We start from the raw sequence: 127,010 nt of genomic DNA on the forward strand, positions 1-127,010 counted from the left end.
TAGCAATGCCAGAATTTCAGGTCTGATATAAAGGTCTTTGACCCATTTGGAATTAATTCTTATGCATGAGAAAGATAAGGATCTATTTTCATCCGTTTACAGATACATATCCACTTATACCAGCACCATTTGCTGAAGAGCCTGTCTTTTCTCCAATGAGTATTTTTGTCAAAAAGCGGTGGTTATAGCTACCTGTACTTATATCTGGGTCCTCTGTTCTGTTCCATTGATCTACATGTCTGTTTTTGTGCCAGTACCATGCTGTTTTTGTTACCATGGCTCAGTAAATAGGTTAAAATCAGGCATGCTGATACCACCGGTCTTATTTTTATGCTCAAAATTGTTTTAGATATTTGAGGTTGTTTTGTGCTTCCAAATGAAGTTTTGGATCGTTTTTTCTATTTCTGTGAATGCCATTGGAATTTTGATGGGGATTGCATTAAATGTGTAGATTGCTTTTAGTAAGATTGGCATTTTCACAATATTGGTTCTTCCGATCCGAGAACATGAGATGTCTTTCCATTTCTTAGTGTCTTCTGCAATTTCTCACTTGAGTGCTTTAACGTTTTCATTGTATAGATCCTTCACTTCCTTGGTTAGGTTTATTCCAAGGTACTTTATTTATTTTTTGATGCAATTGTGACTGGGAGTGATTCTCAGGTTTCATCTTCTGTGTATTTGTTGTTAGCATATAGGAAGGCTACTGATTTCTGTGTATTTATTTTGTATCCTGCTACATGGCCATAGGTATTTATCAGCTCTAATAGTTTGCTGGTAGAGTCTTTAGGGTCCTTTATGTATAGAATCATGTCATCTGCAAATAATGATAACTTGATCTCTTCCTTTCCCATTTGTATCCCTTTTATGTGTGTCTCTTACCTTATTGCTATGGCTAAGACTTCTAGTACTATATTAAATAAAAGTGGGGACAGGGCTGAAGAGATGGCTTAGTGGTTAAGCGCTTGCCTGTGAAGCCTAAGGACCCTGGTTCGAGGCTCGGTTCCCCAGGTCCCACGTTAGCCAGATGCACAAGGGGGTGCATGAGTCTGGAGTTCGTTTGCAGTGGCTGGAAGCCCTGGCTCGCCCATTCTCTCTTTCCCTCTATGTGTCTTTCTCTCTATGTCTGTTGCTCTCAAATAAATAAATAAAAAATGAACTAAAAGTGGGGACAGTGGACACCCTTCTCTTTTTCCTGATTTTAGTGAAAAATCTTCAAGTTCTTCATTTAGTACTATGTTGGCTGTATGTTTGTCATAGCCTCTATTATGTTATGATATGTTCTTTACATTCTCAGGCTCTGTGGGTCTTTTATCATGAAGGGATGTTGAACTTTTGTCAAATGCTTTTTCTGCATCTAAAGAAATGATGATCATGTGCTTTTTGTCCTTCAGTCCATTTATATAATGTATTACATTTATCAATTTGCATATGTTAAACCATCCCTGCATCTCTGGGATAAAGCCTACTTGGTCCGGGTGAATAATCTTTCTTATATATCCTTGTATTCTGTTTGCCAATATTTTTTAAATTTTATTTTGTTTATTTTTAAAAATTTATTTATTGGAGAGTTACAGACAGAGAAATAGGCAGAGAGAGAGAGTGGGCATGCCAGTGCCTCCAGCCACTGCAAACAAACTCCAGACATGTGTGCCCCCCTTGTGCATCTGGCTAATGTGGGTCTTGAGGAATTGAGCCTCAAACTGGGGTTCTTAGGCTTCACAGGCAAGCGCTTAACTGCTAAGCCATTTCTCCAGCCCTGTTTGCCAATATTTTGTTGAGAAATTTTGCATCTATGTTTATGAGGAATATTGGTTTGTAATTTTCTTTTTTCTTTTTTTTTTTTTTTTTGTTCTATCTTTGTCTGGTTTTGGTATCAATGTGGTGCTGGCTTCATAGGAGTTTCTCCTTTTTCTATTTTATTGAAAAGATTAAGGAGCATTGGTGTTGGTTCTTCCATGAAGTTCTGGCAAAATTCACCAGTGAATCCATCTTGGCCTGGAATTTTATATACATATATTATTTATATATATATATATATATATATATATATATATATATATATATATATATATATATATATTTACAGCTTCCATAATTGTAGACAATATCCCATGATAATTCCTTCTCTCCTCCCACTTTCCCCTTTGAAACTCCACTCTGCCATATTCCCTCCCCCTCTCAATCATTCTTTCTTTTATTTGATGTCATGATCTTTTATTCCTATTAGATGGCCTTGTGTAGGTAGTTTTAGGCACTGTGAGGTCACAGATATACAGGCCATTTTGTGTCTGGAGGAGCACATTATAAGGAGTCCTACCTTTTCTTTGGCTCTTACATTCTTTCCACCACCTCTTCTGCAATGGACCCTGAGCCATGGATGGTGTGATAGAGATATTTCAGTGCTGAGCTCTGTCACTTCTTCTCAGAACCACGGTGCCTTCTAAGTCATCCCAAGGTCACTGCCACCTGAAAAGAGAAAGTTCTTTAATCAAAAGTGAGAATAGCATTAACATATGGGTGTGAACACTAAGTGTAGTACTTACTGGGAAGTTTGGTGAGCTTACTATATACTTTTAGCCAGACAGCCACAGATGTTACACCCTAGAGCTCATGACTACCCCTGTTGTAGGTTTTCAGTATCAAGGATGTATTCCCTCCCATGGAGTGGGCCTCCAGTCAAATTAGAGGGCAGTTGGTTTCCCCAACAGACATGCCACTATTGCACCAGTTGGCTCATTTGGCCTGACTGGCCAAATATAAGGCTTGCAGTGTCCACTGTGGAGTATCTTCACTGGTGATTTTTCTCTCTCCCATTGAACTGCATGCAGCATAGGTTTTACTAGCTTTCTGTCAGCTGGTCTACATGGAGGATGTTTTCAGCTCAGCTCCAGGAGGATTTCTCAGTGACCATGCAGCCCAAGTATGTGGAGTCTTCAGCAATAGGGTCTTACCATCTTCTATTCCTGGTGGGAAACCAAGGGCTTCAGCAATGGCCTGTAATGTCTTGGGGGGCATCAGGGGCCTCCCTGGCTAACTCACTGGAAGGTATCCCATACCTGGCATTGAAAATTAGTTGGGAGATTTTTTTATAACTGCTTGGATCTCCATCTTTGATATAGGTCTACTTAACTGTTTAATCTCATCTTGATTTAATTTATATAGGTCATTTAAATTAAGGAAATCATCCTTTTTTTTCAGATTTTCAAACTTAGTGGAGTATATATAGAGCTGTAGAGCTGGTTTTGTCTTATAGTATGTCCTGATGATTTATTGAATTTCTCTAGTATTTGCTGTGATGGTGCCTTTTTCATCTCTAATTTTATTAATTGTGTCTCTTCTCTCTTTCTTCTGGTCAGATTTGTGAAGGGCTTATCAATCTTATTTATCCTTCCAAAGAATTAGCTCTTTGTTTCATTGATTCTTTGGTGTTTTATTTCTTTATTTTTGTTTCTATTTCATTGATTTTTTTGTCCTGATCTTTATTATTTCTTCCCATCTACTGATTTTTGATTTGCCTTGCTCTTCTTTTTCCAAGGCTTTAAGGTGAAACATTAAGTTGTTTACATGCAAGATTTCTAATTTCTTAATATAGGCACTTAAAGCTATAAATTTCTCTCTTAGGACTGACTTCAGCATGTCCTAAAGTTTTCAGTATGTTCTCATTATCATTTGACTCTATGAATTTGTTTCCTTCCTCATTGACATCACTTAGAAGTGTATTGTTTAGTTTCTAGGATTTTGTATATGCTCTATAGCTTTTCTTGCTATTGATTTGTAGTTTGTTCCCATTGTGATCAGATGGACTGCAAGGAGTTATTTCAACTTTCCTGTATTTGTTAAGATTTACTTTGTGTCCTAATACATGGTCTATTTTAGAGAATGTTCCATGTGCTGCTGAAAAGAATGTGTATTCTGCACCATTTGAATGAAATGCCCTGTATATATCTGTTAGGCCCATTTGTTCTATGACCTCATTTAATCCAGATGCATCTCTGTTTTTTGCTGGGATGACCTGTCAATTTATGAGAGTGGGGTGTTGAAGTCACCCGCTATATCTACGTTTGGTGTTATCTGTGACCTTAGTTCTAATAGTGTTTGTTTGATGAAGTTGGAACCCCCATGTTAGGTGCATATATGTTTAGGATTGTAATGTCCTCCTGTTGGAGTGTGCCTTAAATCAAATAAAATGCCCTTTCTTATCTTTCCTAACTAATCTGAAGTCTGAAGTCAACCCTGTCAGAAATTAGGATAGCAATCCCTCCTTGTTTTCTAGGGCCCATTTGCTTGAAACACCATTTTCCAACCTTTTACCCTAAGATAGTGTTCATCCTTTGTAGAAAGGTGAGTTTCTTGGAGACAACAAATTGAAGGATCCTGACTGCAAACCTATGTCTTTTGGTTGAGGCACTGATATTAAGAGTTATTATTGAAAGGTATGTATTTATTTTTGCTCTTTTTTTTTTTTTTTTTTTTTTTTTTTGGTTTTTTGAGGTAGGGTCTCACTCTAGCCCAGGCTGACCTGGAACTCACTCTGTAGTCTCAGGCTGGCCTTGAACTCACAGCGATCCTCCTACCTCTGCCTCCTGAGTGCTGGGATTAAAGGCGTATGCCACCATGCCTGGCTAACCCTTTTTCTTATTTTGTAATTCTTACAGTTCTACCTTTGCTCTTTCGTATTAACTAGTAGTTGAGTATGGTTTGTTTTTCCAGGTCCCTTATATGTGTGATATTCTTTCTCTTCAGCAGGGAGGATCCTTTAAGTATTTTCTGTAGAGCTGGTTTTGTCTTCAAATATTTCTTTAGCCTGTTTTTGTTGTGGAATGTCCTTATTACTCTGTCTTTTTGAGTAGATACCTTTGCAAGATGAGTAACCTTGGTTGAAAGTTGTTATCTTTTGTTTGAAATACCTGTTATGCCTTTGAAGTGAAATTCTTCTCCTTCTACTATACCCTGAATTCTTATGTTTGTTCTCTTCATAGAGTCCCAAATGTCTTGAAGTTTCCATTAATGCCTTCCTATTAGTTTGACTTTCTCTTTGTTGGACTGTATTAGATCTGACACCTGGTCTTCTAGTTTAAATATTCTGTCCTCTCCTTGATCCATTTTACTGGTGAAACTTTCTACATAGTTTCCTATTTGACTTACTCTGTTTTTCATATCCAGTATTGTTTTTTCATATCCAGTATTTTTGATTGGTATTTTTTGATTATTTCTATTTCCTTATAATAGAAATATTTCCTTGTCTTGTAATAATCTCCTTATTTCATTAAATTGGTTTTCTGTGTGCTCCTTCAGGAATTTGTTTTCTTCTTTGATTTCAATGATTTCTCCAAACATAGATTTAATCTTTTTAAAAATTTTTGTCAGGCATTCCATCTAAAGCAGTCTCACTGGAGGTCATTCCTCATGGGTTTATAATTTTTGTATGGATTATATTGTCTTGATTTTTATTTGTTACTTATATTATCATGTAGAGATTTCTGCATCTTGAGGTACTTTGATGCATGGGTTTTCTAATTATCTGCAGTGTTCTTAGCTGTGAGAATCCAACTTTATATATCTTCAGTGTAGGCGTTTAATGTGCCAGGTGTAGCTCTTATACTCTTAAGAGAAAGAGCAGAAGTAACCCTAGGTGTTGAGTTTGTCTGCTATGAGTATTGTAGCAGACTGGATGAAGCAAATTACTGGAAAATTCTAAAATTCAACTGAGTACTACAGACATTCAATCAAAACCAGCACAGAGTATTTATACAAGTGTGAGGATTAAACTAGACAGATAATCTAGTAAAGCCAAGGTCGCTAAGGTGTGTGTTGTTCCACACCCTTAGTCCTGTCATCTAAGAGGGTGAGATTGAATCAGGTTCCAAGTCAGCCTGGGTCTGAATCAGATCCTGCCCCCAGTAATGACAGAAGAAAAAGAAAAAGGCAGGCCTTAAAAATCAGGAAACATCAAAGGCAACAAGTCAACACCAAAATACAGTTGATTTAAGAAAGGTAAAACCAATCAAGCATACATCATTCAAATGTACTACATAATCTTTCCTGAGATGGAAAGAGAGATTAGCACTTCCAGTGCAGGGGCATGTATCTGGCTTTGTATCAGTAGGCCCTGTTACCTTTTGGGAGGGCTTCCAATACCATCAATGCTTCATTAGTGCCCACCTTGATCTCTCTCAGTGCCAGGCAGCAGGGGGTGAATTAGTTCTCCAGGGATGAATGAGTTCTCTGGATGTTCACACCCCTGATGGTTGGGGGATGGGAGACTATGCATGGTGCCTGGAGTTGTACCAGAGCTGCTTGGCTGGTCCCATTTGTATTCACCTTCAACAGCTGCTCAGCTGGTCTCTGCTGTCTTCCCCTTCAGGTTTCTTGACTTTGAGAAGATGCTGATGTGAGTGGAAAATCCCTTCACCTTGTTTCTGCTCCTGCCACTCTGCTGCCTGCTGAGCAGACTTGCAGATTAGGGCTGCTGGTGCCTCAGTAGGATTCTGGCTGGATTCCTCCTTTCTGGAAGGTCTTGGCCTGTCCTGCTTCTCTACTGTGGTTGAAAATAACTTATACACCTTCACCTTTCAGTAGAAGAGTGTATTTTGCTGTGTTTCTGTTTATTTCCCTCCCTAGGCTGATTTCATGTGGCTAGTATGCTGCCATTTTACCTAGAAGTCCTCTGTTTAGAGTTTTAGCTATGATGTGCATGGAGAGTTTCTTCTTTGGTCCTGTCTTTTTAGTGTTCTTTGAGCTTCTTGTATATGGTTGGATCTCATGAAAATGGGAAAATAATCTTCAAAAATTTTGTTGAATACGTTTTCTACACCTTTGGCCTGAATATCTTCCCCTTCAGGTACACCCATGATGCAAATGTTTGGTTGTTTTAGGGTTTCCCACAGTCCCCTCATATTCTGTTCACATGATTTTTTGAATTTATCAAAGTTTTTGTACTCCTAATAAATTTCTTCTGTCTTGTCTTCTAGCTCAGAGATTCTGTCCTCCACTTGAATATCTCTCAGTAAGGGCTTTCAGAAAGGCATTTAAGGGCTGGGGAAATGGATTAGTGGTTAAGGCAGTTGTCTAAAAAGCCAAAGGACCCAGGTTTGATTCACCAGGACCCACCTAAGCCAGATGCACAAGTGGACACGTGCATATGGAGTTCATTTGCAGTGGCTGGAAGCCCTAGCACACCCATTCTCTCTCTCTTTCATTCTCCCTCTCCCTATTTCTATATCTCTCTCAAATAAATAAAACAAATAATTTTTTAAAAAAATTTAAAGAAAGGCTTTTAAAAGCTCCATGTGATTTTTGTTTTCTGTTGTGTTTTTCTGCATCCTATCCATCTCTTGTTTTCTTTTCTTTTCTTTTTTATTAAGTAAATAGTTTGTATGGACAAATAACATGTTGGTACCATAATCTCCCTCTTCTCTGCCTCCACTGAAATGAGGACCCTCCTCAGTGAGATTGCTGGTATTAGCTATGTGGTTGTAGGTTATGAGTTGTGAGAGCAACAGTCAGTCATTGTGGGATGTGGGACAATGCATGTGGATATATTCTCCCAACCTGTGACTCTTACAATTTTTCCAACCCCTCTTCTGCAAAATTCTTTGAGATGTGGTGGGTGTGTTTTAAGTTTACTTCAATGATGAGCTCTCAGGAATGTCTGGATTTCTGCTTTGGTATGTGTTGAGTATCTTCAGTGTCTGTCTCCTTCACTCTGGTGCAGGTTTTCAGGCTCACCTTGGAAGCAGCACTCTTGCTCATATCACCAGTTTCTTTGTTGTTTAACCTGGGCCCTGGCTGATGTGCACAGGGTCATTTATTTATCTTCTCAGTTCTTGCTACCCCCTGAAAAAAAAAAAAAAAAAAAACAGGTTCTCCAACAGAGAATGAAGTCAGCATAGGTTAAATGGGATAAGCATTGTTAATTTGGAAAGATTTTGATGGATGTAGCACCTCTTTTGGCCAAAGACTAGTGGGAGCTTCTCATTTGAGACCACAATCTTGGTCTCCATAAGATTCTGACCTGGTTCTTAATTATAGCTATGGGTTCCTTTCCACTGAGTGAATCTCTTAGCAATCAGAAAGCCATTGGTTACCCTCCAAGGCCAGGTGCCACTATTGCACAGGCTGATTGCTTTTGAACAGCAGTGTCCTCTGCTTGCTCACAACATTGTTGGCCACTTACCTCCAGCAGCTCACATAGCACTTTCCAGCCCTGTACAGGCTAACTATCTGGAAACTGGTTCCCTTCCAGATTCCAGCTGGAATTCTTGGTGTTCTGTGCCAGCAGCATGTGTTGTCTTCAGCAACAGGGTCTTTTACCTCAGGTGGGTGATCTAGTGCTTTGACAGAAGTGTGTTTTGTTTGGGGGACCTGGTAGGTCACTCAGATTAATAGCTCAATGTAGCTAGCAATCAATTTCTGGTACTGGGAATTATAAGCTAGAGCCAAACGTTTTAAGGTTAAGTTTCATCCACCCTCTCCAGAACTCTTCTTACCATACAATCCCCACATACTTTGGTTGAGGGTTATAACTTCTAGTATTCTATCCAGGAGAAAGATTTCTATGGTACCAATTCATTTTGGCTTTCCTTTTCTGTATATCTCCCCAAACATCTCATTCTCCTCTTGCCCCAACCCTTCCATCCCTATTGTGTGGCCTTGAGTTGCCTGTCAATTATGTCAGCAACTCAAGCTGCTCTGGGATAGGAACCATAGATGATGGAGAACATGTGGTGCTTTTCTTTCTGTGGTTGTTAGTTTTCTGAGTATGATCTGTTCCAAGTCCATCCATTTTTCTACAAATTTCATTATATCATTTTTTTCTCACTGCTGAGCAGAATTTGATTGTGTAAATGTTCTACATATTCATTATCTATTCACCCAATGATGAGCACCTGGATTGATTCCAGTTCCTAAATGTTGTGAAGTGAGCATCTATAAACATGGTGGAGCAAATATCTCAGCAGTGAAGCATGGACCCTTTTGGATAAATACCCAGTAGTTTGGGTGAATACCCAGTAGTTGAGTAACTGGGAGCTTTGTTTTCATCTTTTTCAGAAGTCTCCATATTGGATTCCATAGTGGTTGTACAAATTTGCATTCCCACCAGGAGTGAAAGAGGGTTCCCCTTTCCTCATATCCTTGCCAACTTTTATTGACATTTAATTTTTTGTAACTTTTTATTAACATTTTCCATGATTACAAAATATATCCCATGGTAATTCCCTCCCTCCCCACCCCCACACTTTCCCATTTGAAATTCCATTCTCTATCATATTACCTCCCCATTACAATCATTGTAATTACATATATACAATATCAGCTGATTAAGTATCCTCCTCCCTTCCTTTCTCTACCCTTTATGTCTCCTTTTCAACTTACTGGCCTCTTCTACTAAGTATTTTCATTCTCACACAGAAGCCCAATCATCTGTAGCTAGGATCCACATATGAGAGAGAACATGTGGCGCTTGGCTTTCTGGGCCTGGGTTACCTCACTTAGTATAATACTTTCCAGGCCCATCCATTTTTATGCAAATTTCATAACATCATTTTTCTTTACTGCTGAGTAGAACTCCATTGTATAAATGTGACACATCTTCATTATCCACTCATCAGTTGAGGGACATCTAGGCTGGTTCCATTTCCCAGCTATTATAAATTGAGCAGCAATAAACATGGTAGAGCACATACTTCTAAGGAAATGAGATGAGTCCTTTGGATATATGCCTAGGAGTGCTATAGCTGGGTCATATGGTAGATCAATGTTTAGCTGTTTTAGGAACCTCCACACTGTTTTCCACAATGGCTGGACCAGATTGCATTCCCACCAGCAGTGTAGAAGGATTCCTTTTTTTTCCACATCCCCGCCAACCTTTATGATCGTTTGTTTTCATGATGGTGGCCAATCTGACAGGAGTGAGATGGAATCTCAATGTAGTTTTAATCTGCATTTCCCTGATGACTAGTGACGTAGAACATTTTTTTAGATGCTTATATGCCATTCATATTTCTTCCTTTGAGAATTCTCTATTTAGCTTCATAGCCCATTTTTTGATTGGCTTGTTTGATTCCTTATTACTTAACTTTTTGAGTTCTTTGTATATCCTAGATAATAGTCCTCTATCAGATATATAGTTGGTGAAGATTTTTTCCCATTGTGTAGGTTGCCTCTTTGCTCTTTTCACTGTGTCCTTAGCAGTGCAAAATCTTTGTAATTTCATGAGGTCCCAGTGATTAATCTGTGGTTTTATTGCCTGAGCAATTGGGGTTGTATTCAGAAAGTCTTTGCCAAGACCAATTTGTTGAAGGGTTTCCCCTACTTTTTCCTCTAGCAGTTTCAGAGTTTCAGGTCTGATGTTAAGGTCTTTAATCCATTTGGACTTAATTCTTGTGCATGGCGAGAGAAGAATCTATTTTCATCCTTCTGCAGATATATATCCAGTTTTCAAAACACCATTTGCTGAAGAGGCTGTCTCTTCTCCAATGAGTATTTTTGGCATTTTTATCGAATATCAGGTGGCTACAGCTACTTGGGCTTACATCTGGGTCCTCTATTCTGTTCCACTGATCTACATGTCTGTTTTTGTGCCAGTACCATGCTGTTTTTGTTACTATGGCTCTGTAGTATAGGTTAAAATCAGGTATGGTGATACCACCAGCCCTATTTTTGATGCTCAGTATTATTTTAGAGATTCGAGGTTTTTTGTGATTCCAAATGAATTTTTGGATTGTTTTTTCTATTTCCATGAAGAAAGCCTTTGGAATTTTGACAGGGATTGCATTAAATGTGTAGATTGCTTTAGGTAAGATTGCCATTTTCACAATATTGATTCTTCCAATCCAAGAACAAGGGATGTTCCTCCACTTTCTAGTGTCTTCTGCAATTTCTCGCATGAGTGTTTTAAAGTTCTCATTGTAGAGACTCTTTACTTCCTTGGTTAGGTTTATTCCAAGGTACTTTATTTTTTTTGATGCAACTGTGAATGGGAGTGATTCTCTGATTTCATCCTCTGTGTGTTTGTTGTTAGCATATATGAAGGCTACTGATTTCTGTGTATTTATTTTGTGTCCTGCTACATGGCTGTAGGTTTTGATCAGCTCTAACAGTTTGCTAGTATAGTTTTTAGGGTCCTTTATGTATAGAATTATGTCATCTGCAAATAATGATAACTTGATTTCTTCCTTTCCAATTTGTATCACTTTTATGTGTGTCTCTTGCCTTATTGCTATGGCTAAGATTGCCCAAACTATATTAAATAAAAGTGGGGACAGTGGACACCCTTGTCTTCTTCCTGATTTTAGTGGGAAAGCTTCCAGTTTTTTCTCATTTAGTAATATGTTTGCTGTAGGCTTGTCATAAATAGCCTTTATTATATTGAGATATGTTCCTTCTATTCCCAGTCTCTGTAGGACTTTTATCATGAAGGGATGTTGGATTTTGTCAAATGCTTTCTCTGCGTCTAATGAGATGATCATGTGATTTTTGTCCTTCAACCCGTTTATGTAATGTATTACATTTATAGATTTGCATATGTTGAAACATCCCTGCATCTCTGGGATAAAGCCTACTTGGTCAGGGTGAATGATCTTTTTGATATACTCTTGTATTCTGTTTGCCAATATTTTGTTGAGAATTTTTGCATCTATGTTCATGAGGGAGATTGGTCTGTAATTTTCTTTTTTTGTTCTATCTTTGCCTTGTTTTGGTATCAGGGTGATGCTGGCCTAATAAAAGGAGTTTGGTAGAATTCCTTCTTTTTCTATTTCCTGGAAAAGCTTAAGAAGCAATGGTGTTAGCTCTTCCTTAAAAGTCTGGTAAAATTCAGCAGTGAATTCATCCCGGCCTGGGCTTTTTTTAGTTGGGAGATTATTGATAACTGTTCGGATCTCCATGTTTGTTATAGGTCTATTTAAGTGATTAATCTCATTTTGATTTAATTTAGGTAGGTCATATAGATCAAGGAAATCATCCATTTCTTTCAGATTTTCATACTTTGTGGAGTATATGCTTTTATAGTATGTCCCTATGATTTTTTGAATTTCTCTGGAATCTGTTGTGATGTTACCTTGTTCACCTCTGATTTTTATTAATTTGTGTCTCTTCTCTCTTTCTTTTGGTCAGATTTGCTAAGGGTTTATCCTTTCAAAGAACCAACTCTTTGTTTCATTAATTCTTTGGATTGTTTTTTTTTTTTTGTTGTTTCTATTACATTAATTTCTTCCCTAATCTTTATTATTTCTTCCCACCTACTGATTTTTGGTTTGCCTTGTTCTTCTATTTCCAAGGCTTTAAGGTGAAGCATTAAGTCGTTTATTTGCGACCTTTCTAATTTCTTAATATAGGCACTTAAGGCTATAAATTTACCTCTTAGTACTGCCTTCATTGTGTCCCAGAGATTTTGATATGTTGTGTTCTCATCATCATTTGACTCTATAAATTTTTTGATTTCCTTCTTGATTTCTTCATTGACCCATTCATCATTTAGTAGTGTATTGTTTAGTTTCCATAATTTTGTGTATGCTCTATAGCATTTCTTGCTGCTGATTGGTAGTTTAATTCCATTGTGGTCAGATAGAATGCAAGGAATTATTTCAATTTTCCTGAATTTGTTAAGATTTGCTTTGTGTCCTAATATATGGTCTATTTTAGAGAATGTTCCATGTGCTGCTGAAAAGAATATATATTCTGCAGCCTTTGGATGCAATGTCCTGTATATATCTGTTAAGTCCATTCCTTCTATGACCTCATTTAGTCCAGTTGCCTCTCTGTTTAATTTTTCGTGGGATAACCTGTCAATTGATGAGAGTGGGATGTTAAAGTCACCCACCACCACTGTGTTTGGTGTTATCTGTCACCTTAGTTCTAATAGTGTTTGTTTGATGAATTTGGGAGCCCCCATGTTAGGTGCATATATCTTTAGGATTTTAATGTCCTCCTGTTGGAGTGTGCCCTTAATCAATATAAAGTGACCTTCTTTATCTTTCTTGACTAACGTTGGACTAAAGTCTACCTTGTCCGATATTAGGATAGCAACCCCTGCTTGTTTTCTAGGCCCATTTGCTTGAAACACCGTCTTCCGACCTTTCACCCTAAGATAATGTCTATCCTTTGTAGAAAGGTGAGTTTTTGGAGACAATATATTGTAGGATCCTGCTTTTTAACCCAGTCTGCAAACCTATGTCTTTTCGTTAGGGCATTGAGGCCATTGGTATTAAGAGATGTTATTGAAAGGTGTATATTTATGTTTGCCTTTTTTTTGTGATTCCGGTTCTACCTGTGCTCTCTTCTGTTAACTAGTATTTGAGTATTGCTTGTTTTTTTCTAGGTTCCTTATATGTATGCTTTTCCTTTTCTTCACCATGGAGGATTCTATCAAGTGTTTTCTGTAGAGCTGGTTTTGTCTTCAAATACTCCTTTAACCTGCTTTTGTCATGGAATGTCCTTATTTCTCCATCTATTTGAATGGATAACTTTGCAGGATAAATAACCTTGGTTGACAGTTGTTATCTTTCAGAACTTGGAATATATCACTCCCAGCCCTTCTGGCCTTAAAAGTTTGTCTTGAATAATCTGCTGTAATCCGGATGGGCTTGCCTTTGTAGGTAACTTGATTTTTCTCTCTAACTGCTTTCAATATTTTTTCTTTGGTGTGTGTGTTTGGAAGTTTGATTATAATATGGTGAGGAGAGGTTCTTTCTGGGTTTTGTCTGGCTGGGGTTCTAAAGGCTTCCTGTATCTGCATTGGCACCTCTTTCCCAATTTGGGGGAAATTTTCTTCTATGATTTTGTTGAAGACCCCTACTAGGCCTTTGGAGTGGATTTCTTCTCCTTCTACTGTGCCCTGCATTCTTATATTGGATCTTTTCATAGTGTCCTGAATATCTTGAAATTCCCACTCATACATTTCTATAAGCTTGTCTTTCTCTTTGTTGGACTGTATTAGATCTGCCACCTGGTCTTCTAGCTTAGATATTCTGTCCTCTCCCTCATCCATCCTACTGGTTAGATTTTCTACAGAGTTTTTTATTTCATTAACTGTGTTCTTCATTGCTAGTAATTCTGACTGGTTTTTCTTTACTATTTCTATTTCCTTATTTATGTCTTGTATTGCCTTCTTTATTTCATTAAATTGGTGTCCTGCATCTTCTTTGATTCCTTTGATTTCCTCTTTGAATTCTTCTTTGATTCTTTTGATTTGTTCTTTGACCTCTTTGAACATAGTTATGATCATTCTTTTGAACTCTTTCTCAGGCATTTCCTCTAACTCGTTCTTGCTGGAGGACATTTCTGATGCATTAATACTTTTAGGTGGATTTATATCATCTTGCTTTTTAGTGTTTCTTGTGTTATAATGTATATATTTTTGCATCTTGGATTAAGTTAATGGTTGGATTTTCTAGCTAGCCTGGTATTCTTAGCTGTATCAATTGATTTGATGTAATATATTTTCAGGGTAGGAGCTTAAGGTGTTAGGTGTGGCTCTTAAGACTCTCAGAGTATCTACAAAGATGTTCTTAGGGGTTGAGTTTCCCTGCTATAGGAGTATTCAAGCAGGCTGAATGGAATAAAATACAGGTAGATTCTAAAGTTTAACTAAACACTGTACACATTCAATCAATAACAGCCCCAAGTATGTATGCAAGAGTAGTTATTATAATGACCAGATCCTCTATCAACAAAGAGGTTAAGATTTCTTGTCTGTTGAGGGATCCAAGTCAGCTTGCGACCAAGTAAGACCCTTCCCTGGTGCAATCCCAGTTACCTTGGATGATTTTGGTCTCAGTCAAGTTGCTGCCTGGGCCATCGGACTGCTGTTCTGATTTCTGGAGCTGGGCAGCGGCTTTTCCTGTGGGGCAAACCGAGCCTGGCAAGTGTGGCCCTGCAGATCAGCACCCCTGCTGCTGCAGCTGCTGCTCAAGCTGCTGCTGCTGGGTCTGTAGCCACTGCTGCTGAAGCTGCTGCTGGACCCACCACTGCTGCTGCCTCTGCTGCTGCTGTAGCTGCCACCGCTGGGGCCACCACTGCTGCTGAAGCTGCTGCTGTTGTGTCCACTGCCGCTGCTCCCACAGAAGCTGCTGCTGCTGGGTCTGCCACTGCTGCTGGGGCCGCTGTTACCAGTGCCGGAGCCACTGATGTTTCTGCTGAACTCTGCTCCTGCTTGGGTCCCGCTGTCAGCCCAAGTTGGCGTGGCTGGGTCCCGGGACCGCTGCTCTGTTTGCTGGAGCTGGGCTCAGGCAGTGGGGGAGGGGAGGGAGCCGCAGCTGCTCTGGTTCTCTCGCTGCTCCATGTGTTCTTCTACCTCGTGGTCTGCTCTTCTTTTGCTCACTGCCACTCTCCCTTCACATTTCCTGAGTTCCAGAGAGCGCCGGTGTGAGTGGAAGCTCCCGCACATGTTTTTTCCTGCGAATGAAGCTGAGTCTGGCAGCTTTCTGGTACTCTGCCGCTGCTGCCACAGCGGTTGGCCGAGCTGACGGAGCCACTTTTGCCAGCCTGTGCGGGCTCTGGATGCTCTGGAACTCTTCTGCTTCTCCGCTGCCACTTCAGTTTCCTATACACCTCACTTTTTAGTAAAAGTGTATATTTTGCTGAGTTTTTTGGGTCTTTTTTCCCCCCTAGGCTGCTTTGCCATGGTACCTACGCCTCCATCTTAACCGGAAGATGACATTTAATTTTAAATGAATGCCATACTGGCTGGAGTAAGGTGGAATCTTATAGCTATTTGGTTTTCATTTCCATGATGGTTAAGGATGTTGAACATTTTCTTAAGTGAGTATTATCCATTTGAATTTCTTCCTTTGAGCACTCCCTAGTCAGTTCTCTGCCCCACTTTTTTGAATGGGTTGTCTTTTTTTACTGTTCAGTTTTTTTTTTTTTTTTTTTTTTTTTTATGGGAACAGGGCCTCCAGCCACTTCAAATGAACTCAACACATTTGCCACTTTGTGCATCTAGCTAACATGGGTCCTGGGGAATAAAACCTGGGCCCTTTGGCTTTGCAGGCAAATACCTTAACCACTTAGCCATCCCTCCAGCCCTATTGTTTAGTTTTTTGAGTTCTTTGTAGATTCTAGATATTAGGTCTCTGTCAATGGTATAGCTAGCTAAGGTTTTCTCCTACTCTGAGGGTAATCTATTGGCTGTTTATGGTATGCTTGTCTCTGAAAAAGCCTTTTAGTTTCATGAGATCCCACTAGTTGAATAATTGTTTAATTTCACGGGCTACTGGGGTATTGTTCAGGAAGTCTTTCTCCACTCCTAGATCATGGTGAGTTCCCCCTACTTTTTCTTCCAGTATTTTAAGAATTTCACTTCTTATATTTAGGTGTTTAATCTATTTGGAGTTGATTTTTATGCATGATGAGAGGAGTGGGTTTAGTTCCATTTTTCAATGTGTGATTATTCAATTTGTCAAGCACCATTTGTTGAAGATGCTGTATTTTCTCCAGTGTACAGTGTTGGTTCCTTTGTTAAAGATAAAGTAGTTGTAGCTGCTTGAACTAAGGACTGGATCTTCAATTCTGTTGCATTTGTCTATACACCTGTGTTTATGCTAGTACAATGCTGTTTTGATTACTATGGTTTTGTAGTATAGCTTTAGATTGGGTATGGCAATACCTCTATAGGTGTTTCTTCTGCTGAGGATATCTTTTTATATCTGATGCCTGCTGCCATTCCTTATGAATTTTGACATCATTGTTTTCTATGTCTATGAAGAATGATGCCAGGATTTTTATTGGTATTGCATTGAATCTATGTATTGCTTTTATCAAAATTGCCATTTTTACAATATTAATTCTATCCATCCAGGATCATGAGAGGTCTTTCCATCTTTTCATGTCCCCCTCAATTTATTTCTTGTTTTTATGTTTTTGTTTGTTTGTTTGTTTTTGCTTTCTGAGGTAGGGTCTCACTCTAGTCCATGCTGACCTGGAATTCACTATGTAGTCTCAGGGTGGCCTCGAACTCTCGGTGATCCTCCTACCTCTGCCTCCTGAGTACTGGGATTAAAGGCATGCGCCACCATGCCCGGCTCTGTTTTTATGTTTTTATTACATAGGTCTTTCATATCCTTGATTAGTGTTTTCCAAGATATTCAAACTTTTGTGTGTGACTATTGAAAGTGGGATAGCCTCAGTGATTTCTGTCTCTGTGTATTTGTCTTTTGCACATAGGAAGGCTACTGATGTGCTTATTTTGTACTCTGCCACTTTGCTAAAGGAATTTATAACCTTTAGCAGTTTTATGGTAGAGTCTTTTGGGTCATTTATGTATAGGCTTATGTCATCTGCAAACAGAGATAGTTTGACTTCTTTGTTTTCAATTTGTATCCCTTTTATATCTTTCTCCTGCCTTATTGAATAGGCTAGGACTTCTAGTGCTATGTTGAAGAGCAGTGGTGAGAGTGGGCACCCTGTATTTTTCCCACACTTAATGGAACTCCTTGAATCTTCCCCACTAAGTATTACTTGGGCTTTAGGTGCTTTGTATATTACCTTTATTATGTTAAGATATAAACCCTTCATGTCTAGTCTCATCATCATTTTGATCATGAAATGATGTAGTATTTTGTTGAAGGTCTTCTCTACATCTACTGAATTGATCATGTGGTTCTTGTTTTTAAGCTTATTTATGTGGTATATTATAATAATCAATTTCCATATTTTGAACCATCCCTGCATATCTGGGATGAAGCTTCCTTGAGTAAGGTGGATTATGCTTTTGATGTTATATTGAATTCAATTTGTGAGAATTTTGTTCAGTACTTTTTGCATCTATGTTCATTGGCGAAATACACCTGTAGTTTTCTCGTGTCTCTCTCTGGATTTGGTATTAGGTTATTGGTAGAAGAAGTTGGGGAGGATTTCCTGTCCTCCAATTATGTGACACACATTGAGAAAAAGTGGTTTCAGGACTTTGCAGAAAGTTTTATAGAATTTGGCTGAGAACCATCAGGTTCTGGACTTTTTCTTTGGGGGATGTTTTTGATAACATTTTCAATCTTGATGGATATAATATGTTTGTTTAGAAGATTTATTTGTCCTGAAATTTGTTTTGGTAGTTGGTTTCTATCAAGGAATCCATCCATTTGTTACAGATAATACAATTTTTTGGAGTAGAGGTTTGGAGCCTGATATGATTCTTTCAATTTCAGTGATGTCTGTTGTGACCTCCACCTTTGCATTTCTACTTTAGTTAGAGACTTCTGTTTGTTATTGGATCAAATTGGTCAGGGGTTTATCAATCTTGTTTATTTTTTCAAAGAGCCACTCTTTGTTTCATCAATCTTCTCAATTGTTTTCTTAGTTTCCAATTATTTTCTGCTCTGATCTTAATTATTTCTTTCCTTCTGGAACTCTTAGTGTTAGATGCTCTTGTTTCTTCAAATACCTTTAGGTGGATGGTTATTATTTTGAGATCTCTCTGTCTTTGTTATGAAGTCATTTAGCACTATGAAATTTTCCTTTAGATCTGCCTTCATTTTGACCCATAAGTTTTGGTATGTTATATGCTCTTTATCATTCAGTTCTAGAAATTTTCCAGTTTCCTATTTGATTTCTTCCACAACTCATTCATTATTTCAAAGTTATTATTTCAAAGTTCAGTCTCCAGGAGCTGGTGTAAGTTCTGTTGTGTCGCTTGCTGTCAATTTCTACTTTTAACACATTGTGGTCTAATATGATGCAGGAAATTACATCAATTTTCCTGAATTTATGGAGGCATGCTTTATGGCCTAATATATGTTCTATTTTGGAGAAGGTTCTGGGTGCTAATGAGAAAAATGTGTATTTATAGAATTTGGATAGATTGTTCTGTAGACATCTGTTAGATCTAGTTGGTCTATGGTGTTATTGAGCTTTTATTTTCCTATTGATTTTCTGCTTGTATGATCTGTATATTGATGACAGTAGGGTATTATAATCTCTTACTATGATGATACTGGAATTTATTTCTGGTATTTTTTTTTTTTGGTCAAGTAGGTTTTATTTTATAAATTGTGGTGCACTGGTAATTGGTGCACATAGATTTATGATTGTGATATCCTCTTGTTGGATCATTCCCTTGCTGTCCTTGCTCTTTTTGATTACTTTTTTTATTTCAAATTTTTATTAACAACTTCTATAATTATTGATTATAAAAAATATCCCATGGTAATACCCTCCCTCTGCCCATTTTTCCCTTTGAATCTCCACTGCATCATATCCCCTCCCCATCTCAATCAGTCTCTCTTTTATTTTGATGTCATAATCTTTTCCTCCTCTTATGATGGTCTTGTGTAGGTAGTGTCAGGCACTGTGAGGTCATGGATATCCAGGCCATTTTGTGTTTAAGAGGAGCACATTGTAAGGAGTACTACCCTTCCTTTGGCTCTTACAATCTTTCCACCACCTCTTCTGCATTAGACCTTGAGCCTTGGAAGGTGTGATAGAGATGTTACAGTACTGAGCATTCTGGTCACTTCTTTCCAGCACCATGATGCCTTCTAAGTCATCCCAAGGTCACTGCCATCTGAAAAGAGAAGATTCTCTACCAAAAGTGAGAGTAGTATTAATTAAGGGTATAAACATTAAGAGAAGTGCTTACTGGGCAGTTTGATAAGCATAGTATATACATTTAGCCAGACAGCAGCAGACATTACACCCCTAGGGCTCATGACTACTGCTGTTTTAAGTTTTCAGTATCAGAAATGTATTCCTTCCCATGGAGTGGGCCTCCAGTCCAATTAGAGGGTAGTTGGTTTCCACCATGACAGATGTGCCACTATTGCACCCATTGGCTCATTTGGCCTGGCTGGCCAAATATAAGGCTTGCAGTGTCCACTGTTGAATACCTTTACTGGTGATTTCTCTCTCTCCCATTGAACTGCATGCAACATAGCTTTTACTAGTGTTCTGTCAACTGATCTACATGGAGGAGGTTATCTGCTCAGTTCCAGCAGGATCCTCAGTGGCTTTGCAGCCCAAGTATGTGGAGCAATAGGGTCTTACCATCTATTACCATCTATTCCTGGTGGGAAACCAAAGGCTTCAGCAATGGCCTCTTTTTGATTACTTTTAATATGAAGTCTATTTTTATCACACATTAATATAGCCACATCCACTTATTTCTTATTTCCATTTGCTTGGTAAATTGTTTTCCATCCTTTCACCATGACAAAATGTCTATCCTTAGTGATGAGGTAGGTTTCTTGAAGACAGTAGATAGAAGGGTTCATTTTTCTTTTTTAATCCACCCTGTTAACTTGAGTCTTTTGATGGGTGAGTTAAGACCCTTAATATTTAAGTTTGTATCTGTGAAGTCTAATTAAATCACTGCTATGTTGGAAAATTTCTGCGGTTTGGTGCTTTATTGGCCTTTGTACATTTATGAGCCTGCTCTAGTTTTAGTTATTGTGACCTTCCTCCTACAGGCTCTTCAGATTAGTTTTTTTTTTAATTATAGAGGTATTTTTTTCAATTTTTTTGTTTATTTTTATTTATTTGAGAGCAACAGACAGAGAGAGAGGAAGAGGCAGGTAGAGATAGAGAGAGAGAGAGAGGGAGGGAGGGAGTGGGCGCACCAGGGCCTCCAGCCACTGCAAACGAACTCCAGACAAATGTGCTCCTTGTGCATCTGGCTAACGTGCGTCCTGGGGAATTGAGCTTGAACCAAGGTCCTTAGGCTTCACAGGCAAGTGCTTAATTGCTAAACCATCTCTCCAGCCCAAGATTAGTTTTTTTTGACTATTCTGTATAGAGTGTTACCTGAAGTATTCTCTGAAGGTTTGGCTTTGTATTCATATCATCATAGAGCTGGCTTTTATCATGGAAAGTTTCTTTCACCATTTACTATGAGGGATAGTTTTGCTCAGTACAGTAGTTTGGATTGGAAGACATGATTTTTAGACTTTGAAGCCCTCCATTCCAGGCTCTTCTGGATTTTAGGATTTCTATTGAGACATCTGAGGTAATCCGATAACATTTCCTTTTTATGAAATGAGTTCTTTCTTGCTCCTTTTAGCACTCTCTCTTTGTTTTTATTGTTTAGAGTTTTAAGGATGATGTGCCTTGGAGAGTTTCTTTTTTGGTTTAGTCTGTTTGGAGTTCTGTGAGCTTCTTGAATCTGGATGGGTCTCTCTTTCAAGAGGGCAGGAAAGTTTCCTTCAATAATTTTGTTGAGCCGAGTATGGTGATGCATGCATGCCTTTAATCCAAGCACTCGGAAGGCAGAGGTAGGAGGATTGGCATGAGTTTGAGGCCACCCTGAGACTACATAGTGAATTCCAGGTCAGCCTGGTCTAGAGTGAGACCCTACCTCGAAAAACAAAACAATACAAAACAAAAATAATTTTGTTGAATATGTTCTCCGTGTCTTTGGCCTAAATTCCTTCCCCTCTGGTATACCCATGATCTGGATGTTTGGTTATTTTAGGGTAGCCCACAGTCCCTCATGTTCTCTTCACATGATTTTTTGAATTTATCAGTTTTTGGACTCCCAAACTGTTTCTTCTGTCTTGTCCTCCATCTCTGAGGTTCTATCCTCTACAAGATTAGTTCTGTTAGAGAAGATTTCTGGAGAGGCTTTTACCAGCTCTATTTGGTTATATATTTTCTGTTTTCTTTTTCTATAGAATATGTATCACCCCCCCTCTTTTTTTTTGTTTCTTGATTTTTTGAGATAGAGTTTTGCTCTAGCTCAGGCTGACCTGAAATGCACTATGTAGTCTCAGGGTGGCCTCAAACTCATAGTGATCTCCTACCTCAGCCTACCAAATGCTGGGATTAAAGGTGTGAACTACCATTCCTGGCTTGTATCTATTCCTTTTTGAGTTCCAATTTCAGGTCATATTTTGATTTTGTTGAAGCTTCTTGAAATTCATTCTTGGATTTAATCATGTCTTTATTAAGCTTAACCAGCTGGTTATTGTGATCCTCTATTTTTTTTTTTTTTTTTTTTGGCTTACCTTCAGTTCATGTATCTTTCTTTTGAGGTCTCTCTGGTTTTACTCAAGTAAATTAATCCTAGTGAAGAAATTATGTGATGATTGGGTTTTCTTGGTGATTTGCCTCCAGTTCAATTTGAGAATGGTTGATTTCCCACACAACAGACATGCCACTATTGCACAGTTGGCACATTTGGCTTAGTTGGCCAATTTTAAGGCTTTTTATTCCCCTGTTATTTGCTGTCATTGATGAATCCTCTCTCTCATAAGGCTGTATGCAGTGTAGCTTTTTCCAGCTTTATTTCTCACTGACTTGCAGCCCAAGATTGTGGAGTCTTCAGCAATAGTTCTGTAATGTTTTGAGGCATCAGGGACTTCCCTGGCCAACAACTCATCTCTGGCACTGAAATTTTTCTAGTAACAATCTATGGCTTCTGAGTGCATCATTATCTAAAGAAGTATGTTTCTACATGTCTTATTCATAACAGTTAATTTTTTTTCTTTTGGTTTTTCAAGGTAGGGTCTCACTGTAGTCTAGGCTGACCTGGAACTCACTATGTTGTCTCAGAGTGGCCTTGAACTCACAGCAATCCCTCTACCTTTGCCTCCCAAGTGTTGGGATTAAAGATATATACCACCACATCCAACCCAACATCTTAACTTTTGATTAACCCTCCTCTCACCCTTACATTACTCAATCACTTCCCCTGATTTAGGTCATTCCACCTCCAGTAATCTGTTCCTCTATTTACATATATACAATACCCTACCATTAAGTCCTCTCCTCTCTTCCCTCCCTTATAGCCCTTTTCTAGTTTCCTGGCCTATACTATTGACTTTTACTCTAACTCACATACAAATCTAAACATTTGTAGTTCTGATCTACATATGAGAGCAAATATGTGACCTTTGGCTTTATGGGCCTGGGTTACTTCACTTAGTATAATGCTTTCCAAATTCATCTATTTCCCTGAAAATTTCATTATTTCATTTGTCTTTACTGCTGAACTCCATTGTATAAATGTACCACATCTTCATTTTCCATTCCTCAGTTGAAGGACATATAGGCTGGTTCCATTTCCTAGCTATTGGCAATGAACAGGAATGAATATTGCTTTTTATTTTATCTTGGAGATAGTCTCCCTATGCAGCCTTGACTGGCCTGGGACTCTATGTAGACCGGGCTGGCCGTGACAATCTTCCTATCTCCACTTTGTGACTAAATGTGGCTATGGTGACTTTGATAATATAAAATTTTAAGCTTACATAAAACAAATGTGTATGCCAAATGTGATGATGCATGCCTACCATCCCAGCACTTGAGATGGAGAGGCTGAGGCAGGAGAATGAGTTTGATACCTGTCTGCAATACATAACAAGACCTTGTCTCTAAAAAAGGAGAGATAGTGTATGTGTATAAAAAATTGTTCTATGTCATATGCCCTCATTATCATCAACTGTGCCAGAAGATAGGATGTGGCAGTTATGAAGATCCTCTACATTCCCCCTACCAATCATAATGCCTCCGTCACCAAGAATAGCTTCATCCTGATTTTTGGAATAATCATTTCCTTAATTTTATTTTTCTCAACACAATTTAAATTGGCTTAACTTTTCCTTTTCATTAAAATGCAATCATTGATGAAGCTGGATTAATTGTCCTGTGAAGTTTACCACCTTAGAATTTTTTTGGGGGGTGGTGAGTCTGGGTTCACTCTAGCTCAGTATGGCCTGACCTGAAACTCGTTCTGTAGTACTGACACCTACCTCATGTCTCCCCAGTGCTGGGATTAAAGGTGTGTGCCATCACACCTGGCAAACATAGATTTGTTTTCACTTTTTAATAATAAGTTGAAACTTTGTACAGATACATCAGGTGTTGGTACCATCATTTACCTCCTCCCTGCCCCCACACCACTGAGGGCCTCCCTTAGTGGGATCACTAGTATTCACATTAGAATTGTGGGTTATGAGTTGTGAGAGCACTCAGTCATAGTGAAGAAGGGCAATGCCTGTGGATATTCCCTCCCACCCTGTGGCTCTTACATTATTTCCATCCCCTCTTCTACAAACTTCCCTGAGCCTTGGTGGGTGTGCTTTAAGTGTACTTTAGTGTTGAGCTCTCAGCAGCTTCTGGATTTCTGCTTTGGTGCATTTTCAGTATCCTCAGTGTTTGTCTCCATGACCCTGGTGCTCAGTTTGTCAGGGCAAGCCTAGATTTTTTAAACTTTTATAAAACAAACTTTTTATTTTTATATATTTATTTGAGAGAGAGAAAACGAGTTGAGAGAGAGAGAGAGAATGGGTGTGACAGGGCCTCCAGCCACTGCAAAGGGAACTCCAGACACATGTGTCCTCTTGTGCAACTGGTTTATGTGGCCTAGATTTTGATTGAAGTAGTTTAATGTGTCTTCTGTCTTCAGATTTCCTACAATGGCATTGGATCTTCAATGACATGCCCTTATCATAAGAAGTATTATATTCTTAGAACATAAGTGTAGATTTGGTTGAATATTTATTTTGTGATGTTAGTGGCTTTGCCTAGATACAATAATTCATTGGCGAGGCAAAATAGCCAGACACTATAATTTGTTCTTTCTTTCTTGGAATACTTCTCTATAGAGAAGCTTCAGTCATACAATAGTGACCAGTATAGTTCATATAAAAAAGTCAGAAAAACTCTTCAATTTTTAACTTTATTTATTTATTTGAGAGAGAGAGAGAGAGAGACAGAGAGAGAGAGAGAGAGAGAAAGAGAGAGAGGGAATGAATGGGTGTGTTGGGGCCTCTGGCCACTGAAAATGAATTCCAGATGTATGCATCACTTTGTGTATCTGGCTTTATATGGGTACTGGGGAATCAAACTTGGGTCTTTAGGCTTGTAGGCAAGTGCCATAACTGTGAAGCCATCTCTCCAGACCTACTTATCTTTTAACAGACACCTGTTAATTCCCTTTTCCTGTTCCTGTTTCCCTAGGGCTGTCCTCAATAGGGTTATGGTATTTACTGTGTTGTCTTGAAGGTCTCAGTCCCAATGGGATAGTGCAGGGTCTGTGCCTCAGGGTACTCCCACTGACTCTGTGGCTCTTGCAATCTTTCCACCCCATCTTCTACAATGTTACCAGACCCATGGCAGGCCTGTTGGCAGTCTGATTTAGTGTTGAGTTTTCTGTAGCCTCTGAATTTCTGGTTTGGTAGGTTTTGCTTGATCATAGTGTCTGCCACCATCCCCCTGGAGCTGGTTGTTAGGCTATCAGTAAAGGCATTGTTCATGATGCAGCTTCTATTGCAAGTTCTCCTGGGCCCTGGCAGATGTGGTAGAGGTGGCAAGTCTTGTAGTGTGCAGTTATCTTCTTGTCTGGTCAATGAATTGCAATTCTCCTCTATTTTCTCTGCCATCTGTAAAATAAAGCAGATTTTCCAACCAAAAGTGAGAGCAGCTTGGGCTAAAGGGGGTATACAAAGCCATTTGAGAGATTTTTGGTGTGCAAACCCACTCTTCTCCAGAGAGCAGTAGGGGCTTCCCTCTGAAGTATGAATTTCCTGTCTGTTGGATTCTGACTTGGTTTCCAGTATCAGGTATTAGGTCTCTCCCACTGAGCAGGCCTCATGTCCAGTCAGCAGACAGTTGGTTACCTACAGAGGCTGTGTGCCACTATTGCACAAGGGTGTACTTCTTGTCTGGATGATTGATTTCATAGTTCAGAGGGTTCCCTGCTTATTCATACTATAGGTGACTGTTTTCTTCCAGCAGCTGCCATAGGGCTTTCCAGCACTATGAGGACTAGCCAGGAGGGAGCTAGTTCCCCTTTCAGTTCTAGCATGGTATTCCAATGTCCTGTGATGACAGCCTATGGTGTCTTCAGCAACAGGGTCTTACCTTTTAGCTCTGGAAGGTAATCAATTATTTTGGCAATTGTATATGTTGTTTTGGAGACCTCATGAATCTGTCTGGTCAAGCTCACTGTGGGGAACAACCCAACTCTGGACCTGTGAATTATCAGCCAGCGTCCATGGTTTAAAAAAGGTTAAGCTTTTTCAATCTTCTGTTCATACTGGTCCCCTTCCCTCTTTATTGGCAGTTATATTTTCTAGAAGGTAGTCAGAATTAGGGTTTCTATGGAACTGATTCATTTTGTCTTAACTTTTGTGTAATTCTCTCCCTACCCTCCCTAACCCCTGTCCTTCCAAGCCCTCCTCACCAATATTCTGCCCTCCCATAACTTGTCAGGTAACTCTTCCTCCCCTTTCTCCCTAGTTCTTTCCTCTACTGTTTCATTCTAGCTTCATGTCCATATTTCTGGTGCCTACTACTGTTTGCACTTATCTCTAATTGATCCCAGTTAGGAACTGCAGATGAGAGAGTATATGTAGTCTTTCTGTGCCTATGTGACCTCGCTTAGAATGATCCATTTACCTGCAAATTTCATTATTTCATTTTTCCTTACCACTGAGTAGAATTCCATTGTGTATATGTACCATGTCTTCATTATCCACTCATCATTTGATGGGCAACTGGGCTATTTACCAGTTCCTAGCTATTATGAATAGAATAGCTATAAACATGGCTGAGCAAGTATCTCTGTAGTAAAGAGTGGAGTCTTTAGGGTATATTCCCAGAAGTGGTATTGTTGGCTCAAATGGCAACTCTATTTTCATCTTTTTCAGGAGTCTTTATACTGATTTCCATAGTGGCTGTACAAATTTGGGCTCTCACCAGCAGTGGGTAAGGATTCCTCTTTCCCCACAGCCTCACCAACATTTCTTGCCATTTAATTTTTGGACGAATGCCATCCTGATTGGAGTGAGATGGAATCTCAGAGCTGTTTTGATTTGCATTTCTATGATGATTAAAAATGTTGAATATCTCCTTAAATGTGTAATGGACATTTGTTTTTCTTCCTTTGAGAATTCTATGTTCAAATTTCTACCCTATTAAAAAAATTCTTTTAACTAGAGAGAGAGAGAGCGAAAGAGAATGGGCATGCCTGTTGTGGTGGTTTGAATAGAATAGATGGCCCCCAATATATTCAGTTGTTTGTTTGTAGTTTGCATCTGCAGCCACCTGGCTGGAGGCAGTAACACTGGGTGGATCTTAAGGTGTGGTGGTGGGTTTCAGATTTCAATTTAAAGATATGCAAAGTGTGCCTAGCTGGAGTTCCTGAAGTGTGCTGTGTGGCTTTTTGGCTTTTGGCTTGTACTTCTCTCTCTGCTTGGGCCTGTGAAGGCAGGCCAGCTTCTTCTGCCATTATGGAACTTCCCCTGGATCTGTAAGCTTCAATAAATTGATTCCTCCATAACTGTGCCTGGTCTGGAAGTTTATCTCAGTGAACCTGAATCTGTCTGCTACACCTGTAGCCACTGCAAACGAACTCCAGATGCATGCTCCACCATGTGCATCTGGTGTACATAGGTATGTGGGTTCTGGGGATTTAGAGATGGGTCTTCTATTCTATTCCATTGATCGGTATGACTATTTTTGTGCCAGTAGCATGCTGTTTTGGTTACTATGGCTTTGTAGTATATCTTGAAATCAGGTATGGTGATACCTCCAGATATATTTCTTTTGTTGAGGATATTTTTGATTGAGACCTTCCGTTGAATATGAATTTGAGACTATTTGCTATCTCTCTGAAGAACATTGCTGGAATTTTTACTGGAATTGCATTGATTCTGTTTAATAGTTTTGGTAGTCTGACCATTTTCACAATATTAAGTCTTCCAATCCATGAGAATGGGAGATCTTTCCATCTTCTCATATCCTCCTTACTTTCTTTCCTCATGTTTTTATTGTACAGGTCTTTCGTTTCATTGGTTGGTGATATTCTAAGGTATTTAAATTTTTGTGTCTATTGAAAATGGGATAGCATCACTTACCTCTTTCTCCATATGTTTATCTTTGGTATATAGGAAGGCTACTGATTTTTGTGTATTGATTTTGTATCCTGCCACTTTACTGAAAGAATTTATCACTTCTAGAAGTTTTTTTGAGTCACTTTTATATAAAATTATGTCATATGCAAATAAGGCTAGTTTGAATTCTTCTTTACCAATTTGTATCCTTTTTATTTATTTATTTCTCTTCTTTTATTGCATCAGCTAAAACTTCAAGTACTGGGTTGAAAAGCAATGGAGAGAGTAGGCACATGTCTTTGCCATAAATAATGGGAATGCTTCAAGTTTTTCCTCATTTAATGGGATCTGGGCCTTAGGTGCTTTATAAATAGCCACTATTAAGTTAGGATATGGTCCCACCATACCAAATCTCTCCAGTGTTTTGACCATGAAGAGGTGTTGTATTTTGTCAAAGGCCTTTTCTGTATTTATTGAAATAATAATGTGATTCTTGTATTTAAATTTATTCATGTGGTGAATTACATTAATCAATTTCCATATGTTGAACCATCCCTGGGATGAAACCTACTTGATCGAAGTGGATGATGCTTTTGATGGGTTCTTGAATTTTGTTTGCAAGGGTGTTTTTTTTTTTTTTTTTGGTTTTCCAAGGTAGGATCTCACTCTAGCCCAGGCAGACCAGGAATTCACTATGGAGTCTCAGGATGGCCTCAAACTCACGGCAATCCTCCTACCTCTGCCTCCAGAGTTCTGGGATTAAAGGCATGTGCCACCATGCCTGGCTTTTTGCAAGGATTTTAATGAGTATTTATGCATCTAAGTTCATTAGAGATATTGGTCTATAATATTCTATTTTTGTTGGGTATTGGTCTGGTTTAGGTATTAGAGTAATGCTTGCTCCTTAGAAGGACTTTGGAAGCATTTCCTCTTTTTCAATTGTGCAAAATAACTTGAGGAGCAGTAGCTTTTGTTTGTTTGTTTGTTTTGGGTTTTGGTTTTTCAAGGTAGGGTCTCACCCTAGCCCAGGCTACCCTGGAATTCACTATGTAGTCTCAGAGTGGCCTTGAATGCTTGGCAATCCTCTGCCTCCAGAGTGCTGGGATTAAAGCCATGCACCACCATGCCCAGCTCTGAACTTCTTTTTTTGTTGGGAGTTGTTTTTTTTTTTTTTTTTTAAATTTTTAATTATTTTTTAGTTTTTTGAAGTAGGATCTCACTCTAGCCCAGGCTGACCTGGAACTCACTATGTAGTCTCTGGCCTCAAATTCATGGCTATCCTCCTACCTATGCCTCCCAAGTTCTGGGATTAAAGGCATATGCTTCCATGCCTAGCTTGTTGGGAGATTTTTAATTACTTTTTCAATTACATTAGAAGTAATAAGTTTGTTTGGGAAGTCTGTCTGTTCTGGATTTAGTTTTGAAAGGTAATAAGAGTCAGGGAGTTATCTGTTTTTACCAGGTTTTCCAATTTTATGGAATGTAGGGTTTTTTTAACATTTTATTTTTCTTTATTTATTTGAGAGAGAGAAATAGACAGGGAGAGAGAGAGGGATGGAGAGAATGGGTGCTCCAGGGCCTCAGCCACTGGAAACGAACTCCAGATGCATGCACCCCCTTGTGCATCTGGCTTACATGGGTCCTGGGGAATTGAACCTCAGTCCTTTGGCTTAGCAGGCAAACACCTTAACTACTAAGCCATTTCTCCAGCCCGGAATACAGGTTTTTGAAATATGTCCTGATGATTCTTCTAATTTCACTGGTGTCAGTTATGATGTCTCCATTTTCATTTCTAATTTTGCTGATTTGAGTCTTCTTTTTATTCCCCTTTTAATCAAATTGATCAGTGGTTTATCAATCTTGTTTATATTTTCAAAGAACCAGCTCTTTATTTCATCATCTTTTATTTATTTATTTGCAAGGAGAGAGAGAGAGTATGAGCACACCAGAGCCTCCAGCCACTGCAGAGAATTTCAGACACATGTGCCACTCTATGCATCTGGCTTACACAAGTACTGGGGACTTAAACTTGGTTCATTAGGTTTGGCAGGCAAGAGCCTTACCTTCTGAGTCATCTCTCCAGCCCTTATCAATATTTAAAAAAATATATTTTATTTATTTATCTATTTGAGAGAGAAAGAGGCAGGGAGGGAGAGAGAGAGAGAGAAAGAGAGAGAGAGAGAGAGGGAGCGCCACCAGCCACTGCAAATGAACTCCAGATGCATGTGCCCCTTGTGCATCTGGCTTATGTGGGTCCTGGAAAATTGAACCAGGATCCTTTGGCTTTGCAGGCAAATGCCTTAACCACTAAGCCATCTCTCCAGCCCCTATCAATCTTTTTAATTGCTTTCTTTATTTCCAGTTCATTGATTTCTGCTTTGATCTTGATAATTTTGTTTTCCTATCTGGTACCTTTGGGCTTGGAGTATTCTTGCCTTTTCAGCACCTTCAAATACATATTAAAGTTGTTTATTTGAGATCTGTTTTTCTAATGTAGGCATTTAGAGCTATGAACTTCCCTGTTAAAACTGTCTTCATTGTGTCCCATAAGTTTTGGTATGTTGTGTTTTCATTTTCATTCAGTTTGAGAAATTTATGAATTTCCTTTCTAATTTCTTCAACAGCCCATTCATTGTTTAATACTGAGTTGTTTAGTCTCCAGGAGTTGATATGTTTTCTGTTGATTTCTAGCTTTAATGCATTGTGGTTAGATACAATGCAGGGAATTATGTCAATTTTTCTGAATTTGTGGAGACATGCTTTAGTACCCTAATATATAGCCTATTTTAGAAAAGGTTCAATGGGCTATTGAGAAGAATGTGTACTCATTCACTGCAATTAGGGTGGAATGTTCTATAGATGTCTGTTAAGTCCATTTGATCTATGGTTTTGTTTAGCTCCATTGTTTCTCTGTTTATTTTCTGCTTAGAGGGTTGTGGAGATCAAATTAATTTGAAAGCTAATTGGATAAAATAAGGATAGTCTGCACAGGCTAATCCTGGAGACATGGTGCCTTCGGTAGCGCTTCTTGAAACCAGGAACTCACGGGGCGTGGTGGCTCACGCCTTTAATCCCAGCACTCGGGAGGCAGAGGTAGGAGGATCGCCAAGTTCGAGGCCACCCTGAGACTACATAGTGAATTCCAGGTCAGCCTGAGCCAGAGTGAGACCCTACCTCGAAAAACCAAAAAAAAAAAAAAAAAAAAAAGAAAGAAAACAGGAACTCACAGCTTCTCCAAAGATTTCCTGATGAAATAAACCTGAACAACTCATGATTTGATCTGATGCAAACTCGTGATCTGTCTTATGTTCTGACTCCCCACTGCTTTGACTGCATGAATCTAAATAAAAGCTGCAAGCACAGTCATTTTGGGGAACACTAGAGTGCACCTCCCTGATCCTCTGTTTTAATATTTTGCCTGGTGTGTTTTCATTTCACTTTTATCCAAAAACACCACTGGACATTGTTACAAATGGCTTCCTGAACCCGGACATTTTAATTTAGGAGGAGTGAAACCCCAAGGAAACTCAGAAATCAAACACAGTGGAAGGCTAGAGAGATAGTTTAGCAATTATGGAGCTTGCCTGCAAAGCCAAAGGATCTAGGTTTGATTCCCCAGGACCCACATAAGCCAGATGCACAAAGTGGCACATGCATCTGGAGTTCATTTGCAGTGGCTGGAGACCTTGGCATGCCCATTCTCAATCTGCCTCTGTTTCACTCTCTCTCTCTTTTTGTTTCTTCCTCTCTCTCTCTCTCTCTCTCAAATAAATAAATATAAAATAGTTAAAACACAGGGAAGCTCCACAATGGAACCATAAGTAAAACGGGAAATTTTCCACCCATCCTTTGGGAGTGTGGTTCAGTTAGGGAAACACGGAGTGTTGCAGTTAGGTTTGCATTGCTGGCTGAAAACACCCAACCAACAGCAGCTTCTGGGAAAAATAAATAAATAAATAAAGGGTTATTTTGGCCTACAGACTCGAGAGGAAACTCCATGATGGCAGTGGAAAATGATGGCATGAACAGAGGGTAGAAATCACCTGGCCAACATCAGGTGGACAACAGAAACAGGAGAGTGTGCCAAACACTGGCAAGGGGAAACTGGCTATAATACCCATAAGCCTGCCCCCAACAATACACTTCCATCAGGAGGTATTACTTCCCAAATCTCCCTCAGCTAGGAACCTAGCATTTAGAACACCTAAGCTTATGGGGGACACCTGAGTCAAACCACCACATTCTGCCCCTGGCCCCCATAAACTAATAAACAAACATGATGTAAAATGCAATGCATTCACCCAGCTTTAAAGGACCCCATTGTTTTTATCAGTCCCAATGACATTCAAGCATCCACATAGCCCAAGGTCTTTTAACTAAGCCATAATACCAAAAAAAAAAAAAAAAAAATCAAAAAATCAAAAAACCCATAATGGCACAGAATAAACACACTGCAAAAGATGGCATTGGGCATAGCAAAGAAATATTCAACCAATACAAGATTCAGAACACCTAAGTTTATGGGGACACCTGATTCAAACCACCACATGGAGGAATAATTTTTCACAGGACAGAAAGAATATATTAAAGTTTTTCAACATTTTAATCCTCAGGGGCACATCTCAGAGGGACAACTCTTGAAAGCATTGCAGACAGTAGTTGAAATTAAGTTTTGGTTTCCTGACAGTGGCACAGTGGGTCAGGCATTGTGGGCTCAGATAGGACAGAGTATGAGATGGGATCATGAGAAGGGAGGCCTCCAGTGTCACCCTCTGTCAGCTCTGCTCTCAGACTCCTCTTTCTGGGGAACAACCTCCTTTTTCCCATAAGCAGCTAATATTAGCCAGGCCCACCCACCTTGTCTGGTCCCAAGGAGGTAACCAAGCCCTCTTTCACTGTGCTATAGCAAATAGCAATCTTTCTCCTTTTCTTTCAATGATGTGTTGGATAATTTTGCTTACCAATTTCTACAGGGCATGTATGGCTTTTTGTGGTATATCATATAGCTGACTCCCAAAATATAACCACTCTTAAAGCAGAACATTCTGGATTCAAAATATTTAAAAACTGGCTTTCTTATAAGCTTCTCTGCTTGTTATCAACCTGATAAGTCTTTAAATCTGGATTTCAAGGGCAGAATAATATAAGTTTTGATCTATGAGATAAAACAACTGTGAGCTTTTGACTGAAGGTGAGTTTTTGTGCTTCCTGGGCCAGGAGGGCTGCTAAAGCTAAGGCACATAGAATCAAGGTTGCCAGCCCCGGACAGAAGTTTCTAATTGTTTGGAGAGGTAGGCCACTGAGGCAAAAGAGGGGCCTTTCATCTGTCCCATAACTCCCAGTGCCATTCCTCCCTTATCAGTGCTATAGAGAAGAAATGCCTGTTGGAGATTGGGAAGAGCTAGGGCTGGTGCTGTCAGGAGAGCATCTCATAGGTGAAAAAAAGACCAGTGTCTCAGTCTTGGGATACAGCAGTTCATGTTGGTCCCTCTTAGCTTTGTCATAGAGGAGTTTTTCCAGGAGGGAAAAATGGGGAATCCATATTCTGAGGGACCTAGTGAAACCAAGAAAAAGGATTTCTTCCTTAGAGGTAGGAGGGAAGAGGGAGCAAAGATGCCGTTTGCAGTCTAGGGTTAGTTGTCATGAGGTGGGAGTAAGGAGGAAACCAAGGAACTTAACTTGGGTTAGAGAGAGTTGAGCATTAATGGAGGAAACTCTATAAACCTTGGAGCCTAGAAAGCTGAGAAGTTTGTTCTGTGTCATCTGGAGAGAGTAAGCAGAACAAAAGGGCATCAACATACTGTAAAAGTGTGCTAGGTGACAGGTTGAGGGACGGGGATGGGGTGGGGGTGGGGTTTCAGTGGACACGGCTTGGCCAAACAGGTGAGAGCTACCTCTAAACCATTGGGGGGGGGGAGTTGCCGTGTGGGTGTCAGGGTCTTCTCAGGTGAAAGTGAAGAAATCACAGGTGTCAGGGTGAAGAGCTATAGAGAAGGAAGCATCCTTGAGGTCAAGCACTGACAAATGAGTGGTAGAAGAAGGAATGGGAGAGAGAAGGTGTATGGGTTGGGCACTACTGGGTGAATGGATAAGATAGCAGAATTCATTAAGTGGATGTCTTGGACTAAGTGGTAGGTTCTGTCAAGCTTGATGTTGGGCAGGACAGGGGTATTGTAGGGAGAAGAGGTGGGGCAGAGGAGGCCAGACTGAAGAAGGCAAGAGAAATGGGTTAAGTCCCTGACAGTGTTTGAGTGAGATTGGGTACTGGGGCCTACAAGGGAACACTGTACGATCCCTGAGTTTGATATGAACAGGTGGGTGATGAGAGGCCAGAGATTGGATTCATGGTAAACAAAACCATTCCTTGTCTGTCCATACTTCTATCAATTGTTTAACTGTATTAACAATGATTCTATTATATGCAGAGAAGAGGCTTATATAGCCCCCAAACTTTTTTAGGAAAAAGACCATCACAAACCTCTATTTGGTGACTTGGCTCTGCTTTTTAAAAATTATTCAATGTGGGAAAGTAAATTCACAAAAGTAAAGAATGTCTCTACTTACTTTCCATTGCTACCACACTGGACCAATTCACCTTTATCTTTCCTATTGGTCCTTTTTATCTTACACAAAAAGAAAACCTATTTCCTATTCTATGCTCTTCCAGCTGCTGCTATGCTTTGCCTGTTTTAAGGTGTCCCAAAGGTCCCTCATGTTCTGCTCACACATTTATTTATTTATTTTATTTTTAGTGAGTGAGAGAGAGAGGCAGAGAGAAAGGAGAGAGAGAGAGTTGGTGCACCAGGGCCCCAGCTACTGCAATCAAGCTCCTGATGTTTGCACCACCTACTGGGCATGTGCGACCTTGTCATTGCCTCACCTTTGTGCATCTGGCTAGCATGGGATCTGGAGTAGAACATGGGTCCTTAGGCTTTGCAGGCAAGCACCTTAACTGTTAGGCCATCTCTCCAGCCCCTGTTCACACATTTTTTTTGACCTTGAAAATGTTTTGCAATCCCATTCTACTTCTTAGATCTTGTCCTTGAGTTCTAAAAATCTGTCTTCCATGTGGCCTATTCTGTTGGGGAGGCTTCTTGGGAACCTTCAAAGAGGGTTATTGCATTTATGTTTCCTGTTATGTTTTTCTTCAGCATTTCCATCTCTTGCTTGAATTCCATTTTCATTTCTTTTTTAAATTTGTTTTTAAAAGTTTATTTTATTTATTTGAGAGAGAGAGAAGCAAACAGAAAGAGAATGGGCATGCCCGGGCCTTCAGCCACTGCAAAGGAACTCCAGATGCATGCACCACCTTGAATATCTGGCTTATGTGGGTCCTGGGGGATAGAACCCGGGTCCTTAGACATTGCAGGCAAGCACCTTAACCACTAAACCATCTCTCCAGCCTGCATTTCCATGTCCTGATTTGGCCTTTTCATTGTCTCTTAGAGTTCATTCCTGTATTTGCCTATGTCCCTGATGAGCTTGTTCCATTGACCCATGAGCTCATTTATTTGTTGGTTCTCTTCAAATTCCTTTAGTCTTCTGTTATCTCTTTTTGATTGTCTTTGATTTCATTAAGTCATTGTAGAAACCCCAGGAGGGGGACCCCACGCTCTGCCCGGATATGGCGACACCCCAAATCACTCACGAGAAGCGGTCTTGATGCAAACTGCAAGAGAATTTTATTCCAAGCGCGCTGGGGCCCATAGTCATACACCGCACAGGGGTAGAGGACTGCAGAGCCCCGAATGCAGGAACGGGACAGGTTTTATAGGGTTTCTAACAAAGCCTGTACATTAGACCAATCTTTTTTAATATCAGGAGCCCGCAGGGTGCGAGCCAGTCAGTTTGTGCCACCCCATAGTTTCTGAGCCAATTAGTTTAATTTGTTCAAGCCCCTCGTGGACTTCTCTTATGACCTTGGTGGTCAGCATTTGCGCAGGTCCTTGGGTGGGAGTAGCAGAGTGTGGTACCAGTCTCCTGTGACCTTGGAGGTCAGCATTTGCGCAGTTCCTTAGGTGGGGGTAGCAGAGTATGGTATCAGCCTCCTATGACCTTGGTGGTCTGAGGCAGGCTGCTACAGCTTATGGTGCAAGCTACTAAGGCTTACAGTGTGGGCTATTAAGGCTTATGGTGCAGGCTATTTACAGAAACCAAATAAGTGGTTCACTTCATTACTCATTTCCCATCCTTGAGGGCTATCTCATGCCCTTTTTACCTAGTTTTATATTAGGAGCGGGCTCTGATATAATGAGAAGAGGGATTCTTTACTTACTTCCAACAGAGAGTAAAGCCTGGAGTTTGAGGTATGCAGGGGCCCGCTTAAGCTCCCTTTGGAGCGTGATAGTATTTCTGGGCTTCTGAATTCTTGGGCCTTTCATCATCTATGGAGTACTATTTCCTGATTCTCTTTGGTTTCCTTCAGCTATCGAGATGTTCTTGTTCACTATCTTTTATTTTCTTCATCCACACTTTGAGTTCTATTTATTGTCTTTCTTCTAATTTATTGAGCTAACTTTTGATTTGTAATTTGAATTCTCTCTTTGCTGATTTTCTTGCATTACCTTCAGCCATTCTTGAAGATTCTGTTTGATTATTCTTTGTCCCATTTCTTTCCATTCAACAAGCCATTTGTTCATCGTTTCATTAAGTTCATTTAAAATGCTTAATGAGGGCTGGAGATATGGCTTAGTGGTTAAGGTGTTTGCCTGCAAAGCCAAAGGATCCTGGTTTGATTCTCCAGGACCCACATAAACCAGATACACAAGGGGGTGCATGCATCTGGAGTTCATTTTCAGTGGCTGGAGGCCCTGGTGTGCCCCTTCTCTCTTTCTCAAATAAATGCTTAATGAGATTTTATTCTGGGCTCCTATGTCTTGGGTTTTCTCTAAGTTTTTTTTTTTTCAAAAATTTTTTGTACATTTTTATTTATTTGAGAGTTTCGGAGACAGAAAGAGGCAGAGAAAGAGAGAGAATGGATGCATCAGGGCTTCCAGCCACTGCAAACAAACTCCAGACGCATGCGCCCCCTTGTGCATCTGGCTAACGTGGGTCCTGGAGAATCAAGCCTCGAACCGGGGTCCTTAGGCTTAACAGGCAAGTGCTTAACCGCTAAGCAATCTCTCCAGCCCTTTTCTCTAAGTTTTCATTGTAGGCTTCTATTGTGGGAGTAGGTGATCTTGGTAGGGATCCCCTTGCTGGGTGTTGGTTGATTTGCACTGGGGTCTGCCCATCTGAGTTCACTTGGCTCACTAAGCATGCAGCAATAGCAGCTCTTGTATAGCCTATGTTGGGTAGCCTGGTCTAAAATGATCACAGTGGGTGTGGGATTGAAGACTATACACTGGATTGGGGTGGGTGCACTTGAGCCTGGTGGTAGTTTGAATAGATGGCCCCAAAATATTCAGTTTTTTATTAGTTTGTAGTTTGCATCTGCAGACCCCTGGCTGGAGGTGGTGTCACTGGGTGGATCTTAAGGTGTGGTGACGCATTTGAGATTTCAGTCTGAAGATAAGCAAAGTGTGCCCAGCTGGAGTTCCTGAAGTGTGCTGTGCTGTGTGGCTTTTGGCTTGTACTTCTCTCTCTCTCTGCTTGGTCCTGTGAAAGCAGGCCAGCTTCATCTGCCATTATGGAACTTCTCCTGGATCTGTAAGCTTCAATAAATCCCTTCCTCCATAACTGTGCTGGGTCTGGAAGTTCATCTCAGCAAACTTAAAACTGTCTGCTACAAGCCTGAACAGGATCTTTGACTGTGGCTCCTCTGGGAAAATCTGTGTAAGACGTTGGGAGACCTGTCTTTCTTAGTGTCTAAACTGGGTGCTTTCCATCCAGTCTTATTCACTGTGTGGCTTTTTGGAGTGGGATCAGCTCTAAGCTTCTCCTGGAGACTGAGGCTGGTACACAGTTGCCTTCTACTTTAGCCCTTCTTCAGATATCGGTTTTTGGGGGGCTAGGGGGATGAGTTATAAGAGGAGTGTGAAGTTTGTTGGCTGTATCCAGCTGTTCTTCCACTTGTTTTGCCCTCCCAGGCAGTAGCTGAGGAATGGCTCTACCCTTGGCAGTACTCCCCTCCGCCCCCTACTCCTGCCAGCTCGGCTCAGCTGTCTCACAATGGCGTGCAGCCCAACCCTGCTCCCAGCTTCTCTTTTGTTGGTTTTGCCCTCCCAGGCTGCCACCAATGATGGTTCAACTCTTCATTTTTAAAAATTGACTTAGAGGCCAGGCGTGGTGGCACGGCCTTTAATCCCAGCACCTGGGAGGCAGAGGTGGAAGGATTGCCCTGAGTTTGAGACTACATAGTGAATTTCAGGTCAGTCTGGGCTAGAGTGAGACCCTGTCTTGAAAAGCAACGACAAAAACAAGAAAATTGACTTAGAGGGGAGGGTTTTGCAGAGAGAAGAAATTTCCTGGTATCTAATCAGTAATCAATTAGATGAGTGGTAGGGGCAAGGGGCAGTGTGATTCCCTCACTGCACTATGAACTCATGGCTTTACACCTATTTGATGGGTTCAAACAGTCCCATCTTTGGCTGGAGATGTATTCTTCCTTTGTTTGTTTAATTTATTTGACAGAGATAAAGATGGGGAGAGGGGGAGACAGTATGGGCATGCCAGGGCCTCCAGCCACTTCAAATGAACTTGAACTCCAGATGCATGCATCACCTTGTTTATCTGGCTAATGTGGGTCCTGGGGAATTGAACCTGGGTCCTTTGGCTTTGCAGGCAAACATCTTAACCACTAAGCCATCCCTCCAGCCCTGGAGGTGTATTTGTTATGTTAGTTTCCTTATGAATGAACATATCCTTAGAATCTGAGTTTCTTTGTCATCTGAATAATGACAAGTTATTTCAGGCCTATTATTCTTAGGAAATCTGCCATTTCAAGCAGCCCTGCTTTTTTGGTATTTTTCCTGGAGACAAAGTCATCCCAAGTAGCCTAGGATGGTTTAAAACTCACAACCCTCCTGCATGAGCCTTCTGAATGCTGGGATTCTGCTTGTGCTACACCTGAAAGGGTTCAGTTCTGGTTTCTACTAGTGAGGAAAGTGGACTTCCTAGTGTATGGACTGCAGTGGCCTCCTGTTATGGTGGCCCTTCTGCCCTCACTAACTGGTGGACCATATGGTTCTAGTGTATAGAATTCAGTGGCCTGCACTTACAGAGGACCTATGGCACTTACTTGTTGGTGGATCAAACTGTCCTATTTTATGGACTACAGTGACCATAAGTTATGGTATATCTATTATCTCCACATGCTGGTGGACTGTACCATCCTAGTGCATGTATCAAAACGACCTCTAGTCATGGTGAACCTACAGCCCCCACTTGCTTGTGGAATATACTATCCTAGTGCATGGACTACACTGACTTGCAGTTATGGTGGACCTACTATCCTCTCTTGTTTGTGGACTGTACTATTTACTGCATAACTGCAATGTCCTTTACTTATAGGGAACCCATTACCATCACTTATAGGCAGATTATACTGTCCTAATTGCAAAGATTGCAATGGTCTCCAGTTACAGAGGACTGGCAGCCTTCCCTTGCTGGTGTACTGTATGTACTGTCATAGTGCATGGACTGTGGTGATCTGCAGTTATGGTGGACCTACTGCCTCTCTTGCTGTTGGACCATGATGTCTTAGTGCATCACCTGTAGTGACCTCAATTTATGGTGGACAAATTGCCCTCACTTGCTGGTGGAGGAAACTGTCCTAATGCATTCCCTGCAGTGACCTCCCTTTATGGTGGACCAACAGCCCTCACTTGCTTGTGGACTGCACTGTTCTAGTTCATGGACTGAAGTGGCCTCCTGTTATGGTGGTCTTACTGCCCTCACTTGCTGGTGAACTGCACTGTGCAAATGCACGGATTACAGTGGCCTCCATCTATTGTGAACCTACTACCATACTGTCCTAGGGTATATCCTACAGTGACCTCAATTTATGGTAGTCCAACTGCCCTCATTTGTTGGTGGACCATACTGTTCTAGTTCATGGACTGAAGCAGTCTCCTTTTATGGTGGATGTACTGCCTCACTTGCTGGTGAACCATACTGTACATGAAATGAGGTGGCCTCTAGTTATGAGACCACTGTCCCCACTTGCTGTTGGAGGTATTGTCCTTGTGCATGGATTGCAGTGGCCTCCGTTTATGGTGGGCCAAAGACCTTCAATTGCTGTTGAGTCCAAGCACATGTACTGCAGTAGTATCCAGGCCTGGTGGATCAATTGCCCAGACTTTCTTAAGGATAGTACTAGTGAGCCATAATGTCCTAGTGCATGGAATGAAGTGACCTCCAGTAAAAGTGGATCTATTGCCTTTATTTCCTGGTGGACCAGACTGTCATAGTGAATAGAGTGCAGTAACCTCCAATTACATTTGACCTACTACCCCAGTAGCTTGTGGAATGTACCATCCTAGTGCATGGACTGCAATGACTTCTGGTCATGGAGGATGTACTCCTCCACTTGCTGTGGGCAGTATTGCCTTAGTGCATGAACTGCAGTGACCTCGAGTTATGAAGGACTTGCTCCCCCACTTGCTCGTAGACTGTACTGTCCTAGTCCATGGACTGCAGCGACTGTCAGTTATGGTGGACCTACTGTCCTCACTTGCTGGTGGATCGTACTGTCCTAGTACATATACTGCAATGGCCCACAGTTATGGTGAACCTACAACTCTCACTTGCTTTTGGCCACACTGTCCTATTGTAAAGACTCCAGTTATGGTGAACCTACAACCCTTGCTGATGTACTATATTGTCCTAATGCATGAACTGCAGTAACCTGCAGTTATGGTGGACCTACTTGCCTTCACTTGCTGGAGAACCTCTCTGTCCTTAGTCCATGTATTGCAGTGTCCTCCAATAGTGGTGGCCCTAGTGCCCTCACATCATGGTGTGCTGTACTGTCCTATTGCACATTGATTAAGTGACTACTATATTTCCTGGCAAGAATGGAAAATAACAAAATATGATAGATCCTTGCTGTAAGCAACAGGACCATTGTATAATTGGGGAGAGAAGGAAAACTAGGAAGATAAACCCTGTGATCATTGCAAAATGGACTCCATGTTTAGTATAAGGGAGACCAACATCAGGGAATCAGTTAGAAAATTCCCACAGTGTCCCAGAAGAGAGTACAAGCACCAAACTATCAGATCAGAGATAGGAGATGAAGCCCTGAGCTAACTGTATGGAAATGCAACAGAATGACATAACTGAGGGCAGGACTAGCAGCAGTGAAGCCCTCAAATCTAGATTATCAGAAACGAGTAACTCACTCGGCAAGGTGGCACATACCTTTCATCCCAGCACTTGGAAGACTAAGGTTGGAGGATCATCACGAGTTCAAGGCCAGCCTGAACCTAGAGTGAATTTCAGGTCAGCCTGAACTAGAGTGAAACCCTGTCTCAAAAAAAAAAAAAAAAAAAAGAGTAACTCAGCATGATGGTATTGGACACCTATAATACCAGCACTTGGGAGGCAGAGGCACAGGGATTACTGGGAGTTTGAAGCCAGCCTGAGCTATGTAATGACTACAAAGCCAGGTGGAACTACATACAAGGCTATCACAAAACAAAATTAAAAAGATGACTGTTGGGCTGGAGAGATAGCTTAGTGGTTAAGGCGCATGCCTGTGAAACCTAACGACCCAGGTTCAGTTCTTCAGGTCCCACTTAAGACAGAAGCACAAGGTAGCACATGCATCTGGAGCTTGTTTGCAGTGGCTAGAAGCCCTGGCATGCCCATTCTCTCTCTCTCTTTAGTAAATAAATAATAAAATCTTTAAAAAAAGTTTTGTTTTTTTTTTTTAAAGATGACTGTTAAAGTCAGCTTGATGTTTTTTTGAACCTCCAAACCAGCCAGTTTATGGGAGGGATTTCAGTTTACAAACCCAGGGGAAGTTCCATAATAGCAGAAGAAGCTGGTCCCCTTTCAAAGGAGAGAAAAATCACCCTCGGCACCAACAAAAGCAAGAGCCAAAAAAACTGCAGCCAAATAGCAAGGAACCTAGGCAGAGCTCACTCTACACACCTTAGGCTGGAATTCAGATCTGGCCCCCATTAACACCTTAGGCTTGGACCTCAGGATCAGCCCACAGTGACACCTCTTCCAGCCAGGTAGCTGGAAATCCAAGTATAAAACATTTGAGTCTATTGGGGGACATAAATTTAAACCACCACAATGACAATGATGTAAACTAGTATAGCTTCCCACATGAACAATCTAATTTATGCTGAAAATGGTTTCTTAGGGATGTAGTCCCTAAAGCAATGCAATTCTTTTTTGGTATATTACTTCTTAACTTAGATATTTTAGGGCTGGAGAGATGGCTTAGCAGTTAAAGTGCATGCCTGTGAAACCTAAGGACCGAGGTTCGATTCTCTAGGTCCCACATAAGCCAGATGCACAAGGAGGCGCAAGCAACTGGAGCTCATTTGCAGTGGCTGGAGGCCCTGGTGCTTCCATTCTCTTTCTCTATTTGCTTCTCTCAAATAAAATAAATAAAATTTTATTTTATTTATATTTAAGAGAGAGAGAGAGAGAGAGAATGGGAATCAAACCAAGGCCCTAAGTCTTTGCAGGCAAGTACCTTAGCCACTAAGCCATCTCTCCAGCTTCTATTTTTTTTAATTTTTTTCATTTTTCTAGGTAGGGTCTCACTTGAGCCCAGGCTGACCTGGAATTCCCTATGTAGTCTCAGGGTGGCCTTGAACTCATGCAATCCTCCCACCTTTGCCTTCTGAGTACTGGGATTAAAGATGTGCGCCGCCATACCTGGCTCTCCTATATTTTAACTTTTTATTGACTTCCATAAATATAGCAATATACTATGATCAACCCCCCCCCCCCACCACCAACCTCCCTTTCCCCTCCCTTCCTTACAACTACTCTCTCTTCTATTTTGATGTCCTCATTCTTCCTCCTAATATACAGGTACAATAAGCAATTCTTATCAAATATTTGTTTCCTGAGTGACAATTCACTGGCCTATCAGAAGGGTGAGTGAACAGTCCATGTCCCAGTGTAAATATGGGCCACAGAAGACAGGCTGCATCCAGAATGTCTTCAGATTTCTCCCTCACCCATAAAGAGTACTCACCTGAAAGGCATACTTGCTGCTCAGTTACCAATCTCACCACAAGGAATTTCATCCTCAAGTTTTCAAATCATCATCTTTGCTATGCACATCTGGTGTTTATACACCAAATGGACCATTTTCAGTTTCATTCTCTCAAAAAAATAATTATTTTCAACCAAAGAATGAATGGTTGCACCAGTGCCTCTTGCCACTGCAAACTCCAGATGCATGTGCCACTTTATGCATCTGGCTTTCTGTGGGTACTGGGGATTTGAACCCAGGCCATCAGGCTTTGTAAGCAAGCACCCTTAACCACTGAGAATCTCTCTGGCCCTCAAAATATTTTTTTTTTAATTCTGTTTTGTTTTTTTTTTAAAGAACTTGTGGCCTGTAGAGATGGGTTAGTGTTTAAGGCACTTGCCTGTGAAACCTAAGGACCCAGGTTTGACTCCCCAGAACCCACATAAGCCAGATGCACAAGGTGATACACGCACATAAGATAGTGCATGCTTTTGGAGTTCAACTGAAGTGGCTAGAGGCTTCGGTGCACCAATACTCTCTTTCTCATAAATAAAAAAATATCAAAAAGAATTCCTTACCTTTAATCCTAGAACTCAGGAGACAAAATCACCTTGAGTTTGAGGCCAGCCTGGGACTACACAGTGAGGGCCAGCTTGGGGGGGGGGGGGTAGAACTCAATAGAGCACTGACTTTCAAATTAACTACTTGCTCCAGTCAAAATAAATGCTGGAGCCAGGTGTGATGGCATACAACTTTAATCCCATCACTCTGGGATTTAAGGCTAAGGTAGAAGGATTGCTGTGAGTTCCAGGTCAGCCTGGGTTACAGTGAAACTGTACCTAGAAAACAAGCAAAAAAAAAAAAAAAATGCTGGGGCTGGAGAGATGGATCAACAGCAGTTAGTGGCGTCTGCTTGTAAAACCTGGTAAGTGGCAGATGTGTCTTTGCAGTGGCAAGAGGCCCTGGCATATCCACTTTTTCCTTACCAATAAATTTTGTTTCTTCAGTTTTTCAAGGTAAGGTCTTGCTCTAGCCCAGGCTGGCTTTGAACTCAGGATGATCCTCCTACCTCCCTGCCTCCCAAGTGCTGGGATTAAAGGCATGCACCACCATGCTTGGCTCTCCAAGTAGACTTTTGTTGTGGTTTTTATCTTTTGGTTTTTCAAGAGTGTCTCACTCTAGTCCAGGTTGACCTGAAATGTAGTCACAGGGTGGCCTTGAACTCAGTGATCCTCCTACCTCCGCCTCCTGAGTGCTGGGATTAAAGGTATGTGCCACTGACCAGCTTTGCAAATAACAAACAAAAACAAAAAAACAAACTACTGAATGCCACACTGCTAATCAGGCAAGATGTTGCTCACTTGTACAATAGTGGCATGATTATTATAGGGGTAATTAACTGCTTTCTGATTTGAGACCTGCTACAGAAGAGGAAATTCACTGAACACCTAGTCAAAAGCTGGTCTGTGGAGGTCATAGGCCCTATGAAGGAAGAAACTTGTTTGGCTAAATGATGCTGTGCCCATCAAACTGCTTTCTAAATATTCATGTTTATGCCCCTAGATCAGTGACTTTAATTTTGGTCAGAAATGCTTTTTGCAATGGACAGCAATTCCTTAAAACCCATCAAAGTGTTGAGAGTAAGTGCATGATATTGGAATGTCTCCAAACACAAAACCAAAAAATGCAATCATCTCAGAATCTGAGAATGCTAATCATACTTTAATCAATCCTGTTATCATAACCCTACAAACATAAACTTCCCTTTAGCTCCCTGCAGAAATTACTATTTATTCCTGTGCCACACTGGTTTCTGATACAGTACACAAGCAATGTGTGTTGGGGTCATTATGACTTTGTAGCTCAGTGACCCTTAATGGTAAGAGTTCTCATTTTATGCTAGCTACAAAACTGCTATGCTGTATTACATGCATGCTAGCAATCTCACATTTGATTAATTTGCATCCCTCACCCCACTTCCAAGCTCAGCTCATCCAAGTCTTCCTATATAATCATCTTTTACTATGCTCTTCACCCACCCAGGAAGCTGGCACAGACTACATCCAATTCTTTCTTTTGAGGGGGAAACACACACACACACACACACACACACACACACACACACATATATGGAGGGTGGGGAGAAGAGAAAGAGTATAAGAATGTGCCTTTAAGGGCTGGAGAGATGGCTTGGCGGTTAAGCGCTTGCCTATGAAGCCTAAGGACCCCGGTTCGAGGCTCGGTTCCCCAGGTCCCACGTTAGCCAGATGCACAAGGGGGCGCATGCGTCTGGAGTTCGTTTACAGAGGTTGGAAGCCCTGGCACGCCCATTCTCTCTCTCTCTCTATCTGTCTTTCTCTCTGTGTCTGTCGCTCTCAAATAAATAAATAATTAATTAAAAAAAAGAATGTGCCTTTAACCACTGAGCTATCTTCCCAGCCCTCAATTACCTTCTTTCTTCTCATCTCTATCTTGAGTTATTTTTACTAGTACTGTTCTAGACATCATCAGACAAGTCTCTCTAGGACAGCTTCAGAAAACCAATTACAAGAATAATGAAGGTTGGAGAGATGGCTCAGTGGTAAAGGTACTTGCTTGCAAAGCCTGCTAGCCAGGGTTCAATTCCCCAGTACCTACATAAAGCCAGATGCAAAAAGTGGCACATGCATCTGAGTTTGCTGCTCACAAATAAGTTTTTTTTTTTATTTTTTTTATTTTTTTTTTAAATTTGAGAGCGACAGACACAGAGAGAGACAGATGGAGGGAGAGAGAGAGAATGGGCACGCCAGGGCTTCCAGCCTCTGCAAACGAACTCCAGAGCGTGCGTCCCCTTGTGCATCTGTCTAACGTGGGACCTGGGGAACTGAGCCTCGAAGCGGGGTCCTTAGGCTTCACAGGCAAGCGCTTAACCGCTAAGCCATCTCTCCAGCCCTCACAAATAAGTTTTTTAAAAAAATAATAATGAGGGCTGGAGGGATGGCTTAGTGGTTAAGTCATTTGCCTGCAATATCAGCCAGATGTACAAGGGGGCACACACATCTGGAGTTTGCAGTGGCTGGAGGCCCTGGTGTGCCCATTCTCTTTGTCAAATTTAAAAAAAAATTAAATTTTAAATTATAATAATGAGGGTTGGAGAGATGGTTCAGCGGTTAAAGCACTTCCTGCAAAGCCTAACAGCCGGAGTTTGATTCACCAGTACCCATGTAAAGCCAGATGCAGAGTGGTGCATGCATCTGGAGTTTGTTTGCAGCAGCTGGAGGCACTGGCATGCCCATTTTACCTAGTTGCAAATAATTTTTTTAAAATCAATGATGCACAACCTGGGTTACTTTCAGCCAAGACATTTTGGACTAGGACAAAATGCAGTGAAACTGGGTAAGAGGCACTAGAGGTTCAGATACCTAGCAAGACTCACCTTCACTAATCTGGTCCCCTCTGCCAACACTTCAGGCAGGTTCCATTCAGTCCTCTGTGGCCTACATAATCCTTTCTTCTCTTTTAAAGCAGGTGGAGCTTGAGTTCTTTTCTTTTTGAGACAGGGGATCACAACTCAAGACCCTCTTGCCCTAGCCTTGCTCCTCCTGGGGCTGGACGTGCTTTCCTAACACAGTGCTCTCTCCACTCAAGCTTACCCTTACTCCCCATTACCTATCACACCTTTTGGTTGGACTTCTGGTTTCTCATAAAAACACCACCTGTGTTGTGTTTGGTAGCACTCCTTTGTGCTAGCCTGTCCATTTGCACATGTAGGACCCAATTCATGTACTTCCTTTCACTTGGGTCTTACATACATGTTTGTTTTGACAGAGTACCATACAGTGAGACTGCCTTGAACTTATTCTCAAGCCTCTGCCTCCCAAATGCTGGGCTATAGTCATACACCACCATGTCCAGCTGTTTATTTTTGCTTTCTAAGATAATAAATTTTACAGGCACAAACAATAAGGCATATCTCTTTTTTGTGCCAATCTCAAAGGTCTTATGCTAGCATATGCAGGCCTATATTGAGGTCAGGGACAAAGGGATGGGATAGCACTCTAAACACTCTCAGTGATTCTTACAAACTGCTCTGTGCATCATCCTGCAGCAGAGTAACCAACTAATGGATAAGGTTTGCCAATACTGTGTGTACGGCAAAACTGTAGCTCACGAAGTAGGAAATACTATGTTTGCAAGTAAGTGGACAGATACTGTCCAAGCAAGGAGCACCCTCCAGTATGGTGAGCCTACCGATACCCATCCTGCATCTTCAGCTGACTTCACCTGGCTCTTGGCACATTCAACTAGTGCTAGCTGGAAGTCACTAGGACCATGGCATTTCCTGTTTCTTATCGGGACAATTTTGGTTTGCTGTCCTAGAGACTGTGTTTGTGTGTCTATGTGTGCTTTAAATATAGTTTATTATAAAAGACAATTCTTGGGCTGGAAAGATGGCTTACAGGTTAAGGTGCATGACGAAGCCTAAGGACCCAGGTTCAATTCTCCAGGTGCCACGTAAGCCAGATGCACATGGTGGCACATGTGTCTGGAGTTCATTTGGAGTGGCTAGAGGCCCTGGCATGCCCATTACCACTCACTATCTCTCTGTCTCTAAACAGAAATAAATGGATGGATGGATGGTTGGATGTGCATTACCAAACCTGGAAAGAAAAGAATTCTAGAAATTCCCTTCCCATTTTTCTATATATTGAGAAAATGATTTCCCCTTTATTTTTTACACCCTTCATAGTGGGCTACTCTGCATTCTGCATTCTTCATAGTGGGCTACTCTGCATTGTGTTCAGAACATTGTGTTCAGAACTCCATCTCGAAAAATAAATCCAAACCACACAGTTGGAAATCACGTTTTCTTTTTATATGAACAGAAGTAGACCATCTAGAAATCGTTCAGTTTATTTAAATTGTTAAGTAGAATATGAACCCGAATTTGTAGCTAGTACCAGAGAATGGACTTAACTGTTGGTGTTTAATGAGAACAGCTTCTACATAGGATCCCAAGAGACTTACAGAAGAGGGGCAAAGCCCTAATATTAAGCAAATAAAACTCATGTTTCAAACAGATTATACAAAAGTTGATTTATACTCCATTTTTCCCTTTTTTGAGATTTAGAAAGTGCAGACTTAACAAAAGGTAGCCATACCCTTTCTATGTACAATGCCGATTAGAATTAGTAACAACAAAACTGTCAGTCTGTTAGCCATGAAGTCCAGTGTTTAGCTCTCAAACCTTAAGTCACGGAATTGAATAAGGATTAAAGAGGGTTAAAAGGGAAAAAGCTACTGCCATATTCCAAATACAGGGAAGCAACAAATACATTAAAATTGATCTAACAATAGCAGGTTTAACCCAAAAACATTTCAAAAAATTTTAACACCATTTCATTATTATTCTTTTAGTGGAAAACTAGGGATTATTTGGCAATGCTGCTTTGTACCAGTAAACAATGCACCAGTAAACAAAGTCAAGTGAGGGGATAAAACCTAAACCACCAGTGAGACATATAAACTTGTCTTCAGGGCACTATTTGGGAAATTCATAGTTTTTCATCGCAGATATGTCCCTATGTTATTGTTTATGTGAGCCAAGAGGTCATTAAAATGCTTATCATGTCACAGAAATCTTTTGAATGGAAGCTGCTGTCCTAAACTCAGCCTCTGCTTGAAATGAATCATGCTATTCACAATTATTTCAATAAAGGTATCATCTTAGGACGCTAGCAGCATAGCGAACTTAACCCACCCTGTACTACTAATAATAAGCAATGAGGCAAACTAGAAAGATGCAACAAAGGACAGGGTTAGAGAGAGCTAGAGCGCTTATCTTTACACAAGAAGCTTGTTGTCATTCTTCTAAATCCATGGCAATACAAGTTTTCCAGGAGGATGTGAAGATAGAACTTAAAATTAATATTACAAAGTATATCTTAAAGACAACACTGGAAGTGTTCTTCAGAGGCCAAATCTCAATACATTTGGCAAGCATGTTCATAAAATTCACTCCTCGTACTTTTTATTTTCAAGTTCTTACTGGGCTACCAAACTGCCAGAGGAGTTGCCAAAATGGAGACTATTCAAACTCAGGTTAAGAGAGTTATTCTAGGGAAAGTGAATAGGATACACACCTAATTAGAAAGACAAGCCACAACACCCTCCAAATACTAGTGCATGCAATTAACTCTTCCATTTCATAAACTCAATGGTTATACAGGAAGGAAACAAGGGGAAGGAGAAAAGGAACATGGAAGTCAAACAGCAGGACAGAGCTTTTAGAGGAAGAGAGTAAATGAGGGAAAGACACTAATTAACTGACACCTGATAGGCAGTTAGAATTTCTCTCTCAGTTTACTTAGCTAGTTAAGTCAGTGCTGTATGTTCAACTTGACAAACCTACTACTAGTTTGCCCCTTTCATATTTAAGTAACTCACCATGAGCAGTGGGGAGGAGAAGCAAAGAAAGCAGCATGCAGGAAGATGAGACTCAAGGAGAAAGTGGCCTAGAAGAACTGGTGGCAGGGACAGTTTACATATCAAGGCCACTAAAATGAGATTTGGCAAGCCAAAGCTATCATTTCTGCATTACCCTTTTCCCTCAATAAACTACTTTGAAAATTACAGCCAAAGCAAACCACAAATATTTTAATGGTTTATGTTTGGATGATATGTCTCCTGCACATGCTTCCACCAGAACAAAAAGGAAAAATCAAAGTTCCTTTCCACATAAGGCACAGGACAAAATTAACCCCACTTACATATTCAAGGTGAAATGAGTGTTTTCCTGGCTTTTGTTTGTTTCTTTTGCTATCACATGTTCATAGATTATAGGGACTCAAGCATATTATTCATGACAGGAAATTCCACTGTTGTACAAAATAAAATTGTTAATTCTAACTTTTATTCTTATACAATTTGCAGAATAGAATTGAAATGATTGCTATAGGTTTAAACGTTGATAAGAAGAACTCGACTATAATACAACTGAAATGCAGCAGTGAGTTGAGCAAGTACATTTAAAAATAAAGTCACAGACATGATTTTTCTATACATTTTTTTTGTTTGAAGAAAATTATAATAGTCTGCAAGCAGTCACAGATGAAAGAACAAACAAAATAGGTGGATTGAATAGTTACGATGAGGAGCAAAGATATCTGTTTAGAGTTAAAAATGGACAGAGTGTTTTAGTTTGCAGCAAGAAAAGAAACGGGTGGTGGATGGCAACGGATGAAACAGGAGAATGCTCAGCAACACTTGCTCTTCCAGCCTGTCACGCCTCCTCCACTGCTGATATCTACATTTTCACTGTTGGGCTCTTTTACAGGGGTCTGGAACACACAAGGAATGTGAGAAATCACTGTCAGAGATGGAAAAAACTGAGATTCAGAACAGCTTCAATTTGTCAATTTATACACCAAAAGGTATTCACAGTGAGAACAGGTTGCTCCCCAACCCATGCAAAGTCAAGATTCAGAAACTGGGTCTTGTCTTCATTTTCAGTGGCCTATAAGCTATGAAATATGAGATATTTCCTGGCAACCTTAATAAAGCTTCTGAGATCATCATCTCTGCCTAACTATTCCAAATAGATTTTGTTAGCTCCAAACCTTGACCTCTGAATTCATTTAGTACTTAAAAAGCATTATCAAACCAACTATGACAGTACATGCCTATAGTGCCAGAATTCAGAAAAGCCGAGAAAGAACCTGGAGAATTCCAAGATACCCTAGGCTCCACAGCAAGAGCTTGTTCAAAAAGTACATAAAGGGACTGGAAAGATGGCTTCTGCTTGTGAAGCCTAAGGACTGCTGTTTGAAACACCAGGTTCCACATAGCCAAATGCACAGTGACGTAAAGTACAAACTCTTGCACATGTGCAGAAGAGAATGCGTGCACCTCAAGTTTGTTTGCAGTGGCTGAAGGCCCTAGAGCACCCATTCTCTCTCTCTCTCTGCCTCTTTCTCTCTCAAAAAATAAATAATAAGGGGCTGGAGAGAAGGCTTAGTGGTTAAGGTGTTTGCCTGCAAAGCCAAAGGACTTCAGTTCAATTTCCCAGGACCCACATAAAGCAGATGCACAAGGTGGTGCATGCATCTGGGGTTCATCTGCAGTGGCTGGAGGCCCTGGCATGCTCATTCTTTCTCCCTCTCTCTCTTAAATAAATTAATACTTCAAAATAAATAGTTTTTTTTTTTTTTTTTTTTTTTTACAAAAAGAACATAAAGGGTGTACGCTTTAATCCCAGCACTCAGGAAGCAGAGGTTGGAGGATCACCTAGAGTTCAAGGCCACCCTGAGAATACACAGTGAATTGCAGATCTGCCTGAGCTACAGTGAAATCCTACCTTGAGCCCCCCCAACCAAAAATAAAACATAAAGGGTTGGAGAGATGACTCTGAGGTTAAGGTGCTTGCCTGCAAAGCCTAATGACCTGGGTTCAATTCCCCAGTACCCATAATAAAGTCAAATGCACAATGTGGTACATGCATCTGGAGTTTGTTTACAGTGGTAAGAGGTCCTGATGTGCCCATTCTCTCTCCCTCCCTCCCTCTACTTGCAAATTAATAAGTGAAAATATATACTCTCTTCCCTATTTTTCAAGGCAAGGCAAGGTCTCCCTAGCCCGGGCTGACATGTAATTCACTAGGCAGACTCAGGGAGGCCTTAAACTCACAGTGACCTTCCTACCTCTACCTTCCAAGTGCTGGGATTAAAGGAGTAAAACTATTTAAAAAAATTATCAAGTAATTCTTCAATAGCTTTTTTCTATTTACTTATTTACCTTGTGTTACCGTTAGTACTTTAAATGGGCAATCTCAATTATGATTAAGGGAAAACACAACTGGCCTAACAAACAATTTTTAGTATAAATTTAAGTTGATGAAATGGAACTTTAAGCTGGCTCCTTTCCAAGTATAAGGCCAATAACTGAACAGAAAAACTAGATAAAAGCATTTCTTAAAAACACGAAAAAGAAAATGCAAAGGGGACTCAATATTTTTGTGTGTGGAGGAAGATTACAACAGTCTTGGTAGGTCATCTAGGCTAGCCTTGAACTCTTGCCTTGGCCACCCCATTGCTAAGTTTAAAAGTCTGTGTCACCATACCAAAATTTTTTCAAAGGGCTGGGGATATGGCTTAGTATATAATGTGCTTACTGCTCAAGCTGGAGAACCTAAATTTTCAATCCCCAGATCTCACAGAAAAGGCTGGAAGCTATAGCAGGCTTCAGTAAAGCAGCATGCTGACACTAATGATGAGATGGGGTGGAGACAGAATTTTCACACAAGCTTTAGACAAGCCCAGCAAAGTAACAGCAAAACAAGAAACCTTGCTTCAAATGAAGTAGATAGGTGAGGACCAACCTGAAAGTTGTCCTCTGAAAAAAACACCCCCACACACACCCTTACTAATGAGGACAGGCACAATAGTTTTTTTGTTTGTACTTTTTGAGATAGTCTCTCACTATATATAGCCTTGGCTGATGTGGTACTTACTATGCAGACGAGACTGGCCTTAAACTGGCAACACAACCCTTCTACCTCTGCCTCTTGAGTACTAGCATTACAGGCATAAAATATCACATTCAGCTCCAAAGCCACAAATTAAATCTACATTTGTTTAATCTGTCAGACTGAGAAAGACCTGTGTTTCACAGTCTGCTATGCTGACAAGGGAAGAGTAAATGCTAACCACATGGGTGGAGTAGAGTAGTATAAGTCAGTACCACTCTCAAGGGAGCTGAAATTAGGGTCTCACACATTCTAGGCAAGAGCTTTACCACTGACCTACATTCCTAGACCTTAAGACAGAACTGGATAACCTCAAAAAGTTACAAATAAGAAAAAAAAAAAATTACAAATGAGGGCTGGAGAGCTGGCTCAGGGGTTAAAAGGCCCTTGCCCGCAAAGCCTGCTGGCCCAGGTTCATTTCCCTAGTTTTCACGTAGATCCAGATACACAAAGTGGTGCATGCATTTGGAGTTTGTTTACAGTGATAGGAGATCCTGGTGCACATTACAAATTAATATTTTTTTCAAAATTACAAGGCTGTAGCGAGAGTTTGGAGATTAAAGGCACAAAGTAGTGCATGCATTTGAAGTTCATTTGCAGTGACAAGAGGCCTTGATCCACCCACTCTTTGTCTCTCCTTGCAAATAAATAATATGTTTTTAAAAAATTACAAATAGGCCAGACGTGGTAGAACACGCCTTTAATTCTAGTACGTGGGAGGTAGAGGTAGGAGAAGCGTCATGAGTGCAAGACCACACTGAGACTACATCGTGAATTCCAGGTCAGCCTGAGCTAGAGTAAGACCCTCCCTCAAAAAACCAAAACAAAATTACAAATGCACTTGTATGCTCTTTGGTCACATACAAAATAATTATGCACAATATAGATGAAGGTTGAAAATTGAAACATCCCTCACTGGGAGACTTCATTGATCATGATACTCATTCAAAGAAATTATTTTAAAAATATTTATTTTACTGATAGTAAGTGAAAAAGCCAAAGTAATAATAAACAGTGTAATAGTATATTCCTGAACTAGGGTGTGCTCAATGATAGAATGTGAGCCTAGCATATGTAAGGTCCTGGATTCAATTACTTGCACTAATAATTAATTACACTGGTACACTAATTTCTACTCTACCTTTTGAACTTATGGTTTCATGCAGCATGTCAACACTTGCCACTGAGCTACACCTTCAACTCACTCTTTTTAAAAAACTTATTTATTATTTGAGAGAGATAAAGAAAGAGGCAGAGAGAGAAGGAGGAAAGGAGAGGGGGAGGGGAGAGAGAAAGAATGAATAGGTGCAATAGGGACTTCAGCCACTGAAAATGAACTCCAGACAAGCGCCACTTTGTGCATCTGGCTTATGTGGATCCTGGGGAAATTGAACCTGGGTCCTTTGGCTTTGCAGAGAAGCACCTTAATCACAAAGCTATCTCTCCAGCCCTCAACTCACTTTTTTTTTTTTCTTCAAGGTAGGCTGACCTGGAATTCACTATGTAGTCTCAGGGGGGCTTCGAACTCACATCCTCCTACCTCTGTCTCCTGAGTGCTGGATTAAAGACGTGTGCCATCACACATGGCTGTTTTTGTTTTTTTTTTGAGGCAATTATTTTGCTATGCCCAGGTTTAGACTGAGGTCTTAAAAAAAAAAAAAAATCATTCATTTACTTATTTATTTGCAAGGAGAGAAAGAATGAGTGGAATGCCAGGACCTGTTGCCACTGCAAACAAATTCCAAACACATGTACCACTTTGTGTATCTGGCTTTACATGGGTACTAAGGAATTGAACCTGGGCTGCCAGGTTTTGCAAGCAAATGCTTTAACCACTGAGCAATCTCTCCAGCCCTGAACATTTCTACACATTTCTCCCATTCCTTTTGTTTCCTTGGTTTTATATCTTTATTTAAGAGAGAAAGAGAATGAATGAGTGAATACGGATGTGCCAGGCCTCTTGTCACTGCAAACAAACTCAAGACACATGCACTAGGCTTTGTGCATCAGGCTTTAACATATGGGTACTAAGGAATCAAATCCAGGCCAGGAGGCTTTGCAAGCAAGCACCTTTAGCCACTGACCCATCTCTCCAGGACCCTATTTCCTTGATTTCATTAAATATGCCCTTTCCTCCTGGTTGACCTAGGTTTCTTTTTAATTTTTTTCCCACACCTCCCCCCCCCCCACACACACAAGGTAGGGTCTCACTGTAGCTCAGGCTGACCTTGAACTCACAGCGATCCTCCTACCTCTGCTTCCTGAGTGCTGGGATTAAAGGTGTGCGTCACCATGCCCAGCCTAGGTTTCTTTTTGAGTGATTGCTAGGGGAGAAACAGAGGTGAAGTACTCTACCACTGAGCTTTAATTCTGTCCCTACAACTTCACATTTCCTATTTTGACTTATCTTTAAGGACTTGTAAAAGGTTTTATGCTTACTCACTTAATTTGTGTGTGTTACTAGAAAACAAACCAGGAGGCTCAAGCATTCCAGGCAAACAACTCTTGCTTGAGCTACATGCCCAACTCAAATAATTAATGCTTTTAAAAAACTGGTGATTTTGTTTCTCTTGGAGACAGTCTAATTTAGCCCAGGCGGACCTGAAACTCACTCTGTAGCCCCAGGCTGGCTTCCAACTCACTGCAATTCTCCTCAGCCTCCTGCATGCTGAACTAAAGGTATAACTACTACTCTTGGTTGCGTTAAAATTTCTAAATATTTTATTTATTTATTTTCAAGCAGAGTGAGGTAGAAGAAAGACAGAGAGAATGGGTACACCAGGGCCTCCAGCAAACAAATTCTAGATGCATGAGCCACTTTGTGCATCTTGTTTTATGTGGGAACTGGGGAATCAAATTTGGGTCATTAGGTTTTGCAGTCAATCAACTTAACAGTTGAGTCATCTCTCCAGCCCTGCTTTAATATTTTAATATTTTAAAAGTTGTTTGCATATTTTTTAAACAATATGTTAAAGGGCATAAGGGGCCTCCCTGGTACAGACTGCCTGGAAGATACCCAACTCTGGCACTGAAATTTTTCTAATAATAATCTATGGCTTCTGAGTACAACAATATCTATCTCTACAAGATACTTTTGGCAAAACTCTTTATAAATATATATTATTAGCTAGTGAAGAAGTAGGTTTCCAAATGGCATATTCATAAATCTTAAATTTTGATTAACCCTGCTCTCAACCTCCTTTCAGCCCACACAAGCTGTATAGCTGGCCAGCCAGGCCAAAGGTACCAGCTGGTACAATTTTGTGACAAGCCTGTTATAAGGGAAACCAATTGCTCACTGACTGGACTTGAGACCCACTCCAAGGAAGAGAATTCCTACCTGGTACTGAAAACCTAATGAAAAAGCCAATGGTGAAGGTCATAAGCCCTAATGGGGAAAACTAGTACTGTTAACTGGCTAAATGGATATATTGTTATACCTACCAAACTGCCCTCTAAATACTTAGGTTTATGCCCATATATTAATGCTACTCTCACTTTTGGTTAGAGAAGCTTCTTTTCAGATGGTTGTGATCACTAGGGTTGAATCAAAACTCACCCAAGCAGCTGGGCATGGTGGTGCATGCCTTTAATCCCAGCACTTGGGTGGCAGAGGTAGGAAGATCACCATGAGTTTAAGGCCAGCCTGGGCTAGAGCAAGATCCTACCTCAAAATTCCAAAAAACACACACCTCACCCAAGTGCTGAACAGAAGAGACAGTGGAGTGTTCAGCACTAAGTGAGATATCTCTATCACACCCTCCAAGGCTCACAAACCATTGCCAAAGAGGTAGCAGAAAGAATAAGAGCCATGGCCAGATGTAGTGTCACATGCCTTTAATTTCATCATTCGGAAGGCAGAAGTAGGAGGATTGCTGTGAGTTCTAGGTCAGCCTGGGCTAGAATGAAACTCTACCTAAAAAATTAAAAATAATAATATAAAAAATAAAAATAAATAGGGTGTGATGGGGCATGCTTTTAATCCCAGCACTTTGGAGGCAGAGATAGAAGGATTACTGTGAGTTCCAGCCTGAGAATATGTAATGAATTTCAGGTTAGCCTGGCCTAGGGAGACCCTACCTCAAGAAAGAGGGGGTGAGGGAGGGAGGGAAGGAGAGAAATATGAATATAAGAGTGAAAAGGCTGAAACAAGGGGCAGGAAATATAGTTCAATCACTTACCTAGCATAACCCTACCTTTGATCCTTAGCCCACCCCCCCCAAACACGGGGGGAGGGTTTGGAAAAGGTAATGTGGCACTGAGGACTAGACAGACTGTGGGAACTCAACACACCAATTGTAACTACTGACTAGATACTTCAGTTTGTTACATAGTTTCTAGTCAACTAGCTACAAATTCTTTAATTCTGGAACATCAGATATCAGTCATGGGTAATCTTTTAGAAATAATACCTCACAAATTCAAATTTTGTACATGGCTCCAATATTTAAGAAGAGACAAGGAACAGAATAGGGTGATATAAGCCACTGTAATCCCAGCATGCAGGAGGCTGAGGAAGGCAAAGTAAGCTTTCAAGACCAGCCTGAGCTACCTAGTAAGACCTTGCCTGTCATAACAAACAACAACAAAGGACATTTAACCAAGACACCTCTGCATAAAAAAAAACAGAACAAAACAACAACAACAACAAAAAAAAAAACAGAAATTTACCTTTCGAAGGATATCTTCAGCTAATGTGAGAAATGCCTTTTCGATGTTTATATTTGCTTTTGCACTAGTCTCAAAAAATCTAATACCATGCTCCCTTGCAATCTAAAACAGAAGCATACAGCATTTTAAAATTAGTAAGTCTGGATTGCCAACTGAAGACCATTACATACTAGAAGAGTAGGAGGTATAGCACAGGCTATTTTAATATGTCAAGATTTTTCAATAAGACAAAAACTAGAATAGAAGAAATAAAAACAAAGAATTCGCTTTCTACCCCAATAATTTGTTCCAGATATTCTAAATCAATTGTTTTGCTCTCAAATTAGAACTCAATGTGATATATCTAATTATTGCTTGCCCCAGCCTTCTAGTTATCAAATTTTGAATTATACTAATCAATATATTCCTTTCAAGTCCTAGGGTAAGAAAAAGAACCACTGATTTCTATTTATCTCTGTATAGTTTCAGTAAGTCTAAAAGTGCTATAGGTACATATCTGACCCTTCTATACATGTTGGGTATTCACTCAAATAAGCTATTGTTCCAACAAGCATTTAAAAACGGCATGACTAGCCCAGTGTATTCCTCTACCATATTACTAAAACAATCAAAGACAATTACTATCTCCACAAAGAAAGGTCATCACCTTCAGAAATTCTTACCTGTTCGCCTTTGCTTTTAGGTACCACTCTTTTATCATCCATATCACACTTGTTTCCTAGTAACATTCTTTCCACATCTTCATTGGCATGCTAAAATGGAATGAAATTTTACTTTTGTACACTAACATGAATTATGGCTTAATATTTCCTAAACATGACTATCTTTTCCTTAAATTAATGCCATTTCCATGGCTTAAACATTTTATAAGGTTTTAACATTTTTCTACTTTATTTATTTTTACGTATTTATTTCTGTCGAGGGTGTGGGACACACTAGATTCTGCTACTAAAAATGAACTCCAGAAACATGAGAAATTTGATGCATCTGACTTTACATGGGTACTGGGCAATCAAACCTGGAACATCAGATTTTGCAAGCAAGTGCCTTTAACCACTGAGCCATCTGTCCAGCCTCACAGGTTTTGTTTCGTTCCCCCCCCTTCCTTATAGCTGATTAAAAAAAAAAAAAAAAAAAAAAGTCTTAAAGGCTGGTAAAGGCTGGGCGTGGTGCCGCATACCTTGAATCCCAGCACTTGGGAGGCAGAGGTAGGAGGATTGTGGTAAGTTCGAGGCTACCCTGAGACCACATAGTGAATTCCAGGTCAGCCTGAGCCAGAGTGAGACCCTACTTCGAAAAACCAAAAAAATAAAACTAAAACATCTTAAAGCCTACACAGATTCTTCTAACTACCCAGCAAAAGATATATAATTCCTAAGGCAACCACATCAAATGTTATTTCTCTTCTAGAAGGGGTTGTCTACTTTCTAAATATATTCTTGGGCTGAAGAGATGGCTTAGCGGTTAAGGCATTTGCCTGTGAAGCCTAAGCCAAGTTTAATTTCCCAGAACCCACATAAGCCAGATACACATGGTGGTGCATGTCTCTGGAGTTCATTTGCAGTCACTGAAGGCCCTGATGCACCCATTCTCTCCCCACCCTAATAAATAAATAAAAAATTTAAAAATGTTAAAATGTTAGATATATTCTTACCAAAGAAAAAATAAAAATACAGGTTTGAAATATCTGAATCCAAGTGGGATCATGATTTGGCTATTATAATGACAAAACCAGATCCTTGACTTTGCTGCAGAAAAAGAGTCAGTACAAAGTAGAGTTGGAGGTTTAAAACACACACACACACACACACACACACACACACACACACACACACCTACATATACTTTTTGTTGGGGGGCAGAGGACCCAGGTTTGATTCCCCAGTACCTACAAAAGCCAGATGCACATGGTTGTGCATGTGTCCGTACTTCATTTGCAGTGGCTAGAGGCCCTGGTGTGTTCATTCTCTCTTTCAATTAAATAAATAAAAAAAATTTTAAAATTACCTTTTTGGGCTTGAAGAATGGCTTAGCAGTTAAGGCACTTGCCTACAAAGCCAAAGGACCCAGGTTTGATTCCCAAGGACCCATGTAAGCCAGATGTGCAAGGTGATGCATGCTTCTGGAGCTTGTTTGTAGCAGGTGGAAAGCCCTGATACACCACTTTCTCTCTCTCTCTCTCTCATAAATAAATAAATAATTTGACAGAGAGGGGGAGTCACCAAAAAGAAAAAGGAAAGAAAGCAAGCAAAAAGTATGCTATCAAAAGAACAAAAAGGTTGGGAAGAGAAAAGGGGTTATCAGGAGTAGGAGGGGGATAAGAGAGGGTCATAGGGTGAATATAATCAAAACACATTATATACATATATGAAATTAAAAAAAATACTTTTTAAAGAGTGAGAAGTACTAGGGGTGTAGTTTAGTTAGTAAAGTGCCTGCTAGCATGCATGAAGCCCTGGATTCCATATACTAGCATGGTGGTGCATACCTCCAATCCCAGCACTAAGGAAGTAGAAGCAGAATTCAAGTTCATCCTTAGCAAGTTTGAGGCCAGCCTGGGACATGTGAGACCCTACATCCGTAAGAGTAAAAGAGCCAACCAAAAATTGGAAAATATTTGCAAATCATACATTTGATTCAGAACACACAAGAGCTTCTCTTATATATTTTATTTTTTGAAACAGGGTTTCACTATGTATCCCTAGCCGGCCTGGATCTTTCTATGTAGACCAAGATGGCTTCAATTCTAATTTGCTGAAATCCTACTCTGCCTGCCCCAAAGTCCCAGAATTATAGGTGTGCACCACCATGCCCCATCCCTTATACATTTTTGTCATTCCAACATGTATACTAAACTTTTTCATTTGGATATACAGTAGTTGTATTTCAACCACAGGCAAACCCACACAAAAATGGATACCAGGTGGATACATTGAAAAACAGACATGTTTATATGGGAACTCACATAACTCTATACATGTAAATGATACCACTGTAACTAGTTTAAAAATTGGTTAATCTGCCAGGCGTGGTGGCGCACACCTTTAATCCCAGCATTCAGGAGGGAGAGGTAGGAGGATCGCCATGAGTTTGAGGCTACCCTGAGACTAAAGAGTGAATTCCAGGTCAGCCTGGACTAGAGTTAGACCCTACCTCGAAAAACTAAAAAAAAAAAAAAAAAAAGATTAATCTGAGAGATGGCTTAGCGGTTAAGACCCTTGCCTGCAAAGCCCAAGGACCCAGGTTCAATTTCCCAGTACCCATGTAAGCCAGGTGCACAAGGCAGCACATTCATCTGGAGTTCATATACAGTGGCTATAGGCCCTAGCATGCATGTGCATGTGAGTACTCTCTCTCTCTAATAAATAAAGGTTTTTTTTTTTTTTTTTTTTTTTTTTTGGTTTTACGAGGTAGGGTCTCACTCTAGCCCAGGCTGACCTGGAATTCACTATGGAGTCTCAGGGTGGCCTTGAACTCATAGCAATCCTCCTACCTCTGCCTCCCGAGTGCTGGGATTAAAGGCGTGTGCCACCACACCTGGCCAAATAAATGATTTTTTAATTGGTTAATTTACCAAGGTACTGATACAGAAAGATGAAGTTTCTCACTGTCTGCACAATGACATGGGGTCAAATACTTCCAGGAGATTGCCCTGTCCTTCCTAAGATTTTAGGAATACCCCTGTCTTCTGCTCACTTGATTCAAATAGGCATTTTCCTTTTGCCCCAACTTAAAACACCCCACACATTGACAGAAGTAATACCACCCCAAATTGAGAACCGTTAGTTTAAATAGAGACCTCTATCATTAAATAAATTATATACTCCAATATTCCAGAAGACATTTAAGTTCAATAATCACCCAAGACGACACTCAGAAAGTACCTTGCGCTTTACTAACATGAGATTTAACATTGTTCTGAAATGCAAATAGTACAAAAGAACCTGCTAATTTTTTTTTTTTTTGTAAGCATTTCATAGTCAAATTTAGAGAAAGAAAATGAGACTAAACTTCCTAGGAGCATGTCTAAAATTAACTAACATCTCTGATCCAAAGCATTTTTCCCAAAATCTCCTTATAGCTATGTAGTTATGTTTACTATTTGTGTATCTAGTCAAAACTTGCTTTAAAGAGTGTTTTTTGAAGTCCAAAGGCTAAAAGGTAGCAATATGGCATGAATAATAATTCCAAGGCTGGAGGAATGGCTTAGTGGTTAAGGCGCTTGCCTGCAAAGCCTAAGTACCACCCAGGCTCAATTCCTCAGGACCCACATAAGCCAGATGCACAAGATGATGCAATGCATCTGGAGTTCTTTTGCAGTGGCTGGAGGCCCTGGCACGCCCATATTCTCTCTCTCCCTTTCACTGTCAAACAAATAAGAAAATCAACAATTTTTTTTTAATCTTTAAAATAATAATTCCAATGAGAAGCCCCGAAGGTGTAAAGCAACTTTTTTTTGAGGTAGAGTCTTACTCTAGGCCAGGCTGACCTGGAATTCACTATGTAGTCTCAGAGTGGCCTCAAACTCATGGTGATCCTCTTACTGGGATTAGAGGCATGCACCACCAAGTCCAGCTTAGAAAGACTTTGATACACAACTTCAGCTTATAAAAACTGTTATCTTGCTGGAGAGATGATGGCTCAGTGGCTAAGGCATTTGCCCACAAAGCCTAACGACCCAGGTTCAATTCCCCAGTACATGATGCATACGCAGAGGCACTGGTGTGCCCATCCTCTCTCTCTCCCTACCTACAAATAAATAAAAGTATAAAAACTGGTATCTTCACATGCACATGATATTACATGGTATTATTTTCTCAATTTTTTTTTTTCTTTCTCTGAGGTAGGGTCTTGGTCTATCCCAGGCTGACCTGAAACTCATTCTGTATTCTCAGGATGGCCTCAAACTCTAGGTGATTGTTCTACCTCTGCCTCCCAAGTGCTGGGATTAAAGGTGTGTGCATGGCACCACACCCAACTAGATTTTTTGAAATAGTAATACTTATGTATTTCAAAACATCTAGAAATGGCATTTCTATATCATGATACATTTCTAAATTACTATAGAAAATTTCACTCAGTCACTGAATAAAAATTCAAGAGACTTTCTTTAGAAGCACCATAAAAAACTGCTAGTTCCCAATATCATAAAAGTAACTACAGTTATAGGGCATTTACAAAGACAGCTCAAAAGTTTAAGAGCGAGCTTATACAATTTCTAGATCTTACCTCATCTATGTTTCTAAGCCACTTGCTGATGTTTTCAAAACTTTTCCCATTGGTGATGTCATATACTAGCATGATACCCATTGCTCCTCTGTAGTAGGAGGTTGTGATGGTGTGAAATCGCTCCTGACCTGCTGTGTCCCTGAAATAAATAACCAATAATTGTATTAAACATTTAATATCAATGCATTCCAGCTAAAGGACAAAATAATATGCTAAAATAGAGATTAAAATGCAAATTTTAAAATTATTTATTTAGGGAAGGGGTGTGGGTACACATGTGCACACATGCACACCAGGTTCTCTTGCCCTGAAGATGAATACCTATCCAACTTTACATGGGTGGCTGAGGAATTGAATCTGGGCTGGAAGCCTTTGCAAGCTAGCACTTTTATCCACTAAGCCAACTCCCCAGCCCCCAAATCCACTGTTTACCACAAAATAAAATCAAATAGGCAATTAACTCTTTTTGTTATTTAAAAAAATATATTTTATTGGGGCTGGGGAGATGGCTTAGCAGTTAAGGCTCATGCCTGCAAAACGTAATGGCCTAGGTTCAATTCTTCAGGTCCCACATAAACCAGATGCACATACTGGCAAATGCATCTGGAGTTCGTTTGCAGTGGCTAGAAGCCCTGGTGCGCCCATTTTCTCTGACTGTAATAAATAAATGAAAATAAAATATTTTTAATTTTTTTTTGATTTTTTGAGGTAGGGTCTCACTCTAGCCCAGGCAGACCTGTAATTCACTATGGAGTCTCAGAGTGGCCTCGAACTCATGCCTACCTCTGCCTCCTGAGTGCTGGGATTAAAGGCATGCCCTACCACGCCCGGCAAAAATAAAATATTTTTAAAAATATATTTTATAGACTTATTTGAGAGGGGGAGCAAGGGAGGGAGGGAGAGAAGGAGCTAGGATGGGCACACTACCACAGCAAACCAACTCCAGATGCATTTGTTACCTTGTGCATCTATCTGGATTATGTGGGGTTCTGGAAATCAAATCTGGGTTCTTAGGCTTTACGGACAAGTGTCTGAACCACTAAGCCATCTCTCCAACCCCCAACTCTTTTTTTTTTAAAAAAAATATTATTTATGGGGCTGGAGAAATGGCTCAGCTGTTAAGGTGCTTGCCTGCAAACCCTAACAACCTACTTTGATTCCCCAGTACCCACATAAAGCCAGATAAGCCAGATACACAAGGTGGTGCATGCACCTGGAGTTAATGTATAGCAGCTGGAGGCCCTGATGTGTCCATTCTCATATATTCTCTCTCTCTGCACGCCCCCCCCCGACCTCTCACCACTTTAATCCCAGCTCCCTGGATGCAAAGGTAGGAGATCCCCGAGTGTTTGAGGCCACCCTGAGACTACATAGTGAATTCAAGGTCACCCTGGGCTAGAGTGAGACCCTACCTCGAAGAACCAATAAATAAATAAATAAAATAAAATAACATAAAAAATTATTTCAGAAGAGAGAATGGGCATGCCAGAGCCTCTTGCTGTTGCAAAGAAACTCTAGACACATACGCCACTCTGTGCATTTGGCTTTGCAAACAAGTACCTTTAACCACTGAACCATTTCTCTAGTACACTGAAAGGGGATTATTGGGTTGGAGGAATGGCTTAACAGTTAAGGCGTTTGCCTACAAAGCCAAGGGACCCAGGTTCAATTCCCCAGGACCCACGTTAGCCAGATGCACTGGGGGGGCACACATGTCTGGAGTTCGTTTGCAGTGGCTGGAGGCCCTGGCGCGCCCATTCTCTCTCTCTACCTGTTTCTCTGTCAAATGAATAAATAAATAACATTTTTTTAAAGAAGTGATCATCTTTTCTTCCCCCTTCCCCCAGGTAGGGTCTCACTGTAGCCCAGGCTGACCTGGACCTCACCGCTTTTCATCAGTAGTGTTGGATTAACATTCCCAAGCAAAAAAAGTGAATTGGACTCCTCCTACCCAATACAAGTAAAAACTAAAAATAGATCTAAGATCAGAATACAGTAAGAACTAACAGTACAAAAACTCTTAGAAGCCAGGCATGGTGGCGCATGACTTTAATCCCAGCACTTGAGACAGAGGTATCACTGTGAATTCCAGGCCAACCTCAGTGTGAATTCCAGGTGAGCCTATAGACTAAAGTGAGACCATATTTTGAAAAACCTTAAAAACAACCTCTTAGGGCTGGAGAGATGGCTTAGCGGGTAAGTGCTTGCCTGTGAAGCCTAAGGACCCTGGTTCAAGGCTTGATTCCCCAGAACCCACATTAGCCAGATGCACAAGGGGGTGCACGTGTCTGGAGTGTGTTTGCAGTGGCTGAAAGCCCTGGTGCGCCCATTCTCTCTCTCTCTCTCTCCCCCTCTCTTTGTCACTTTCAAATAAGTAAATAATAAACAAAAAAATTAAAAAAAAAACTTTAAAAAAATACCTCTTAGAAAGGCTGGGGGAATGTAGGTAGCTCAGTAGTAGGATATTAGCACCAATACAAATGAGAACTTTGACTCAACCCCCAGCACTACAAAATAAAACAGAAAACAAGCCAGACAAGGTCAAACACTCCTTTAAGCACTCTGGAGCCTGAAATAAAAGGATCAGCTTAAATAAGACCCTGCCAAAAAAGATGAGGTTGTGGCAGGGGGAGAAGGGGAGAGGAAGAGGGAGAGAAGGGAAGAAGGAAGGAAAACAGAGAAGGCTGTATCTTCATGATTTTTTTTCTTATGCCACAAAAGCATAAGTAACCAACAATGAACAGGACTTCATAAAAATGAAAACATTTTTCTGTACTTTTTTGTTTATGCATTTGGTGGTGCTACAAATACAACTCAGAAAGCCCTGCAGTGAGGCAAGTACCTTACCACTGAGCCACCAACCCAGATTTTGCTTTTCTTCCTCTAAGACAAAACCTTGCTATATAGCTTAGGCTGGCCCTGAACTCAAAAGCCTTTTGCTTCAGCTCTGAATTTTGGGATTATATGTGTATGTCACCATGCTCAACTTTATTTTCAATGAGCACTATTAAGAAAGTGAAGACAGAGATGGATCAGCAGTTAAGGCACTTGCCTGCAAAGCCTAGCAAACTGAGTTTGATTCCCCAATACCCAGGTAAAAACAGATGCACAGGGAGGTGCAGGCATCTGGAGTTTGTTTGTAGCAGGAATCCCTGACAAGCCCCCTCTCTTGTGTCTCTTCCCTCCCTCCCCCCCCCTCTCTGCTTGAAAATTAATTAATTAGTTTAAAAAAATAAAGTGACAACAGCCCATGTGGTGGTTTGAATCAGAAGTTCCTTCTAAACTTATGTTTTGAATGTTTGGTGCCCAGCTGGTGGCAACTGGAGAAGTGGAACCTTGATGAAGTTATGATGCTAAGGGCAGGCTTGGGGGTTATAGCCAGTCTCCCCTTGCCAGAGCTCAGCTCACTCTTTTGCTGCTATTTCTCACCTACTCTGGCAAGAAGTGATGTCCAGCCTCTGGTCTACCATCTTGCCATTATAAAATTTCCCCTCGAGACAAAATAAGCCCTTTTCACCCATCAGCTGCTTTTGGTCAGGTGTTTTGTCCCCAGAAACACAAAGACAACTATAACAGCATACAATGGAAAAAAAAAAACTGCAAATGAACAATTTCCAAGGAATTCTTAAAATTCAACAAGAAAAAGGTAATGAGAGCAAACAAGCAAAGGGGGCTGGAGAGATGGCTCAGCAGGTAAAGCACTTGCTTGCAAAGCCTGAAAGCCCAAGTTCAATTCCCCAGTACCTACATAAAGACAGGTGCACAAAGCCCTTTGAGTACTTTCCATTTGCATGGCTCTTTTGCTAATATATCTCAAATCTTCATTGTGGTCTCTCCCTCTCTCTTTTGTTTTGTTTTTTTGAGACAGGGTTTCACTCTAGCCCAGACTGACCTGAAATTTACTATGTAGTCTCAGGGCGGCCATGAACTCACAGCAATACTCCTACCTCTGCCTGGGATTAAAGGCATGTGCCACTATGCCTGCCTCTGGCTTTTCTCTTAACAAAGTTTCTTGCTATTTCAATACTTATGTGCACCTTTCAATTCTTTAAGATTCCAAGAACCTAGAAACACCCCAAGACCATCAGTAACACTACAGTGACCCTGATTTCCACATAAGTCTGTATGACCTGCTTCCAACATCTCTACAAGACTGGTTCTTCTTCACTTTCCATGTCTTAGATGTATTGAATGTGTTCATATATCTGTTATCTATCAATTCCTCTATCAATTCAAATATTTACATGTATTTTACATAGTAGACAAAATATAACACACACAGACATGGACTTGAAGTCAGACAAGTTTATACTGAACATCCTTGATACTTAATCTTCTTGGACCTTGGTATGTCATTTATAAACAATTAGAAGGGAGACTTTCCATAAAAATAGGCAAAGATACGACAATGCCATAATAATGGCTGCTAGGTGGGCCAGAAACAATATCACCCTGGCAACTGTACCAAGGTCACTTTAAACACTACATCACCAATGCGAAGAGAAAGTAATCAGGAATTCTCAGGAATCCACTGGCCATCATGTGAAAACCCTCATCAAAGTCTCATCAGGATACCTGGGTTCCAGTTATGGAATGCTGTATGCAGTCTTTTTACACAAGAAAAAATAAGTGAGGGGACTTTCAGCTAATATGGCAGAATAGGAACCTCACCAAAGAAACTTGGGGGGAGAGGGAAGCAAGATAACACACAATACACTCTTCTACCAAAAAGTTAAGGGAGTGTAAGGGATTATTAACCCAGTGGGACCCCTGTAGAGAAGTAGGAGGGAGCTACTAGCTCCTGGCAACCACACAATCAACAAGGATGGGGATGTAGCAAGAGGCCAGCCCAAGGGAAGTGCTTTCTACTTATCAAAACCTGCCTCAGCCAGCAAGAACAAATCTACAGGGAAGCAATTTATACCACCCTCATACCAGCAATTAAAATAAATAAATAAATAAATAAATAAATAACCTAAAGGAGAAGACAACAGGGTACAGCTGAGCACCTCTAGAACTTTGGAAAACTTTCTACAAACTGCCCTCCCCCAAATGCCAGCACCAGGAACCACTGGAAATCTCAGGAAGACACTTTCTTCCACATAGCATCCAACACAACTAATCAAAGAGCAGCACTAACCAGATGAACTGAGCCCATATTGCAACAAAGTGGGAACTAGCATCATACTCAGTGTAGGTGAGGCATGATCCTATTTGACATAGCCAACAAGAGCTGATCTACTGGAAAAGGTTTGTCCCACACAAACCCACCCCTTAAGACCAAAAGGGGAAGAAAAGAAAAAAGGGGGAAAAAAGTCTGAACAAAGGAGGGAATAGAGGCCAACTGTATGTAAAGTCAGGCTGCTAGAATAGACTTGGAGCTGAGCTCATTCCAAAGTCCAAGGCAGTGAACACCACTGGAGAACAAGCATGGCCCAGAGAGATCACTGAACAAACCAGGCATCCCAAGGCCTATCTGGAAAAGGCTCTAATGCACCCAGAAGAATCTAGCAAATAGACCTTAATAAAAGTGGACCAACCGGGCTGGAGAGATGGCTTAGCAGTTAAGCGCTTGCCTGTGAAGCCTAAGGACCCTGGTTCGAGGCTCGGTTCCCCAGGTACCACGTTAGCCAGATGCACAAGGGGGCGCACGTGTCTGGAGTTCGTTTGCAGAGGCTAGAAGCCCTAGCGCGCCCATTCTCTCTCTCTCCCTCTATCTGTCTTTCTCTCTGTGTCTGTTGCTCTCAAATAAATAAATTTAAAAAAAAAAGTGGACCAACCACCTAACACAGGACATACAAAAGCTGCTATTTGAGCACTCACATCATATACAGAGGGTGATCTTAGGATGGGTAAACCCCAACAACACAAGACACCAAACCAAAAGACCCCCACCAAGACTGCCTAGGCCCAAAACGAAAGCATCCAATGAAAACATAGAGGGAACCCAAAATACAGAATTGCAAGATGAAATTAAAGCAAGCATATTAAACAATTTTAATGAGGCCATGAAAAAGCAGCTGCATGAAATGGAAAAAATGGTTAAAAAATATTCAAACAAGAACTCAAAGAATGGTTGGTTGAGATGGATGTTGATAGAAAAAAAGATCTTCAAACACAAGTCAAAGGAGGGCTCTCAGAAACAGAAGAAAACTGAAAAATAAAACTCAAAGAATGGATGAAGGAAACAAATCAACCAATGGCTGGCTGGATGAAATCAAAGAACCATCTTCACTAGACAGGTCCATGAAATTGAGAAATCCCAAGAGCTCAGTAGACAGCTAAATGAAATGGAAGAAAGTCAACAAATGAGTGAGCTCATAGGTCAATGGAACAAACTCTGTGAGAGTATCATCAAATGCAAGAATGAAATCCAAGTCAGTGGCATATGCCTTTAATTCTAGAACTTGGGAGGCAGAGGTAGAAGGAATGCTGTGAGTTCAAGGCCACCCTGAGACTACATAGTGAATTTTAAGTCAGCCTGGGCTAGAGTGAAACCCTACCTTCAAAAAAGAAAGAATGAAATCTAAGAATCAAAAAATGAAATTGGAAGCCAGGCATGGTGGCGCACGCCTTTTAATCCCAGTACTCGGGAGGCAGAGGTAGGAGGATCGCCGTGAGTTTGAGGCCACCCTGAGACTCCATAGTGAATTCCAGGTCGGCCTGGGCTAGAGTGAGACCCTACCTCGAAAAACCAAAAAAAAAAAAAAAGAAATTGGAATTCCAACAAGAGATGGAGACACTGAAGAAAAGTATAATGGAAAACAAGAGTGAAAAAAAGCTTCATTATAAAAGCTCCCAAGAAAGCCTCACCCACAGAATAGACCATGTGGAGGACAGAATATCAGAACTCAAGGACAGGACAGAAGAAATAGATCAGGAGTCCAAAAGCAATGCTAACTTCAAAACCAATGTGCAAACAGAACATGAGGATATTTGTGTGACACCTTACAAAGACCTCATACTCAGATCATAGGCATACCAAAAAGGGAAAAAATACAGACCAAGGACATAGAAAATATTTTCAACAAAATAATTGAAAAATAAATTCCCAGTCTTACAAAAGACAGACTTATCCAGGTATAACAGACACACAGAACACCAAAAATACAGGACCAGGGAAGAGATTCTCCACACCATATTATAAATAAAACACTAAACACAGAAAACAAAGAGTACTTAAAGCTACAAGAAAAAAATGTTCATTACATATAAAAGGAAGCTCATCAGGATTTTCAATGGAAATTCTAAAAGAAAGACAGAAGAGCTTGAAACATTTTTCCAAAACCTTAAAAGACCTTGGCTGCCAATCAAAATATTATATCCAACAAAATTATCCCTCATAACACAAGGTTAAAGAAAAAATTTCCACTATATAAACCAGCTGTATATACATGAGTACTAAGCCAGCTCTACAGAGAATACTGCATGGAATATTCCATAATCTAGAAATGAACCAACATATACATGAGGAGAGAAAAACAATCAAACCCAAAATGGAGTTAACAATATACATACAAAGACCAAGAAAACACCAGACTCCACGAAACCTTCAACATGACAGGGACTAACTCACACCTCATAATTATAACTCTGAACATTAATGGACTCAACTCCTGAATCAAAAACATACATCGAGCTGGAGATAAGGCTTAGCGGTTAAGGTGTTTGCCTGCAAAGCCAAAGGATCCCAGTTCAATTCTCCAGGACCCATGTAAGCCAGATGCACACAGGGGCACATGCATCTGGAGTTCATTTGCAGTGGCTGGAAGCCCTGGCGTGCTCAATCTCTCTCTCTCTCTGAAATAAAAAATAAATAAATAAAATATATTAAAAAGAAAAAAGACACACATTAACAGACTGGATCAGAAAGCTTAATCCATCCACTTGCTGTCTACCAAAACACCCACCTTACAATTAAAAATAAACACTACCTTAAAATTAAAGGATGGAAAAAGATATTCCAAGCAAACAGAAACAAAAATAAGCAAGTGTAGCTGTACTAATATCTGACAAAATAGACTTTAAAACCAAAAGTAATCAAGATAAGCAGCTTCATAGTCATTAAAGAAAGAAGTCAACATCATAAATTGTTATAAACCATACACAGGGGCACCTAATTTTATAAAGCAAAATCTACTAGACAATAAAACAGACACAAACCACAATATAACAGTAGTAGATATTAATACCCCACTGCCATCAATAAGTATATCTTTAAGCAGAAAACAGAGAAACAATGGAGTCAAACAACATCGTAGATCAACTGGACTTAACAGACATCTATAGAACATTCATTCCTAATACTACTGAATACACACTCTTCTCAGCAGCTCATGGAACCTTCTCCAAAATAGATCATATATTAGGGCATAAAAGATTATCTCTGAAAACTCAGAAAAACTAACATAATTCCCTGCATTATATCTGACCACAATGCAATAAAACCAAATATTGACAATACAGTAACAACAGAAAACACACTAACTCTTGGAGACTGGACAACTCACTATTAAATAATGAATGGGCCTGACATGGTAGCACATGCCTTTAATCCCAGTACTTGACAGGCAGAGGTAGGAGGATTGCTATTAGTCTGAGGCCAGTTTAAGACTACAGTCAGCTCCCTATGAGCCTGGGCTAGAGTGAGTCTCTACCTCAAAAATAATAATAATAATGAGTTGTTGAAGAAATTAATAAATTGATAGAACTGAATGACAATGAAAACACAACATACCAAAACTTATGGGACACAATGAAAGCTATATGAAAACTAAGAGAGTAGTTTATAGCACTAAATGTCTACATTACAATATAACTTAATTATCCATCTGAAAGCTTTAGAAAAACAAGCAAAAATCTAATCTGAAAAGTGCCAAAAGGAAAAAAAATCATAAAGAACAAAGTAGAAATTAATGGACTGGAAATAAAGAAAATAATTTTTTAAAATGATGAAACAGGGCTGGAGAGATATGGCTTAGCAGTAAAGGCATTTGCCTACACAGCCAAAGGACCTTGGTTCAATTCCCCAGACCTACGTAAGCCAGATGCACAAGGTGGCACATGCATTTGGAGTTTGTTTGCAGTGGCTAGAGGCTCTGGTACGTCTCTCTCTCTCAAATAAATAAATAAATAAATAAATAAATAAATAAATAAATAAATAAATAAAATATTTTTAAAAGCTGATGAAACAAAGAGCTGGTTCTCTGAAGTAATATAAAAGATTGAAAAATGTCTAGCCAAATCAATCCAAAGAAAGCAACAAAGACTGTTATTACAAAATGTTCAGTGCTAGAGATGGGATACCTTCCAGTGAGCTGTTGGCCAGAGAGGTCCCTGATGCCTCCAAACATTACAGGCCAATGCCAAGGCTCTTGGTTTCCCACCAGGAATAGATGGTAAGCCCCTACTGTTGAAGACTACACATACTTGGGCTTCAAGGTCACTAAGAAATCCTGCTGGAGATGAGTTAAAAACCTCCTCCATGTAGACCAGGTGACAGAAAGCTGGAAAAAGCTATGCTGCACGCAGCTCCATAGGAGAAAGAGAGGTCATCAGTAGAGATAAACAACAATGGACCCTGCAAGGCTTAAGTTTGGCCAACCAGGCCAAATGAGCCAACAGGTACAATAGTGGCATGTCTGTTATAAGGGAAACCAACTGCTCTCTAATTGGACTAGAGGGCCACTCCATGTGAGGGAATCCATGACTGATACTGAAAAACTATGACAGGGGAAGTCATGAGCCCTAGGGGTGTAACACCTGCTGGTATCTGGCTAAGTACATATATTATGCTCACCAAACTGCCCAGTAAACACTTTTCCTAATGTTCATATTCGGGGTTGGGGATTTAGCTCAGTGGATGAGTGCTTGCTTGGCAAGCGCGTGGCCCTGGGTTTGGTCCTCTGCATGGAAAAAAAAAAAAAAAACAACCACAGAGACCCTCCCCACGACCAACACAAGGGAACTAATGTTTACACCCATATATTAATGCTACTCTCATTACAGTTCCAGAAACTTCTCCTTACAGACAGTAATGCCCTATGAGATGACTCACCACAGTGCAAAGAAGTGACAGAGGAGTGCTCTGCACTAAAACATCTCTGTCACACCTTCCAAGGCTCAGGGTCCACTGCAGAAGAGGTGGCTGAAAGAATGTAAGAGCCAAAGAAAGGGTAGGGCTCCTTACAATATACTCTTCCAGACACAAAATGGCCTGGATGTAAATGACCCCACAGTGCCTGGCACTACCTACATAAGACCATCATAACAGGAGAAAAAGATGATGACATCAAAATAAGAAATGATTGAGAGGGGAAGGGGATATGATAGAGAGTAGAGTTTTAAAGGGGAAAGTGGGGGGATTATCATGGTTTATTGTCTAATTGTGAAAATTTTCGATAATAAAATATTAAAATTTTAAAAAAGAAAACAAGAGAAGACTCAAATCAACAAGATTAGAAATAAAAATGGAGATGTCACAACTGATACCAATGAAATTGGGAGAAAGATCAGTACATATTTCAAGAAATTGTATTCCACAAAATTGGAAAGCCTGGAAAAAATGAATGCATTCCTTGGCTCATACCACATACTAAAACTAAACCCAGAACAATAAACAGCCAGAACAAACCTATTACTTCTAATTAGATTGAACAACCAACTAAAAAAGTCCAGGGCTGGAGAGATGGCTTAGTGGTTAAAGAACTTGCCTGTGAAGCCTAAGGACCCAGGTTCAATTCCCCAGTACCCACATATGCTAGATGCACAAGGTGGCACATGTGTCTGTAGTTTGCAGTGGCTAAAGGCCTTGGCATGCCTATTCTCTCTCATAAATAAATAAATAAAATGTTTTCTTTTTTTTAAGTCCAAGCCCAGATGGATTCATTTCTGAATTCTACCAAACCTTCATTCAAGAACTAAAACCGGGCTAAAAAGAGATAGCTTAGTGGTTAAGGCGCTTGCCTGTGAAGCCTAAGAAGCCATGTTTGATTCCCCAGTCCCCACATAAGCCAGATGCATAAGGTGGTAAATGTGTCTGAGTTCACTTGCAGTTGCTAGCAGCCCTGGCATGCCAATTCTCTCCCCCTCTCTCCACCCCCCCCCCCCCGCATGTCTGTTATGGAGAAACCAATTGCTCTCTAATTGGACTGGAGACCCACTCCATGGGAGGGAATACATCCATAATACTGAAAACCTACAACAGGGGTAGTCATGAGACCTAGAGGTGTAACGTCTGCTGATGTCTGGCTAAATGCATATATTATGCTCACCAAACTGCCCAGTAAGCACTTCTCTTAATGTTCATACTCATATATTAATACTATTCTCACTTTTGGTTAGAGAAGCTTCACTTTTCAGATGGCCGTGACCTTGGGATGACTCAGAAGGCACCACAGTGCTGAGAAGTGACAGAGGAGTGCTTAGCACTGAAATATCTCAATCACACCTTCTCCAAGGCTCAGGTTCCATGGTGGAAGAGGTGGCAGAAAGAATGTAAGAGCCAAAGGAAGGGTAGGACTCCTTACAACGTGCTCTTCCAGACACAGAGACTGATTGAGAGGAGGGAATATGATGGAGAGTGGGACTTCAAAGGGGCAAGTGGAAGGAGGGAATCACAATCACCATGGATTATTGTTTACAATTATGGAAGTTGTCAATAAAAAAATTAAGATAAATAAATAAATGCCTGGTGTGGTGGTGCATGCCTTTAATCCCAGCACTGGGAATTCCAGGTCATCCTGAGCTAGAGTGAAGCCCTACCTCAAAAAAAAAAAAAAAAGCCAGGTGTGGTGGCACACGCCTTTAATCCCCAGCAGAGGTAGGAGGATTGCCATGAGTTCGAGGCTACCCTGAGACTACACAGTGGCCAGAGTGAGACCCTACCTCGAAAAAGAAAACAAAACAAAAAAACAAACAAACAAACAAAAAAAGCAGTTACTAAAAAGTTCCCAACTAAGGGCTGGAGAGATGGCTTAGTTAAGGCACACTTGACAAATGCATATAGTGGCATATGTATCTGGAGTTCATTTACAGTGGCTAGAGGCCCCGGGCATGTCCATTCTCAAATATTCTCTCTCTAATAAATAAAATTTCCCAAGTAAAAAAAGTCCACACCAGATGGATTAACTGGTGAATTTTATCACACCTTCACAGAAGAACTAAAATACAGCATACTCCTTTAAGGAAGGCAGCATTACCATGATAGCAAAACTGGATAAAAACAAAACAAAACAAAACAAAGACAAAAAAGAAGAAAAGAGGGAGGGAAGGAAGGAGGGAGGGAAGGAAGGAAGGGGGAAAACCACACACCAATCCCTCATGAATATAAATGCAAAACTTCTCAACAAAATACTGGCAAACCAAACACTGGACCAGAAAGATTATTCATATTGATTTAGTGGGTTTTATTCCACAGATGCAGGGATGATTCAACATATGCAAATAAATAAAAGCAATATACTGTATAAATAAACTCAAAGACAATAATTACATGATCATCTCAACAGATGCAGAGAAGACATTTGACACAATCCAACATCCCTTCTATTATAAAAGACCTAAAGAAACAGGACATAGCTCAACATAATAAAATCTATTTATGACAAACTTATGACAACATTATACCAAATAGGGAAAAACTAGAAGCATTTTTACTGAAATCAGGAATAAGGAAAAGGTGCCCACTTTAATATAGAACTAGAAGTTGCAGCGACAACAATAAGAGACACAAATAAAAGGATTACAAACAGGAAAAAAGTCAAATTATCACTATTTACAGTTGATATGATTCTACACATAAGGGACCCTAAAGACAATACTATAAAACTATTAAAGCTGATAAATGCTTTCAGTAAAGTAGCAGGATACAAAATTAACACACAGAAATCCACAGCTTTCCTATATATACTAACAACAATTGTGCTGAGGATAAAAATCAGGGAAATATTCCCATTCACAATTGCCTCAAACAAGTTATAATGAAGTACCTTGGAATAAACCTACCTAAGGAAGTAAAGGATCTCTACAACAAAAACTTCAAAACACCCAAGAGAGAAACTGCAGAAGACACTAGAAGACATTCCCATGGTCATGGGGGAAAAAGAAAATCAGTTGTGAAAATGTCTATTGTACCAAAGGAAATCTACAGATTTAATGCAATCCCATGCTGTTTGTCACTGAAATAAAAATAACAATCCTAAAACTGATTTGGAAGCACAAAAAAACTGACAGCCAAAGCATTTCTGAGCAACAAAGATAAGGCTGGCGGTACCACCATATCTGATTATTTAAGGTATGTTATAGAGTCATACTAACAAAAATAGCATGGTATTGGCATAAAAACAGTCATGTAGATCAATGTAACAAAATAGAGGACCCAAATGTAAATCCAAGTAGCTACAGCCATCTGATTTTTGACAAAATGCCAAAAACACTCACTGGAGAAAAGAAAGCCTCTTTAACAAATGGTGCTGGAAAACCAGATATCGATATGTAGAAGGATGAGAACAGATCCATCTCTCTCTCAATAAACAAGGATCAAATCCAAAGACTTTAATATTTGACCTGAAACTCTTGAAAACACTACAGGAAAAAGTAGGGGTAATACTTCAACATACAGGCATAAGAAAGGACTTTCTAAACAGAACTCAACATGCTCAGGGAGTAAGACAACTAAATAACCAATGAGACCTCAGGTAATTAAAAGGCATTTGCACAACAAAGGACAAAGAGGCAACCTACAGAATGAAGATAAAATCTTTGCCAGCTCTATATCTGACAGTGGATTAATATCAAAGGTTTACAAATAATTAAAAAAACTAAATAATAAAAAAATCAAACAACCCAATTTAAAAAATGGGCTATAAAGCTGGGCATGGTGTTGCACACCTTTAATCCCAGCACTTGGGAAGCAGAGGTTAGGTGGATCACTGTGAGTTTGAGGCCACCCTGAGACTGCGTAGTACATCCCAGGTCAGCCTAGGTTAGTGAGACTCTACACCTCAAAAAAGGGGGGTGGGGAGGGGGCTACAGAACTGAATAGAGTTCTCCAAAGAAGAACTATAAATGGCCGATAAGCAACAAAAAACATGTTCTACATCCTTAGACACCAGGGAAATGCAAATTAAAATTACTTTAAGATTCCATCTCATTCCTGACAGACTGGTTATCATCAAGAAAACAATTAACAATAAATACTGGTGAGGGTGTGGAAAAAGAGGAACCCTTCTACACTGTTGGTGTGAAGATAACCTGGTACAGCTAAAAAATGATTTGCCATGTGAACCAGCATGTATCCTAAGGATTCTACTCATTTACTGAAGGGGGGTATAGTTAGCGTGACTGGACCCCTGGATGTAAACAAATAAATAATTTTTTTTTAAAAAGGCAGGAAAGTCTGCACTTGCTAGAAATCAAAGATAATCTGACTTCTTGTATTTGCCTAGTTCCTGGACCTGTCTTTCCACAAACAGCCAGGACCCCTCCCTCCCCAGAGGGAGGTCTTTCATAGGATTTAAACATTGTGGTCATCAAATTCAGCCCCCAGAACTTGGTGTCCTTTGGTGTTGGGGCTAACCTCTACCTGAGACAGCACTTAGCCTAATCAATCAACTGTCCACCTGGTTAACCTGAACTGGAAGACAGCTCACTATAAGGTTATAAATACCTTTGCAAGGGGAAGGGAAGGCTCTCTGACCAATTGGGAACTTCCAGCTCCACATGGGTTCTTTATCCCCTCCAGCAACCCACATGGCAGGAGCAACTTGAACTTTCTTTTCTCTCTTTTCTTTACAGGCCTTCCACATGGGATCTCTAGCCACATGGATGCCTTTCCTTGGCTCTCTACTTCCCTCAATAAATATAATAATATAATTATCCTCAGTCTTTTTTTATTCAACTCACTGATTAAAATTACTAATGTAATCAAGGACTTTCCTGGACCCTGATCACACCATTATATTGCTACACCTACTTGCTCATCCCTGTATATTGTTACTCCATTCACAACAGATAGGAAATGGAACCATCCTACATGCCCTACACTGATGATTCAATAATGAAGATGTTGCATATTTACAAAATGTTGTTTTTTTAAAAATTTATTTTACGGGGGGAGGGGGAGGGAGGGAAAATGAGTGCACCAGGGCCTCTAGCCACTGCAAACAAACTCCAGTCGCATGTACCCCTTGTGCATCTGGCTAACGTGGGTCCTGGAGAATCAAACTGGGATCCTTTGGCTTTGCAGGCAAACGCCTTAAACACTAAGCCATCCCTCCGGCCCACAAAATGGAGTTTTATTCATCTGTAAAAGAAAGAATGAAATTATGAAGTTTTCAGGGAAATGGATGCATCTGGAAAAGATTACATTAAGTGAAAGAACCCAAGCTAAGAGAGTCAAATGCTACGTGTTCTTTCTCATATGGAGCTTAACTTCAAACGTTGAGAATTGTATTTAAGTTGGAATAAAAGGCTGTACTACAAACCAGAAAGTTCGAAAGGGGCTATAAGGAAGGGAAGAAAGGGGAGGTCTTAAGGAGAGAGTGTAGTAGATAAGTAAGTAGAGGGGTAAAATAAAAGGGAAGAAGAGAATTATCTAAAGGGAGGTTATATATGAGAGGAGTGGGTGGGAAGAGGGTTAATCAAAACTTACGATTTATGCTGGGCATACATCTATCTCACACACCTTTTATTCCAGCACTCGGGAGACAGAGGTAGGAGGATTACTGTGAGTTTGAGGTCAGTCAGGGACTACATAGTGAATTCCAGGTTTGTGTGGGTTAGAGTGAGATTCTACCTCAAAAAAAAAAAATAATAATAAGAAGAAGAAAACAAAACAAAACACCCAGAGCTGGAGAGATGGCTTAGTGGTTAAGGTATATGCCTGCAAAGCCTAAGGACCCAGGTTCTATTCTCCAGGTCCTACATAAGCCAGATACACATGGTGGCACATGTGTCTGGAGTTCGTTTGCAATGGCTAGAGGCTCTAGCACACCCATTTATTCTCTCTCTCTCTTTAAAATAAATACATGCATCTTTAAAAATAAATAAATAATAAAATAAAATTTAAGGTTATGTATAAACCATACAGAAACCTACTTCTTTGATAGCTACTAACATGACTTTTAAAAAAGAGAAAATTTGGGCACAAGTGTCTTCTGGAGGTGGGTAATGCTGTGCCCAGAAGCCACAAATGTTTGAAACATTTCAGGTCTGGAGAGATGGCTTAGTGGTTAAGGTGCTTGCTTGCAAAGCCCCCAAGGACTCATGTCCGACTTTACAGATCCCACATAAATCAGACTCACAAGGTGGCACACTCATCTGCAGTTCGATTACGGTGGCTAGAGGCCCTGGTATGCCTATTCTCTCTTCCTCACAAAAAAACAAAGCCAGTCAGTTGGGGTTGCCTCAAATTTTATTTTGTTTGTTTTTTAGTGCTAGGGGTAGGATATCTTCCAACTAGTTGTTGGGCGGGGAGGCCCCAGATGCACCCAAAACATTGCTATTGCCAATGTTCTTGGTTGCCCACTAGAACTAGATGTTTAAGACCCTATTGCTGAAGACTCCACATGCTTGAGCTGCAAGCTTCATCTCTGTTGGCTAGTTGTCAGGATGCTGGAAAGAGCTATGCAGCCTCTTGAGGGAGAAGTCATTAATGGTCTTAACCAGAAGTGGACCCTGAAGCTTTACAGCTGGCCAGCCAGGCCAAATGTATCAACTGGTACAATGGTGGCATGTGTGTTATGGGGGAAACCACCTACTCTCTGATTGCACTTGAAGCCTGCTCCTTGGGAAAGAATTCCTACCTGGTACTGAAAACCTAGTCAAAAGAAAAGGCTTGAGAGGTCATAAGCCCTAGTGGGAAAACTATTACTGTTGTCTAGCTAAATGGATATATTATTATGCCCATCAAACTACCCTCCAAATACTTAGGTTTATGGCTATATATTAAAGCTACTCTTACTTTGGATTTGAGAAGTCTCTCTTTTCAGATGCATACCTGTGAAGGCTAAGGATCCAGGTTTGAGTCTCCAGATCCCATGTAAGTCAGATGCAAAGGTGGCACATGCATCTGGAGTTCATCTGCAGTGGCTAGAGGCTCTGGCATGCCCATATTCCTTCATTCTCCCTCCCCCCCCGTCTCAAATAAATAAATTAATTAAAATAGATATTAGGCATGAGATGAGTTCACCTGTTTTATTTTTTTTACATGAGTAAAATGAAGGTGACTGCATGTGCATGTATATATGTGTATGGGCATACCAGGGTCTCTTGCCCCTGCAAATGCACATCCTTCCAGCTTTATGTGGCTGACTAGGGAACTGAAATCAGGGCCAGCAGGTTCTGCAAGAAAGTGCTTTTATCTGCTAAGTGAAAGGGACAATCAGGAGTATTGAAAAAAATTAATGCAATCTGGGATAGGTAACAATTCTACTGAGGCTGAGGAGATGGCTCAGTAGTTAAGGTGCTTGGTTGCAAAGCATGCTGGGTCTGGGCTTAGCTACCAAGCCGCAAAAGGAAACTTAAATATCAAGTGGCACACAGTCAAGAGAGATGGCTTAGCGCTTAAGGTGCTTGCCTGCACAGCCTAAGGACCCATGTTTCATTCTCCATGTCCCACATAAGCCAGATGCACAAAGTGATGTAAGCCCACAAGGTGGTACACACGTCTGGAGTTTGCTTACAATGCCTAGGAGTCCTAGGGCACCAATTCTATCTCCCTCACACACATTTAAAAAAAAAGCTTCTCTGTTGGGCTTGCCTTAAAAACAATGAGACACAAGCACCTGGTGTTTTGTTTGCTCTGATATGCATGCATGTGCACACACACTCAAATTCTGGGACTGAAGAGATGGTTCAGCAATTAAAGATGCTGCCTTGCAAAGCCTAACAACCTATGTTCAATTCCCCAGAAGTTAAATAAAGCCAAATTCACAAAGTAGGACATGAGTCAAGAATTCATTTGTAGGGACAGGAGGTCCTGGTATTCTCTTATACATAAAAAAAAAATTATAAAAATTTTAAAGACAGCAAAAATTCTGTAGTCATGTGTGCCATCAGGCACACATGTAGAAAGAGGAGTCACTGGAGAGTGCTTACACAAAAAACTGCCAGTAAGCATATCATTTAAAGAAATTAACATCTCAAGAGGAATAATGTCAATCCTTCTACCTTTGACCCTTAAATCAGGTTGATTACTAAGAAAGGACCTGAGTGAGGTAGCAACACACAATCCCAGCACTTGAGAAGCTGAGGCAGACAAATCACAAATTTGAGGACAGTTGCTCCCTCTCCATTGACTCCCAGCTGCTCGCAAATAACTAAGTGAAATTATTTTTACAATTCAAAAAAATAAAACAGGGCTGGAGGGATGGCTTAGCAGTTAAAGCATTTGCCTGCAAAGCCACAGGACCTTGGTTCGATTCCCCAGGACCCACATTAGCCAGATACACAAGGGGCACACGCAGCTAAAGTTTGTTTGCAGCAGCTGGAGGCCCTTACTTTACGTGCCTTCTCCCTCCCCTTCCTGCTCTCTCTATCAAATAAATAAATAAATAATTTTTTAAAAAAGTTGTCCTCTGACCCCCACACAAGAGTGGTGGCACTCACACACAAAATAAGTGAAAAATAAAAATAAAATAAAATAGGGGATAGAGTGACAGCTTAACAGCTAAGGTGCTTACCTATGGAGCTTAACCAACTAGGTCTGATTCCTCAGTACCCTCATAAGCCAGATGCAACAAGTGGTACATGCATACACGCATCTGGAGTTCCTTTGCAGTGCTAGACGCCCTGGTGTGCCCATTCTCTTTCCCTCTCTCCTCTCCCTTTTTCTCTCAAATAAATAAATATTAAAAGAATAAATTACATATGAATACACAAATATACACGTGTATGTTTATTTATATATTTGTTTATATCAATTTATTACCATCAATATTATACCTATGTATTAGTAATCTTTACAAGAAGTGGCTTTCTATGAGGCAGTTTGTTTCGTGAAAGGCTTACACAGGAATTCCACCTGTGTTCTGAAAACTTGTGTAAGGCTGAATTTAGAAGAAATGGACTGGTGTGATGGCACAGAAATAAAAAGTGGGTAGGATAGAGTAACCTGCTTCAGCTGCGATTGATTGACAGATTACCACCATGGAGATTGGGCCAGTTGTTCTGCATTGGGACAGCAGAAAGAATGCTGGCTCTTTTGAAAGTAGGAGAACTGAATGCTGAAGGGCAGCCTGCTCTTCAAAGTCAGGTTTATTCCCCTCTGGAGTAGCCCACCTAATGCTATGGGAGTAGCTGCAGGAAAGAGACCTACTGGATTTGCAATATGGCTTGTCTTTTGGAAGTGGCCACTGGGCAGTGTGAAACAAGCTTGTTTGAGCCCCCGTGTGGAGGCCCATGGGACTTTTTATTGAGATGTCAGGACTGTGGGATAGCTGCCAAGGAGAGCTGCTGGCTCAGGATAGATTGTTCTTCAGGCTGTAAGCAGCCCAGCTGAAGGAGCAAAATTGGAACCTCAGGACTTTGTCAATGGTTATAGATGTTGGACTTGGAGCTGTAGGATTTGATGTTTGCCCTGTTTGTTTTAAATCATGCAATTAGCTCAGTCTTTACTTGCAATGCCCAGTGTCATCTGGTGCAGTGTGAATGTCTACTCTGTGCTTTGATTTTGAAATTACAGGCTAATAGTTAAGAGACCTTTAAAAGGGGGCTCGCGTGAACAGTACTGAAAACTATGGGGACTTTTAAAAGTTGGGTTGAATGCATTGCATTTTATGTCACTGATGGTTGTAACAGTATAGAAACTGGGGGCATAATGTATTGTTTTGAGTCAGATGTCCCCCATAAATTTATGTACTCTGAATGTTTGGTCCCCACACCTGGTAGCAATTTGGGAGATGGGGCCTTGCTGGAAAAGATGTGTTGCTGGGGGTGGACATTAAGGTTTATTAGCCCCTAGCTTGTCAATGTTAGTCAGCTCATTCTCCTGCTGCTGTTTGCCACCTGCTGTTGTTAAAAGTGATACCCAGGCCTGTTCCTTTGCTTTGTAGCAGCTACAGGCTCTGGTGCATCCTTTTTCTCCCTCCTTTCTTTCAAGTGTTAAAGTGATAGACAAAACAAAACACAAAAATGTGCAAGCAAGAAAAACAGGCTCAAAAGCTCTTTCCTGCTTCCAAAAGAATAAGAAACAGCTGATTCTGGGCAACCTGTGAGTAATTTTGGCTCAGGAACACATATTCAAGCTCTCTTGAATGATGAATCTTTCACTGTGGAAGCAGTAAAACTGACCTTTATAAGAAACAAGAGTAAGAGGTTGAGTAAAGGAAGGGTGGAGGGAGGGCTAATCAAAATCTAATAGGATATACATAAAGTCATATGGAAACCTACATTTTTGGACAATGGAACACACAGGAGCCATAGATCATTACTAGAAAATTTTCAGTGGCAGGGATAGGATACCTTCCAGTGAGTTGTTGGCCAGGGAGGTCCGTGATGCCCCCAAAACATTACAAGCCACTGAGAGGGCCCTTGGCTTCCCACCAGGAATAGATGGCAAGACCCTACTGCTGAAGAGTCCACACACTTGGGCTGCAAGGTTACTGAGAAACCTTGCTGGAGCCAAGCTGAAAACCTCTTCCATGTGGACCAGCTGACAAAAAGTTGGAAAAAGCCATGCTGCAAGCAGTTTAATGGGTGAGAGAAAAATCACCAGTGAAGATACCCAACAGTGGACACTGCAAGGCAGGCCAAATGAGCCAAGAGGTGCAAAAGTGGCATGCCCATTATGGGGGAAACCAATCATCCTCTAATTTGACTGGAGGACCACTCCATGGGAGGGAATACATCCCTGATACTGAAAACCTACAACAGGGGTAGTCATGAGCCCTAGGGGTGCAACATCTGCTGCTGTCTGGCTAAAAACTATGTACTATGTTCATCAAACTGCCAAGTAAGCACTCCTCTTAATGTTCATACCCATATATTAATGCTCCTATCACTTTTGGTTAAAGAACCTTCTCTTTTCAGATGGCAGTGACCTTGGGATGACTCAGAAGGCACCATGGTGCTGAGAAGAAGTGACAGAGGAGTGCTTAGCACTGAAATATCTCTATCACACCTTCCATGGTTCAGGGTCCATTGCAGAAGAGGTGGAGGGAAAGAATGTAAGGACCAAAGGAAGGGTAGGACTTCTTACAATGTGCTCCTCCAGACACAAAATGGCCTGGATATCCATGACCTCACAGTGCCTGACACTACCTACACAAGACCATCATAGGAAAAAAAGATGATGACATCAAAATGAAAGAGACTGATTGAGAGGGGGAGAGGATATGATGGAAAGTGGAGTTTCAAAGGGGAAAGTGAGAAGAGGGAGGGAATTATCATGGGATATTGTTCACAATTATGAAAGTTGTCAATAAAAATTAATTAATTTTAAAAAAAGAAATAGGAGTGCTAGCCTCAAGCTCATAGAAATCATCCTACCTTCCAAGTGCTGGGATTAAAGGTGTGTGCCACCCACCACATCTGGATGCTTATACCTTCACCTCTACCTATCATGTTGAAATAAGCAACTTCTTTCAGACCAGAAAACAAGATCCTTACTTCACTACCTCTAGACTATTAACTGCTAAAATTACTTTTAGGTCATCATACACATACATGTACAAATACTACTCTTCCCAATGATATGTAATTTTTAAAGGAATGCTATAGTCTGAGATATTATAAAGCTCATTTTCTAAACTGTCAGGTCAAGGAAGGTGCATACTCTGCTTATTATTTTGATATAGTTAGTCTAGGACTCCAAGGTCAATGGCAATGAATTTTTTACTTCACTGAAACTTTACATGACTGCTTGCTTTATTTGAAAGGAAGTTTGAAAGAACCTAGACAAGTGACAAGAAAGAATGTCACTGTAAAACTTTAAGAAACTTGGCATTCTGCTATATAAAGTAAATAAATTAGAATCACTTACCATATCTGTAGCTTGATTTTCTTTCCTTGTAACTCAACTGTTTTGATCTTAAAGTCTATTCCTATAACATAGAGAGAGAAAAAGTAAATGGTAACTGTGGCTTTGTGCTTGGCAAATACATACAATTTTTTTGTTGTTGTGGTTTTTTTTTTTTTTTTTTGGTTTTTCAGGGTAGGGTCTCACTCTAGTCCAGACTGACCTGGAATTCACTATGTAGTCTCAGAGTAGCCTCGAACTCACAGTGATCCTCCTATCTTTGCCTCTGAAATGCTGGGATTAAAGGCGTGTGCCACCATGCCCAGGTACATAACACTTTTTAAACATATCTGGTTGGCTGCTTCTGGATATTCACTTGTATGTCCACAATAATAGGGGAAATGGCTACACAGAGTTATTACAAATGAGGAAATAAGTAAAAGTTTTTTTTTTTAAAGTTAACACTCCTTTCTTAACTCATTTTAAAAATATGGATAGAAAACATATAGTTTGCTGAATCATAATACCTGACCTGAAGCAGTTTATGGAAGGAAAAGGGTTTAATTCGCTGTAGTTTCATCATGGCAGGGAAGGCACGGAGTTAGGAAGCACAGAACAAACTGGGCCTCAAGGCCAGCCTACCCTGTGTCATATTAACCCTAGCAAGGTCCCATCTCTTAACAGTTCTACAACCTTCCTGAACAGAGACACCAACTAGGATAAAGTATTTAAACACATGAACCTATAGGAGAGCATTTTACATTCAACCATCACATTACGTAAAAGGAAAAACAACTTTCCCACATTTTTCCTAGTCATACCTACCTCAACTTGCAGAGTTTCTATTCATTTCCACATTCTCCCCAAAACAGTTTTTTTGTTTTGTTTTTTTGAGGTAGGGTTTCACTCCAGTCCAGGTTCACCTGGAATTTACTATGTAGTCTCAGGATGGCCAATTTCGAATTCATGGTGATCTGCCTACCTCTGCCTCCAGAGTGCTGGGATTAAAGGCATGCAATACCATTCCCAGTGTTAGAGATTCCCCACCCTACCCCCCCAGGTAGGCTGTGCAGGACTTGGAATTTACTAGGTAGTCTCAGGGTGGTGTCAAAACTCATGGCCATCTTCCTACTCCCAAGTGCTGGGATGAAAGGCGTGTGCCACCACGCCCAGCTTAGTGTTTGAGTTTAATCTATTTATAATTCAAACATATGTATGTACCACAACATGCATGTGGAGGTCACAGGACAACCTCAGGTGCTGAGCCTCACCTTCCACCTTGATACAGTGTCTTAGTCAGTGAACTTTGTCTTTTAACTAAATAAATAATATTTTCTGGAGAAAACAGGTCCCTGAAGGGGAAACAAATTTTTTTTTAATTTTTAATTTTCAATTTGAGAGAGAAAGAAAGAGGCAGATAGAGGAAGAGAGAATGGGCATGGCAGGGCCTCTAGCTACTGCAAACAAACTCCAGATACATGTGCCCCCTTGCGCATCTGGCTTACACTGAGTCCTGGGGAATCAAACAGGGGTCCTTGGGTTCACAGGCAATCACCTTAACCACTAAGCCACTTCCCCAGGCCCCAATTAAAAAAAAAAAAAAAAACAACTAAAAAACCAACTTCACAAGTGTCCTCATTCACTTTGTATCCAATTATCTTTTTACAGCCTTGGGATAAGGGCTCCAATAAGATTTCAGAACAGTTAAGTTGTACCAGAAAAATCTTCTATGATTTTTTTTTTAATTATTTGGGGGAGAGTAGAGGTGTCTGCTCCCAGTTCTTTGAGAGGTCTCTTCCTGCTGCAAGCAATCTGCCAGACTACAATCCAACATCTAACTAGCTGGTCTTTGAACTTCAGATGCTCCTGGCCCGGCCTCCTACTGTCCTAGGCACCCTGGGTACATAGGTGCATGCAACACTTTGCATCTGGCTTTATGTGGGTGCTAGAGAATGTTATTTAGTCTGGCAACCTATGCAAGGAAGTGCTTTTAATTACTAAGCAAACTCCCCAGCCTTAAAAAACCTTTTAAAAATATTTTATTTTTATTTATTTGAGAGAGGGGAGAGGGAGGGCAAAGAGAGAGAGAGAGAAAGAACAGGCATGCCAGGGCCTCCAGCCACTGTAAAGGAACTCCAAATTCATTTGCCACTTTGTACATCTGGCATCATCCAGTGATTCGGGAATCAAACTCGGGTCATTAGGCTTTGCAGGCGAGTGCCTTAACCACTGAACCATCTCTCTAGCCCTAGAAAACTTTATAATGTTCTAGCACCAATTAAGGAAGGTACGGGCTACAGGAACTGCTGGATGATGATGATGATGAGCATGAGTGCTCAGGTGTGTATATGTGTGGAGATAAGAAAACAACCTTCAAGCACTGGTCCTTGCCTTCCACCTTGTTTGAGGCTAGCTTCAAACAGCTTCTCCTGTTTTTGCTTGTAGGTGTGGTAGGATTAAGTGTTGAGGATCCCAACTCAGGTATCCACATTTATGGGCCACTGAGTCATCTCATCAGCACCAAAAAACTTTTTGAAAAACAGAATGGATGCAAAAATAATATATTGAGAACCAGGCATGATGGCGCATGATCCCAGCACTTGGGAGGCAGAGGCAGGAGGATCACCATGAGTTCAAGGCCACCCTGAGACTACATAGTAAATTCCAGGTCAGCCCGGGCTAGAGCGAAACCCTACCCCGAAAACCAAAAATAAATAAATAAATAAATAACATATATATTCAACAGACAGATTTTAAGAAAAAGAAAAACAGATCTCCCAGAAAACATGACTAAATTACAAGGAATATGTGAGATAAATGAGAATAAAACAATGAGGTAAGAGAACAGATTCCAGACACATCAAAATTAACATGATAAAAGCCAGCTGGCAGAGGACTGGAAAGCCTCTCACCTGAACTGAGTGTTTACAACAGAGCATATGGAGAAGAGCTTCCCAACACCAGACTGTAAAAGGTGGATACTATGTAAATGACCTATAAAGGGGCAGAACTCTCCTTGGAACAAAGCTTTTGAAGCTGGGTCCTGCCTCAGCTTCATAGCCCACTTCAGTTCTTATGATAACCTTTCTAATTCTATTACTAAACATGTGTCCCTGGTCTAAATTTTTTAACTTCTTATTTTGTTAGGTTGTTTGTTTTTCAAGGTAGGATCTCACTATAGTCCAGGCTGACCTGGCCTTGAACTCAATGATCCTCCTACCTCTGCCTCCCAAGTGCTGGGATCAAAGGTGTGTGCACCCACACCTGGACACTGGTCCAATTCTTAGACCAGGGACACAAGAACCTGGAAATCTCAGCAACCAACTCACAAAGTCAGATATGTACCTATAAAACTGAGATCCGACAGAAATTTGAAGAACAGAGAAAATAACATGTACAAAATAATTACAGAACTGATACAAGAACTAAACTGATTCAAAGTAATCTATTTTTGGACTGAAAGATCTATCAACTACCTATCATGAATAAACCAAAGCTTATTTTACATCATCACTGAGAAATTTCAGAACTCTAGGGGGAAAGTTTATAAAATGCTTGCAGAGAAACAACATAGGCCACATTAAAGGACAACTCCCAACATCTCAAAAGCAACATTAGAAAACTATTTTCTAGGGGGTGGAGAAATGGCTTAGTGATTAAGGCATTTGCCTGCAAAGCTAAAGGACTCAAGTACTATTCCCCCAAGTCCCATGTAAGCCAGATGCACAAAGTGGCACATGCATCTGGACTTCGTTTACAGTGGCTGACGGTCCTGGTACGCCCATTCTCTCTACCTCTTTCTATCTCTCTCAAATAATAAAATAATACATTTTCTAGAGGCAGGAGGATCAATATGAGTTCCAGGCCATCTTCGGACTACATAGTAAATTTCAGGTCCGCTTGTGCTACAGAGACCCTACCTTGAATACACAAAAGTATTTTCTAATGAAAGCCATTTTCAGACATGACAGATCTCAAAATAATTTAGCTTCTATATGGTATTGCAACACACTGAGCTGGAGAATGACTTAGAATTAGGGTTTACACTTATCTTGTTTCTCACCCAAAAGCACTGAAGGGTTCTCCTCAGCCATTCCTTGGTGAACTGAAGCAACTCATTCAGAAGAAATTAAACTCTCTTGAGCTTACTCCCCTACACAGAAACCATATCAAATAAACCTGGTCAGTCAGGAAAAGAAAAGAGGTACAGGTCTCCTCCTCAGACAGACTTTTCACTTAAGTTTCTAAAGGCAATTTCTAAAGATGACTTTACCTGCATTTCAAGATAGCCACTGTTTGCAAAGCAGTTTTACCTTCATTTTCCCTGACTTTGTCATCATCTAGCACAGAAAGGAACCTTGTCTCAAGTTACTTACTGTCTCTTCTCCAAGACTATTGATTTATCCTAAAAATCATTTTCACCGAGCATGGTGGTGCACACGCCTTTAATCCTAGCACTTAGGAAGCAGAGGTAGGAGGGTCACCATGAGTTCAAGGTCACCCTGAGACTAGTGAATTCCAGGCCAGCCTGGACCAGAGTGAGACCCTACCTTGAAAAACCAAAAAATAAAAAATAAATTAAAGGAGAGAGATGCCTGGACATCTAGGCAAATGAAGAAACTGCAAACTAAAGGCTATCCAAGAAAGGAGTATTATAGTATACTACTTGGATTTAGTGCTTAACCAAACATTCATTGTTGTTATTTGAAAAAGAGGAAGAAAGAGGTACCAGGCACATCCAGTAATACTGATTTCACAACAGTAAGAGAAGATGCCAAAGACTCAGGCATAAGACTAAGGAATAAAAAGTTGACTAACAGAAGAAAGGGCCAAAAAATGTGTAGGAAAAGTAAAACAGGTGGGAACAGGCAAGGATTTGTTGTTGCAACAGTTGTTCTTGTCACAATTTTAAAGTACTACCTGACTTCTAAAGTTCTGTAGTAATTCCACTAACAAAATTCACCTTAACAAAGAAAGAGTAATGTTTACAAATACCTCTTTAACTTGTCAATTGCATCATCATTGTCAATAAATATACCTAAGATTTTTCTTCCATCAAGCTGTTGATCAGGGAGGCAACTGATGCTCCCAACACATTACAGGTTATTGCCAAGGTTCTTAGTTATCCACCAGAACTAGATGGTATGACCCTATTGCTGAAGACTCCACATGCCTGGACTGCAGATCACTGATAAATCAAGATGGAATTTCCTACCTGTTGCCTAGCTGTCATGCTGCTGGAAAAACCCATATAGCCTGTTGGGGGAGAAAAGTCACTGTCTTAATCAGCAGTGGTTCCTACAAACTTTACAGCTGGCCAGCCAGGCCAAACGTACCAACTGGTGCAATGGCAATACAAGGTTAATAGTCAGGTAGTCAGGGGGAAACAAAAAGATGTAACACTGCCTGCCTGCTCCAACAGAACCAGAATTCAGCATCTGATCCAATTTCATCCAATCAGCTCTCTCTGCCCCCTTCTCAGGTAAGGTATGCTCATCTCTTCTGAGCCAGCCCCCTGAGCTCAGAACAATAAGCTCTCTCTCTCAGACTCACTTGAGTCTGAAGGTAGGGCCCACCACAATAAGACTATAAATAGATGGCTCTTTTTGGCTTTTCACCTTTCCCCAAGTTCCCTACAACCTGGCTGGGTTGGACTGGGCTGGGGGAGGGAAATCCCTAATTCCACATGGGCTCTCTCTCTAGCCTCTCGTGCCTTTTTTTTTTTTTTTGGCCAAGAGAAGGTATGAAAACATACTACCCTTTGACACTCTTCCAGGAGGAACAGTCATCAGATTCTACAGCCTGTCATTTGCTAAATTACCAAGAGAAAAAGCAGAATTTGATCCAATCAATGATTTTTTTCAGTTTTGCTTATATAGAGGACGCTAAGTAAAATCCTACTTTTTATGGTCTCTCTGGACTCCGCTTCAAGGAGCGTTTCAATTTACTGCAATTTAGGGTGGGAGAGTTGGCTCAGCAGTTAAAGGTGGTTGCTTGCAAAGCCTGATAGCCTGGTTCAATTCCCCAGTACTCAGGTAAAGCCAGATGCACAAAGTGGTACATGTATCTGGAGTTCATTTACAGTAGCAAAAGGTTGTAGCCTGCTCATTCTCATTCTCTCCCTCACTCCAACTCTGCTAATAAATAAAATATATTTAAAACTTTACTACAAAGATGGACATGGTGGCGCATGCCTTTAATCCCAGCACTCAGGAGGCAGTGGTAGGAGGACTGCTATGAGTTCAAGGCCAACTTGAGACTACACAGTGAATTCCAGGTCAGTCAGGACTAGAGTGAGCCCCCACCTCAAAAACAACAATAAGAAATTTACTGCAGGGGGCTGAAGGGATGGCTTAGTGGTTAAGGAATTTGCCTGCAAAGCCAAAGGAACCTGGTTCGATTTCCCACGACCCACATTAGCACAAGGGGAGGGTTGCACATGCATGTGGAGTTCATTTGCAGTGGCTAGAGGCCCTGGTGTACCCATTCCTCTTTCTCTGTCAAATAAATAAATAAATAAATAAAATTTTTAAAATTTTTACTGCAATAAATTTATTTATCAATTTCAGCTGCTCAAGGCAGAACCAGGAGAGATTGCTCAGTGATTAAGGTGCTTGCCTGTAGAGATTACCAACCTAGGTTCAATTCCCCAGTACCCATATAAAAGCCAGCTGCACAAAGTGGCACATGCATCTGGAGCTCATTTGCAGCAGCTGGAGGCCCTGGGGTGTTGGGCCCTGAAAGGCCCAGCGTGAGGCCTAGTGGAACTTCCTGAGCCTAGCTAAAGTTTGGCAACCTGTCTTTGGCCAGCTAGGACTCAGCAAGATGCCTAATGGCTTCTGGCCTGCTACTTCCATGCAGGAGTTGGAATTACCATTTCAATAGTCACAGTTTACTATTGGCCCTTACCTCTTCCCCATCCTAAAAACCCCTCCTTCGTCCCCAACATTATATAGGCAACTGCTTATAACAATAAAGTGAATTCCTGTGAGTCCCTACTTCCACAAGACTCCCGACTCAGTGTGGTTTTTCTCTGATGACTAGGAGAGGTTTTTGAGACACTCGTCTTCCTCCTCAACCCCTTGGGAGGAACCAGGCACTGGAGCAACCCTTCTTTGTTTCTCTTCTATCTCTCCCTGATTAAATAGCCAGGGCTGGAGAGATGCTTAGCAGTTAAGCGCTTGCCTATGAAGCCTAAGAACCCTGTTTTGAGGCTCTGATTTCCCAGAACCCACGTATGCCAGATGCACAAGGTGGCGTGTGAATCTGGAGTTCGTTTGCAGTGGTGGAAGAGCCCTGGTGAGCCCATTCTCTCTTTCTTTCTGCCTCTTTCTCTGTTGTCTCAAATAAATAATTAAAAATAAAACAAAACAAAACAATAAAATAAAATAAATAGCCAGTATCAGAAAACATTTGGCCAGTTATAGTAGCACATGTCTATAATCACAGAAGTCGGGAGGCAGAGGCATGAGGATCACTACAAGTTCATGGCCAACCAGGTGTCTACATAGCAAGACCTTGCCCACCCAGACCCCCCCCACCACACACATTTAACTTAACAATGTTGCATAAGCACCATCCAGTGGCAAGAAGAATAACTGCAACCATTAGCCACTATAAATGAATTCTGCAAAGCTTGACTTCTGATTGTGACTACATAGTAATTAATGTAGAGAAAAATACATGATAAAACTTCACACAACCAAAGTTTATCAATTTATATATAAATTATCAATATCTAATGTTTTTATCAAGTGAAACTCAAGTGTCTCTGAGAAGAACTGAGAGTTACATGCGGAGGCTGGAGGGATGGCTTAGTGGTTAAGGCGTTTGCCTACAAACCCAAAGGAACCTGGTTCGATTGCCCAAGACCCACATCAGCCAGATGTACAAGGGGGCACATGCGTCTGGAGTTTGTTTGCAGTGTCTGGAGATCATGGTGCACCCACTCTCTACCCCACCTCTTTCTCTGTCAAATATTTTTTTTTAATTTTTTTTATAATTTATTTATTTGAGAGCGACAGACACAGAGAGAAAGACAGAGGGAGAGAGAGAATGGGCGCGCCAGGGCTTCCAGCCTCTGCAAACGAACTCCAGGCGCGTGCGCCCCCTTGTGCATCTGGCTAACGTGGGACCTGGGGAACCGAGCCTCAAACCAGGGTCCTTAGGCTTCACAGGTAAGCGCTTAACCGCTAAGCCATCTCTCCAGCCCAAATAAATATTTTTTTAAAAAAAGAGTTACATGTAGGCCGGAGAAATGGCTTAGCAGTTAAGGGCTTGCCTATGAAGCCTAAGGACCCTGGTTTCCAGGCTCGATTCCTCAGGACCCATGTAAGCCAGATGCACAAAGTGGTTCGTGCATCTGGATTTCGTTTGCAGTGGCTGAAGGCCTTGACGCATCCATTCTCTCTCTCTTTCTTTCCTCTCTCTCTCTGCCTCTTTCTCTGTCGCTCTCAAATAAATAAATAAAAATGAAAAACTATCATTTCAAAAAAAAAGAGTTACATGCATTCATCTTTTGAGTATCCCTTAGTCTGGAATTTATGAAACCAGGTTCTATTCTCAGCACTGTCACTAAAAGTAAAAATATCAAAAAGATCCTTCTCTGGGCTGGAGGGATGGCTTAGCAGTTAAGGTGTTTGCCTGCAGAGCCAAAGGACCCAGATTTGATTCTCCTGGACCCACATAAGCCAGATGCACAAGGTGGCACGTGTGCCTGGAGTTTGTCCACAGTGGCTAGTGGCCCCCTTTTCCTCTATCTCTCATATAAATAAATAAATAAATAAATAAAACTTAAAAAAAAAAGAAACATCAAAATTTCTGGGGAAAAAAAAAAAGATCCCTTTTCAGCCGGGCGTGGTGGCGCACGCCTTTAATCCCAGCACTCGGGAGGCAGAGGTAGGAGGATTGCCATGAGTACAAGGCCACCCTGAGATGACAGAGTTAATTCCAGGTCAGCCTGGACCAGAGTGAGACCCTACCTCAAAACAAACAAACAAACAAAAGAAAAATCCTTTTCCAATATGGACATTAAGGGGGTTTTGTTTGTTTTTTTTCAAGGCAGGGTCTTACCGTAGCCCTCACTCTTGCCCAGGCTGGCCTAGAACTCACAGTAATCCTCCTACCTCTGCCTCCCGAGTGCTAGGATTAAAGGCGTGCACCACCATGCCTGGCTCAAATACTTATTTGCCAAAGAATTTAGTACTGTAATAACCAGATACAGAATACAAAATAAATGTATATAAAAGAGGGAAAGAGAGGATGGTCAACAGATAAAGAATAAAGTATATCATTAATAACACACAAAGCTGGGCCTGGTGAAGCATTCTGTGATCCAAGCACTTGGGAGGTAGCAAAACATGAAGATCATTCTAAGTACCAGGCTAGCCTGGAACATGTATCTTAGGGGACTAGAGAGAGGGGATTCACTACATAGTCCAGGCTGACCAAGAACTTATGATCCTCCTGCCTCAGCCTCTCAACTGCTGGGACTGCAAGTATGTCTCTTCATGTCTAGCTAATATGTGGCATTTTAAAAATTACTGGGTTGTTGAGACCTCAGAGCTACTCTTCAGTTTTGACATCCATGAGGACTACTTTAGTCTCTATATTAAGATATGTAATTTCCCATGATAACTTGGAAATTGTATGGCTTTTTGTAATCACTGGCATTGCACCATTTCTCAAGACATCCCACCTTTCGTATGGGCCATTAAGTTAATAGTGGTATTTTAGTTGTGGCAAAGAAAATAATATTTCTAATTATAATAAAATGTATGCATTTTATTCCACAAATTAAACTATGTCTGTACCCCATTTTACTGGTGAGAAAATAGAAGAATATTAAATTTTCTTTGATGCTCCAAAAAATTAAAAATTACAGGGTTGGGACTAGGGATATGGCTCTGTAGATTTTGCAATTACTTTCATGTTGCTAGGAAAAAGCACCAGACCAACAGCAACTCATGGGAAGAAAGGATTTATTTTGGCTTACAGTTGCAAGAAGAAGCTTCATGGTAGCAAGGGTAAGCAAGGAATGAGCAGAGGCTGGACATCATTTTTACAATAGCAGGTGCCAAATAGCAGCAGGAGAATGAGCTGACTAACACTGACAAGCTAGGGGCTAATAAACCTTAACGTCCACCCCCAGCAACATATCTCAACCCAACTTTTAAAAGTCCCCATAGTTTTCTCGATCCCAGTACTGTTCACGTGAGCCCCCTTTTAAAGGTCTCTTAACTATTAGCCTGTAATTTCAAAATCAAAGCACAGAGTAGACATTCACACTGCACCAGATGACACTGGGCATTGCAAGTAAAGACTGAGCTAATTGCATGATTTAAAACAAACAGGGCAAACATCAAATCCTATAGCTCCAAGTCCAACATCTATAACCATTGACAAAGTCCTGAGGTTCCAATTTTGCTCCTTCAGCTGGGCTGCTTACAGCCTGAAGAACAATCTATCCCACAGTCCTGACATCTTAATAAAAAGTCCCATGGGCCTCCACACAGGGGCTCAAACAAGCTTGCTTCACACTGCCCAGTGGTCACTTCCAAAAGACAAGCCATATTGCAAATCCAGTAGGCCTCTTTCCTGCAGCTACTCCCATAGCATTAAGTGGGCTACCCCAGAGGGGAATAAAGCTGACTTTGAAGAGCAGGCTGCTCCTTCAGCATTCAGTTCTCCTACTTTCAAAAGAGCCAGCATTCTTTCTGCTGTCCCAATGCAGAACAGCTGGCCCAATCTCCATGGTGGTAATCTGTCAATCAATCGCAGCTGAAGCAGACTACTGTCTCCTGCCCAACTTTTATTTTTTTTTTAAATTATTTTTATTTATTTGACAAAGAAAGAGGGAGAGGGAGAGAGAGAGAGACAGAAAGAGAGAATGGGTGTGCCAGGGCCTCCAGCCACTGCAAACAAACTCCAGACACGTGAGGCCCCTTGTGCATCTGGCTAACGTGGGTCCTGGAGAATCAAATCTGGGTCCTTCAGCTTTGCAGGCAAACATTTCAACCACCAAGCCATCCCTCCATCCCCAACTTTATTTCTGTGCCATATCCATGTGGTCACACCAGTCCATTTCTTTTAAAGTCAGCCTTGCACAAGTTTTCAGAACATAGGTGGAACTCCTGTATATAAGTAAGCCTCTCAAACTGCTTGTAGCCCAGTCCAGATATAGTTCTTTCTTTCTGTCATAAGCCAGTCCTCACATTCCACAGCTCTTACTGCATGTAGGTCTCTCAACTCTGACCAGAAGAGTCCATCAAACTTAAGAGTACTGCAAAGTGTATCTGAAGGCACTGTTTCAGTTCCTTCCACATTCTTGCCACAAATCAGTTATAAAATGCCCAAAGCTAGTCAGTTTTATAGTAATAACAACCCCACTTCTGGTACCAGTTTTCTGTTGTAGTTACATTCTTTTATTTATTTGAGATACAGGAAAAGAAGTAGGGAAAGACTGGGCACACTAGGGCCTCTAGCCACTGCAAACGAACTCCAGATGCATATGCCACCTTGTGCATCTGGCTTACATGGGTCCTGGGGAATCAAACCAGGGTCCTTTGACTTTGCAAGAAAGTTCCTTAACAGCTAAGCCATCTTCTCCAGCCCTGTTACCTTCTTGTTGCTGGGACAAAAAAAAACAAAAGCAGCTAATAGAAGGAAAAGGATTTATTTTGTCTTGTTTTCTGTTTGGGATTGTGTTAAGATGTTACCCAGGTTGGTCATGAACTCATGAGTTCAAGTGATTCTCCCCACTTCAGCCGACAGACATGTGCCACCATGCCTTGAACAGTTCTTGCTTAACCAGCAAAAGGGATAACCTCTAGCAGCTTAGCATGCAGAAAAATACAGGTCAGGGGCTCCAGCACAGAGAAAGTAGTTTCCTAAGGTGTGAACAGCTACTTCTCCCATTTGTTCCTCGATCCTTGTCTTTCCATCACTTTTGAAACAAATGCACTATTAACACCTTTCTTCCTTTCTTTTTAGTTTTATTGAGCCAGGGTCTTATTATTTAACCCTGGCAGGCCTAGAACTTACTACATAGACCAGGATGCCCTCAAACTTGTAGCGAACTGCCTGCTTCTGCTTCCTGAATGCTAGGATTATAGGCAAATGCTACCATACACAGACTTCTTTCTAAAATAAACTCCATTCCTAAATCAAACCAAGAATGGTATTTTTCTGATGGAACACTGACACACTACATCTAGTCTCTCAGGTGTATCACGTGACTGAAACATGTACCAAACCTAGTACAAAGAAGCAGAGACACACAACACACTGCTTCACATACTTTCAGTTATGTCTTTTACATTTTCCTAAATTACTGAGGATCCAATCAAGTTTTTGTTGATATGGGTTATATCAATTTATATTTAACATATTAGAAAATAAAACTAAGAAAAACAAGTATATAACCAACACAAATGAAAACAAAGGCATTGCATATTAACATGAGTATAATATTTTTATGAAAACAAACTACATATTCCAAAACAAAACGAACTTAGTGACATGACTTTTCAGTTTTGTAACTTTACTTTCTATCTTTATACACAATGGTGGGTTATATGTGTTTCTGCATCAGGTTTGCTATAATATACTGCTTTGGCTGAAACTTATGGTCTGGGTTCAATTCTTCAGCCATTCTCATAAAGCCAGACCTAAAAAGTGTCATAAGCAGCTGGCATTCCATTTGCAGTGGCAAGAGGTTCTGACACATCAAAACAAACACACACACACACACACATACACACATACACAAACAAGTTTTAAAATATTTTTATTTATTTTGAGAGAGAATGGACACACTAAGGCCTCTTACCACTACAATCCAACTCCAGATGAATGGACTACTTTGTGCATCTGACTTTACATGGTGGACAGCTAAGCTTTGTTGTCAATTTTATCTGTTTAGGAATCCACATTCCTCTTGTGTGTGTCTCTGAGGTTGCTTCCAGGAAGGATTAACTGAAGGTGGAAGTCCTTCCCCCAGAGTGGGTGGTCCCTCTTGGAGGGAAGCTTTATCTAAGGAAGCTCTGGGAGAAAAGAATCCCTTCCTCCCACCTGGCTACAGTGATGCTTGCTGCCTTCCTCCTTTGACTGAAGACCAGCAGCTCTACAGGTAGGCTCAGCCTTCAGTGCTGGATTGAAACTGCTAAGACTACCAGCCTCATGGACTGAGCAGCCATTGGATTCCTTCACTCTCTAGCCGGCAAACCACTATTGTTGGACTGCAGTAAGCTAATCCAATAAATTCCCCTTTAATACAACTCATTCTATCAGTTCTGTTCCTCTAGAGAACTCTAGCAAATACACATGGGCTCCGGGGAATCAAAACTTCCCCAGCAAACTTTCCCAGCAAACATCCTTAACCGCCGAGCCATCTCTCCAGCCCAGATTTTTTTTTTTTTTTTTGAGTGAGAAGCAGGGCTGGAGAGATGGCTCAGCAGCTAAGATGCTTAACTGTCAAACCTAACAATCCCAGTTTGATTCCCCAGTACCCATGTAAAGCTAGATGCATAAGTGGCTCATGCACCTGGAGTTCATTTGCATTGGCTGGTTTGCCTATTTTCCCTCCCTCCCTCCCTCCCTCCCTCCCTCTCTCTCTCTCTCCCCCCCACCTCTTTTCCTCCCTAGCGTGCTCTCACTGTTTCTGCTTACAAATAAATAAATAGATAAAAATATTTAATAAAAAAAAGATAAGCAGGACACGGTGGCACATACCTTTTATTTCAGCACTCTGGAAGCTGAGATAGGTGAATTGCCATGAGTATGAGGCCAACCTGGGCTAGAGTGAGACTCTGCCTCAAAACAAATGAAAAATAATCATCGTTATCCTTACTCTAGCCTGGGCTACAGTAAGACCCTGCCTCAAAAAAAAATAGTAATAATAAGCCTAGGTTATAGTAAAAGCCTGTCTCAAAATAACAGGAAAAATGGTAATAAAGAAATAATTAAGACCTTGTTTTAAAAAACACAAACTGGGCGTGGTGGTGCGTGCCTTTAATCCCAGCACTCAGGCAGAGGTAAGAGGATCACTGTAAATTCAAGGCCATCCTGAGACTGCATAATGAATTCCAGGCCAGCCTGGACTACAGTGAAACCCTACCTCAAAAAACAAAACAAAGCAAACAAACAAACAAAAAACACAAACAAAAGGAGCTGGAGAGATGTCTTAGTAGTTAAGGCGCTCCCTGGCAAAGCCTAAGGACCCAGGTTCCATTCCCCAGTACCTATGGTAAGCCAGATATGCACAAATTGGCATGTGTGTCTGGAGTTCATTTGCAGTGGCTGGAGGACCTGGAGCACCCATTCTCACTCTTTTTTGTTTGTTATTTTTATTTACTTATTTGAGAGTGACAGAGAGAGAAAGAGGCAGATAGAGAGAGAGAATGGTATGCCAGGTCCTCAAGCCATTGCAAACAAACTGCAGACGCATGCAACCCCTTGTGCATCTGGCTAACATGGGTCCTGGGGAACTGAGCCTTGAACCAGGCTCCTTAGACTTCACAGGCAAGCGTTTACCTGCTAAGCATCTCTCCAGCCCCATACTCTCTCTATAATATTTTTTTAAAAAATTTTTTAAAACACAAAAAATATCCAGGAGGCTAGAGATGGCTTAGCTCACTTGTAAAGCCTGGCAGCCTGGGTTCAATCCCCAAATACTCACGTAAAGCCAGATGCACAAAGGGGAACATGTGTCTGAAATTCATTTGCAGTGGCAGGATGCCCTGACATGCCCTCTCTCTTTCTCTTATAATAAAAATATTTTTAAAAATCCAGGAATCCAAACCTGAAGAAACAGATGCTGTAAGCCAAGAAGGATGAATCATTTAATAAAGCCAAGGATACATAACTTTAAATCCAAGGAGTTCTAGAAAACTATAACCTTCATTATAACTCAAAATATAATAGATAGTATAATGCAAAGGTAAACCTAGGCCTGACACACACACAAAAGTACAGTTTTTTGGTTGAGCATGCCTTCAGAAGTATGAGGGTCGCAGAGATCTCGAGGCCACCCTGAGACTACATAGTGAATTCCAGGTCAGCCTGGGCTAGAAGGAGACCCTACCTCAAAATATACAGACATACATATACATACACACACACACACACATATGTACACACACACGTGAGAGTGTGTGAGTGTATTTCTAAGCATGCTGGCTGATGCCTGTAATCCAAACACTTTAGAGTGTTTAAGAACATCCTCAGTAACAAAGTGAGTTTGAGGCCAATCTAGACAATGTGAGACTCTATCTTTAAAAAAATAATACATAGGGCTGGAGAGATGGCTTAGCGGTTAAGCACTTGCCTGTGAAGCCTAAGGACCCCGGTTCGAGGCTCGGTTCCCCAGGTCCCATGTTAGCCAGATGCACAAGGGGGCGCACGCGTCTGGAGTTCGTTTGCAGAGGCTGGAAGCCCTGGCGCGCCCATTCTCTCTCTTCCTCTATCTGTCTTTCTCTCTATGTCTGTCGCTCTCAAATAAATAAATAAATAAAATAACACATAAAGCTGAGCAGTTTTGTTGGTTTTGCCATATTGGGAATTGAACCTGGGGTCACACACATGCTAGGCAAGTACTCTACTACTAAGCTACATCTCCATTTCATTTTACTGCTTTTGTCTTAACATAATGTTCCAACCATGCCTCCAACTTGTGACTTACCTCAATCTCCCAAGTAGCTGAGATTATAGGTGCCTACACGATACTTTTCTGGTTAAGGGTTTTAGTGGTGGTTGTGTGTACTGAAATTGTATTATGGTGTGTGTACTGAACTTGTATTATGGTGTGTGTGTGTCTCCAGAGGTTTAATTTTTTTTTTTTATTTAGCCCTCCTTCCCACGACACTCAAGAGACCATACCAGATCCTCATGTAAGGTAGATCAAGATCAAGACCAGCATGGTGACACAGTTGGCCAAAGAAAAGATGTGAGGTCACGTGGTGGTGCATGCCTTTAATCCCAGCACGCGGGAAGCAGAGGTAGGAGGACTGCCATGAGTTCAAGACCACACTGATACTACATAGTGAATTCCAGGTCAGCCTGAGCTAGAGTGAGACTCTACCTCGGGGAGAGGAAGGAAGAAGAGGGGCTGGAGAGATGGCTTAGCTGTTAAGGTGTTTGCCTGCAAAACCAAAGGAACCATGTAAACCAGATGCACAAGGTGGTGCATGTGTCAAGTTTGTTGCAGTGGCTGGAGGCCCTGGCGTGTCCATTCTCTCTCTCTCCCCCTGTATCTTTTTCCCTCTCAAATAAATAAATAATATTTTTAATGTATTTTATTTATTTATTTGAGAGGAAGAAAGAGGGATAAGAGAAAGAGACAAAGAGAATGGGCGCGCCAGGACCTCCAGCCACTGCAAACAAACTACAGGTGCATATGCTCCTTTGTGCATCTGGCTTACATGGATCCTGGAGAATTGAACCGGGATCCTTTGGCTTTACAGGCAAATGCTTTAACCACTAAGCCATCTCTTCAGCCCATAATAAAATATTAAAAAAAAAAAAAAAAAAGCTGGGCACGGTGGCATACGCCTTTAATCCCAGCCCTCGGGAGGAGAGGTAGGAGGATCACCCTGAGAATACAGAGTGAATTCCAGGTCAGCCTAGGTTAGAGTGAGACCCTACCTTGGAAGAAAAGAAAGGAAACGGAAAAGGTGACGGGGCTAGTGAGATGGCTCAGTGGTTAAAGGCACTTGCTTGCAAAACCTGAAGGCCAGGGTTCAATTCCCCAGTACACACATAAAGTTAGGTGCGCAAAGTGGAACATGCAATTGGACTTCCTTTGCAGTGGCAAAAGGCCCTGCTATGTCCACACTAGCTCATTCACTATCTCAAATATTTTTTTTTAAAATAAGGAAAGAAAGTTAGCTATGAAAAAGAAGAAAAACAAAGGATTGAAAGAATGAAAGCTGAAGGTGCTGAAAATTATGCCTTTAAAAAGCAGGCGGTACTTAATAGGCTGATATTGTATATATGTAAGTACAATGATTGAGATGGGGAGGTAATATGATGGAGAATGGAATTTCAAAGGGGAAAGTGTCAGGGGGGAGGGAGGAAATTACCATGGGATTTTTTTTTTAATAATCATGGAAAATGTTAAAAAAAATTTAAATTTTAAAAAAACAAACAAAAAGTAAAAAGCTAAAAAATAATAATAAAATAAAAAATAAAAAAAGCAAGCAGAAAGCTGGGTGTGGTGGTATATGTCTTTAATCTCAGCACTCAGGAGATAAAGGTAGGAGGATAGCCTTGAGTTCGAGGCCACCCTGAGTCAGTGAATTCCAGGTCAGTTTGAGCTAGAGCAATAGACTACCTCAAAAAAGAAAAACAAAAACAAAAACAAAAAAGCAGGCAGAGGGACTAGAGAGATGGCTTAGCCATCTGTGAAGCCCAGGTTCCATTCCCTAGTACTCACGTAAGCCAGATGCACAAGGTAGTGCATATGTCTGGAGTTCATTTGCAGCGGATGAAGGCCCTGGCACACCCACTGTCTCTCTCTATCCACCTCTCTCTCTATCCACCTCTCTCTCAAATAAATAAATAAATAAATTTTTTAAAGGGCAGGAAGAGATCCCACAAGAGACCTTATTTTAACTATATTGGCTGAAAGCAAGACCACACTGTAAGGGTAAAGACTTCAATACATTTTAGGCATTAGACCCCAGCTTGCCAGCGCAGGTCAGAGGCCATGTGTACCAATCTTCAGCAGGTATTAGAACATGAAATGGCCTTGGAGGAAGCTGAGGAACAAGGAAGTATGTCTAATACTGGCTTTAGTAAAGCTAGAAGCCTGAAACTTTTCTGTACTAGGTAGATTTTGCACTAAATCATTGGGGTCCATTCTACAATTCAGTACTATTAATTTTTGTTTGTTCTCTCTCCCCCCTTACCCACCTCTGCTAGGCATGGTGGCACATGCCTTTAATCCCAGCACTGTAGAGACAGAGCTAGGAGGATCACTATGAGTTCAAGACTAGCCTGAGTAAATGCCAGGTCAGCCTGGATTAGAGCAAAACTCTAACTGGAAAAACAAACAACAACAAATATATATATATACACACACACACACACACACACACACACACGCGCGCGCGCACATGCACACATGAGAGAAAGAGTGTGTGTGAGAGAAAATGGGCCTCCTGCAGCTGCAAGTAAGTGAACTCCAGATGCATGTGCTACTTTGTGCACCTGGCTTTACATGGCAATTTGAACCTGGGCCAGCAGGCTTTGCAAGCAAGTGCCTTTATCCACTAAGGCATCTCTCTAGTGCCCCCCGTTTCGTTTTTGTTGTTGTTGTTTGCATGTTTTTTGATTTGTCAAGGTAGGGTCTCAATGGAATTCACTATGTAGTCTCAGGGTGACTTCAAACTCACAGTGATCATCCTACCGCTGCCTAAGACACATTTTTATTGATGCAACTAGCTGGCAGCCTGCTACTGTTGAAGAGACCACTGGTCTCAATGATTCAACTGAAGAAATTAAAAGCACTCAGGAATCTGAGGCAGGAGGATCACATGTTCCAAACTAGCCTAGGCTATAAAGTAAGATCCTGTCTTTTAAAAGACTGACGGGGGGTGGGGGGAAGCAGCTGGAGAGATTGCTCACTGGTTAAAGGTACTTGCTTGCAAAGCCTAATGGCCCAGGGTTTGATTCCCCAGGACCAACATAAGTCTAAATGCACAAAGTGACACATGCATCTATCTGCAATTTGTTTGAAGTAGCAAGAGGCTTTGATGCACCAATTTCCTTTCTCTCCAAACAAATAAATTAAAAATATTTTTAGAAGGCTGAAGGGCAATGAATGACACATCCACAAAATAATTCTTCACTCTAAAATTTTGTAGAAGAGGTATGATGTTTTATTAAGTCTGCTTAGCTGGTTTTAATTAAGCCTCATCCACACAGTCTGAGAAAATGACTCACCAAGACTCAGCCAGTATATGACCTAGAGTTAAGCGATGAATACAACTAAGGTTAAACACACGTCTCTTAAACATACCCGATTTACAGATAAAGAGGCCCAGAGCTTAAAATGACTTGATTAAGCTCAAAAACAAATTAAATTAACTATGATTAAGGCTCTGTCTTGCCGGGCCTGGTGTTGCATACCTTTAATCCCAGCAGCTGGGAGGCAAAGGTAGGAGGATTACCATGAGTTCAAGGCCACCCTGAGACTTGAGTGAATTCCAGGTCAGCCTAGGTTAAAGTGAGACCCTACCTAGAAAAACTTTAAAAAAAATTTTTTTAAAAGCCACCTGTCTAATCCTTAGCTGGATGTGCTGATGCATGCTTTTAATCCCAGCCCTTGGGAGGCAGAGGGCTAATAAACCTTAACGTCCACCCCCAGCAACATATCTCAACCCAACTTTTAAAAGTCCCCATAGAATATGAATATGGGCATCCCAAGGCCTCCAGCCACTACAAACAAATTTCAGATGCATGTGGCACTTTTTGCATCTGTCTTTATGCGTGGGTCCTGGGGAAGCCAACGCAGGTGGTTAGGCTTTACAGGCAAGCACCTTAACTGCTATCTCTCCAGCCCTAGTAAGCTTTTTTGGTGTGTGTAGTATGTGTGGTATACACTTGTGATGTATTCATGTGTTTGTGCAGATGCACACCCGTGTGCAAGTGTGGAGGGTGTTCTCTATTGTTCTGTCTTATTTCCTTAAGACAGGATCTTTCCCTGAATCTGGAACTTACATCATTTCTCAGACTGGACTGATCAGTTAGCCTGAGTGCTAAGGTTATTAGGCTTGTGTTGAACATGCCTGTCTTCTTACATGGGTGCTGAGGATCAAATTCAAGTCCTTGTACTTGCACAGTAAGCACTTCTACATACTGAGCTATCTCTTCAAGTCCCCCAAAATTTTATCTATAAAGAAACATGTATGGTGGCTTAACAGCTAAGGCATTTTCCTGCAAAGCCTAAGGACCCAGGTTCAGTTCCCCAGTACCTACGTAAGCCAGATGCACAAGGTGGCACATGCATATGGAGTTCTGTTTGCAGTAGCTGGAGGCCCTGGCATACACCCATTCTCTCTCTGCCTCGTTCTCTCCCTATCAAACAAATACATTTTTAAAAAAATTAAAAAAAAAAAAGAAAGAAACATGTATGGGCCTGGAGAGATGGCTTAGCTGTTAAGCGCTTGCCTGTGAAGCCTAAGGACCCTGGTTCAAGGCTCAATTCCCCAGGACCCATGTTAGCCAGATGCACAAGTGGGCGCACATGTCTGGAGTTCATTTGCAGTGGCTGGAGGCTCTGGTGCGCCCATTCTCTGTCTCTCTCTCTCTACCTCCTTCTCTGTCTGTCACTCTCAAATAAACAAATAAAAGTAAACAAACAAAACTAGTTTTTAAAAAAAGGAACATGTAGGACAAGCCATGGTGGCTTACCTGTAATTCTAGCCCTCAGGAGGCAGAAAGACAGAGAATTTGAGGCCATCCTGAGTTAAACAGTAAGGTAGTTTTTCAAAAATCAAAAAGAAAACATATACTTTCCACTGTCAAGCAAGAGGCTCTGGAGCACCACCCATACATACAACACGTATGCAAATAAGTTAAACATGATAAAATAAAAACAATACGCCAAAAGAGGGAGGGACCGGAGAGATAGCTCAGTGATTAAAGGCACTTGCTTGCAAAGTCTGCCAGCAAAGGATTCAATTACCCTGCACTCACATTAAAGCCAGATGCAAAATGGCATACACATCTATGATCCCATCATATCCACAGCAATGGAAGGTGGAAACAGGAAAATCCATTAAGATCACTTGCCAGCTAGACTGGTGCACAGCAGCAGCAGCAGCAAAAACAAAGGAGACCTGGTCTCAAAACAAAGCAGGGTGGTGGGGAGGGTGAGGCTGGGAAGATGGCTTAGAAGTTAAAGGAACTTACTGGCAAAACCTGGCAGCCCAGGTTCAATTCCCAAACCACCCATATAAGTCAAATACAGAAAGTGACACAAGCACCTGTTGTTCATATACAGCAGCAAGAGGTCCTGGCATGTGCACACACACATAGTCTGGGCCAGAGTAAGAGCCTACCTTTAACTGCCTTTACCAAACCATCTGCCTAGTCCTCTTGAGAATTTATTCTAGAGAAATAAAAACTGATAGCAAACATATACACACAAATGCTCATAGCAACTTTATTAAAAATAGCCAAAAGTGCCAGACGTGGTGGCACATGCCTCTAATCCCAGCACTCAGGAGGCAGAGGTAGGAGGATTGCTGTGAGTTCGAGGCCACCCTGAGACTACAGAGTGAATTCCAGGTCAGCCTGGGCAAGAGGGAAACCCTACCTCGAAAAACAAAACAAAACAAAAAAAAAGCCAAAAGTGCTAAAACTAGAATGAGACCAATACAGAGAAGAAATGGGGAGAGGAAGAGTTACCTAACAGATTAAGAAAGGACAGAATATAGGGGGTAGGATGGGCTTGGAGGTAGTGAGAGTGGGGGAATTATTCAAAAACATGAATCACTTCCATAGAAACATTCTGGCTAGCACTCTATAAGATAAAACCACCAATAAAGGGGGAGGGGAACAGTCCAGACAGAAGGTGAAAAAAGCCTAATCATAAAAACATGGGACTCAGGCTGGAGGGATAGCTTAGGGGTTAAGGTGCTTGTCTTCAAAGCCAACCCAGGTTCAATTCCCCAGGACCCACGTAAGCCAGATACACAAGGTGGCACATGCATCTAGAGTTCATGTGTGGTAGCTAGAGGCCCTGGCATGCCATTCTCCCTGTCTGTCTCAAATAAATAAATAAAAATATTTAAAAAGAAAAAAATGGGGACTCTTTGCTAGGCATGATGGTGCATGCCTTTAATCCCAGCACTCAGGAGGCAGAGGTAGGAAGATTGCCATGAGTTCCAGACCACCCTGAGAGTACATAGCGAATTCCAGGTCAGCCTGGGCTAGAGTGAAGCCCTACCTCGAAGAAGGAAAAAAAAAAAACAAAAAAAAATCACATGGGACTCTAGCTGGGCATGGTAGCACATGCCTTTAATCCCAACACTTGGGAAGCAGAGGTAGGAGGATCACTGTGAGTTCTAGACCACCTAGAGAACAGAGTGAATTCCAGGTCAGCCTGGGCTAGAACAAAAGCCTACCTGAAAAAAAACAAAAAACAACCCTCAAAAGGAGTAAGGGGGGAGCACCTGAAAAGTAGGGCTCTGGCGAGGGTGGAATGAAGCCTAAACTTACAATTTTTTTTCTGTCCCTGACCTGTAACTCCCAGTAGCAGAGAATGGTTGCTACCCACATTGATCTGTTGATCGGAGAGACCTATGAGGTCCCCAAATCAAGAAAACTTTCTGTTAAAGCACTTGATTACCTGCCTGAGGCAAAAGCTAAGACTAAACTGAGCTCGGTGGTACACACCTTTAATCCTGGCACTCAGAAGGCAGAGGTAGGAGGATCACTGTGAGTTCGAGGCCACCCAGAGAATAGCGTGAATTCCAGGTCAGCCTGAGCTGGAGTGAGACCCTACCTTGAAAAAATAAAATAAATAAATAAAATAAAATAAAGCTAAAACCCTATTGCTGAAGACACCATATGCTGCTAACAAAGAGCACGGAGACACCTGGCTGGAATTCAGAAGCCAGTCCCCAGACAGTCTGTCTAGTGCTGGAAAGCGCTACATGAGCTACTGGGAGAAAATGGCCAACGACAGTCTGAGCAACTCAGAAGTAAACACCCTCACACGATGTACATGTCAGTGCAATAGTGGCACACAGCCTCAGTGGATAATCAATAGCTTTCTGATTGGCTAAGCGATCCGCTCAATGTAAAGGAGCCCATATCTGGAACTGGGAACCAGATTAGAATCCTATGGAGACAAAGATTATGTGTCAAGCTCTACTAGTCTTTGGCTAAAAGAGGGATTATATACATCAAATTCTCCCTAAATTAATAGTGTTTATCCCAGTTAAACTTTGCTGACTTCATTCTCCACTGGATAATCTGTTTTTCTTTTTCAGAAGGTAGCAAGAATGGAGATAAATTACCCCTCGCACTTCAGCCAAGCCACAGCTGAAACCATAGAATTGAAGAGACAAGCAAGAGTGCTGCTTCCATGCTGAACCTTATAATCAGCACCAGCGAGTAAGAGACAGACCTTCAGGATACTCAACACCTACTGTGGTGGTTTGATTCAGGTGTTCCCCATAAACTTAGGTGTTCTGTCTGAATGCTAGGTTGCCAGCTGATGGAGATTTGGGAATTAACGCTTCCTGGAAGTAGTGTATTGTTGGGGGCGGGTGTTATAGCCAGTTTCCCCTTGCTAGTGTTTGGCACACTCTCCTGTTGCTATTGTCCACCTTATGTTGGCCAGGGGGTGATGTCCACCCTCTGCTCAAGCCATCATTTTCCCTGCCATCATGGAGCTTCCATTTGAGTCTGTAAGCCAAAATAAATCCTTTTTTCCCAAAAGCTGCCCTTGGTAGGGTGATTTCTGCCAGCAATGCAGACCTGACTGCAACACCTACCAAAGCTCATCACTGAAGTAGTCTTAAAACTCACACACCACAGCTCAAGGAATTTTGCGGAAGAGGGGGCAGAAAGAGCCACAGGTTGGGAAATTATGCCCCGAGACATTCCCTCCCCTGCCCCCAAAGGTAACTGACTGCTGCTCCCACAACACATAAACCACAACCCTATGGGGAATACCTGCAACCCCACTGAGGAGCATCCCCAAGGGAATGGAGGCAGGGATGAGGGTACCAACACATGATGTATCCATACGAAACATCTTGTTAGTAATAATAAACATTTTTTTAAAAAGCCAGGTATGGTGGCACACACCTTTAATCCCAGCACTCAGGAGGCAGAGGTAGGCAGATCGCCATGAGTTTGAGGCCACTCTGAGACTGCATAGTGAATTCCAGGTCAGCCTGAGCTTGAGTGAGACCCTACCTTGGAGGAAAAAAAAAAAAAAAACAGACACTGGCTACTAATTCCCAGGGCTGAAATTGGGTCACTACCCTCAACAGTAAGCTGTTGGCCGGGGAAAGCCATGAGATCCTCAAAACATTAGGTCATTGCCAAAACACTTGATTACCTCCCAGAGTTAAAACGTAAAACCTTACTGCTGAAGACACCACAGGCTGTGGTCACAGGACATCAGAATACCATGCTGGAACAGAAAGGAAACTAATTTCCCTCAAGAGCCCTATGGGAGCTGCCAGAAGACAATGCCAACCAACAGCATGGATAAGTTGGGGACTCTACAGACTATGAAATCAACCAGCCAGACAAAAAGTACAAACTTGTGCAATAGCAGCTTGCAGCAACTATTCTCTGACTGGGTATGAGGCCTGCTCAGTGGGAGAGATCTCATACCTGGTATTGGTAACCACGTCACAATCCCATGGTCAGGAAACTCATACTTCAGAGAGAAGCCCCCACTGCTCTCTGGAGAAGAGTGGGCTTGCACACCAAAAATTTCTCAAATAACTTTGCATATCCCCTTTAACCCAAGCTGCTCTCACTCTAGGTTACAGACTCTGTTTTATTTTACAGGTGGCAGAGAAAATAGAACTGAAATATATCAAGAAGATAGGTGCATACCCACATGAGACTTGCCACCTCTACCACATCTGTCAAGGGCCCAGGAGAAATTGCTGAAGAAGCAGCGACAATACTACTGCTCACAACCTGACAACCAGCTCCAAAGTGATGATGACAGACATGGTCTTCAACCAAAAACTATCAAAGCAGAGGCTACAAAGAACTTGACACTAGGGCTGGAGAGATGGCTCAACAGTTAAGACACTTGCCTGCAAAACCTAACCGGATCAATTCCCTAGTACCACATAAAGCCAGATATACAAAGTGGTCCATGTATCTGGAGTTCCTTTGCAGCAGCTAGAAACCCTGACAAGCCTATTCATTCTCATTCATTCATTCGTATTCTTTCTCTGCTTGCAAATAAATTTTTAAAATTTTTAAAAAAGAACTCAACACTGAATGGGTGGCAAAAGGCCTGCTCAGGGAGCATTGAAGGAGTGGGTCAGAAAGATTTAAGAGCCACAGAGAGGGTAAGAATACCCTGAGGCAGTCCCCCCACCCACTCCACAGGGACTGAGGCCTTCATGATCCTACAGTGACTACCATAACCCCACAGAGGTGGGCTGCCAGGGTAATGGGAGCTGGGACGAGAGGATATAAGTGTATATCCTGTGACTACCTGCCCAACGTGTACACACATGTGCTCACACACATATGAACACACCTACACACAAAAGAAAGGGGGGGGGGCTAGAGAAACGGCTCAGCAGTTAAGGCGCTTGACTGCAAAGCCAGAGAGCCTGGGTTCAATTCCTCAGTATCCACATAAAGCCAGATGCACAAAGTTACACATGCATCAGGAATTTGTTTGTGGCAGCAAAAGAACCTGGTACACCCATATTCTTTCTCTGTGTCTCTGCAAATAACTAAAATTTTTAAAAGGGGGGGGCTGGAGAGATGGATTAGCAGTTAAAGTATTTGCCTGCAAAGCCAAAGGACTCAGGTTCGATTCCCCAGGACCCACATTAGCCAGATGCACAAGGGGGCACATGTGTCTAGAGTTCGTTTGCAGTGGCTGGAGGCTCTGGTGTGCCCATTCTCTCCGACCCCCTTTTCTCTTTCAAATAAATAAGTAAAAATAAACATTTTTAATAAAAGAAAAATATATATATTTATATATATGAAAGAAAAAATACAAATATAGTATGTATGTATAAAGGACACCTACTAAACAGATATTTAGATATACTTTTTTAAATTTCTAGAAATATCATAAACATACATGGAATTAAATTGTTGATTTTTAAAAAGCCAAAACTAAGCCAGGCATGGTGGTGCATATCTTTAATCCCAGAACTCAGGAGGCAGAGGTAATAGGAGGATCGCTGTAAGTTCAAGGCCACCCTGAGACTACATAGTGAATTCTCCAGGTCAGCCTAGGCTAGAATGGGCCCCTACCTTGGGGGGGGGACTTAAATCACCCCAAAAGTTCCTCAACTAGTAAAATACTAGTTATGCTGAGGTACTGAGATAAGTAAATTATGATGAAAAACTACAAATAGACACCCACACGCCAAAAACCTCTTAGATAAGTCTCTATGGAATCGTATTTGGTAAGGAGAAAAAAGTCAAACATTAAATGTTATACTATACACAATGCTGTGACATGTAAAATAACAAAATTTTAGAAACAGAGGACAGATTCATAGTAACATTTACATTTGGAGGAGACCTTGGGGAAGTAAAGTTTTAACAGTACATGAAGGATACTTGTTCCTGCCAATAGTTCAGTATCTTGACTAATGGAAACATGAACTTACTCAAGTGATAAAATTGTATTGGACAATAGACACATGCAAAGTTTGTGTCACGAATTTCCCCAAAAAGGCATGGAAACTTTGAGAAGAGTGAGGCCAAGTGGGAAAGAAGTTGGGTAGGTTACTGGGTGTAGGCCTTTAAAGGGAATAATAGGACCTCAATCCTTGTCTCTGCTTTCTGGTCTCAATGAAGTAAATAGGCCTCCTCCTCTACCTTGGGCTCCTATAATGATCTACTGTGTTGCCATAGGCCTAAAGCAACAGGGCCAAGAAACCAAGGACTGAAACTTCTGTAAGCCTGAACTAAAAAATCTTTCCTCCTTACTAGTTGATTATCTTAGGTACTAGGTTACAATGACTGAACTAACACAAAACACAAGGGCTGGAAAGATGGGTCAGAGGTTAAGGCACTTGCCTGCAAAAGTCTAACAACCCAAGTTTGATTCCCTAGTACCCACATAAAGCTAGATGCACAAAGTGGCACATGTATCTGGAGTTCCTATGCAGCAGCTAGAGGCCCTGGCATGCCCATTCTACTTCTCCCATTCTCCCTCTCCCCTCTCTCTCTGTTGGGCATGGTAGTAGATGCCTGTAAACCCAGCACTCAGAAGGCTTAGGCTTTAGTAGGAGGATGGCTGAGTTGGAGGCCTGCCTGAGATTACATAGTGAATTCCAGGTTAGCCTGGGCTAAAGTGAAACTGGGAGGAACATAAAACTGGTGAGATTCTTTTTTCTGGAGGGGGGAAGGGCTATGTATGTGCATAGTGTATATATGTGGGTATACATGTTTGTATGTGTGTGAGCCTCAACCTCAACTTCAACCTCCCAAGGACCAAGTAACTAGGATTACAGGCCTGCAACACTAGAGAATACCCAATCTAATGGGTATAACAAGACCTACTGTAGCTTACTTATATATCCCTATTTATTAGTAATACAATGAATCCTGTCATGTGCTTATTGGCCATTTGTACATGATTTCTTAAGTTTATACTTTAAGTTTTAATCAACTTTTTATTTTGAAAATCAACCAGAGTACAAATTTATTCAAAGCTTGTGAGAAGGCATGAAGGCAGTGTTCTTATAAAATGGGAGGAGTCCTGAACAGGCAATGACCAATTTTAGTCAAATCTTAAAAGCACATGTTTCAATGAGAAAAGCCCCTTAGGCACTCTGAAATTCTTGTAACATGTATCACTGTTCAGCCCCCACACACTTTATGTGAAAAAGGTTTGGCTCATTTCTCTCTACATGAAATTGTCTCAGTTCAACATTATTAGCTGGTGGGGTGCTTTTTTTTTTTTTTATTGTTTTTGAAATAGGATCTCTTAGCATGTGGTGCTAGCAAGCCTGGAACTATATAGACCAGGATGGACTCAAACTTGCAGTGATCTCTCACCTATATCTCCTGAGTGCTAGGATTGGATGCATCACCATATCCAGCTCTTTTTGTTTTATCATAAGATCTATATCCCTGAATGGCCTGGAACACACTATGTAACCCAGGCTGGCCTTGAAATTATAACAATCCTCTTACCTTTGCCTCCTCAGTGCTGGGAGGCTCCACTACATCCACATCAATCAAATAACTCAAAAGAAAGAAAGAAAGAAAGAGAGAGAGAGAGAGAGAGAGAGAGAGAGAGAGAGAGAGAGAAGGGGAGGGGGGGAAGAAAGAAAAGAAAGGAAAGGAAGAAAGGAAAGAAAGGAAGAAAGGAAGAAAAGGAAAGGAAAGGAAAGGAAAGGAAGGAAGGAAGGAAGGAAGGAAAAAGAAAGAAAGAAAGAAAGAAAGAAAGAAAGAGAAAGAAAGAAAGAAAGAAAGAAAGAAAGAAAGAAAGAAAGAAAGAAAGAAAGGTTTTTGTTTTGCAAGCAGAGACAGAGAATATGAACGAGAATGAACAGGAAAGGCAGGGCCTACAGCTGCTGCAAACTAACTTAAAATGCATGCGCCACTGTGCATCTGGCTTTACACAGCTACTAGGGAATCAAACCCAGGTCATTAGGCTTTGCAGGCATGAACCTTAAGTACTAAGCCATCTCTCCAGCCCCAATCAACTAGTTCTTAAATACAGGTTAGTGTAATCTACTCTTCCAAAGCTTAACTAAAGCACTCAGATAATAAAAAGAATGAAGATATTTTTCCCAAAGGCAAAAGCATTTATTTATTTAATTTCTTTCAAGGAGACCAGAGTACTCTATTCTCAATGGAAGACACACCCTTTAGAAAAACAATAAATCTGGTGGTAAAGAGTAGATCACTAACATCAAACAACAGCACAACAAGGAGAAACAGCCTACTGAAAGCTTGTGTCTGGAGGACAAGCTTTAAAACTCATTCTGCCAAAATTGATGGTCAAATCAACCACTGAAATTTGCACATCCCAAACCAGCAACTTTCTTAACTACTTTCCAAAAAACTACTGACTACTGAATTTTTAAGAGACATTTTGCCTTTGAAATCACCCAATTAGGGCTGGAGAGAAGGCTTTGTGGTTAAGGCGCATGCCTGTGAAGCCTAAGGACCCAGGTTCAATTCTCCAGGTCCCACGTAAGCCAGATGCATAAAGTGGAACATGCATCTGGAGTTCATTTGCAGTGGCTAGAAGCCTTGGTGTGCCCATTCTCACTCTCTCTATCTGACTATAAGTAAGTAAGTAAAAATGAAATATTTTAAAAAGTAAGACTCATTTAAAAAAATGTTCAAAACAAAGAATTTAAAAAAAAAAAAAATCACTCAATTAGCTGGGTGTGGTGGCGCACATGAGTTTGAAGCCACCTTGAGACTACATAGTGAATTCCAGGTTAGCATGGGGTAGAGCGAGACCCTACCTCAAAAAAAAAAAAAATTTTTTTTAAAAATTACTCAGCCAAATAGCTAATGTTCTTAAATAAAATTTAACCCCAATTTACTTCATGACACTCAGAAGGCAGATAAAAAAGGAAATATTAAAAGCTAGTCAAACTTGTGTGTTCTGGGCTGGAGAGATGGCTTAGTGGTTAAGTGCTTGCCTGTGAAGCCTAAGGACCCTGGTTCAAGGCTCGATTCCCCAGGACCCACATTAGCCAGATTCATAAGAGAGCGCACGCGTCTGGAATTTGTTTGCTGTGGCTGGAAGCCCTGGCATGGGCCCTCCTCCCCCCTCCCTCTTTCTCTCTGTCACTCTCAAATAAACAAATAAAAATGAAAAAAAACCCTTAAAAACAAAACTTGTATGTTCTGCATAAAGAGTATCCTTACCTCCCTTCATGCCTACCTTTATTATATATCACCCACCCATTAAATGGAGAGACTCTAAGGTACTCGGCATTCAAAGCAAAAAAGCAAAGACCTTTGTCTTTATGCAACTTATTTTTCAAGTGGGCTTAGATTCATTTTTGTTATTATTTTGTTTATTTGTGATTCTTCTTGCTGCACAGCCCAGCTGGCCCAAAACTCTATGTATAGCTTAGGCTGGCCTCACACCTGTGACTCTACTGCTTCATTTTCCCAAGTGTTGGACTTATAGGCATGAGCCACCACACCCAGCTATACTTTAGATTCAGTTTGAGAATGGTTAAATGTGGAACAGTAATTTCTCTTAGCGACTGCATTCAAGAAATGTGACCATAAAAGTCTTACATAATTTCTAATATGGATGTGTGGGAATTCAAAGTATACAGAAAAACAAAAACAGCAGCCCTGGTGAGCACTACAAGTACCATAAATCCATAAAAGTTCTTTCTTCAGAGTCAATACTCAGTAAGAAACTAAAATGACTGTGCCTGAAATATAATGAGGCCCTGCCCTACTTTTTGAGCCTGGTTCTTCAGGGCACTTATAACTACTTCTAAAGAAATCTCAAGGGCTGGAGATGTGGCTTAGTGGTTAAGCGCTTGCCTGTGAAGCCTAAGGACCCCAGTTCGAGGCTCCATTCCCCAGGACCCATGTTAGCCAGATGCACAGGGGGCGCATGCGTCTGGAATTCGTTTGCAGTGGCTGGAAGCCCATTCTCTACCTCCCTCCCACCCACCCACCCCCGTCACTGTCAAATAAATAAATAAATAAATAAATAAATAAATAAAATGAACAATAACAAAAAAAATTTTTAAAAATCTCAAATGTTGGGACAGGCAGTGAGGTTCAGTGGCAAAACATCTACCTAAGAAAGGATGAAATGGGACTCTAGTCAAATGACACTATTGAACAGTATACACTTGTAATCTCCAGCATGAATCAGAAGGGCATTCTCTGCTACAGACCAAGTAGCTAGCCTAGGTTACATGAAACCCTGTCTGTAAATAAGTAAATAATGAAGTGTCTTAAAAAGTACACATTCAAAATATTTTTAGTTATCTATTTAGACATGCACTGTTCAAAATGGTAGCCACTAGCCATGTGGTTACTGAACACTTGAAATACAACTTCCTCCCCTCCCCACCTCAAGAAATAAATATGAGAGGAACTGTCAGTAGAATTCACACACTAAAATTATGTGAAATACTTCAATTGTTTAATGTTGACAACACAGTCTGGCATGGTGGTGCACACTTTCAATCCCAGCAGCAGGCAGGCAGAAGTAGGAAGATTATCGTGAGTTCAAAGCCAGCCTGAGACCACATAGTGAATTCCAGGTCAGCCTGGACTAGAATGAGACCTTGCCTGGCCCGGGGGTGGGGGGAATAGGAATCAAAATATCAAAAATGGGCTGGGCGTAGTGGCACATGCCTTTAATCCCAGCACTTGGGAGGAAGAGGTAAGAGGATTGCCAAGTGTTCAAGGCCACCCTGAGACTACATAGTGAATTCCAGGTCAGCCTGAGCTAGAGCAAGACCATACCTCAGAAAAACAAAAAAAAAAAAAAAAAAAAAAAAAAAGACCTCAAAAACCTTTCCAGTACTCTTCTCAATGGCAGATTAAAACTGACCACATATATTAATTATATCCTCCCTTTCAGAAAGGCTGTAACTCACCCCCTTCCCACACAATTCTTCAGAGTTCATTTTAAACATCACATGTCCATGTCCAAGGTGTTCACATTTCCACAATTTAGGCTAGTTCTCTCCTCTCTATGCTTACTACTGTAGTGCTTTGAAAACTATTGTGCATTGCCAGAATGCTCAGAAAGTGTATTGTCTGTCCACCACTTACTCTCAGTGCCTGTAACAGTACCTAGCATTAGGTGCTCAATAAATATTTGCTAACCAAGCTAACGACCTGACTCACCTAGTTACAGCTAAAAGCAAACTTAATGCTAGGTAGTGCTAACTCACAAGGCAGAGTACAAATTCTAAGCTTCATGAAATTTATGATAGTCCCAGAAAACAGTACAATGCTCGGGAAATAATGAAGATGATGATAACCCCACAAAGTAAAATAATAACCTTTTTAAAGCAATTGTCCAGTTTAATATCAGTGTAACGTGTTTATGGGAATGAGTTAAGTTGTTGAGAAGTATCATAAATCCAAACCAATGACTTCTGTAAAATCAGCTTATTTTTCACAATTTCCAGAATCTAAAGAGGATACAGTTGCTTCAATAGTCTCATCATGAAATCAGCTACATGTAACACAGGATTTACTGTACTGTCCCAGTGCTGGAGCTGGGCTCCAAATGATAGGCAATTAGGTGTCTTTTAAAGAATTTGTGTGTATGTGGGGGAAGGGGAGAGCAGCTTCAATGTACAATTAACAAAATTAATGTTAGTGCTAGAGTCCAAAGGACTTCTTGGAACCTTTCTTTTTCCAAAACGAGAAACCAATTCAAAAGGTCAATCGTTAACTCTTACTTCCACACCAAGTAATTCTGAAACATGTGGTGTATGTACATTTTAAGTCCTTTAGGACTATGACTGACAAAATACTTTCCTGTAAATTCTAGCCTCAAGTAAAATAGGAGAACGTGACTTCATTCCGACGGGTTGAGGACAGAAATTGATCATCTTGCTCAGATTACTGCTTCAGTTGGTGTCTGGAAAAGCAGTGAGGCAAACATGTGAGATTCCCACCCCAAGCACCAAGAGCCTCCGATTGTTTGACACATCAATGGTTTTAGTCAAGACGGCCAACTCATTTTCCCCCTCTTTTTCCTTGGAACATCAATCTTGGACTCTTAAGTTTACTTTAAGTTATGACTATATGAAAAATTCTCTTTGACCCAAGGAGAAATTAAGGCCTTTAGAACATAGTTAGTGCTGCTTCAATTCCAACCACTAAAATATGTCCATTACAAGTATTACACATCTAGTAACTCCACACAAAAACGGGGGGTAAAAACAGTCAAGTCACTTAAAGAAACAAGATTCTGGATCATCGTTAAATGCTGCAGGTTTTGTACCAGTAGGCACTGAGCAGAGAGGAAGACTTGAAAGCAAAAGACCGATGGAAAGCAAGAGAAGACCCCACCCCAGCGAACGCTACACGGATTCGAACAGCAACTTAAGTCTGTCGTCTGGAAGAGGAATCACTGGAACAAAGGCGTATATGACGGGAAGCAAGATTTCTGGAATAAAAGAAATCTGCTGGCGGTTCCGTCGCCCGTACATTATCCTCCCACAGGTCTTACCTATGGTGGAGATAAAGGTAGTATTGAAGGCATCATCCGAGAAACGAAAAAGGACGCAGGTCTTCCCCACTCCCGAGTCCCCAATCAGGAGCAGCTTGAAAAGCAGGTCGTACGTCTTCTTCGCCATTGGGAGGAGCGGCTCAGGCTCTGGCCGCCGGCGGCCCCACGGGATCGGTCCTTCTCACCACGGCCAACTCCTCACCCGGCGATCTTGGGAACCCGGGAAGCAAGGGCGGGTGTCGAGTCGGAGCGGGAGACCTGGAACTGCCTCGGCGGGCGGGACCCGACGGTGGCGGCGTCCGTGCCTCCGAGGGGCGGCGACCGCGAGTCCGCAGCCTTTCCCAGCCGCTCCGCCCGGTTCCGGGGAGTCGGTCGGGACAAGATGGCCTCCCCTCCCCCCTCAGTGCTGCCCGGCCGGGACGCTCCCACGGGCGGGCGGGCGGGTAGTACCGTCGAGGGCGCGGGGCAGGCGTGAAGACAGCTCCTCCCGAGCAGACGCTCCGCGCTAGCACGCGGCGCGGGCGGCGAAGGAAGAGTGCGAACCGAGGAACCCGGCTACATAGCCTCAAGAAGCCGAGCCTCCCGGGCCAGAGCCACCTTTTCCCCGTGCCCTCTCACGCCGGCGTGCGCGCTGCCCGAGACGCACGCAAGGACGTACGCCCGCCCTTCTCTCGAGCCCTCGCCCTCGCCCTGCGGCCCGCCTCTGCGCAGGCGCGCGGGGGTGCGGGCCGATGCGGAGGCGGAGACGCGAGCGCGGGCCGCAGTCGGACCCGAAGGAGAGGGCCCAGGAGTGAGCCAGAGTGGGCGAGGCCACGGGCGCGCTCCCCGTGGCCGCCTGATAGGGTGCGCGGGGTACGAGCGCGCCCGCGGGAGGCGCGGCCTGAACACTGCGCAGGCGCACCACGGCTAAGAGCCCTCCCCTCCTCTGCGTTGCCTTGGGGGTCCTGCTGGCTGCTGGGCACCCCGCCCCGCCGCGTCAGGGGTTGTGCAGCTGAGGCTCTGGGCCCGGCGACGGCTGTGGGTGGTCACGTGAGCCTGTGTCGGTGTAGCTCGCCTGCAGGAGTAGTGCCCTGACCCACTCAGGAGCCTCGAGGCTGCAACCAGGAGCGCCTGTCCTCGGGGGCCAGCCCTGACCCGGGAAAGCCGGCGCTCCATCCCGGGCTCCCTACGGAGTTAGCTACGTTCCGGTGGGGGCGGGGGGGGAGGGAGAGAGAGCCAGCGCCCGAGTTCGAAGTGGCAGAGCCGGCCTCGCTTCTCGGAGTGGGATGATGTCATCAGCCTTCCCGGGCGAGAAGACTGAAGTCCCCCGGAGCTGAAAACCTCCCAGAATTGAAGCTTCGCTGCCGCGCCCGGGTCGCAAAACTTGCTCCCGGCCCAAGCGGAGCTCTGTAAAAGGCGAGGCTGTCTCCTTACGGTCCGAGTAGTAACCACCTTGTCGAAAACCGAAAGGTGGTGAACCTTGCCCTAACCCTACCGGCCTCTTAATTGCTTTGTACGTGATAAGTTTCTTCGGTGCAGCGTCTGCGCCACATAGTCCAGGCTGGCTTCAATACCGGGCTCTTGATTTCTTCAGTCGTCTTCACCCATCCTTCCTCTCCATCAGTGTTATTTTACACTTCCATTTTCTCGTCCTTTCTGTAGTTGAAATAGCCATGCTTCTGACCTACCCTTCACAATATGCTCCATCACTGCTGCACAGGCAGGATGTGATAGTAGATGGTTGAACGTGGTGAGCTGATGCAGTCTGAAAGAGTAGAAAATGCTGGGACATCAGGAAAGCGATAGATTAAGAAAGAAGTAAAAAGCCACACCGTCACCGAAATGCTGTGTATTTGATATGTAATTAAAACGAGCCTTTGAGGCGATTCTAGTCATGTTTAGGCCTTGTGTTCTTTAAAGACTCGTTTTGCATTCCTTTTCGCTCCCAAACACCTGTAAAACTTCCGTACTGAAGAATCTAGTTAGGGCTTGCCTTGCATGCACAAAGCTTTGGGTTCAATCCTCTCTACTGGATAGTATCAGACAGGGGCCATGTGTTAGTACCAGCGTGAGGCAGGAGAATCAGAAGTTAAAGCTACATAGTGAATTCGAAAACAACCAAGACTACGTGAGACCCTGTTAAAAAGGGAAGCGCTCACACCTGTAATCCTACTATTCAGGAGGCTGAGAAGAAGATAGTTGTGATTTTGAGGCCAGTCTGGGAGTTCCGCATCAACCCAGGATAGATTGAGACGTTGCCAAGAAAGAAGACAAAGAAGAGCCAGGTGTGGTGACACCTGCATTTAATCCCTGCACTCAAGAGGCCAAGGTAGGAGAAACACCGGGAGTATGAGGCTACCCCTGAGGCTCTAAATTGATTTCCAGGTCAGTGTGGGCAAGAGTGAGACCCTACCTCAAAAAAAAAAAAAAAAAAAAAAAAAAAAAAAAGCAAAAAGAGAGAGAAAGGAAGAAAGGGACGGAGGAGAAAAAAAGCTTGCCTCTCCTTCCTCAGTTTAATTGCCCTACCTTTATTTTCTTTGTAAAAATTTGTTTATTTGAGGGGGAGAGAAAATGGGCACACCAGGGCCTTCTGTTGCTGCAAAATGAGCTCTAACTACATGGGCATTTGACTTTATTGAGTACTGAAGAATCAAACCCAGTCAGGTTTTCAAAGCAAGCCCCTTTAACTGCTGAGCCATCTCTCCAGCTGTTGATTGTTTATTCCTAATTGTTGATTGCTATTCTTAATTTTATCACTTAAAGCTTATCCTCTGACAGAGGCTTAAATGGGAGAGTAATATCATTACATAAATTAGGGAAGTAAATGTTACTGGAGTTTGAGTTCTGACAGTCCCAACAAGCTGGGCTCAGTCTCCCATCCCTAATATGCCAACAAATAATGCAGTACTGAGAAAGATTTTTTCAATGTGCCCACATTGGGAAAATGAGCAAACAATAAACATACCAAGTCCATCTTCAGGTTACTGACATGAGATTTAGGTTTAAATAGAGGACAAAAAGTGTGCAGAATTAAGTAGTCCCCATCAAGATGAGGTCTTCAGTGGGATGACTCAAAAGTCACCATAATTCTGAGGAGTAACAGTTGAGTGTTCAGCACTGAGACTTCTATCTCTATCACACCTGCCAAGGTTCAGGGCCCATTGTGGATGAGGTAGCAGGAAGAATGTTAAGAGCCAAAGGACTGCTTACAATGCAATCTTCCCGACACAGAATGGCCTGGATATACATGACCTCACAGTGTCTAATTGAGAGGGGGAGGGGATATGATGGAGGGTGGATTTATGAGGGGGAAAGTCAGGGTGGTGAGGGGATTATCATGGTTTATTGTCTATAATTAGAGAAGCTAAAAAAAAAAAAAGAAAAGATGTGGTCTTGCCCATCATTGATTCATCATTGTCTTGGCTGTCGTCTGTCCTGCAGAATGGCTTAATAAGGGCTTGATGTCCAGAGATCATATCCCTATTGCCCACATAAACTCAGACACAGTAACACACATCTGTAATCCCAGTCCTCCTGTGGTGCTTTGGGAGGTGAAGACAGAATTCCACAAGCACCTGGGCAGCCAACCTGGCCTTAGTAATAGCAGAGGTGAACAGCAAGAGATTCTGCCTCAAACCGAGGTGGAAAGTCTTGTCCTCCCACCTCCACATGTGCACCATGGCACACTAGCTGCAACACACAATATAATTTTGCAGGGGGTGGTTCAAGATAGGGACTCACTCTAGTCCAGCCTGACTTAGCACTCATTCTGTATGTTGGATGGCCTTGAACTCACAGTAATCCTCCCTACCTTTTCCTCCCTAGTGCTGGGATTAAAATTATGTTCCACCACACCTGGTACAAGATAATTTTTTTTTTTTTTGGTTGTTCTCAGTAGGGTCTCACTCTAACCTAAGCTGACCTGGAATTCACTCTGTATTGTCAGGGTGACCTTGAACTCATGACAGTCCTACGTCTGCCTCCCAGAGTGCTGGGATAAAGGCATATGCCACCACACCCAGCTACCAGATAATTTTTTTAAGGCAAAAAAGATAACAAAAAGAGCCGGGCGTGGTGGCGCACACCTTTAATCCCAGCACTCGGGAGGCAGAGGTAAGAGGATTGCCGTGAGTTCGAGGCCACTCTGAGACTCCATAGTGAATTCCAGGTCAGCCTGGGCTGGAGTAAGACCCTACCTCGAAAAACCAAAAAAAAAAAAAAAAAAAAAAAAGATAACAAAAAGAGCTGGGCATGTGGTGGCACATGCCTTTAATCCCAGCACTCGGGAGGCAGAGAGGTAGGCATATCACTATAAATTCCAGGCCACCCTGAGAATATAGAGTGAATTCCAGGTCAGCCTGGGCTAGAGTGAGACCCTACCTTGAAAAACCAAACAGAAAATGGTTGTCAAAAGAAAGATGAAGCCGGGTGTGGTGGTGCATGCCTTTAATCCCAGCACTTGGAAGGCAGAGGTAGAAGGATTGCCGTGAGTTCGAGGCCACTCTGAGACCACATAGTGAATTCCAGGTCGGCCTGGGCTAGAGCAAGACCCTACCTCGAAAAACCAAAATAAAATAAAATTTCATATATATATATATATATATATATATATATACACACACACACACACACACACACACACACACACACATATATTTATATATAATGTTATTTTATTGTTTTATATTATATATATATATATGTTTTTTAAAGAAACTACTGGAAACTAGAAATAAGAATAAAGTTAATTTTATTTTCAAGGCAGAAAAAATTCTTAATTTTAGCTCATTAAATATTTAAATATTTTTATTGGGCTGGAAAGATAGCTTAGCGGTTAAGGCATTTGCCTGCAAAGCCAAAGAATCCCAGTTCAATTCTCCAGGACCCACATAAGCCAGATGCACAAGGTGGCACATGCATTTGGAGTTCATTTGCAGTGGCTGGAGGCCCTGGTGCCCATTCTCTCCATCTCTCTTGGAAATAAATAAATAAAAATATTTTAAAATATTCTTATTTATTTGAGAGAAAGAGGGGGAGAGAGAGAATGGGCACACCAGGGCCTCCAGCCACTGCAACTGAACTCCAGATGCATGCATCACCTTGTGCATATGGCTTATGTGGGTCCTCGGGAATCAAACCTGGGTCCTTAGTTTTCGCAGTTAAGGGCCTTAACCACTAAACCATCACTCCAGCCCCAACAGTTTTACCAATAACAGCATTTTCCCCACAGATCCATGTCTGAAACTTTGGCAATTATTTGATTACATATATTGTACTTTTTTTTTAATTACTGGGTCAGGATCATGTTAGAGCTGGCCTATCTTTGAAATTGTAATTTGGTTGAGTGTGGCTTACCTGCCTATAATCTTAGTAGTTGGAGGCTGAGACAGGAAGATCAGGCACTCAAGGCCAGCCTCAGGTACATGAAAACTTATCTAAACTCCCACCCTCCCCTGCAAAAAACTAGAAAGATATTGACTCTGATTCTGCTGTGAATTGGACTCAAGACCTTGTACATAATAGACAGTCACTCTTTCAGTGAATTACATTCCCCAATCTCTGTACCTAATTTATTGATTTTTTTTTAACCCAAGGCCCCTTCTTTACTTTCTTTGTATGAATGGTGTCTTTTCTTTTTCTTTCTTTTTTTTTTTTTAATTTTATTTATTTATTTGAGAGCGACAGACACAGAGAGAAAGACAGATAGAGGGAGAGAGAGAGAATGGGCGCGCCAGGGCTTCCAGCCTCTGCAAACGAACTCCAGACGCATGCGCCCCCTTGTGCATCTGGCTAACGTGGGACCTGGGGAACCGAGCCTCGAACCGGGGTCCTTAGGCTTCACAGGCAAGCGCTTAACCGCTAAGCCATCTCTCCAGCCCGAATGGTGTCTTTTCTTGAAGGGCAGGTCCTGCAGCATCATTTCCTTACTGTAAAACATCCCTCTAGTCTTTGGAACTTTGCTACTGCTATTTCCTATTTTCACACCCACAATTCCTACAGGGACTTCATTAGACTGTCCTGAGATAAAATACTCATTAGCTACCACTGTTCTTATCACCACTGCCTGCCAAAATTATTTGTCTGCATATTTTGTTGGGAAAGTATTTCTTCTGGAACCCCCAGGAATCTTCCCACCCATTAGGATGTGTATGTTCAAGTTCACTGCCAGGGAAGCATCAGTTCTGAAGTGCTGGCCTCCAGGTTGGTAGCTGGCATTTAAGCAACTCCTGTTGCTCCAGGCTCCAACACAGGGAACTATAAACCTTGTTTCCTACCCTGGCTCTTTCTTATACACTCTTCTCTAGAAAGGGGAAAGAATTTTCTCTCCAATAGTTACTATCTCTCCATGTCAAAGTGAGTTTCATGTGGTTCTCTTCCCGTTACATATAACCTCTCCTCAAGCTGCTGTAGCCTTCGTCACATAGTATCTCTTGCTGGTGTGGTACTCACTAGGTAGCCAAAAAGACCTCAAACCTCTCATGCTCCTGCCTCCACCTCCAAAGTTTAGGGAGTGTTTTTTCCACTGGACTCCCTTAGTTTTTGCTTTTGTTTTTTTGAGGTAGGGTCTCATTCTAGCCCAGGCTGATCTGGAATTCACTATGTAGTCTCAGGCTGGTTGCGGCTCAGCAGTTAAGGCCCTTGCCTGCAAAGCCTAAGGATCCAGGCTCCATTCCCCAGGACCCACATAAAGCTAGATGTATAAGGTGGTGCATGTGTCTATTGGTTCATAGTAGTTAGAGGCCCTGGTGTGCCCATTCTCTCTCTCTCTCTCTCCAATAAAATTTTTAAAAAATTAAGTAGTAAGGTCTGGGCATTGTGGTGCATGTCTTTAATCCTAGCACTTGGGAGGCAGAGGTAAGAGGATCACTGTGAGTTTGAGGCAAGCCTGAGATTACATAGTGAATTTCAGGTCAGCCTGGGCTAGAGCAAGACCCTACCTCAAAAAACCAAAAAGGAAAAAAAAAAAAATCAGGGCTAGATTGATGGCTCAGTTAAGGCACTTGCTACAATGTCTAACAGTCCTGGTTTGATTCCCCAGTATCCACATAAGGCCAGATGAACAATGGCACATGCATCTGGAGTTTGTTTTCAGAGGCTTGGGGTCCTGGCATGCCCATATTCATATTCTCTCTCTCCCCTTTAAAAAAAAAAATCAAATTCAGACAAGACTCATTTCCACACCAAGACTCAAACTTTTTGACCAAAAAGCTACATTCTTACACTGCCCAGCTTGTAATGGTTAATGCAAAATTTACCAGATGAGTTTTATATTTCAGCTTTTTTATCTTCCCCTTTCTCTTGTTTCAGAGGCCTGATGCCATGGGACTATTCCAAAGAAGAGGCCACCTCCAAAAGAAATATTCTAAAACATGTGTGAAATGTTTCTGTCTGAAGAAAAAACAGAGAGCCAGTTGGATGGCACATGTCTTTAATCCCAACACACTAGAAGTAGAGGTAGGAGGATCAGGATCACCTTGAGTTCAAGGCCACCCTGAGACTACATAGTGAATTCCAGGTCAGCCTGAGCTACAGTGAGACCCAACCTTGAAAAACAAACAAACAAAAAAAGAAAATACAGAGAAAAATAGAAGTCTTAAGTCTTTGGCACACTGTCTCCATGCAGCTTGTAGGACTGAAAACCTAGAGGTCTAAATTACGAATTGAGGGCTGGAGAGATGGGTTAGCAGTTAAGGTGCTTGCCTGCAAAGCCAAAAGGACCTCAGTTCAACTCCCCAGGACCCATGTAAGCCATATGCACAAGGTGACACATACATCTGGAGTTCGTTTGCAGTGGCTGGAAGCCCTGGCCCATCCATTCATATTCCCCCCCTCTCTCAAATAAATAAATAAATAATAAAATAGCCAGGCATGGGGGTGCATGCCTTTAATCCCAGCACTCGGGGCAGGGGGAGAGGTAGAAGGATTGCCATGAGTTCAAGGCCACCCTGAGACTACGTAGTGAATTCCAGGTCAGCCTGGGCTACAGTGAACCCCTACCTTGAAAAAACCAAAAATAAATAAATAAAAGCAATGAAATGACCATATAAAATTCCAGTAACATGTAAAAATGGAATATGCTTGCTCTTAAACCTAGACTGTATAAGGATACTGGCTGTAATGAGACTCAGTAAACCTTCATACTATTTAATAGGCACATGCTAAAGAACATTGTCATTGGTGTTAATGGGGGAATGTTACTTCATTGAATTTGGGTCTTTTGTAATGCATTCTGATATTAAATATGCCGTGAAAAAAAAATCAAGCCAGGCATGGTGGCACATGCCTTTAATCCCATAATCCCAGCACTTGGTCATAGAGGTAGAAGGATTGCAGTGAATTTGAGATCACCCTGAGACTAGAGTGAATTCCAGGTCATCCTGGGCTAGAGCAAGACCCTATCTTGAAACCCACCTCCCCCCCCCAAAAAAAAAGTTGAATAGATTGTTGGGTGTTTTGGTGCATACTTGTAATCCCAGCAGTTGAAGAGAGAAAGAGGCAAGAGAATAGTGGCAATTTCATTGCCAGCCAGAACTACAAAGCAAGACTGTGCCTCAAAACAACAATGCAAAATCAATTATATTCCCCCCTTTTATTTCATAAGTAATATTTTATTTAAAAAAATTTTATGTATGAGAGAGAGAGAATGGGTGTGCCAGGGCCTCCAGCCACTGCAAATGAACTCCAGATGCATGCTCTACCTTATGCATCTGGCTTACATGGGTCCTGGGGAATTGAACCTGGATCCTTTGGCTTTTCAGGCAAGCACCTTAACTGCTAAGCCATCTCTCCATCCTACAAGTGATATTTTAGAAATATACACTAATCCAGACATGGTGGTACACTCCTGTAATCCTAGCACTGAGAAAGTAGAGGCAGGATAATTAGGAGTTCAAGGCCAAACTCAAAGCAAATTTGAGGCCAGGCTGGGCTACATAAAACACTGTTTTAAATTAATAGCCCCCCCAAAAAACACCCCAAAAAGCCACGTGTTGTGCACACCTTTAATTCCAATAAGAGGCAGAGGTAGGAGGACAGATGTGAGTTTGAGGCCAGCCTGAGACTACATAGTGAATTCCAGGTCACCCTGGGCTAGAGTGAGACCCTACTTCAAAAAAAAACAAAAACCAAGCTGGGCATGGTGGCACATGCCTTTAATCCAAGCACTCAGGAGGAAGCACAGGTAGGAGAATTACCATGAGTTCAAGGTCACACTGAGACTACATAATGAATTCAAGGTCAGCCTGAGCTAGAGTAAAACCCTACCTCAAAAAATCAACAAACCAAAAAAGAAAAATAATTCTCCAAATTAACCAAGAAAACAAACTGCAGATAAACAAATCAAAAATTTTAGTTATTAAAAATTATGAGCCAGACATGGTGACTCATGTCTTTAATCCCAGCACTTGGGAGGCAGAGGTAGGTGGATCACTGAGTTCAAGGCCACTCTGAGACTGCATGGTGAATTCCAGGTCAGCCTGCATGAAAGTAAAACCGTACCTCGAAAAACAAACCCAAAACAAAACAAAAATATGGGCTGGAAAAATAAATGACTTAGCCATTAAGGTACTTACCTGCAAAGCTCAAGGACCCAGATTCAATTCCCCAGGTCCCATGTAAGCCAGATGCACATGGTGGTACATGCATCGGGAGTTTGCCATAGCTAGAGGCCCTGATGTGCCCATTCTCTCCCTCCCACTCTCTCTCCCTCTCTGTCTATAAAAAAAATAAAATAAAAACTTAGAAAAAAATTATATCCACAGACTAGGGAGATGGCTCAATGGATAAAGTACTTGCAGTGCAAACTTAAATTCAGAATCCCAGACTCCATGTAAAAGCTGGAAGTTATGGCAGGCTTTTGTAATACCAGTACACTGCCAGTGAGATGAGAAGCAGAGAACAAGATAATTTCCCAA

At 41.4% G+C, this 127,010-nt stretch overlaps 1 protein-coding gene across 1 annotated transcript; it reads right to left on the reverse strand.

Annotated features, from left to right (window-relative positions):
* Window positions 1–47,706: 47,706 nt before the first annotated feature.
* On the reverse strand, window positions 47,707–117,508 carry Rab10 (RAB10, member RAS oncogene family). Its single transcript, XM_004663738.3, has 6 exons — window positions 117,118–117,508; window positions 84,258–84,318; window positions 62,276–62,414; window positions 57,709–57,798; window positions 57,047–57,148; window positions 47,707–50,192 (listed from the first exon to the last, which is right to left on the reverse strand). Exons 1-6 carry the CDS (start codon window positions 117,242–117,244, stop codon window positions 50,109–50,111), a joined length of 603 nt encoding a protein of 200 aa, XP_004663795.1. The 5' UTR covers window positions 117,245–117,508; the 3' UTR covers window positions 47,707–50,108.
* Window positions 117,509–127,010: the final 9,502 nt, after the last annotated feature.

The sequence above is a fragment of the Jaculus jaculus genome, chromosome 5 (assembly GCF_020740685.1).
Source record: "Jaculus jaculus isolate mJacJac1 chromosome 5, mJacJac1.mat.Y.cur, whole genome shotgun sequence".
Classification (NCBI taxonomy): domain Eukaryota; kingdom Metazoa; phylum Chordata; class Mammalia; order Rodentia; family Dipodidae; genus Jaculus; species Jaculus jaculus.

Excerpts from the sequence above, each read along its gene's own strand:
- Rab10 (XM_004663738.3), bottom strand. The coding sequence starts at position 117,244 with ATGGCGAAGAAGACGTACGACCTGCTTTTCAAGCTGCTCCTGATTGGG. Across the intron at positions 84,319-117,117 it reads TACCTTTATCTCCACCATAG|GAATAGACTTTAAGATCAAA; the intron begins GTAAGACCTGTG and ends TCTATGTTATAG. Across the intron at positions 50,193-57,046 it reads CTGAAGATATCCTTCGAAAG|ACCCCTGTAAAAGAGCCCAA; the intron begins GTAAATTTCTGT and ends TGTGTGTTCCAG.